General features: G+C 47.8%; 7 protein-coding genes across 8 annotated transcripts; 1 reads left to right on the top strand and 6 right to left on the bottom strand.

Annotated features, from left to right (window-relative positions):
- Positions 1–8837: 8837 nt before the first annotated feature.
- Positions 8838–13241, bottom strand: LOC121438055 (39S ribosomal protein L9, mitochondrial). Its single transcript, XM_041638264.1, has 7 exons — positions 13065–13241; positions 12774–12930; positions 12212–12336; positions 12013–12063; positions 10185–10286; positions 9419–9502; positions 8838–9299 (listed from the first exon to the last, which is right to left on the bottom strand). The coding sequence occupies exons 1-7, from the start codon at positions 13206–13208 to the stop codon at positions 9165–9167; spliced, it is 798 nt and encodes a 265-aa protein (XP_041494198.1). The 5' UTR covers positions 13209–13241; the 3' UTR covers positions 8838–9164.
- On the top strand, positions 13207–22377 carry LOC121437790 (ornithine decarboxylase antizyme 3-like). Its single transcript, XM_041637859.1, is given in 8 exon segments — positions 13207–13250; positions 15504–15580; positions 19821–19992; positions 20269–20329; positions 20331–20408; positions 20864–21039; positions 21429–21514; positions 22247–22377. Coding segments are annotated over 8 exon segments (825 nt in total).
- A 1499-nt stretch (positions 22378–23876) lies between these two features.
- On the bottom strand, positions 23877–34996 carry LOC121438003 (tudor and KH domain-containing protein-like). 2 transcript variants are annotated; one of them, XM_041638169.1, is made up of 14 exons: positions 34930–34996; positions 30610–30798; positions 29821–29927; positions 28775–28964; positions 27846–27985; positions 27440–27761; positions 26944–27098; positions 26645–26817; positions 26426–26490; positions 25994–26145; positions 25770–25871; positions 24827–24902; positions 24419–24512; positions 23877–24267 (listed from the first exon to the last, which is right to left on the bottom strand). In XM_041638169.1, the coding sequence occupies exons 2-13, from the start codon at positions 30731–30733 to the stop codon at positions 24460–24462; spliced, it is 1659 nt and encodes a 552-aa protein (XP_041494103.1). In that variant the 5' UTR covers positions 30734–30798; positions 34930–34996; the 3' UTR covers positions 23877–24267; positions 24419–24459. The 2 variants fall into 2 exon arrangements, with proteins under 2 accessions (XP_041494103.1, XP_041494104.1); XM_041638170.1 differs by having other exon boundaries at positions 30610–30759; positions 34930–34992.
- A 7997-nt stretch (positions 34997–42993) lies between these two features.
- On the bottom strand, positions 42994–47283 carry LOC121437734 (leucine-rich repeat and immunoglobulin-like domain containing-NOGO receptor-interacting protein 4). Its single transcript, XM_041637807.1, has 2 exons — positions 47219–47283; positions 42994–44785 (listed from the first exon to the last, which is right to left on the bottom strand). Exons 1-2 carry the CDS (start codon positions 47281–47283, stop codon positions 42994–42996), a joined length of 1857 nt encoding a protein of 618 aa, XP_041493741.1.
- Positions 47284–48171: 888 nt separating this feature from the next.
- Positions 48172–74002, bottom strand: LOC121437925 (nuclear receptor ROR-gamma). Its single transcript, XM_041638058.1, has 11 exons — positions 73913–74002; positions 71993–72022; positions 59442–59527; positions 59050–59191; positions 57405–57911; positions 57071–57192; positions 56076–56208; positions 55757–55864; positions 55495–55605; positions 54710–54819; positions 48172–49609 (listed from the first exon to the last, which is right to left on the bottom strand). The coding sequence occupies exons 1-11, from the start codon at positions 73950–73952 to the stop codon at positions 49457–49459; spliced, it is 1542 nt and encodes a 513-aa protein (XP_041493992.1). The 5' UTR covers positions 73953–74002; the 3' UTR covers positions 48172–49456.
- An 8621-nt stretch (positions 74003–82623) lies between these two features.
- On the bottom strand, positions 82624–84939 carry LOC121438035 (C2 calcium-dependent domain-containing protein 4D). Its single transcript, XM_041638222.1, has 3 exons — positions 84866–84939; positions 84467–84620; positions 82624–84051 (listed from the first exon to the last, which is right to left on the bottom strand). Exon 3 carries the CDS (start codon positions 83650–83652, stop codon positions 82627–82629), a length of 1026 nt encoding a protein of 341 aa, XP_041494156.1. The 5' UTR covers positions 83653–84051; positions 84467–84620; positions 84866–84939; the 3' UTR covers positions 82624–82626.
- A 22447-nt stretch (positions 84940–107386) lies between these two features.
- Positions 107387–112432, bottom strand: LOC121437732 (acyl-coenzyme A thioesterase THEM5-like). Its single transcript, XM_041637804.1, has 6 exons — positions 112313–112432; positions 111454–111655; positions 109770–109908; positions 108110–108220; positions 107726–107850; positions 107387–107436 (listed from the first exon to the last, which is right to left on the bottom strand). Exons 1-6 carry the CDS (start codon positions 112430–112432, stop codon positions 107387–107389), a joined length of 747 nt encoding a protein of 248 aa, XP_041493738.1.
- Between the last annotated feature and the right edge of the window lie 14905 nt (positions 112433–127337).

Below are 127337 nucleotides of genomic sequence, written 5' to 3'. Positions count from 1 at the left end.
TGTCAGGGTGGGAAGCATGGCAATGGGCAGGCAGACACAATGCTGGAGAGGGAGCCGAGAGTTCCAGATCCAAAGGCAGGGGGAAGAACGCAACACTGGGCCTGGCTTGAGCTTCTGAGACCTCAAGCTCACCCTCCATGACACACTTCCTCCAACAAGCCCACACCTCCTGATAGTGCCACTCCCTGTGGACCTATGGGGGCCATTGTCATTTAAACCACCATCCATGGGGTGTCCACACAAGCAAAACACACAAGTGTTCAGAAACAAAAGCATCTCACTCAGCACTCGTCACACTGCCTGCTGTATTTCCTTCACAGCGCTTCTCACCGCTGTTATTTGATTATTCATGTCTGTGACGCAAACCTGTGGGTTCCAGTGATGGCAGCCCTGCGGCGTCTGCTCAGCCCTCCATGGCCAGCCTCTCAACAGTGTCGGACACATCTTACAGATGGAAGACTGGGCTACAGGGTGTATCTTAGTCCACACAGTGGCGCAAACACAGAGTTCCAGGCTAGGAGGAGGAGATGGGGCTTGTGATTGGAATGGAGGTTAGATGTAAGGGAAAGTGTGTATTATAAAGACTTCCAGGGTTGCTTCCTGGGAGAAGCAATGATTGATTCATAAATACAGAAGGGAAGCAATGGGGCATCTATCAGAATGGAGGGATGAACTCGCTCAGGTTTGCATGGATTTGTGGTTGGGTCCTGGGAGGAATTAATATGAAGAGCATCAGTGGGGAAGGCAGAAGTCAACAGTGGGCTTGGCAGTCCCTGCAGCATGAGGGTGTGTGGAGAGGGTGCCACACGGCCCGTGTGGGTGGCTTTCTGGAGACATCCCCCCCTTTTGACCCTCAAGCCAACATGAGATAACTGAGGGCTGGGTCGTATGCCTGCACTCCCTGGACCCCAGAGTGGAGGCAGGATTTAGGGTATTTTAGTTCACTTCCTGTTGTTGCGATAAAACATTCTGACCAAAGGCAGCTTGGGGAGCAGAGGGGCTGCTTAGCTTAGACGGCCCAATCACAGTCTGTCACCAAGGGAAGTCAGGGTGGGAGCTCATGGCAGAGGCCATGGAGGGAAGCTCAGCCTGCTTGCTTCTAAAACCCAGGACCCCCAGCTCAGGCCTGGCACCATCCACAGAGAGCTGGACCCTCTTATATCCATCTTCAACCAAGAAAAGCACGTCAGCCTTACCTGCAGGTCGTCTGGTGGGGCATTTTCTCTTCCCACACGCCTCTAGTGTCAAGCGGATGTAAAACTAGCCAGGATAGGGAGTCTCTGTCAAGACCGCCAGCATTTAGAGCAGGCTCTTGGAACGGGAGACTTGGATCTTCTAGAGCCTTGCTATTTTCATCTCCCCTGCTCTATTTTACTTCTAGGTTTATGGAATTAGGAGCTTCTAAGTGCTGTTAAGACCAGATCTGATAGGAACAAACAGAGAGCTGATTCGGGGCCCAGGCATCCCAGCTCTGTCACCTAGTGACCTAAGGAGATTTCTGTGCTGCGGGTCTCAGCCACCCAAGTCGGCCATAGCTCTCACTTGGATTTGCAGCAAGAAGAATCCTCGGGGACGATTTTCCCTAAGTCTATCTGTCATCCCTGTGATGATGCAGTTACCGAGGACCAGGACTCATTATATATGCCTGATGCAGTCTTGGGTACACTCTTCCCTCAAGGAACTCACAGTCTGGGGTGGAAGGAGGGCAGGAGCTAGAAACCAGGGCACCCTGTCTTCATGCTCTGGTTTCTACTGCCCTCTTGTGGGCATTGCCATGAAACCAGGAGAATTCCATTCTAGAATGAAGTCTAGCAGAGGAGGAATCCGGTAAGAGTGGGGAATAAAAATACTTTTTCATGTTTCTTTCTAAAATTTGTTTTTGAGACAGGGTTTCTCTGTGTAGTTCTGGCTGTCCTGGAACTTCTTATGTGCACCATTGGTGACGTACACCTTTAATCCCAGCACAAGGGAGGCAGGGGCAGGCGGATCTCTGTGAGTTCGAGTCCAGCCTGATCTACAGAGCAAGTTCTAGGACGGCCAAGACTACACAAAGAAACCCTGTCTGGAAAAAATTGTTCTATTTTTGTGTGAGGTCTCCTGGGACTGGAGTTACAGATGGCTGTGAGGCACTGTGTGGGTGCTGGGCACTGAACCCAGCTCCTCTGTGAGAGCAGCAAGTGCTTTTAAATCCCTGAGCCATCTCTCCGGTTCCCCATTTTCAGATTTCTGAAGTAGAACGTTTCCTAGAAAATACCAGAATCCAGGGTTTCGCTTGTTGGCAGTGCTGCCTCAGTGAGCACCTACATGCTCCCTGCTCCTCCTCCTTCCCCCCAAAAAAGATTTGTTCTGATTTTATGGGTATGAGTGTTTTGCATGTATGTGTGTATGTTCACCATGTGTGTGCCTGGTACCTGCGGAGGCCAGAAGAGGGCACCGGATTTCTCAGAATTACAAGTTATAGACAGTTGTGAACTGTCATGTGGGTTCTGGGAATTGAACCTGGTTTCTCTGCAAGAGCAGCAAGTGCTTTTAACCAATAAGATCTCTCCAGCCCCAAGGCTGAAGAGCATCCCTGCAGAGTTGTTTTCCCCTTCATTTATCAAGCACCAAGTTTACCGCTACTCCTGCAGCAAAGTCCTGGGCACACCCTTCCCTCGAGGCACTCGCAGTCCAGTGAGTGGAGACAGAGAAGGACAGTTTCAAAATGAAACACAACAGTCACAGTGTTCTGCCGGCTGTACCAAGAGAGGTTTGGGTGTGCACTGTGGTGTGCACGTCCCCTTCACTGGCGACTCTGTGCTAATTAGGGTGAGATGTCTGATGGAGGAATTCCATCCTATTTAGAAGCTCTGGAGTAAAAACAAACAAGCAAACAAGACTGGGTAGTGGTGATGCATGCCTTTAATCCCAGCACTTGGGAGGCAGTCAGGCAGATCTCAGTGATTTCAGTGAGTTCGAGGCCACCCTCGTCCCTACTACTGTTACACAAAGAAACCCTGTCTCGAAAAAAACAAAAAACCCAAACAACAACAACAACAAAAAACAATAACAACAAAAAATCCCAAACATCAGGAGTAGAGGCCTGGTGTCCTTTTAGAACCTACCCCCAGTACTAACTTCAAGTGCTAACTCCAAGTGCCGCTAAACCTTTGGTGCCTGACTGTTCCTGGCTGGGCCCTTTCCAGGACTGCCCAGCACCCACATGGGGATTCACAACCACCTGAAACTCCAGTTCCAGGAAATCTGATGCCCTCTCCTGGACTGGGTAGGTAGGCATGTGGTACACAGAAAGGCATGCAGGCCAATTTTAAAAGCAGAATCACCTGTAGATTGCCCACAACCAGGATCCCAGGGCCGTGGGAAGCAGAACTGGTGAGTGCCAACGCCATTTTATTTTGGTTGTGACAGCTTTCACTGTGCCGAGTGGTGATGGGGGCCTGGGAAAGGGAATGCTCCTGGAGAGATTGAGAAATTAATGTATCAGGTTTCATAAAGGATGTGGCTAGAGGTAATCAATACACTGGAGAAAGACAATAAAAGCTAAGGGTGATTGATCACCAATTAAAAGCTAAGAGTTTGAAGCCCTCAAGTTACAAAGGCAAATCTGTAAGACAGGGCTCTGTGGAACTCTCTCTCCAGCCTTACAAAGGTGCTCAGATCTCCTGCTTATAAAGGACACAAAACACTGAGCCTGAAGCCCAGACTTGACAATGCTTCCCATCAAATTCCCTCTCATCCTTTGGGCCTGCAAAAGTGTTCTTGGTAATGGTACCACTGCTCCCTGAAAAGACAGTTCTTTCTTCTTTCCCTCTCCCCGTTTTTGTGTGGGAATATACATGTGTGCAGATGCACATGTGTGCATGTGTGCACAGAGGCCAGAGGGCAACATTGTTGTCTTCCCTAATCGCTTCTCCACCTTGTGCGCATGGCTTTTTACCTGGGTGCTGGGGGGTATAAACTCAGGCCCTCACACGTGCACTGACCTTACTGACTGAGCCGCCTCCCCAACCCCTCACATGCTCCTTTTAAAATTTATCCCAAGTTGAACACCCGAGTGGGACACTGGGGATCCCCACGGAGAGAATGGACTCCTAAAAGCTGCTCTTGACATTTGCAGATGTGGCACTTTGAGTGCTGTCTCACACACAGGACAAATAAATGTAATAAAAAAATCAAAAAGGCAAACCCCAAATAAACAAAAGCCAGTTATGAGCCCCCTAAGAGAAAAAAAAAAGGCCTTGCCAGGCTGGGTATGGTGGCACATGCCTTTAATCTGTTGGACTAGAAGTCCAAACGTCAGGGAGGAGTTGCTTCAGACACCACTCACACAGCCACAATTGATGCAAAAGCAAGAGGATTTTTATTCTGTCATGACAGGGTCCTTCAGGTTCGGGATATGAAGGACAATGATAGCTGTTACAGTCCATCTTTTAAAGCAAAAAGCCACAGACACAAGGGGGGGGGGACCTGTAGGTTGTCTTCCAACTTATTGGATTGGCTTATTCAAAGGGTTACTAGCAGTGATTGGTCTCTTCCAGGACAGGAGAACAGCTGCATGATAAGGGAAACATCTGTAGGGGCGACTGTTCCTTTTGCGAACTGCTGACATTCTAAGTTTGGCACATGTGCCGACTACAGGTATCCTGTTCTCCTAAGCAAACGGGATGTTCTCATGAGAACTGGCTAGCTGCAGGTCCTGAGGGTCTCAAGCAAACAGGCTGTTCTCATGGGAACAGCCGACTGCAGGTCCTGAGGGTCTCAAGCAAACAGGCTGTTCTCATGGGAACAGCCGACTGCAGGTCCTGAGGGTCTCAAGCAAACAGGCTGTTCTCATGGGAACAGCCGACTGCAGGTCCTGAGGGTCTCAAGCAAACAGGCTGTTCTCATGGGAACAGCTGACTGCAGGTCCTGAGGGGGTCCTGAGGGTCTCAAGCAAACAGGCTGTTCTCATGGGAACAGCTGACTGCAGGTCCTGAAAATCTTTCAAACAAACAGGATGTTCTCATGGGAGCAGGCCAGCTGTGGGTTCTGAAGGGGGGGGGGTCCAGAGGATCTTTCAAATCTCAGCACTTGGGAGGCAGAGGCAGGCAGATCTCTGTGAGTTCAAGGCCAGTTTGGTCTACAGAATGAGTTCCAGGACAGCCAGGGCTACACAAAGAGATCCTGTCCCCCAAAACTGAGAGATAGATAGATAGATAAGATATAGAGAAATATAAGATAGATATAGATATGTAGGTAGGTAGATAGATAGACAAACAGATAGGTATAGAGAAACAGATATTGATTGAACGCCTCACCTTAGGGAAACCAGAGAGCTTAGCCAGCACTGTACCATGTGCAGGCTGGGAATGGAAAGAGAGTTGGGTGTGGAAGCCGGGGACACAGGACTGAGGAGAGCAGGGTTATACCATCTGTAACTAGTAAGTCAGCAAGTAGCCTTCCTCCACGGTTTCTGCTTGAGTTACTCCTGACCTCCCTCAAAGATAGACTGTTCGCTGCATAAGCCATTTCCTCCCTGAGGTTGCCTTTGGTCGGCAACAGGGAGGGAACTAGAAGAGCATGCCAGAGAACATCACCAATGGTTATACTCCCTTAGGGAACCCCTAAGACATCTTTTAAAAATAGATTTTATTCTTGTGTGCATTGCTGTTTTGCCCACATATGCGTCAGTGTGAAGGTGCCAGAGTCACTGGAATTGGAGCTGCCATGTGGGTGCTGGGAATTGAACCCAGGTCCTCTGGAAGAGCAGCCAGTGTTCTTAACAGATGAGCGTTCTCTCCAGCCCCCCCAAAGACATCTTTACTGGTGTGATAAATGTCTCTCCATTTAGGTTTTGAGACCTTTGACTGACATCCTATAGTTTTCCTTTGTGTGTGCATATGTGCATGCGGGTACATGTTCGTGTGTGTGTGTGTGTGTGTACACGCAGAACCACAGGTCAGTGTGGTTCTTTGCCTCATTGATTCTCTACCTTATTTTTTGATCAGGGTTTCTGACCGAATCTAGGATTCACCTGTCAGCGAGACTGGCTGGCCAGTAACCCTGGGAATCTACAGGTTTGCATTTAGATAGTTTTCCCATACAGCCCAGAAGCACCTGCCCAGAGAATGGTGCTGCCCAGAGAGGACTAGATCCTCCTGCATCCACTAGCAACCAAGACAATGCCCACAGGCCAAGATGACCCAATAATCCCTCAACTGAGATCCCCTACTCAGAAGACTCTAGGCTGTGTTGACAATTAAAGCTAATAGTACATATGCCCACATTTATTTGTTTAGTTATTGAGCAGGGTTTCTCTGTGTAGCCCTGGCTGTCCTGGAACTCACTTTGTAGACCAGGCTGGCCTCAAACTTGGAGATCCACCTGATATTTGCCTGCCTCTGCCTACTGAGTGCTAGGATCAGAGGCATACGACACCATGCTTGGCCCTTTCTTTTTTGGAGACAGAGCCTCAATATGTAGCCTAGGCTATTCTCAAACTTCCAACCCTCCTGCCCTAGTCTCCTGATGCTTACAGGCATCCACCGCAGCCGGCCCACTTCCCTCAGAAGTCCTACCATTTCCATGACACTTAATGTGAGTGCTGGCTTTTCCCATGCTTCCCAGAGCCGTCCCATAGAAAATAACACCAAGTGGGACCCATTTGCCTTCTGGAGACCCTGGAAAGATAGTGTGTAATTCAGGGAGGCTTCGGCTTTGGCTCAGGAGAGCTGACAGTGTAGCTCTCAGTTCAACAGACACACAGGGAAGCCTCGGCTCAAGCAGGTGGGAAGCCAAATGGAAAACATTTCTTTTCCCGCCGGCTTTATTAAGGTCAGTTTTTCCACCAGCGGGTAGAAGGCGGGGTGGTTTACTTTGCTCCTCCCACACTGGCTTTACTGGGTTGCCTGTTTCTGCTTCAGAATTTCAGAAATTCTGTGGCAAGGTCACTTGAAGACATGTTTTAAAAGTTTTGGGCAATTTTATACACGGATACCATAAATTTTGATTGTAATCCCCCTTACCATTTTGTCTCTCTCCCACTACTAACCCCTTATTTTCCCCAACCAATCATGTCTACTTCCATGTCTTTTATTTTTAAGAAAATAACCATACAAAGTGTTTTGCTTACATGTATGTATGGGCATCATATGCATGCCTTGTGTGACCAGAGACAGAAGAGGGCATCGGATCCCCTGAAGCTGGAGCTATGGGTGGTTGTGAGCTGCCATGTGGGTGCTGGGAACTGAACCTGGGTCCTCTGCAAGAACAAGTGCTCTAACCAGTAAGCCACCTCTCCAGCCCCGTCTTTTAAAAAATGCTGACATGTAGAGGTGCCTACAGGCGCCTGCAGTGCCTGGAAGGCAGAAAAGGGCAGTGCAGGAGCAGCACTCTCAGCTGCTGAGCCACCTCTCCAGCCCTTCGTACTTTCTTGCTGTTTTGAGACATGGTCTAACTGTATAGCCCTGGCTGACCTGCAACTGCTTCCGTAGACCAAGCTGGCTCCAAAGTCAGCGAGATCTCCTGCCTCTGCCTCGAGTGCTGGGGTTAAACGTGTGTGCAGGTTTTGTGCAGGTAACAGGAGTCACTGCTATTCACTACAGCTATGCCATGTCTGTAGTTTCTAGCACTCCTCCCGCCCACCTGCTCCCAGTCTTACAATCATCCTGTCTTACTCCTTGATATTCCCCAGTCTTACATGAAGTGATAGGAATACCCGATTCAGGGATGAGCATTCAACAGTCATTTCACACTTAAAACAAGTATTTTTTTTTGGTGTCTGATTTTTTAAAAATGATTTGTTCATTTTTATGTGCATTGGTGTTTTGCCTATATGCATGTCTGTGTGAGGGTGTCAGATATCCTGGAGCTGGAGTTAGACTGTTGTGAGCCACCATGTGGTTGCTGGGCATTAACTCAGGACCTCTGGAAGAGCAGCAGTGCTCTTAAGATCGCCAAGCCATCTCTCCAGCCCTTCACTTACGTTTAAGTCCTCAAACTCATGCTGCTCTCAGCTTTGGCCAGGCAGACTTTTTGTCGTGGGCAAAGGTTAATGCAGAGACTAGTAACTGAAAATAAGTGCTTTGAAAAAACGTGTGTGGGGCTGGGTGGTGGCGCAGGCCTTTAATCCCAGCACTGAAGAGACAGAGGCAGAGGCTGGCAGATCTCTGAGTTCAAGGCCAGCCTGGTCTAGACAATGAGTTCTAAGACAGTTCTACACAGAGAAACCCTGTCCAAACCAAACCAAACCAAACCATGTACGGGGCTGGTCGGAGGTAGCACACGGCATTAATTACGCACTTGGGGGGGCAGAAGCAGGTGGGCTCTATTATTGAGTGACCTTAGGCTTATCTTTGGTCTGGAAGTCAGGGCTTCTTTATGAAATGTCAGAAGCTGGTTAAGAAATTTATACAGAAGTTCTTTCTTCTTTTAAGCTTCTTTTTTTTTTCTTAAAGATTTATTTATTTATTATATACAACATTCTGCCTCCGTGTATGCCCACACTCCGGAAGAGGGCGCCAGATCTCATTACAGATGGTTGTGAGCCACCATGTGGTTGCTGGGAATTGAACTCAGGACCTCTGGAAGAGCAGGCAGTGCTCTTAATCACTGAGCCATCTCTCCAGCCCCTCTTTTAAGCTTCTTTAATCCAACTCCACTTTCCCCACCAATCATCCTTAGGCCTGATTCAGATCTTCATGAAATTCACTGCCTCACTCACACGGAGACAGAAAGTTCTAAGAGCAAACATGATTGGCTACAGCAGTCTGCTCAGGGCAACCACAGGATACAGTGACCACACTTTCCTCCATGGTGCAGGACACCTTACCTGGATATCCTGCTCACACCAACTCAAGTCCAGTTAAACGACTCTTTATTTCTGCATGAGACACAGTCTGGATGAGAACACAGCCATTTTCGGCACAATGGCTCAGCCCTTCACTGGTTCCCAAAGACTCTCCAATGGAAGGAAGGGCTAAGAAGACTGTTGCAGTTCGCTGATATTCATTTATGACATCTACTGCCTGCAGAGATGGCCGTGGTGACCGCCGACGGCAGAGGTGACAAGCACAGCGAGCCTTACATGTCCAGTCTGCTGAGTCCACGTTCTCTAGGATCCATGCTTGCTCAGGGCTGGGACAGCCTCATGTGCTGGCCTGCTTCGTCTTGGAGGCAGAGGACATTCAGGCTGCCTGGGAGCTGGTGGTGGCCACGCTCTTGGCAGCCTGCTGGGCTAACCACCGCTTGTATCTTTTGGTTTTGGGCTTCTGAAAGAGCACTACGGACATAGGAACTCTTACAGTGTCGAGTCCATTTACCTGAACACACATTAAAAAGAGGAATAGCCAGAGATCAGTCAGGCAGAATCGACACCACCCGATCAGCTTCTCATGCTGACTCTTCTCCCAATCAAAAGAAGAGAATCCCTGAAACTCACGGTCACGTCACACCAGTACTCGCCCCACCGCGTGACAGGCTCCTCGGGTAACTTCAGAGCATGCGGGGCAACCACAACACCAAGCTGGAAAGTAGAACCAACCACCAGATAAACCAGCGGTTCTCAACCTTCCTAATGCTGCGACCCTCTAATAAAGTCCCTCACGTTGTGGTGACCCCCAACCATAACATTATTCTGTTGCTACTCATAGCTGTAATTTTGCTACTGTTATGAATCGTAATGTAAATATTTGATATGCAGGGTATCCTCTGGAGGTCACGACTCTCAGGCTGAGAACCGCTGAGATAAACCCTTCAACTTCAGCCTTCAGGTAACCTGCACAGTTCCCCACATCTGGGGAAATGATTCTGGCTGACCTTGGGAGGGAACAAAAGCCCACAGATGAAGATGACAGCAGACAGGCTCAGTCTTTCTCAGCAAAGGTGGCAAGTTTATAAACATTACAAACAGAACAGGTCTTGAGACCAACACTGCTTTCTACACAAAAGTAACAATTCTCTAGTAAGTCACATATCCCCAGGCTCCTCCTAGCTAGAGATAAAATAAATTGCTTTTTCCTATTAGTCTTTAAATCTGTAACTACTTTACTTCCTAGCTACATTCCTCTTTTCTCCCTGCAAATCAACCAAGAGTAATTAATTCCCAACTCTAGCTGGGAAAACCATTTTATAGGAAAGGGTTCAATCCTGGGTCTGTCTAGGGGTGGCTCTGACCCAAGGGGACACTGAAGTTTGGGAGCACTCACATTCTTGAAGAAATGGCGGGCAACTATCTCAGGGTTCAGTTCCCATTTGACGTTGTTCTTCATTCCCACCTCTAGATGACAGCTTCTCAGAAATTTCACTGTCTAAAAAGAATCATAAATCAGGGCTGTGTCAGCAGAAGTCAGAGCCAGAGTCACAGCTCTGGGACTTCAGGAAAAGCTCATCATTTCTGCCCTGCAGCTAGGACAGGTGAAAACAAAACACCCATGGGGGAAAACAAATAAACAAACCTAGAACATCCTTTTTTCTCAACTCTGATATAGAAAAAAGATACTTTCCAAGACTTCATAGGGGATTTCATCCATACCTTGCTGTTTTTAGGCAAAGAGAAATAGTCTGCATTAAACTAGGGCTTAGGGCTGGCAAAAATGGCTCGGAGGGTAAAAGTGCCTGCTGCCAGGGACCATGACCTGAGTCTGACCCCAGGGTCCACACAGAGGAAAGAGAGAACTGACTCATGAGAGCTGTCCCCTGGACTGCACATGTGCCCTGACCCCACACACATGAACATAATAACCTTAGGGTCATCTAGGAAGGCTCCTGGTATATTTTGGGATGCAGTGACTTTTAACTTGACATTTATGGAATTTCAAGTCTTTCACACTCCATCACTGCTTTTCCTAATTATAAAATGATTATTTGTATAAACTACTTCAAGAGTCAAGCTATTTTTGTACATCTTGTCCCAACCCTCTTTCCAGTTATATATTTTCTAATACTACACTATACATATTTCTACTTCAGGCAGACTGTGCTATCCTCATTTAAAAATACACCCTAGAGCTGTTGATAGATGTGTGCCTAACATACATACGAGTGTGATCCCAGCATCCATTTGTGGTACACGTCTGTATAGGTGGAGTTTCTCTGTGTCCCAGCAGCTACCCAAATAACCACTCAGAGACATTACTAATGATAAATGTAAGCCCTGGTGAGCTCTTACAATTTAAACAAACCATCTCTATTAACCTGTGTGCTGCCCCAGGCTCATTTACCTCATCTGTGAGCCTCCCATGCTGCTGCTTCTTTATCTGGCTCGAAAACTCCACCCTCATTCCCAGCATTCTCTCTGCCCTGAAAGTCCTGCCTAGCTATCAGCCAATCACAAGCACACATCTGTAGCCTACCAACTGAAGGGAAGAGGAAGGAGGATTAGGTCTGGCTGCCCTTGGTCATACACAGAATTCAAGGCCAGTTTGCCTCCCACCCCAACAAATGTACCTTAAAAATTCACATATTTCCTAGTTTGTCCAAACCTACTAATTTGAAAAGGCCTAATTTAATATTATGTATGGAAAAAAAGTTTCCCTCCCCCCAGTAACTCCAGTCCCCCTAGAATCCACTTGCTGCCTGCTTTAATGTCTGTAGTTTACTGTTTACCTTCTCATGCCTCTATATTCTCTTGTCTGTATGTGCTCCCAAAAGGCCGAGTCCTCACCTTATACTTTCCCACAGATCCTGATTCCCAGACTGGTGATTCCCTCAAAAGCTACTGCACTTTTGGCAAAAAAAAAAAAAAAAAAAAAATCCCAGGACAAAGATGTCTTCAAATGTTGTACTTCTAATGCAAGAAATTAACAAATTAAAAATTTGGCACATTTTTTCTAAAAAAAAAAGAAAAGAAAAAAAGCCTTTAATCCCAGCACTCAGGAGGGGGAGGCAGGCAGATATGAGTTTGGGGCCAGCCTGGCCTATAGAGTGAGTTCCAGGACGGCCAGGACACTCTTGCTTTCATCCCGTGTGGAACAGTGAAGAGGCTCTCAGGAGGTTGGCGACGGCTGTAAGAGACAGTAACAACTCCCTACTCACTGCCTCTCCTGCCTTCGTCTGGATCTTCTCCAGTTTGCCTTCTTGTCGCAGCTACAAAAGACAAAACCAAGTAGAAGAAATGAGCCCACATTGAGTAGTAACAGTCCGACTACACCGGGCTTACTCCAGTTCCCCACTGGAAGAAGACATCCCCAGCAAGAACCTTCAAGTTTTATTCCTCCAAATCCTTTGAGCTCACCAATTTCTCCTCTTCAAACAACTTCTTGTTTTCAGGGGATGCATACACAGCCAGTCCCTGAGAAAGGAGTTTATTGCGACCCACAGACTTCTTCACCAAGACTAGATCACCCCGCACTCCAATTTCTGCCAATGAGAACAGGAACAGATAAAAAGTCTGCAGGAGTTCCTAGTCACACAAAGGACCTGAGTTTGGACATGGTCCGTAACCTTAGTACCAAGGGGAGGCAATGGCTCTAGCCTCTGGCCTACGCACACGCTCACACCATACATTTATTAGGAACTACACTTGCCACACGTCTAGTTTAAAAACTGGTGTAGACTGAGTTGTTCAATCAAAGGATTTCATTATTTGTGATGCAAACTGTTGGGTTCTCCCTTCACAGCCAACAGTGTTGGACACGCGTTTTAATTTTCCGTGCCGGAGGTCACTATTTAAATCACAGTAATTTCGTTACTCCCCCCCCCCCCCCCCCCAGCCACTAAGTAGTAAACACAAGGCAAACAAACGAGAGGCGGGAAGAGCTAACGTTATACTGCAGCAATCCCGGGTCCAGGCTTACCGTCCACGGACTGCGTGAGGATGAGCTCCAGGGGGTCTTTGGGCCGGTGTTTGGTGTCCTCCAGCAGCTTATACACGCGGTGCCGCCGGTGCAGGAGCGGCTTCCGGCCCTCCCCGGCCAGCGGCACCTTCCACCAGCGCTCCACGATGACCGTGCTCTGGCGGCCGAGGGCTGGGGTGAGCGAGCGTCCAGGAACACCCGCCACCCGCATCCCAAGGAGAGCCCTCCAGCCACCCCACGGAGCGGCCCCTGCTGCTCTCAATCCGTTCCCAAGCCCCAGTCGGCCCTCACCCGGTAATGAGATAGACTGAAGTCACGTCCCGGGGTGCCCCCTTCCATTCGCGCCCGGAGTAGCTCCCCGACGCCTCGCTGCCGCAGCCAAGCAGCGCCAGCCCACAGCAGGGCCCGACCCCGGATAGCCACGGAGGCGGCCATGACTCCGGCGCGGAGACGGAGGAAGGGCCCCGCGCAGGCGCAGTCGGGGCCTCTGGGCTGCCCGCGGCGCGCCTGAGCTGCAGGGCTGGAGGCTCTGCTGAGACCCGGGAACCCGGAATGGGACGGTGACAGGAGAGTCGGGAAACCTGCTGTTTATTTTCGTCACCTCTCTCCACAGATAATGCAATGAGCATTAAGCGGACTGACAAAAGAAAGCACCTTTTCTTGAGCTTCACCTAAAAAGGAGGCATAGGGGGCGCGGTGGTGCCTGCCTGTAATCTTCCTACAGGATAGTTTCCAGGCTAACCTGATTTACACCGAACTCTGGGCCAGCGAGATCAACAAAAATAATTTAATAATAATAATTAATGATAACAATAAAAATGGATTTAGTTCTACTTGCTGAGATCATTTGTAATTTTGACGTTATAATTTCTGAACACTAAAAGAATATGAGCCGGGTGATGGTGGCGCACGCCTTTAATCCCAGCACTCGGGAGGCAGAGGCAGGCGGATCTCTGTGAATTCGACCCCAGCCTGGTCTACAGAGCTAGTTCCAGGGTAGGCTCCAAAGCCACAGAGAAACCCTGTCTCGAAAAAGAAAAAAAAAATAAGTAAAAAAATATGGATGCCCCTATCAATTTTCCTTTGAGTATCTAAAGGGTGGGATCATCTAAAAGCTCTGCTGACTCTCCCTGATATTGTTACATTATAGTATTTTAGCTAATATTGCAGGAGACATAAACTACAGAGAAAAAGAAACTACTGTAAGGCACACACAATTCCTTCTGTGGAGTCTTTGTTCTGGATAGATTATAAAAACGGGACGAAAGAGGGTCTATAGTCTGTGGAAAGAGACACTATGCTTCATTGCATGTGCCCTTAAGCAGACTGACCTACATGCATCTCCTTGGTTTCCAGGGCAACAATCTCCCCCCTCCACACACACTAAGTGTATGGTAGCACTCTTCTAAGTATCCGCTCTCTTGACGTCCCTGGTTCATCTTATGGCTGTTAATTATATATCAGTGAAGTTTAAATTTCTATCCTAGACTGCCTACAAATTTCACATAGGAATGATACCCAGCATCTTCTTACTCTCTTAGATGTCAAACAGACTTTTGTTTTGTTTTTGTTTTTTGAGACAAGGTTTCTCTGTGGCTTTGGAGCCTGTTCTAGAACTAGCTCTTGTAGACCAGGCTGATCTCGAACTCACAGAGATCTGCCTGTCTCTGCCTCCCGAGTGCTGGGATTAAAGGCGTGCGCCACCACCACCCGGCTCAAACAGACATTTTAAAGTTAAGCAGTTTATACCCTTTTCTTCCCAAGCTACTCTACAGGCAGACTTTCCATTTCAGTCAATAACGCCATTTTGTTGTTTGCTTTGTTTTTCGACACATATTTTTTATTACTGTAATGATTGTGTTGTCTCTTTAAGAGACAAGCCACGCCCACTCTCTCCTCCATCCGCTGAGGCAGACTGATCTTTAGCTTCCGGCCTGAGCTTGCTCTCTTCTGTCTTCCTCTTGGAGAGGCAGCTTCGCTTCTGCCTCTCTTCCCACTTCTTCCCTTCCCCCTTTTCTGTCTCTCTCCACCTCCCTCCCCTTCCTCCCTCCCCTCCCCTCTCCTTCCCTCTTCCCTCCTCTCCCCTCTCCTTCCCTCTTCTCTCCCCTCCCCTCCCCTTTCTCCCCTCCCCTCTCTCCTCTCTCGTCTTTCTCTCTCAGCTCTTCTCCCCTTCTCCCACCATAACCCCCCTAATAAATATTCAACCTCATTCTGCATATCGTGCCTATTCATGTCTCTGTCTCCTGCCAACCCGCTGTGTTGTCTCCCTGCCTGGGACCAGATACTGCTCGGGCAGCCATCTCTGCCTGGTACTGGCTGCTCTCAGGGCCCCCTGCCTGCCGCCACATGGCCCGCTACCACCATTTGGGGACCTACAGCATTTCTGCTGCCTGCTACTGCCTGGGATCCTGCAGCATTTTTAATTTTTTTCATAACATTTGGTGCTAACGGTTACATTCACCTTATTGTTTTGAGACGATGTTGTTTCTCCCTTCTCTTCCTCCCTCTGACCCCCTCCCATGTACCTTTCCTTGCTCTTGCTTTCTCAAATTCAAGGCTTCTTTCCCCTCGTTTGTTGTTATTTATATGTGTGTGTTTATATATGTAAGTGTAGCCTGCTCAGTCTGTATAATGTTACTTGTATGTGTATGTTTTCAGAGCTGGCCATTTGGTTCTGGCTAACAACTGGTGTGCCCTTCCCCGGGGAAGACTTTCTTGTTCTTCACCTAGGGCTGAGGCCTTGCGAGCCTTCTCCTTTCTCATGGGCACGGAAACCTTCTTCAGGTCTTGTTTAGGCAGTCCCATCAGTGAGATTTCGCGGATGGAGCTTCCCTGTCATTTCTAGGAGACACTATTTTATAGCAAACTTCTTGTTCCTTTGACTCTTATGATTTCTGCTTCTTCTTCTACAACAGAGGTTCTCAACCTCCTAATGCTGCGCTCCTTTAATACAGTTCCTCATATTGTGTGACCCCCAATCATAAAATTATTTCTTTACTACTGTAATGAATTGTTATGGAAATATGATATGTGACCCTTGTGAAATGGTCATTTGACTCTGAAGGAGTTGTGACCCCTGCTCCTTCCAGGTTGAGAACTTCTACAGCACTTCTTAAACTTTAGGTGAAGTTATGTTATAGATGGATCGGTTGGAATTGGGCTTTACATTTTGATGGTTGTGGTTTTCTGGAATGATGTCTACCTGTTACAGAGATCCTTGATGAGAACCAAGAATTACACTTCTCTGTGGATGTGAGAATAAAGTAGAATTAGAACATAGCTAGAGATTGTGCTGATTTAGTAAGGAGGAGGATACAGGTTCTCCAAGATTCACGACCTCACTAGCCCTGGGAAGGCTGGGTTTCAGTACCAGGTATGATTTCCCTCTTGTTGAGAAGACTTTAAGTATGATTAGAGAGTTGTTGGTTACCTTCAACATATGTATGACATGTTGGCCACTGTTATGATTTGTAGGCATCACAGTGGGTAGAATTATCAGTTACCTCCCTCCTTTGGAAGCTTGCGTGGCACCTTCCCATACCATGAAACCTAGGAGGAGGCTTTCATTTCAGATTCACCTCTGGTCCTCTGAGTCCTGAGAACAGGGTTTTTCTTTTTTGATCTCACAGGCCATCAGGAAACCCCATGTATTCTACCTTTTCTTTTATTAGCCGGAGAGCTTCTTGGGAAAGGTGCTGACACATAGGCTGGCTTCCTGCTTGAGCTGGAGGAGAGGCTGTCATGGCTGGAACCACGCAAGCCATGGCCTCACTGACATGTCAGTGTGTTTCTTTTCCTTTGTCTTCTCTGCTTACCTCTGCAGAGAAGCACATCGTTTGTCTATGAAAAGCTAAAGGCAGATAGGAAGTTATGTTTTCAGTTATTGAAATCCAGGAGTAGCAGAACCATCTCCTCCCCCAATCCATGAGAGCAATTATCAAAGCCCCACCACCACTACCTTGGTCAGCTCCTGTAATAATGTTCCACTCTGAAACCCAGACAGAAATGAGACCAAAGAAAAGGTGAGCGGAAAAAGAGAGAGGAAAAAAAGGCAAAAGGAAAGAAGAAAAGGTTTTAAAAATCTAAGTGGCAGAGCTGGAAAGGCGAGTTAGTAGGAAAGCACTGTGCCACCCTAACAGCCCAGGTTAGAGTCCCACAACACACAAAACCCAGGAGAGCCAGATGGAAGTTGGCTGTTTGTAATCCCAGCCGCAGCATTCCTATGCTGAGATGAGAGAGAGAGACAGAACTGACCAGAAGCTCAAGTTCATATTGTGGCGGCAGAAATAACACGAGAGAGATTGTTTCAAAAGCAAGATGAAAGAAGAGACTCCTGGAAACGCTGTCCTGTGACTTCCACACACCCAGACATACACATAATTGAAAACAATCCAAGTGGTGGACCAGATGTGGTGGCACACGCCTTTAATCCCACACTCGGAAGGCAGAGCAGGAGGAGCTCTGTGAGTCCCAGGGCAGCCAAGCCAGAGCTACATAGTATATAGTGAAACCATTTGAAATAAATAAATAATAAATAAATAAATAGAATTCAAGTGGTAACACATTTTGGTTTCACTTCAGGGAACAAAAAGTATTGGAATGAGGTAGGAGAGTCTATGTCTTTATATCTGTATTCTGCTTCAAAATCGTACTGAATTGGTTTGGTTGACTGTGAGCCTGTTTCAAGCCTGGCTAGGACGGTGCCCATCACACCCACTTCTTTCTCTCCTTTGCTGTCCCGGTGAAACAGCTGAGGCCTTCCTGCCACAGCTACCTGTTCCTCACCAGCCCAACAAGGGAGGAGGCCGAAGGGTGATGGCTCTCTGCCAGCGACCATGCACAGCCACAGGCAGACCAGAAAGGGACTGGAGCATGTATGAGGGAGATTTGCATCAGTGAGACAGACGAGGATTCATTCTCTTCCCTTCTGGTTGGGGTTACCGAGTATGTTATTAGGGAGGGGTTGCTCTAGAGTCCCAGTGTTTCCAGGTTTTTTTTTTTTTGCATTTTGTTCAAAGAATAAAAAAAAGCACAAAAACCTTATTCAGAGGTAAAGTAAAAGCCCAGATTAGCAATACTACAAGGAGCTAGGTCCTGAGCAAGAAGACAGCTCAAGAGTGCCAGTGACTGTTTAGGGCTTTCTTTTATGGGTTCAAGAGGAAGCGCAGTTGGTTATTAAAGGGAAAGGGACTTTTTTTTTTTTTAAGTGTGTGTGTGTGCGCACGCATGTATGTGAGAGGAGGGAGGGGGAGAGAGAGGGAAAGGGAGGAGAGAGTGGGAAGGTGAGAGAGAAGAGAGGAGAGAGAGGGGGGAGGAGGAGAGAAAAAGGGAGGGAGAGAGCTCACTCGCTAGCTCACTTGTGCACATACTGAATTGATTTGGTTGACTGTGAGTCTGTTTCTGTGTGAAGAGGCCGAAAGAGGAGTTCAGGCGTCCTGCTCTGCTGTATTCCCTGGAAGCAGGGTCTTCCAGGGAACCGGAAGCTGGTTGGTGTTGGCAAGCCCCGCTACCTTCTATCTCTACTCCACAGCACTGCAGTTCTAGGCATGTGACCAGCTCCAGCTTTTCAAACTCAGGCCCTTACACATGTGCAGCAAGTGTCCCTACACACTGAGTCATCTGTCTGCCTCTGCTTCCTGAGTTCTGGGACTAAAGATGTGCCCCACCATGTTTGATTGCTTAACAATGTTAACTCCATCCATCTTTGATTAATCATCTTTTTAAAAAAGTATTTATTTATTTATTTTATATGCATTGGTGTTTTGCCTGCATGTATGTTTGTGTGAGGGTATCAGATCTTGGAGTTACAGACAGTTGTAAGATGCCATATGGGTGCTGGGAATTGAACCTGGGTCCTTTGGAAGAGCAGCCAGTACAGTATTCTTAACCGCTGAGCCACCTCTCCAGCTCCTAATCATCTTTTTAGTGAGGCCTACTTGAACCACCTGTTCTGAAACGTTGCTGCATAGTCCAACTCCCAATTTTTTTTTTTTTGGGATAGGGTCTCAGAGCATAGCTGTGATTGGGAACTCAAAAGATCCTGCCCACTTCTGCTTCCCAAATGCTGACACTAAAGGTGTGCCAGCACACCTGGCTTGATCCTCTTGACGTTTTGAATTAGCACCTAATCTGTGTTCTGGCACAGTAACTTAGTGCTGTTATGTTGGTGTGAGCTTTCTACCATTTTAATATCTGCTCTGTAACTTCACCAGTTTCCATCGGCTGTGTCTCTGTGTGTGTGTGTTTGAAACAGGGTGTTGCTATGTAGCTCTGTCCAGTCAGAACGTTGCTACTGCAAGCCAGGCTGATCCCAGATGTTGAGCAATCCTACCATCTCTGCCTCTTGATTGCCAGGATTAAGGATAAGCATTTGCTGGGTGGTGGCACATGCCTTTAATCCCAGAACTAGGGAGGGAGAGGCAGATCTCTGAGTTCGAGGTCAGCCTGGTCTACAAAGTCAGTTCCAGGACAGCCAGGGCTGTTACACAGGGAAACTCTTCTCAAAAAACCACCACCACCACCAACACCACCAACAACAAAAGGATATGTAGCATTACAGTTCCGTAGAGGTATTTAATTTGGGATTTCTAACCTATAAAGATAACAGAGAAAGTTCTGCAATTTGTAGTATTTCTGTGCTACAGAGAGTGATAATAAGAAAAAGAATTTCAAAACAACTACTAATGAGGCGAGTGTGGGAGCAGGGTCTTGGAAGCTTACTGTGGCATCAGACACCAACTCTGTAGTTGCTGAATTTAGAAATGGTCCATGGGGGGGTCAGGGTGGTGGGAACCAGGGCTCAGGCAGGGTTATGTGTCAATTAGGACATAAGTTTGAAAGGCTCTTTAACTACCTATACAGCTGTCAAGTGTCCAGCATCTGAACACGAGCCCTGGCTGATGGGACAGGGCGGGCTGAAACTGAGGTGACATAAGCACCGGCCTCTTGTCTATGTCATAGTGCCTGCCAGGTCACAATGACAGGGCTGCCTGAAGTCCTGCCCCTCGCCCTCTGACCCTCACTTTGCCGCAGGGAGGCACTGAACAGTGAAACTGCCTTGTAACAGGTCCCGCCCCTCTCTCTACTCCCTTTCTTATATCAAGAGGGGAAAAGCACGGAACTACCTCTATCCCTTCTGGTCACCATACGCCTATTACCTCTACTGCTACAAATACCGAATCACCCTCCGGGAGAAGATGCTGCCTTGTTGTTACAGAAGGTACTTGTTTCCATCTGTCACTGTGGTTTACATACAGTGTAAGGAAAAGAAAACAAGTCGAGAGATTCTTATAAAAGGCAGGGTAGAAGCCTCAAATGGACTTGTACAATTTTTCTATTTGGTTGGCCTGGAAAAATAAGATGTTCCATAGGTGATCCACGAGACAGTGTGGAAGGCTGGTCCTGTATAGCTGAAGTCAGGAAGTTACCTTCTCAGTTTATGTCTTCACCCCAGGCTCTGAGGTAAACTAATTTGGGTCTCTCTTTCCCAAACAAGCATCACTTACAAAGAACAGGAGGACCTGACGCTTCGGCCCCATTGCTGCCTCCAGTGCTCCTGAGTCCTTAGGAGGCCTCCAGGTGGGCAGAAGCGCTGAGCAGGAAAAAGACCACAGCCAGCTTAAAGAACTGTATTCAGTAAGTACATTGCACCGGTGATGTGATTGCTGTAATGGCTTTGTTGAGGAGGGAACACTGATAGTCATGAAAACTAGACGTAGGTAGACCCCTGAGCACACTGTAAAATCTACTTCTTTCTAGATGGATTCCTATAGCTGGGAGCCAAGAGCAGGATGGGAAAAGAAGCAGGAACAAATGTATAGCAGATTATAGTGAGTCTTGGGACATGAAGTAGTTTAGAGAGAGGCCTGGCAGTGAAAGCTAAAATCCCAGCTTCTTGAAAGGGCTGCAGAGGACACAGAGTGAGTACGAGGCTAGCTTCAGTGACTCAGCAAGATCTTATTCCCCAACCTTACAAAAAAAGTAAGTAAATAAAAGTGGGGCTGGAGATATAGCATGAGCAAGATAACACCCTAGATGTGACTTGAAGACTCAATGAGCAGATTGCTACTTCAGTCTCATTTCTTTTCCAGGCTGGGAACCTGACAGTGCTATCAACTGAGCCCCTGCTTCACCAAGACCCAGTTCAGTTAGACTTCCACTTCCGCCTCACCCCCCATTCTTCTGCTCACTGGCACGGCCTTCTGTGTGACCACCGACTCTTCCTGGATATCCCACATCAGGCTTTGGATCAAGGCAACCGAGAAAGGTGAGGAACTGGATGGGTGTGGGGAAGGGATGGGGTACTCTGTTCCACCGTTCATCATGTCACAGTGACTTAGGAGCTGGATCAGACACACAGCACACAGATAAGATCTTGGGGTTTAAGGAATAATTTTAGGTTGAGGGATGGTTGCTGGACTCAGACTCAGGAACATTAAAGTAGGATTCAAATAGTTGAATAATTTTGCTACTCAGCAGTCCTTTCCTTCATGACCCCCTTCTGTATTGGAATCCCTTGGCTTCAGAGAAAAGCCAAGCTCCTTCAGCAACTTTTCCTTTTCTAGTTTCAGTAGGTAGAGAAATCCTCACCGGTATTTCTCCTGCTGACTTCCTAGATAAAGTTAGCCAAGTATTAACTTTCTTTCTGGCCTCTAGCTTGACAGCAACATTGGAGTATGTGGAGGAGAAGACCAATGTGGACTCTGTGTTTGTGAACTTCCACAATGATCGGAAGGACAGAGGTGTGTTTAGGCGTCTTTGGATGAGTCTGGCATTTCAGCACCCCCTGTCCCCACTTCTATTGCAAAGGAAATTAAGGCACACAACATTCTATTCTGTCCCATCACAACTGGACTAATAAGAAGTCCCTGCAGGTGGTATCAGGCACGAGCCTGGGAGCACTGGAGAAATTACACAGAATCCATTTAAGGAATGCGGTAAACTGACAAAGGAGGTCAAGAAAATGTATCGAGCCTTCACAGTAGGACAGGAACATATTTAAGCAGATGTAATATATCACTGCGCATCTTTCAGAGAATTTATACTCTGTTGGGTATAAGACAAGATGGAACAAGCCTGTGATCCTAGTATTTGGAAATCTAGGGCAGGAGAATTCCACATTCAAGGTCAGATTGGTTAAATGGTGAGATCTTAAAACAAAGCCAAAAACAAAACAAAAAAAGCTGTTTGCCGCTGATTGCAAGCAACAATAGTCACCATTTTAGAGCTTAGAATGCCATCATTGCACTAAGTGCTTGATAATCACATTTTAAATCTTTGAAGGTTCTCATTCCCAGTTTACAAATGGGTAAACTGGAGATCTGAAAGGTCAACTCAAATGTTAAAGTGAATACTAAGGCAGGGTAGGCCTGCATCTGTATCATGCCCAAGTACACCCAAGCCTGCACTACACTACTTTCCATGGGCTGAGCCTCAGTGGATGTTCTAATATCTTGTTCTCTTCTCTTCTACAGGTGCCCTCCTGCGAGCCTTTAGCTACATGGGCTTTGAGGTGGTCAGACCAGATCATCCTGCCCTCCCTCCCTGGGATAATGTCATCTTTATGGTGTATCCCCTTGAAAGGGACCTTGGCCAGCCTGGCTAGTGAGCCTCCCTAAACATGTTTATACCATCTCTGTGAGAGGCCGGAAACCTCAACACACGGGACTCTGGGGCCCAGGATGTGATTTGAGACACTTCCATCCTAGGAAATAAAGGGTAGTGCAATCAAAGTGTTCGCTGTTTCTTGAGAGGGGGGATGCTGTAATGGAATATGAACCTGATAGAAATATTCATTGTAGGACATATTTAATGACTAAAAAGATCAGTGACCTGAGTCAGACAGGGGAGGGCTCCTTTTGCTTTCTCCTTATCCCTCAACCATTTTTCCGTTCCCATTTACCGAGCACCTGCCAAGATCAATGACCAGTCAACTAGAATGTTCAGAAAGACTAAGCCTTGCTAGGATGCTTCATATATTTCAGTTCAAACTGGAGACGTGCTAATTCCCTCTTTGGATGTAGAGAAAACCAGAGAAAAGTATGTACATCCTAAGGAATAGTTATTACAACAGATAATAAGAGAACATTCTAGACAGCAAGTACTGTGATATACTGCAAAAATGGCAGGGGACACTCAAGACATAATGAGCACAAGAAAGGGGATATACTTTTTTTTTGAGACAATGTCTCATGTAGCCTAGGTTGGCCTATATAGTGTGGTACCTCACGTTGATCCTTTCAGTTCTCCAAGTGCTGAGGTGTCTGTGTGCCACAGTTGTTTTATTTTTCTTTATGTGCCTGAATGTTTTGTCTACATGTATACATATATACAGTATGCATGCCTGGTGCCCACAGGGTTTAGAAGAGATCACTAGATCGCCTGGGACTGGAATTACAGGATGGTTGTGAGGCACCTTGTGGGTGCTGGGAGCTGGACCTGGGTTTTCTGCAAGAAAAGCCAGTTGGTTTTGATGAGCTTTAATATGAACTGCAAGTCATGACCTCCGACCTTCAGGGAAAGCAGCACTGCAGAAAACAGAAGTGAATGGGTCAGAGCCTGTTGTATAGGAATCCCACTGTCAGATCAGTGCTCTACCAGTCGGAACCTGTTTAGGTTCCTCTAGGACTCTAAAACGTGCTCAAACTTCTCCATCCTTAATGTCTTTCTGCTACTTGGGTCCAAAAAATTTGAAGCAACAAGAGACACTAGGAGACAGGGCTCAGCAAGTTTACAATGAAGACCTATTCCTAGATCCCCGGTTTCTAGAGTCCTGATCCAGGGCAGGTGGGCTTTGTGTGACTTGTGAAGTAACAGCAAGGATTATGAATGTTTGTATGGGAAGGATACATCTTTCAAGATGGGCCTCTGTATGAGGCAGCAGGCAATTACTATCAAGATTTACTCAGAAGAGACTTTACTCAGAGGCATACAAGTTGTGACGAGTATATGGTTTTAGACAATTTTATAAAGAACTTTATTTGGCAAACAATCCCAAATTATTTAAGCAGAACTACACCTTTCTCTAGGTGGCTGTACACAGAAACATGCTAGAAATTTACAGCATTTCCTGCTACCTCTCCATTTCTTCTATCTGTATTTTAAAGTTCAAAAAGAAATAGCTGAAGGACTATTTCAAAAGAACTATCTCCAGTCACCTCAGCACTGAGAGTGAGAATAGTACTCTCTGCGAGGCTTTTAAACATATGCCAATTTCCATTTGTTTCCTGACGACTCCGGTCTTGAGTCCAAACACTTCCTACTACTATAGTCACCTGGGAAGGTGAGTCAGAAATGAGGCTGGGAATTCACAGCAGCATTCACACACGGAAAGATGGAGAGGAGCCAGGAGTGAAGGAGAAATCTATTTGTCTCCATCTATCACTTTGTGGTAGGTCCAATGGAACAGAAAACGTATTTGATCCAGAGCAAGCCACACCATTTGAAATAAAGGACTTCATGGATCTGTCATAGATTCCTCTCCTGGCACCAAATCCTGCCAAAGACAGAGAAAAAAAAAAAAGGGCTTTGAAAGCAAGTTAAGCTGCATCAAAGATGTTCCAGAGAAATACAGAGAACATAGGGAGGAGGGATTGAAGGCCCTTGTGTCCCCCTCATTTCTTTCCTGCTGCTACAGTACCACTTACAGTAAAAAGCAGATGGCTGGTCCAACAGCTGCGGCCCAGACTTAATACCAGATTATGTCATCAAGGATATCAGACGACATAGAGCCTTCGCCTTCTAGTGAGGAGAAATGAGAAACGTGAGATTGTTTCCAGCAGGCATGGCCAGTGAAGCTCAGCAGAAAAACAGGTGGTTGGTGTTCAATGTCCTAAGAGCCATGTGTTTTTAGACATGGTTGCATGCAGTGCAGACTGGAGTTGACCCTGCTCCTCCCTCCACTTACCAATACTAGAATTGGTCTGATGCAGTCCTGGGGATTTAACCCAGGACTTTGCGCATGTCAGTCAAGTACTCTACCAGTCCCAAATCAAGCTGCAAGTAACCTCCCTGATCTGGACTCGCACAGATGCGACATGAAAGTATAACTGTACCTGTTACGTTGAGGATGGTCAGGGTATCTGGTATCTCTACTGGGCTACTTTTGGTCTCATCATCTGTTTCTGCGGCCTTATGGAAAAAGAAAAAGAAAGTACTTTGGCAATTGGAAAGGGAGAAGCCTGTCATTTTGATCACAGGTTTGGTTAAGGCAGTTGCTCAAGTTGACTAAGAGAGACACAATTTTTTTTTAAATATTTATTTATTATGTATACAATATTCTGTCTGTGTGTATGCCTGCAGGCCAGAAGAGGGCACCAGACCCCATTACAGATGGTTGTGAGCCACCATGTGGTTGCTGGGAATTGAACTCAGGACCTTTGGAAGAGCAGGCAATGCTCTTAACCTCTGAGCCATCTCTCCAGCCCCAGACACAATGTTTTTGATTGCATTTTCATTCATCCTGGAAAATATAGTCTAAAGGTTCTCATGAGGGCATAGGCTTCATCTCATTAAGTTGAAGTGGGGCTAGAGGAGGGCCCAAGTCAGATTCCTAGCACCCACGTTATTAGATGGCTCACAACTTCCTGTTACTTCAGCAGATCCAATGTCTCTTTCCTTTTTGGGCATTCACACATTTAGTATGCATTATAAAGATACAAACACAAGATTAAAAAAACAACTGCTATAGAGATGGCAGAGGTTAAGAGCAATGGCTGTTCTTCCAGATGACCCAGGTTCTGTGCCCAGCATGCACATGGCAGCTCACAAGTGTCTCTAAGTCCAGTTCCAGGGACACCAACACCCTCTCTTCTGGCTTCCTCATCAGGTACTACATGCATATGGTATAAAGATAAAACATGTAGGCAAAACACACATATGAAAAAAATCATTAAAATCTTAATAAAATTGATAGAAGTGTTTATGACTAGATGCCTTCATTGTGCCTCTAAGCACTCAAATTTCCTGGAAGCACCTTAAATGACTATAGTGACTCACCATGTCCTTCAACATATCTGGGGCAGTTCTGTTTTCTTCTTTGTCTTCAGGAAGTTCTATTGCATATCCTTTACGAACTAATTCTAGCCCAATATCAAGTTTCTAAAAAAGAAAAACAAGAAAGCAATAATGTTCTGTTAAGGGAGAGCAAATTTGCAATGGGGTGAGATGGTCAGCCAGATCTTTCAGAGTGACTGCAAGCAATGTATGAACCTCACCCTTACCTTCCCATTGCTGGTATCATATAAATAGATTTGTGGCCAAGTTGATATTCCAGTCTGGGCATCGCTGGAGAGCTTGGCCACAAGAGGCTTCCAGCCAGCACAGTGAGTGAGTCTTTCAAACTCATCTAGCGCTGCCTCTTCCCACTGCTCACCTGGAAGATCATAAGGGAAAACAAGGGTGTGAGCCTCGGAGCTGTAAGAGGTGGGATACATTCTACCCCAGTATGTATGCTAGGAATGTACTATTCATATTCTTATTTGGTGTGTCTGGATCTGATTGCCAAGTAAGTTTCTGTCTTGCTTTCTAGTGCTAATAAGGAAAAGGTACCTGAGTCTCTAAAACTCAGAAAGCTTGGGAATGGGCAATTCCTTACATGTTGTATGAAAGTTACTGTTTGGAGGTAAAGTCAATAGGTGGTATAACTGGTTTACCTGAGGGGGCAATCCGTGCTAGACTGCACTCTATTGCTTGAAACGGAAGGCTTAGAAAGTCACTCCTAAAATTAGAGATTAATTTTAATGAAATTAGAATCCCAGGTATACACATTTCCTTCTAAATCTCCTTGATGATATCTGCCACTAGCTCCCCAGTTTTTTTTAATCGGCAGATATGAGCCAACAGCTCGGATCCTAACAGGTCTCTGTACTCACCTGAGAGTTCTGAGAGACTCCACTGGGGAATCTCCATTATCTCCAAAGTCAACAAAGTAGAGGTCCAAATTCCCACTTTCCAAGGTACCAAGAATCTGGGCTCGATACCAGCAGCCATCTAGATTTAAATGTGCTGCTACAATGTCTCCTACATGCAGAATCAAGTCTTCAGGCTAAACGTGGGGATGGAAAGTCAGGAGAGGTTATTTCCAAGTGATAGCTAAAAGAGTATGGAAAGAAAGGAACATCTGACATTGAGAAAGGTAAGCCCCAGCCTAGCCTTCCCTCCAGCAACTCACCAGAGTACTGTTATAATGCTGGGTCATCTCGCTGATAAGTTTATCCAACTGGAGGCTGTAGGAGTCAATGATTTGGATCCAGAAGTGGTTGGGGTGTTCAGAAGCAGAAACATATACTTCACGGTACTCATCAGAACTGAAGTCAGTACTAGGAACTAAACACAGGGGTAAGGATGGTGACCACATGTATGCGTGTACTCACGTGAATACCCCCACCCCATCCCTGCATGAATACATACATACAAGCACGCACTCATACACAAAATGTGTAAAGAAACTATAATAAAAATGTAATTATTACTTAGATCTGTTTTTGTCAACATATTTCTATCTTATTTTTCTTCATTAGCTGTACTTGGAAAATTATTAATGTTTGGTATTACCCCAAGTAAATAAAATATTAGCCAAAAGGCAGTATGACAGAGATGGAAATCACAAAAACAGAATTTTTCTATTTTAGGTTGGTTAATCTAATAGGCTCCTCTTCATTACATACTTTCAAACATGGACGTCTCTGGATTGCTCAGGGCATCAGAATACTGAAAGTTTTCATCATTTGGTTTCTCCCAGGAAGCTTCTTTTGGTCCAGTAACAGCCATATCACCACCTCCTTTGCAGAGAGGAGCCTCCAGGGGTGCCGCTGGCTCCACGCTAGAGTCGGTATTCTTCCATAAAGCTGCTTCGCCAGCTCCACCTGGCTCTGCCACTTCCTCTCTTCGCACACTGATCGGCTGCTTTCGTGGGACTCTGGTTTCTGCAGAATGGGCAATTCTTTTCCGAAGCTCTTCATCCTCTGAAACTTTCTCCAGTATCAGATGCTGTGGGAATAAGAGGGGTCATTTCTGCGTAGCCAGATAATGACAGGATGGGCAGAAGGGCCACCCTCATTCTTGTATACTTGCCTTGGCTGCTGCCACTTCCTTCTGTGTTCCTGAGATTTTTATAAGTCTTGAAAGTAGTAAGGTTCCCTCCGATTCTTTGTCACAAGTGATTTTGGCTCCAGAGGCCTTACAGATAGAGCGAATAGTCTCGCCACCTCTCCCTACATTAATACAGAAGAAAAAGCTGTCCTGACCAATATCCACTATAGAGAAATCACTATTTTTTTTTACATGTTACAAAAAGAAATCAGTTCTCGTAATTAATTTGAATAGAATGTAAGATAGTAAATAAGGAGCTACCGAAGTGACTACTGTAGGAAAGAATATAGAACTTTATTTGAACCACTTATCTGGAGGATTAACTTCAGGACATTTCCACTTTTCAGCTACACAGCAGCTGTACTTTACATTTCCACTGTGAGACTCATGGTCCAGAGTGTGTCAGAACCCTAAGCTGAAAACAGGACACTTCTCTCCTCTAGTAGCAGCACTAAGGAACGATCTAGGGAAAAGCTTGACAGGTAATCTCTGGATTACTGCCTTCTTCAAAGCTCTAGGACACTATGGACATCTCTAGCATCCCTGTAAAAAATTTTATTCTAAAAAAAGTAAGTCTTTACTTATTGTGTGTGTACATGTGCGGTCTGTGTGGACCCGGCTGTGCCACAGCACCTGTGGAGGTCAGAGGGCAGCTTGGTTCTTTCCCTCCACCATGTGAGGCCTGGGATGGAACTCAAGTAGTCAGGCTTGGCAGCAGTTTATCCACTGAGCCATCTTGCTGGTTCACAGAAACCTATTTGAAAGGCATCCTTATTTTTAAAACAGCAGTTCTGAAGAAAAAAAAGTAAAGTCTGAATGAGGTGTGTTTTCCCTAGGGGAAGGCAGGAAAACCCTCGAGAATGTGGGAAAGACAGGCAGAGAATAAAGAAGAGGAAGCTGTCCAGTTGTACCTATGATTCTGCCCACAGATCTCTGGGGCACTGAGAGTTGCTCAGACACTGGGGTGTTCTCTGTCAGGATCTGATGGATTGCTGCCTTGGCCTTGCACACCTGCACAGGAAACCCGCTGATCAGCAGCACTCGCTCATCACCTACATCCTCTGTGTCCACATCAATCCGAGCACCTGTCTGCTTCCGCAGCTGCAGAGAGAAGGAAGAACACTTCAATTTGGTCCTAGCTAAGGACCTCTATCAAACCCTGGAAGCAGGTAGAGTCATATGCCTCAGTTAAATCAAGAAATTACCAATAGCCCTCATTTACTTATATTCATACAAGAAAATCAATGACAAAGGTAATCCACATAGTAGCTAATTTAAAATCATTTCTCTGTGGTTACAACCCATGTTCTTTGACTTTGTTTGGATTTACAATTAAAGATTCTTTTTTTTCTTTTAATATTTATTTATTATGTATAATTTATTTATTTATTGTGTATACAATATTCTGTCTGTATGCCTGAAGGCCAGAAGAGGGTGCCAGACCTCTTTACAGATGGTTGTGAGCCACCATGTGGTTGCTGGGAATTGAACTCAGGACCTTTGGAAGAGCAGGCAATGCTCTTAACCACTGAGCCATCTCTCCAGCCCCCTAAAGATTCTTTTTCTGCTAGGGAGCAAACCCAGATCCTTCCCAGTGCTAGTAAACTTTACCAATACTCACATCCCCAGCAAAGATTTTGCTTTCTGGACATTTAAGCTAAACAATGATGAAAGATGGAATAGTCAGGTAGCAATTCTTTGTCATTTAATGGGAGCTCATTAACTACTCAATAAAAATATTCATGCTATCAAGTTGAGAACCATCCCAATCAAATACTATTTCAAGCTTAATCATCTACCATCTGAGGAGAAGTACTAAATTTTGGAAGGAAAACAGTGCAGTTAGTTTAATGTTCCTGTAGTTTTTCTTTTAAAAATACGTGTGGCATGGGTGTTTTGTGTAATGTGGTTAGAGGAAGGAAACGAGTCAGTAGAATCGATGCCTGCTCACACTTACCTGTTTAATATTGGCTCCTTGTCGACCAATGATGAGCTTCACAGCCTCCTGGGGAACTCGCATCTCTATCTCGATGTCATCTTCTCCAACAAATGTAAATCGCTCTTCTATGTAGACCATGACAGATCAGAATTAAATACACTAAAGCTCAACTGTCCCTCCCCTGAATCAGGCTATAAGAGACATAAATCCAAGAGACAAAATGTGGATCTCAACCACATGCAATACATAGAACCTGAATAGAAATGAGAAGATCCCAGAATACCAGAGCTGGGGCTGGGTTTATAGCTGAGATAAGGGTGTCGTGTATACAAAAGGGCAAGTTTAACCCCCAGCACTCTACCTGCCCTCCTCCAAGGACCACTTGGCATTTTCTGTGGGATACTATTTCAGATGCTAAAATGGGAAAGGCAGATTCTAGAAATTGTGAGTTTTTGGGATGCTACTCTAAGACATGATTCTCGTAGAGCAATAAAGGCTAGAGTTGTCTGAGGCATTCATTAGATGAAACATTCCTCTGGGATCTGTACTCCAGGTCCAGCTGTGTCTACTTTCGACAGCTGGAGAGAAGCAGCAGAATGAACATATATTTTCAAATCACACGGTTGGTTTGCTAAAGGGAAGAGTCAATGACATAAGGTCCCTTCATAAATTAGCTTTCCAAGAACAAATGAAGTGACATTCTCAAACCCTTCTCACAGAAAATGTATTCTAACAGTATTGGTGTGGTGAGGACAGCTTTCAATTTAACAATAAAATATTATTGCAAGTGCACACGGGTTCACACACCTCTGCTTTCCCTATATCGGCGGTATAGGATGTAGGCGACTGTTGCACTTGCTGGGATCCCAAGGCCCAAGGCTATTTTTTGAATAGTGGACAGGCTTGTCCATGAAGTTTGTTCAGTGGCCATTTTCTGCTGCACTCCGACTTAACGTCCTGAAACAGATCAACAAGTGGTTCTCTGCCACCACTTGTCTGGTTGGCAGAGAGGCGTGAGAAAACACTGTATTCAAAACACAAAAACCCACTATCCAGCCAGACAGCTGATACATGCCTTTAAATCTGGCATTCAGGAGGCAGAGGCAGGAGGATTTCTGAGTTCAAAATCAGTCTGGTCTTCAGAGCAAGTTCCAGGAGTACACAGAAAAACTGTCTCCAAAAAAACCTTACTAGCTTTGCTATGAATCTCTGATATTGTATCTTCACTTTTCTGTCAAGCAAATAACATTTCCCTCATTGTAATTCTTATTCCACATGTTTTTAATTTTGATTTATTTATTTTGTTTCAAGACAGGGTTTCACTGTAGTTTTGGAGCCTGGCCTGGAACTAGCTCTTGTAGACCAGGCTGGCCTTGAACTCAAGAGATCCGCCTGCCTCTGCCTCCCGAGTGCTGGGATTAAAGGTGTGCACCACCACTGCCCAGCAAGACCACTCCCACAGGGTATCTATACTGTCCTCCTCTCCCCCAGTAAACAGACATGTGGTTTTCTGGTCTTTCCTGTTTCCTCTCTTGGTTAGGTGGTGGGCTGGAAAATCATCCAGGAGTGTTTTATCCATTAAACCTGGGCTTTTTCTAATTCAGTTTGACTTGGTCTGATTTGGATTGCTGCATTGGCAGAGAGAATTGGGGGTGCAGAAACTTTTAAATATCCCTGCATTTGCCATCCCTCAGCTTATCCTAAAAAGTTGGAAAACTTCAAGTAATGTTTGTTTGTAATGTTTTCTCTCAAAACATCCCAGGTTTTTCACTATGATTAAAAGCCAACTTAATCTCTCATGTAAATTCTGGGGTTTGGGGATTTAGCTCAGTCGTAGAGCACTTGCCTAGCAAGCACAAGGCCCTGGGTTCAGTCCTCAGCTTGGACGGGGGGGGGGGGGGGGGGGGGGGGGGGGGGGGGGAGACAAAATAATAAAGGTCAAAAACGTAAATTCCAGAGGAAAGGGAGTAGAAACTGGGATTGGTACGTAAAATAAGAAGGTAGTTTGAAAAAATATATAAATTCCTCAAGAGTACAAATTATTATTTTTTCTTCAGTGTTTAGCATACACTTAACATCTGATCAATAGTACTTTGTTGAATGAATACAATTTCTCTTTATATTTTTAAATGAGGCTCTCAGCTGCTTACATGTAAATTCCTTAATAGGATGAAAGATACTTTGTGTCTGATTTTTGCCTGCCATTTTCATAGCCTCACTTTTGTTTTATATTTGCTAGGGGACTAGGATCTATTTAAAGATCTTCCTCTGACACACATCACCTGTGTCTTTATCAAGTTCTATTCTTTCAAGTTTCATCTATAGTAGTATCTCTTCTGAAGCCTCAGGGATTCCTAATGCTGACTGATGTGGGTCATGATACTCTACCACAGTACTTGTCTGTTATCCTGCATCCTCTGACCTACTGGCTTTGTTCCTGCAGTTAAAGCACATTAAACACTTCTATGTGCTAGATACAACCGTGGCAGTGGAAACACAAAGATAAAAAAAAAATGCCAAGAAGCTACTATCTCGCCACTTTATATGCACTGATTATTCAATATTCACACAACCCTGTAAAGTAGGAAGAAACCATTTCATTTTATAGAGGTACACATATACCTGAAAAGTTTGTTCACCCTATCACTCAGAATTTGAATTATTATTTGCTTATGAAAAGTCTTAAGTGATTTTACAAGTTTCTCTTAACTTTCCTTATTTAAACTTTCAGGGTAACAATGTTATACAATTCTTTATTTTGATCAACTTCAATTAAAAAATAAACACTGGTAGAAAACATAGATGATAAAAACATATACAATGTTATTACATTATGATATAGTAGCACCAGATAATAAAATGCTGGATTGGGGCAATGCTACATGCTTGATGTATAATAAGCCCAAGGCCCAGAATCTGGATCCCCAGGACCCATGTAAACTCAGGCACTGTGGCTATTTTTATTTCTAGCACTTGAGAGGCAGACACTGGATCCGTGGGGTTAACTGGATAGCAAGACTAGCCCAACTGCGGAGCTCGGGTGAGGAACCTTTTCTCAGTAAATAAAATAGAAAGCGACTGAAGAAGACACTTGGTGTCAACTTGAAGCTTCCACATGCACAAGTATCTACATGTACACACAAGTCCATGAACATACAGGTATGCACACATAAAATTAGATTATCTTTATCTCAAAAACATTAGTTTTATTCTAGTGAAGCTAAAAACATATCATACAGAAAACCTACTTTGGAGTAAACCTTGTTTTAAGTATGCTCTCCCTGGAAGCCTAGAAGGAAATTTAAGACACTGGTGTGGAAGCCTCACACCCAGGAGCAGTATCCTGGCAAAGAGATCAGAATTGCATCTGGTATATAGTCTGGGTGTAGCCTAATGGTATAGTTCCCATGCCTGTGTCTCAAAGGTCCCAAAAAACTACAGCACCAAACAGCCACAAAAGCTTGCTTGCATAACCACTGGCCCTGGTAAGCTTTACTGACCAGGACAGAGTAAAATTCTTTTTTTTTAAACTTTATTTAACTTCATTTATTTCATGCACACTGGTATAACGATGTCAGATTCTCTTGAACTGGAGCTACAGACAGCTGTGAGCTGCCATGTGGGTGCTGGGAATTGAACCCGGGTCCTCTGGAGGAGCAGTCAGTGCTCTTAACCACTGAGCCATCTCTCCAGCCCCCAGAGTAAAATTCTTAAAGAATCTATCAGAGGTTTACCAAATCTTTTTCCCTAGTCAGTCGTGTTTTTTTGAATTCTCTCTGTAGATCAGGCTGCCTTAAACTTACAAGATAACTGCCTGCCTCTGCCTTGGATTAAAGATGTGTGCTGCTACCACCACTTGATCCAAGTCAGTAGTTTTAAATAAATTTAATCGTGACCAGATTACAGTCTGAGGAAAAAACCAAAACCTTTTATTGCCTTAGGCATTCAGGCGCCTTGTCAATTTGGGAGAGTTACTTGGTAGATTCTGTATACCACCCACCCACACTCAGTTTAAGAATGGGTAACCATGGAAGCATTCACTACTGACCTATACCTTTTTTCCCTGTGTCCCGTTTCTGGAACGGCCTAAATTGCCCAGGCTGGTCAATTACACAAACACCTTAAAAAAAAAAGAAAAAGAAAAACAGGGTTTCTATGTAGCCCTGGCTGTCCTGGAACTTGCTCTTGTAGACCAGGCTGGCCTCGAACTCAGAGATCCGCTTGCCTCTGCCTCCCGAGTGCTGGAATTAAAGTTCATACAAACTTTCACAGTATCCCAAACACATTTTCATAGCACATGCCAGGCTGGCCTTGAACACAGAGATCTGCCAGCCTCTGCCTCCCAAGTGCTGCGATTAAAGGTGTGCACCACCACTGCCCGGCCTGGAACTAGCTCTTGTAGACCAGGCTAGGCTGGCCTCAAACTCAGAGATCCACCTGCTTCTACCTCCCTGAGTGCTGGGATTAAAGGGGTGCACCACCACCGCCGTCCACAACAAGTTCAAGGCCACCCTGGGTGATGTGAAATCCTCTCTAACTAGAGAGGTGGTGGTGAGGAAGCCAGGTGTCCAGTCCCCAGAATACCAGGACCTGAAAGGTGGAGGATAAGGTTGGCTACTGGGCAAGTTCTCGGCCAGCCCGGGTAGACCACAAGAGACTGTCTCAAAAACACACAAACAGAAGAAACAAAAGCAAAGAGAGAAAGGAAGACGACCAGAAAAACAATCCAAAGCAGAGTGCTGTGGCGCTTGCCCGTATTTCCAACTCTCTAGAGGCAAAGGCTGGAGGAGCTCGAGTTCCAAGCCATCTTGACACAGGCCCTGTCACTAGATAAATAATGAAGCATCCCGCAGCTGCAACTAGCTGCCGGACTAACTTGGGGAGGTAAAAGGCAAATTAACAAAAGGCCCCTCGTTTCACCAGGAGCCAGCCTAGGAGCGCAAGCACAGCTGTGGCGAGCTTCCTGCAGTTAGTAGCTCTCAGCACAGCCACCCCAAACGGCGACCCGGCCCCACGTGCCCCACGCCTCCCGACGCTCAGACCGGCACTTCTGCCCCCCAGATGCCGGGCTGCCCACCGCCCAGCCTCTCCCAAGACCCAAACTCCTCTCCCGGGCCCCGCCTTTACCGCTTCTCCAAGATGCGCGTTGCACGCTTCGCCTCGCACCTCACCCGCGCCGGCGCCTCGTCGCTCCCGTCGGCGAAGTCGCCCAGCGCGCGGCTTTTCAGCAGTCTTCTGCCCCACCCGCGGCGCTCCCGCACCAATCAACGCTCGCCTTGGAGTCCGACCAATCGCGCTTCCCCGTGGTAGCCAATCCTGCCGCGGGCTGCCGTGAGTGACGGGCGCCGCTGCGCGCTGCAGTCCAATTACCCGGATGGAAAGTCCGAGCCCGCCCGCCTCGCTAGCCAGTTGGAGCGGCGGGAAGTAGAAGCTGGTGATGGAGCGTGCACCTGCTGAGCGTTCCCGAGCCACTTGCAGGATCCTGCAGTCCCGGGTCCTTCTCCGAGAGGAGGAGATCGCGCGGCCTCAGTCCGCGAGGGACTGCAGTGCTCCGCGGCTCCGGGGGCTGGAGTCACTCATGGCTATTCCCGGCCCTGCTGAATCACCTCTGCGGCCTTGGGGCAAGCCGCCTCGCGATGGGCGGTGCGGTGGCACCGATCTGTTAAGAATTTCTCCCTGGATCGTTCCCCACCCCCTTCTTGGCCTGCTAATCTGTTAAAGCAACTACGGTAAAGGAGTGACATGGGGCGGATGCTTCACCACGGCGTCCGAGCCCCGGACACTCCATGTGGACAGAAAGTGACCACCCGGGGAAGGGGGCTGCGGGTGGAGCGCGGCCCGCCTGCCCCGACTCCGGCTCCGGCTCCGGTCCCGGCCCCGGCCCCGCAGAAGGGGAGGCTTTGGTAGGCAGCGGTTTGCTTGGAAAACTGAATTCCAGAGGCCGCCTGGGTAGTTCCCGTACCGTTAGGAACGGTTGGTCCTGCCACCGCCTTCGCACTGTGGCGAGGGCTTAGTTGCTCCGAGTCACCAAAAGATGGTTTGCGCTATCACCTGGCATGCCTGGAGCGTGATGAGCACTCAATAAACAATAGCTGAGTGGATACAAAATGGTGTCTGGTCATTCATAAGTCGTTGGGTCAGTTTCCCCTTTATTGTTATCACTGTTATTTTAGAGATCCGTGCTTGGTATGTTGCCCAGGCTGTACTCAAATTCTGTTTGTTCAGGTTCTTGAGTAACTGGGGCTTAGACGTGCTCGACCTCTAGTCATACAAAAAATATATATTTGGATAAATAATACTTTCACCTAGAAGATTCACAAATAACAGTTATTGGAGAAAATGTTTCTTCAGAGGTAACCAATGCAACCAGTTTCTTGGGAAAATTTTTATAAGACAAGCCATAGTTAAAACACATATAAATGTTGAAAACATGCTGCACATATAAATTAGTAAATTTTTTTTGGGGGGTTGTCTTTTTTTTGTTTTTGTTTTTTGAGACAGGGTTTCTCAGTAGCTTTGGAGCCTCTCTTGGAACTTGCTCTGTAGACCAGGCTGGCCTCGAACTCACAGAGATCCATCTGCCTCTGCCTCCCCAGTGCTGGGATTAAAGACATGAGCCACCACTGCCTGGTTTAGAAAGCTTTTCATAGCAACATACCTCTCTGCCTCATAGTTAAATCTCAAGATATGACATGGATGTAAAACATGTATTTAGCCAGAACTTTAACACGTTTTTTTCAAGCATACTTCACTTTGTACTTTTACTATGTTTTATTTTTAAGACAAGGCATCTTTTAGGCGGTGGTGGGCCACGCCTTTAATCCCAGCACTAGGGAGGCAGAGGCAGGTGGATCTCTGTGAGTTCAAGTTCAACCTGATCTACAGATCTAGTTCCAGGACAGGCTCCAAAGCTACTGGGAAACCCTGTCTCAAAAAAATAAAAACCAAAAACAATGAAAAAAGACAAGGTATCTCTATACAGTCCTTGCTGACTTGGAACTCCCTATGTAGACCAGTTTTCTTTCTTTCTTTCCTTTCTTTTTTTTTTTTGGTTTTGGACTACATCTCTCTGGACATACCAGCTTAAAGAAGTGTGCCTTGTCATTTCATTTGGATGTACAAAGTTTTGCAAAGATTTTTCTGTCAAGATTTTTCCAAATTTTGAAAAGGATTTGACTTAGTATTGCCAGAGTGCCTTCCACAGAAGTTAAAAAGTTCTTGCACCTATCAGGCATCTATGAAAAAGACCTATTCGATAGCATACTTAAGCTGTATGTGGTCACACACCTTAATTGTTTAGACAATCTGACATTGGAAATTATCATTGCATTGCAATTTTTCATTTTCTTTATTGTAAGTTGGGTTGTATGTAATATGTTTACATGCACTGTATTTTCATTTTCTTTATTGTAAGTAGGGTTGTATGTAATATGTTTACATGCACTGTATTTTTTGTAAATTGTTTGCATGCCTTGTTAATATTTTATTCGTTATTGAAGCTTAATATTTGTTCATTGTCCATTAAATTTGAAATACTTTCCCCTTCTCCAGTTTATTCTCTTTTGTTTTTATTTAAATCATTTTTATGTTTATGATTATGAGTGTTTTGCCTGCATGCATGTCTGTGCACCATGTGTGCCTGGTGCCCATGAAGGCCAGAAGAAGGTTTTGGATTCCCCAGAACTGATGTGACAGGTGGTTGTGAACTGCCATGTGGGTGCTGGGAACTGAACCAGGGTCCCCTGGAAGAACAGCCAGTGCTCCTAACTGATAAGCAATCTCTCCAGCCCCTAATCTATGTAATTCAAACTGTTTATGGTTTTGCTGTACTATAGCTATTTGTGTGTAGGTGTGATATTTGTGTGGGGTGCATATGTGTATGCGCAGGTGCACCACACTTTTGTGGGTGGGGCAGAGGTCAGACACAGAATCCAGACATCTTCCTCGACCATTTCCCGCCTTTCTCTTTTCTTCTTTTTTTTTTTTTAAAGACAGTGTTTCACCTGTTTCACCCGGAACCTGGAGTTGGTGTTTAGGGTAGGCTAGCTGGTCAGCAAGGTGCAGAGACCAAGCTGTCCCTTAGCTTCCCAGATTCACTACTACATCCTGCTTTTTCTGTGGGTGCTGGGGACCCCCACCTTAGAGCCTAATGCTTTCAGAGCACTGTCAGGGGCCAGCCTCGACACAAATACCTTTCTCCAGAGTAGAGGCATGGGAATAGAAATATAGTAAAGAATATGAAGACGTGAACGAAAATAATAAAACACAGAAATATATAGGATAGTATCGGGAGGGAATTTTCCAGTGAGTACTGAAAATTCGCCCATGTTTAATTTCCAACTGGTTAATATACCGCTGGCCTCAAAAGGTGGGAGTAAAACATAAGACTGCACTGGCACAAATTGAAAGTCACGGGGGGCTCCATTCATCATTCTCACTTCTTTTTTGTTTGTTTGATTTTTTTTTTTTTTTTTTTTGGTTTTTCGAGACAGGGTTTCTCTGTGGTTTTGGAGCCTGTCCTGGAACTAGCTCTTGTAGACCAGGCTGGTCTCGAACTCACAGAGATCCACCTGCCTCTGCCTCCCGATAGCGGGGATAAAAGTCGTGTGCCGCCAGCACCACCCCGCAGAATTACCTACTTTTAGAGCAAAGGAGCATTGCTGTCTTTATGATAGAGAATCTTCCTGCCCTATTGCTGTATTCTAAAGTTCTCATCGTGCAGAATCTACATGTGTCCTAGATATTTGAATGCCTGATATATACTATAGCAGTTTGAATGTATTTTATATATTTTCATGTGTATGTAGGTATGCTCATATGAATTTGGGCAGCTGTGGAGGCCTGAACTGGAATTACAGGCAGTTGTGAGCCGCCTGACGTGAGTCCTAGGGTCTGAATTCAGCTTCTCTGCAAGTGCAGCAAACACTTCAGGCTGTCTCTCTAGTTTCCCTTTTACATTTTCATGATTAAATAATTAAGTGGTTTGTTTATAGTGAAGTTGTGTGTACGTGCACACCATGGTGTGACCACGCCGGTCAGAAAGTGTGTTTTCTTGAATGACTGTGTGGCCATTAGAGAAGAATTTTTTTTTTTTTTTTTTTTTTTTTTTTTTTTTGGTTTTTTCGAGACAGGGTTTCTCTGTGGCTTTGGAGCCTGTCCTGGAACTAGCTCTGTAGACCAGGCTGGTCTCGAACTCACAGAGATCCGCCTGCCTCTGCCTCCCGAGTGCTGGGATTAAAGGCGTGCGCCACCACCACCCGGCCTAGAGAAGAACTTTTGAATGTTCTCCCTCCCGCCGTATGGGCCCAGGGGATCAAATCAGGTTTCCGGTTGGCGGCAATCTCCGTCATCTGCTAAATCATCTAGTTAGTTATTTTTTAATTTAAAAAGGTGGAATATTTAAATCCAAGGAACGATGCTCAGCATTGCTATCAAGAGCACATGATTCCTTTACAGGCCTCTCCTCTTGCAGCTCCAGTGCCGGGGAGGGGAGATCAAGAAAAGAAATGAAATAGACGTTCAAAGGAGGGATTAAAAACCAAAATCACAACAAAGGAAGTATTTTTAAAACATATTTTAAAATTTATTTAATAACTGCGTGTGTGTGGTCATGCTCGTGCTAGGGTATGTGTGTCGGGGGTCAACCTGTGGGAGGGAGGGAGCCGGTTCTCTCCTTCCACCTTGTGGGCTCCGCAGATTGAACTCAGGTCACATCAGGCTTCACTTGCTGAGCTGTCTCACCAGCCCTGGGAAGATTCCTTAATCAGGGGAATAAAGATTCAGGTGTTATTACTTTTCAAGGGGTTTCTGTCTGACTGTCTGGTAGGGAGTTTGGGGAGCAGAAGGAATACAGGAAATGGCTTCAGACTCTCCCAAGTCACTGACTTTTGGGTCTGTCATCTCCTTTCCCTCAGGTGCACAAGTCAGGACTGAAGTTGCCAGGTGCTGGGTGGGATAGACTGTCATTTCTTTCCTTTCTAGCTCCTAAAAGGCTGCTCTTTCCTTGAAGGGCTTCTAAACCGGCTTCAGGAGGCTGTAGGTACAATGAGCCCAAGCCGGCACTGCCTGGAGGATTCATTGGACAGGTGTTTCTACTCAGTAAGCCAAAGCAGAAAACGGGCTTTAGGGCATGGGGGTTGGCTCATCAGTTAAGAGTCTATACTGCTATTCTTGAGCAGTTCCCAGCACCCATTCCGGGCCACACACAACCATCTGTAACTCCAGTTGCACATGCCCACACAGTGACATGAATATAATTAAAAAAAAGAAGCCAACTTTAGATAGCACGGGATTCTCAGACAAGGTACCTGGTTCCAGAGCTCCAGCGCCCCCTCCCGCCCCCCATGTGAAATGGCCTTTCAACTAAGGCTGTGTTGTGTAAGCCTAAACAGCAGTATCCCCCGCCCACCCCCCTGCGGGAGTTACAGCTTCCTCCCGCGCCAGTCAAATCGCCACCAGAAACTAGTAATAGCTACCAGGACGCTGGTGCTGTGGTCCTGTCTTTACATCAGATTGATCAGGTGGCCCCGGAGAGTCTCAGTCTCCTCTACCACAACACTCTAAGGCTTCCATCTTGGTTTCCTTTACAAAGCGATTTGAAGGAACAGGATTTGTGGGCTGCCATTATTGTCCAGCCTGAGTTGTCCTTCTTAGTCCCACCTAGAGGTCCCCACCTAACCCTGAGAGACGAGTACTGGTAGAGGAAGGGGACAGGGACGACCAGAGCACCTGCTGTAGCATTTCTGTCACACTGTAAACCTTTTATCTTTGTTTTGAGGGGGTGGGGGGTGGGGAGCAAAGGCAGCCTGAGCCCTCACCTCAGCTTGACCCCTGCAAACAGGCTCCCAAGACCCGAGACCTGAACCTGCACTCGTGAGGTCTGGGATGGCTTTGGGTGCCTGAATAACGGGAAACATTTACCATCATAGTTTACACCAGACAGTCTCACGACAAGTCTGTGACTCTAAGCTGAGGGTGTTGTTTTGCAGGATTTTCATCCTTGAACAGGATCTAGAGCAGCAAAGGAAAGGCGGAAGTCAGGACTTCGAGGGACCGATCTTTCAGGGACCTATATGGGGGAGAGCTGAAATGGCCCCAGAGGGCTTTGCCGGTTCTGTTGGTCCTTACAGCCTAGGAACTTTGGTGGTGTTCCTATGAAACAACAACAACAAAAAAGTCAATGTGGTCTACATATCGAGTTCCAGGCCAGCCAGTAAGACTTTGTCTTGAAAAAGGGTGTATGGTGGGGGAAGAGGGGGAGAGTTGGGAGGGAGACTGGAGAGAGGGCTCAATGGTTAAGAGCACTTGCTGCTTTTGTAGAGGACCTGGGTTTGGTTTTCAGTACCCAGACGTTGGCTCACAACCATTTGTAACTCCATTTCCAGGGATCTAATGTCCTCTTCTGGCTTCTGTGGGCACCGAGTACACACATGGTGCATATACATGCATGCAGGCACTCATACATCCACATAAAATAAAAAAGATAAATCTCGGAATAGGGGGAGTGGGGAGCAATCCACAGGCATCTCCCAGGTGGCAACCTGATGAGCTGCTGGTAGATGAGAGAGAGAAGGAGGTTGCAGAATTACTCTTTGGACCGCGAGGGCATGGAGGAGGTTGGGGTTTCAGGAATGTCCTTTTCTCCAGCCTTGCTCTATAAACACCTAAACTCTTACAGCCACTTCTGGCGCTCCCAAGTGCTTGTGTGCTTGGGTCCTCTCAGTCCAGCTTTGCTGGCTCAGGGCCGCCAGCTGCACTCCCCCGCCAGGGACAGTTTGAGATAGGAATCTTGCAGCAAGTGGCTCCTCCTAGCAAGGGCAACAGCAGCCACTAGAAAGCACGTGGTGTTTTGTGAGGTGGGCAGGGACTCAGCAAGGAGGAAGGAAACTAAGGACATTGGATAGATGTTGCAGCCAAGAGAAAAAGGCTCCCTGGGGCTGCATGACTCCATTTGTCAGTCTTTCCTCCCCTTCTCCCTGCCTCCTTTCTCCTCCTCCCTTCCTGATGCTGTCACTGTCTAGAGCTCCCAGCATCTCTGTGCTTTGGGGCTCTGTCCTCTGTTGGAAGCGCACTGTGTGCAGTCAGCAATTCTACCTCTCACTCCGCTTGCTCTTTGAGGTGACATTTATCCACATTTATCCAGGGACAGGTTCCCACCAGGGCCACACTAAATCCAGCCGAGGGAGCCAAGGATGCATCCAGGCAGCTGCTACCCTCTTCCCTCCACTTCTCACTGTGGCTTACAGGGCTCCCCGTCCTTGCTCCCAGATGCATTCTGTGTCTGTTGGCCGTCCCCTAGGAGCTCCCTTCTGGCTTTCCCCTTGCCAGGCACGCTTGGGATCAGCAACACTAGGAAGACTGAAGATGTGAAACAGGAGATTGCTGCATAGGGATCCCTTCAAAGGTGGGGGAATCTTGACTTCTTTGGCTCTAGAGAGACGGGGAAAGGGGAAAGGTAGCAAACCGAGAGCAGCAAGGGGGACTGACCTCTGCAGGCCTTTGGGCCCCCTCACCCTTTGTGCCAGGCTTGGTTAGGTGGAGCCAGATGACCGCTAACTGAACAGGGAGGGAAGCTGGGAGGGGAAGAAGTAGATAGAAGTAAATAAAGTCCCAGAGATCATGTCACCGTGGTGGCTTTTGACAGTCAGGGAGGTGGCCAAGGCTCCTGCAGGCAGAATGCCAGAAATAGGCCACAGTCCCAGGCATCTGCTGAATCCTTGACTCTACTTCATTGCACCCAGGGGCGCTGACTGAATTTGGCACTGGGGAGCAGAAAAGAAAGGGAAAATGCCTGCATGATGAGCAGACTCTAAGCCGTTTGTGGTACTTCCCAGCTCCACGTCTGAGATAATCTCACGGTTGTGTTTAGCAGCTGGTCCTGTAAGTGTGTGAGTGTGTAAGTGTGTGTGTGTGACTGTGTAAACTGGTGTGTGAGTGTGTGAGTGTGTGAAGAGCAGACTGGAGCCTTGTGTTCCTTTCCTGCCTGGTGTGGGGGTGCCAGATGGGGGCTGTCTTGGCCATAAGGTGAAAAGGTGACCATGCTGTCCTCAGCTAGAGCAGCTCTCGGAATGCAGGCCACAGGTGTGGGAGGCTGTGTTGTTTGACAGGAAGCTATGGTTCAAGAGACTTTAGTCTGCCTTTCCCTTTGGCTTCTTAAGTGGACTTGGGGAGTTTTCAGTATGGAAGAAAAGATCAGAATAACTTGGCAGTGACCCGGTTACCCCCAGAGTTCTTATCCCCAGAAGGCCGAGGTGCCACAAAATCAAAAGTCACGTGGTGCTTGACCCGGCCCTTGCCTTTACTCCAAAGGGCAATCAGACCGAAGCAGAGGGTAACTGAGGTGAGGAAGGGGAGAAAACCCACTGCCAGCACCATAACCACACCCCTGCTGTCCAGAAAGAAAGGCCCTGGGATTCCTGGCATGGTGATGTTGGGGTCAGAGACAGTGCCATTTGGTGGTTCGACTTGGATAACTTCCAGCCAGGTCCTCAGGGAGTCATTCCCAGCAACATTGCTGACTACACAGACATAGGCTCCCCTGTCCCGCAGCTGCACGGAGCGAATCTCCAGTGTACCATCCTCTAGGACCCTTACTCGCCCGGCCCTTCCCAGCCAAGCTCCCTGAGGCCTCATCCAGGAGACCGTGGGGGCTGGATCTCCATCTCCAGAGCAGGAGAAAACAGCATGGCTCCCCTCCTCTGCAATGACCCACCGAGGCCCTGACTTTCTGATCAGGGCTGGTTTGCAAGTGAAGTGGCCTGGAGGGAGGATGTCTGAAAACTCCCTTAGGCTTTTCCCTTGGACGTGTTGGGGGCCAGCACAAGCAGGGGGGGACGCGCCAAAGTCCAGGCGGCGCCGGAGGCGGAGCAGCCAGAGGAGGCGGCAATCGCAGGTTAGGGGGTTACCAGAAAGCCTCAGGGTGACCAGTTTGTCTGGAGAAGGAAAGGCTGTTTCCTCTAGGGTCTGAAGAGCGTTGTCTGCTACATCCAGCAAGTGGAAGGCGGTCAGGCCGTGGAAGGCATGCGCAGCGATGGAGGTGAGGCAGGCCCCTGACAGCCTGAGCTCCTGGAGCCTGACCAGGGGGCTGAGCCTTCTGGCTGGGATGGCTGAGATAGGATTCTGAGACAGATCCAAGACCCTGAGGAAGCTCAGATGGTGCAGTGCCTGGAAGGGTACTGAGCTCAGATTGCAGCGGGTGATGGCCAGGGTGCTCAGATTGAGCCCAAGCAGGCTCCCTGGGTCCAGGGCCTCCAGAGATGGCCAGTGGTGGATCTCCAGCTCCTTTAGCTGCCCTAACCCTCGAAGCGCCCCCGCTGGCAGTCTCTCAATATCCAGTTCTCGAAGCCTGAGAGTCACTAGTGCTGGGAGCTGGGCAAGGGCTAGGCCAGGCACTGTGCTGAGGTTGCAGCGTTCCAGGGTGAGGGTACTTAGCTTGGCCAGCCCTGCAAAGGCCCCGGGAGCCACAAACACCAGGTGATTGTCTCCTACCTCCAGTTGCTGGAGGCTGCCCAGCTCACCAAAGGCTCCATCTAGGAAGAGCACAATCTGATTGAGGCGGAGGTCCAGCAGTGTCAGAGTAGATAGCCCTGAGAAGATCCCAGGACCCACAATTCTCAGTCGGTTGCCCTGGAGCCTCAGGGTGAGTAGATTTTGTAAGCCATGGAAGGCCCCAGGCTCAAGGGTAGAGAGCTGGTTGTAGCTGAGGTCCAGTTCTTGGAGTTGGCCCAGTCGGGAGAGCATGCCCCGCTGAAGCCCCCACAGGCGGTTTCTGCTCAAGTCCAGGAGCTCTGTGTCCAGTGGAAGCCCTCCAGGGACAGCGTCCAGTCGCCTGTGGGCACAGAGTACTGCCCGGGTTTGGGAGGTGCAGTCACACACAGTAGGGCAGCTACTGTTGCTGCCTCCAGGTAGGAGGAGCAGGAAAAGGAGTGGGGGCCACGGAAGCCAGGCTTGCTTCCGAGCTGTGGCTGCGTCCATCCCCCGAGGCCTGGAATAGACGATGACATGGCCTTTTTTGCAAAGTGGCTTCAGAAGACGATGACCCTGCATTCTCCTGAGCCTCCTTAAGGGGAGGAAAAGTGACCTGTTGACTCCATCTTGCCAGTAAGTGTGTCACACAACCAGGGAAACCTGGGAAACCTGTACTGCCTCCCTGGGGCTTCTTAAGGTTCTTCCTATGGGGAAATGTCTCCCTTGCAGCCCTGGATAACCAGCCATGAACTTCCCATGCATGAGTCCCTAGTCCAGCTGGTTTCTGTGGTGGAAGGCTTAAGGGACTGAGTAGTAGGGAAAGAACTTTCCCTGCATCTCCCTTATATCCATGAGACCAGGAATACCTTAGGTCCTGTTGCTGTGACATCTGTTCTCAGCAATCAGAACTCTGTTCTGTTCCTCTCATCCCTACCCACCCCTTTTGGCTTGCTTGTTTGTTTTGTTTTTGAGACAGGGTTTCTCTGTGTCACAGCTCTGGCTGTCCCAGAACTTAATTTGTGCACCAGTCTGGCCTTGAATTCACAGAGATCCCCCAGACTCTGCCTCCCGAGCACTGGGATTAAAGGTGTGTGTCTCATTCTTGTTCTCCTGTATTTTGTGCACACAACTTTACCTAAGTCTCAGGGAGATCCCATCCAGACCAGAAAGAAGTCCTCACCTTGACAGTCATCAGAAGCAAAGGGACATACATACAAGTTTCAGCTCTGCTCCAGTCTCTGCCCTCTTCCAGCCTGGCCCCGGGCCCAAGCTCTGGACTAGCCAAGCTGGTGTACTCAGAAAGTGTGTGGATGACAAGCCTGGCTGTGTATTAGCTACGGAAAAGAGTGCAGCAGCACTGGACGATGAGATTGGGGATCCCTTACAAGAGCACCTCTTCCTTCATAGAGGGATTGGGATGTGGAAACTATCCAAAGGGTACTGAGGTTTTGCTTTGTGCTTCTCTTCTGTCCTCCCTTACTGGGGTTTTGAATCTGTGCCTCTGCAGGAGAGCTTAGACCTCTTTCTGCCTGAGCTGCCTGACAAGACACTAGAAATGTGACCCAAGGAAGCATGGAGAAAGAGGGAGAGACAGCAATGACCAGGTGCCATGGATGGGAGGAAGGGAACCACTGGCTAGTATAGCAGACACCTGGATATAAGCAATGCACAGCACCCATCTGTATACAGTGGGTCTCTGGGTACCAGAAGCCTGGGCAGTATCGGCAGGTGGTGACCATGATGACAAAGGCATCTTAAATGCTGCGTGCTTCTGCTTGCCTTGCTGATGCACAGGGACCTCAGAGAGAGGAATATGAGAGTTAGGAAGACATGGCCAAGGGACAGAAGTGAGGCAAGCCGACATTCCTGCAGGCCACCTGCTGTGTTCCCCTGGCTGCAGGTCCTGCACCTCCAGACTTTGGGGCTTCAGGTTCTCTGGGTCCTGTGGAGTCAGCTTTCTGCTGCATGTCCTACTTTCTTCCATATGGAACACAGGAGGAGCTGCGGCTTCCCTTTCCTTCCTATACTCTGGAGAGTCTCCTCCAGCCACTTCAGAGGATCATAGCAACTGGGCAATGCCAAGTTCAATCCTCAGTATGGAGGCTAGCAGAAAGATCAGGGGATGAGGGGTGCGGGAAACTGTTGTGGGGTGATTTGGGGAGGGGAAAGAGTGGCAAGGGGCAACGCCTGCTAAATCTGCGCCCGACCCTTTCACAGTTATCTCTGGCCTCTCCTCTCCCTGGGCCTGTTCTGGGAAGTCCACCTGACAGCTAGCTTGTCATTTCTGTTGCTGCAGTTCTTGCTCATCCATTGCTCTGCATTCAGCAAAAGTGCAGTGAAGCATGTGTGCCAGCTCCCTTCCTTCCTGCCTCCATGCGTCTCCTCCTGGTCCCCAAAGCCTGCTGGCCCAGTGGCTGGGGGCTTCTGGCCAACATCATCTATTTATAAGGTGGCTAACTGAACCATAGTCTCCCTTTCTTATCCTCTGTGGCTGCAGGACTGGCCTCTGGTCACTCGGTCTCTCCCTCTGGAGTCTGGGGCATTGTTCCCTCAGGGACACAGAGCTTGTCTCTTGTCTCTATGTGACGGTTACAGACCCATATGGACACATACCCACTTTAAAGTACACCTGGCTGAGGCGTAGGGACCTGCATGGAGAGGGGTCACTTAGGAGGAACACCCACACTGACTGTAGGGGGAAAACCCTTTGTAGCGGTAGAAGGAACACTAGGGAGAAGGAAGGGTGGTCTCCTTGGAGTCCTCCCCAACAGGGTTGCCTGGGACATTTTAGTTTTCCAATCACAGTCCTGTGGGGCAGGGTGAATGGTTGGCCGGGGGTGGGGGGTGCAAGCTCCCTTTCCTTTACAGGCACAGTTAGCCTGGCCTTGTCTTTGAGAATGCTGTGGGAAAGGGCAGCTGAGACTTCCGCAAAGAGGGCAGGGGCACTTACCGGAGAAGCTGGAGGGTGGCACCAAGTTGGGCGCTGTATCTCTCCGAGGCTGGGGCCTGTCCCATCCGAGTTGCACCTTGGCCCCTCCAGCTCCCCTGTGCGTATGACTCCCCACTCCCCAGCAGCCTGCAGCATCAGCCCGCTGGCGGGACTGCTGTGGCTGCTGCCGCCGCCTCTACTGTTACTGCGGCCGCGCCGCCAAGACCAAGAGAGAGAAAGGAGCCAGAAAGCATTTCTTCTCTCTCTCTCTTTCTGTCTCTCGCTCTCTGTCTCTCACTCTCTGTCTCTCTCTCTAGTCTCTCTCTCCTCTTCTCTCGTTTTAAACCAGGCGAGAATGAGTCTGCAGCAACCCTGTTGGTGCAAAATAAATAAATAAAGCGACCAGGGAGGGCTGCAGCAAGCGCCTCTACGGGATGACGGAATGGGGTGACGGGGGAGGGGGGGGAATGAAGAGGGGACTCGGGCTGGGGCAGGGTCTGCCACTGAGACTTCCTGGGAAGCTTGAAAGAGTTCTGACATCCTGATTCCTCCTGGGGAGCTAGAGAGCTCCCGGGACGCCGCTTCCACAGTTTCTAGTCTCTTAGACGCAGGGCAATTCTGTGCAATCTCTATATCTAAATGGGCCTGTGGGTATCGTTTGTCGGAAGTTCTCAGTCCAGAATATCTTCCTGCAGCTTAGTTTGTCATTCCTCCAGTGCTGGGTACCTGAGCATCAGTTTCCAAGTCTCCCCGAGGGACTGCTTGGTTTGGGGAAGAATCTAGGGGGCTAAAATTCCTATAAAACAGATGGATTACTGACTTGACACGGCAACAAGACTTCAGAGCAAGCGTGTATCCTGGGTAGTAGCATTTAGGTCTCCCACCACCCAACTCATGTGCCCTGCACCTTTGCACAAGTGTGCACACATGCGCGCGTGCACACACACACACAAACACACATACAAATTCCAGCCTTTAAAATCATTTTATAAAGAATGCACAAGTAGGGTTTTATGCTTATCTAGTTAAACCCTTCCCTGAGAGGAAAAAAAAAAATCTCCCTCCCTCTCTGCTGCTGCTTCCACCTCCTAGGAGAGTAGGCAGCTTTACAAAGCTGAGAGAACTTCTGAGCAAGATTATGGAAGAGAAACAGGTCCCTGCCCTGTTCCAGTCATTCCCCCATGCTGGAGTCAGCGGCCCACAGGCACAGAGCAGGGGACAGCATTGCCCTCTTTCCTCATAGAGAGAGCAGGATAGAGGCTGAGGGCAAGGGCATGCTCCCAGTGCCGGCAGGTCCTTGGGTGTCTCTGGCTGATCAGCGTCCAATCCTCTGCTTCTCTTAGGGATAGCTCTTGGGACAGAAGACAGCCGGAGCTGGGAAAGTATGCTCTGACATCCTGTAGACCTAAGACCCCTCACCTCCCAGCCTCTCTGAGCTGTGACCTCGAGGGAGAGATTGTACCATTGGAGAAGTGTCTACAAAGGTGTGTCACTGCAGGCAGAGTCGCTCTGTGCTCCATCTGTGTGTGTGTGTGTGTGTCTGGTTAGAGTGTGCTAACAAAGCCGACTTTCAAAGTGCACACAGAGGTTCGCATTCTAATTCTGTCAATGATACTCTCATTGACTGACTCTCATTGACTGTGGCCTCCCTCCACACCCGGTATCCTGGCCCCTCATTTCTACCCCATCATTACTCTTTACATATCCAGGTCCCAGAAAAGGGGCAGGGTGGCGAACGACTTCTTTACTGGACTAAGAAGGAGGAAGGCAGAAAAATCTCAAGGATCTGGATACTTGTTATATACACGTCTTTCTGGCTGCTTGCCACCACCAGTCTGAGCTAGATCCATCTCCCCCAGCTGGAGTCCAAGGGGAAGTACAATGAGGTATTCAAAGGACTCTGTTAGCTTTCAAGCTCAGAATTGAGTTCTCTTCACCCTGGGTATCTGGATTTATCCCCCTGTTCGTTTGACTTGGTCATCCTACAGGCCTTTATGTCCCATCTACCCCACACCTTCCGGAAGCCAGGGTGGAACTTATGGGAAATCAAACCTAACAAGCCTTTTCACGGTCATCTGCTACTGTTTTTCTGCCAGGCAAGCCTGGGGGCAGAAAACCAGGCTTAGCATTTGCTCACTCCTAGGGAGACCACCCCCCAGAGAGCACAAGAAGGGGGAGGCTGAGGGAACGGAGTCCAGGGAGACAGGGCCATCCGTCAGCTGAAGGAAGCAGACAGTTGTCTGTCCTGGGGTCTTTTGGTTAGCCCCTCGGGGGCTCAAAGTCAGCGCTGAAGAGCTCCTTGTAGAGAGGAGGGAAGGCAGCTTGGACTACGATGGGGTGGAGGCGCTGGAAGAGCTGCAGCTTCTCCACGTGTTGGCTGCACAGGCTCCGGAGTTTCCCTTTGGGTGGCAGCTGGAGATGGGTTAGGAGGGATTGAGAGTCAGAGTTTGCCAGAGCAAAAATGTCTTCCTGCTGTTGTTGAACTGGGATACCCCTCCCTGCTGCTCCTTCCACCCCAGCAGCTGGTCCCACTGGTTAGATGTACGTGCATCTGGATTAGGTTTTGAAAGTCACATCTGCACCCTCAGCACCGTGCCTGGCTTAGCAAGGCCATGCTGGGCTGATGGCATACATGGCTCTGCCTACCCCCAAACTGACTTTACCGGCTCTTTGCCTTGGTTCATATTATTTTCTTTCTTTCTTTCTTTCTTTTTTTGGTTTTTTGAGATGGTTTTCTCTGTAGCTTTGGAGCCTGTCCTGGAACTACCTCTTGTAGGCCAGGATGATCTCGAACTCACAGAGATCTGCCTGCCTCTGCCTCCCGAGTGCTGGGATTAAAGGCGTGTGCCACCACCACCCTGCTTATTTTTCTCATTTGGAATACCTTCCTAAATCTCCTTTGCTTCAAGTGTTATCTCCTCTGAGACCACCTTGCTTCCCCCCCCCCCCCCCCGCCCATCCCTTGCTGGGATAAAGCCCTTCTTCCTTAGGCTTCCTTCTGTGTAGTACTTGCCACACTGTGGGAAAGGATCAATCTGCCTTCTGCTTCACATTTACTTAGGTCCATCTGTCTTTCCCCACTAGGTCTCTTCCATTCCTATAACAATGCTGGCACAAATGCCCGACAACTGCTTGCTTGAACTAAACAGAGTTTTGAAGCAGGTACCCAACATAGCAAACATAAATCAGTCTAGTCAGTCCTCCCCCGCAGGAAGGCACAGAAGCCCCTGGGACAGAGGCAGCAAGAAAGGCCGAGACACCATCATTCCTATGCAACTTCCAGCACAACCACGTGAGACTTAAAACCACCTCTTTATTGCCGTCTCCCCTTCTTGCTTAGCTCCCTAGAAAAGTACCTGCCAGAGGAAAGCAGCGGGTGACTCCCGCACATAGCTCGAATTTATTATCTTTTTGTGTTTTAGTGCTTTTGAGTTTGCCTGGGTTACTACAGTAATTTCTTTTATTCATTCAAAAGATATTTGTTGAGAAACTTGACAAATTTAGGTGGAGCACTGTCAGGAGCTCCGATATAACATCAGTGAATAGAAACTGTAGTTTTATTAGCTGTATACAGCATCCAGGGATCCCTAAATACAGCTATATGCTGCCTAACAACTTTTTGAGGAGTTATGAACCTTTAACTACAGTGGTTCTGTAGGGCTACAGGGGTAGAGGCAGTGTAGCTGTGTGTTTTTGTGAGTTCATCCTGTGGTCCCCCACAATGTAAAGCTGTGTTCTTAGAGCATATTCCTGTATCTACAGGAATACCGCTGTATTTACAGCATACAGCTGTATTTATTAGTACTGAAGCAGGATGAGGGAAGGAGTCCTTCTCCTGTTGGGTAATCGTTTAGGGAAAAACCTTTCCTGAATGAAGGCTTGAAGAAAAACATTTGGAAACTCAGAGGGAATTCTACAGGAGACAGCGGCAGGTACGAAGGCCCCGAGAGATGGGACCAGCCATGGTCTGCTGAAGGACTAGCAAAGAAAGTGTGGTCAGAGTATGGGAACCCAAAGAGTGGTACAAAGTCAGGTAGGAAGAAAGTAGGGGTGACGTGATGGTCCCTTTGACCATAACACAGACTCTAGAGTTGAATTTTTGGCAACACAGGGAGGTAGGAAACAAAAGAGGCCGGTGATGGTCTTGCCTCCTTAAAGGGGCCAGCATGGATACTGAGTGAGTGGTGTGTGGCTCTGACATGGCAGACAAAGGTAGGGTGGGAAGTTGAGTTAGGAGTTTAATAGTCTAGTGGTGGCTGATAGCTGGAATGTGTGATTTATTTATTTATTTATTTATTTATTTATTTATTTATTTATTTGTATTTTGAGACAGGGTTTCTCTGTAGCTTTGGTGCCTGTCCTGGAACTAGCTCTTGTAGACTAGGCTGGCTTCGAACTCAGAGAGATCCACCTGCCTCTGCCTCCCAAGTGCTGGGATTAAAGATGTGCACCACCACCGCCTGGCTTTTTTGTTGTTGTTGTTTTGTTTTGTTTTTCAAGACAGGGTTTCTCTGTATCTTTGGAGCCTGTCCTGGAGCTAGCTTGCTGGCCTCAAACTCACGAAGATCCCCCTGCCTCTGCCTCCCGAGCACTGGGATTAAAGGCGTGTGCCACCACTTCCCGGCTGTGTGATGTGTTTTTATTTTTTTATTCAATATTTATTTATTTATTATGCATACACTATTCTGTCTGCGTGTATGCCTGCAGGCCAGAAGAGGGCACAAGACCTCATTACAGATTGTTGTGAGCCACCATGTGGTTGCTGGGAACTGAACTCAGGATCTTTGGAAGAGCAGGCAATGCTCTTAACTGCTGAGCCATCTCTCCAGCCCATGATGTGTTGGTGGCGTGGTGGTACATGCCTGTGATCTTAGCACTTGTGAATGTGGACGTAGGAGGATCATTAGTTTAAGACTAACCTTGGCTACGTGAGACCCTGTCTCAAAAAATAATACAAAAGCCGGGTGGTGGTGGCGCACGTCTTTAATCCCAGCACTTGGGGGGCAGAGGCAGGCGGATCTCTGTGAGTTTGAGACCAGTCTGGTCTACAAGAGCTAGTTCCAGGACAGGCTCCAAAACCACAGAGAAACCCTGTCTGGAAAAACCAAAAAAAAAAAAAAAAAAAAAAAAAAATACAAAACACACCAAAGTGGATTCAACCACATTTGCATTCCAATGGCTTTCCTAGGCCCAGTCTCTTCTTTAGATCTATTTTGCTGTGATTGGAGGTTACATTTCTTAGGGAGAGATTGTTTGGATAACTTCTGTATCTCAGCACTAGCACGATTGTGTGCCACAAGGGCCTAAGAGAATGACTACATAGGTGGGTCCTTTACAAAGTAAATTTCTTAATGACAGATCTGAATATAGCATGGCTTTAGTCGTCGGGGCTCCCCCATTGCATGGTTCTAGTTGTAGGGGCTCCCCATGCATGGCTGTAGTTGTCGGGGCTCCCCATTGCCTAGAAGCAAAACCTTCACTCTTCCTATGGCACCGAGAGTCTTCGCAGTTCCTGTTCCTCACAGTTTTCAGGCCTACCTTCTGTTCTCTCCAGTTTACCCCAGCTTCTGGCCTCACATTTACCGAAAAGTACCATGAGAGCTGGGGAGACAGCTCAGTCAATAAAGTGCAGGCCTTCGAGCATGAGGACCTGAAAGTTTCCAGAACCCACAGAAAGGAAACCGGGCGAAAGCTGGGTGTGGAGGTACACTCCTTTAATCCCAGTACTGGGGAGGCTGAGGAGGGCTGATCTGTGAGTTTGAGGCCAGCCTGGTCTATGAAGCAAGTTCCAGGGCAGCCAGGGCAATGCAGAAAAACTTGTTGTGAAACAAACAAACACAAAAACAAAAAAACAGGGCTGGAGAGATGGCTCAGTGGTTAAGAGCACTAACTGCTCTTTCAGATGTCCTGAGTTCAATTCCCAGTAACCACATGGTGGCTCACAACCATCTGTAATGAGACCTGGCGCCCCCTTCTGGCGTGCGGGCACACATGGAAGGAGTGCTGTACATATAGTAAATAAATAAATCTTAAAAAAAAAACAAACAAAAAAGAAAAGAGAAAGAAAAAAAGGGGGGAAAAGAAAGATGGGCAAGGTAGTTCATGCTTGTAATCTCCACATTTGAGAGAAAGAGACAGCAGATCTCTGGGGCCTCTCAGCAGTCCTAGGTCAACCACAGAGCAGGCCAGTGAGAGACCCTGCCTCAAAATGAGTAACTGAATAAGTAAATGAATGAATGAATGAATGAAAACTATAGATGGCACCAGCGAGGAATGCTAGCCGAGGTTATCTGGCCTCTACAGGCATACATACACATCCTCTTCTGCATGGGCACCACGTACACATGGTCACACAAACACACACACACACACACACACACACACACACACACGCACGGAAATACGTGCCATGACCCATCCTCCCTCTACATACTATTTGACCTCCTTAGAGTTCCATTCATCTCCGTTCCTAAGCCTGGATCCCTGCTCTGTCCTCATGGATGTTTGTTCAAACCTGTATCTTTCATGCTTGATTTGCCTTTTTAAGGTAGTACTTAGGTTCTACTCGCTTTACCCTCACGTTGTGGAGAAGTTTTACATTTTTCATTTATGTGTGTGTGTGTCAGAGATCAACTTGCAGGCGTTAAGAATTTCGTTTTCATCATGTGGGTCCCAGGGATCAAACTCAGGCCATCATAGGCTTTGTGGCAAGTGTCTTTATCCATCAGGCCATCTCACCAGTCTCTTGAATTGTTTTAAACTCCTGTACACACTATAATTTTTTCCAGAAGTTCTCTCATTTTTAGAGGGGAGTTTCATGTAGTCCAGGCGGGCCTCAAACTCTTTATAACTGAGGATGACCTTGAATTCCTGTTTCTCTTGCTTCCTTCGTCCTCGTGAGTGCTGCTTTACAGGCACACACCACCAATGCTGTGCTTTCAAGAGTTTTTATAATATTGAATTAGGGGCTCCAGGGAAATCGTCGAAAAAGCACTGCAGTTAAGATTCGTGTTATCAATTAATATAAGCCACTGAAATCACTTTATTGTTACAGGAAGATCTTAACACCTGCCTATTTATAACTGGGCTGCCTTAAGGGTAAGAGACCTATCATCAAAAGCACTTTTTAATCTCATTATGAAATACCACACATTCTACTTCATATTAGAGTTATTTCAGAAGGCATGGCATCTCTTTATACCCGACTGAAATACCTTAGTGAGGCGGCATCTCTGTATCTTTCCACAGTGCTCTGTGGCTCTGTGTAAGCAGGTGCTGGGGAAATGTGGGCTATATTAAACCCAATCGTTCCCTGGAGGTCTCTCACAACTCCACGCTAACTTTCCGCCTCTTTGCACCTGGAACCAGTTGTTCCCACAGTCCCGCTGCTGTTGCAAACTCTGCCTTAACACAGCACCTCGGCACTCCCTCCTCTGCTCCTGAAGACCCTGGCCCCGAGGGCACAGAACTGGCACTGGGTCTGGTCTCTTCTCTCCTAGGGATCTTTCCTACCTTGGCTAGGAGGCCTTGGCGATGGGTCTTGCAGAGATGATGATGGAAGGCCAGCTCCAGACTGTATTGCAGATGCTCCACTCTCCTTTTCTCTTGGAGCCCAGGCCGGTCTGAAGGAAGGGATGGGACCAGAGTGAAACAGAAAAATCACACACAGTCCTGCCCAGCAAAATGGTGTCACGTATCTTTTTGGAGAGGCCCTCCCAGCTGAGTGCGTGTGTGTGCGTGTGTGTGTGTGTGCGTGCGTGTGCCTGTGTGTGTGTGTGTTGGTTTGATAGTAGCAGAGATGAGACGCTGGGCCTGTCTAGTTAACTACTAGGGAACCTTTGGTGATGAAATGGGTGGGGACTGTTAGTCTTCCAACTCCAAGCTACCTCTTCCCTGGTGACCTGCTCTTTCACCTGCTCAATGTCAGGCACTAGGTTTCTGTCACGAGGTAAAATGTTGGAAGGGAGCTTTCCCATTCCTACAAGAGTGGCTCAGCTGACCTCCTGAATTTGTCCAGGTGGCCACCAAGGCCTCTAAAGTTGTCTGTGGCTCTCTTTCAACTCCTAAGAGACCTCTGGCTTTGTTTCCTCAAATACCCTGAAGTCATCTATAAAGTTTTGCTTCTGGTTTGAGGCCGTTGGCAGAACTGGAAGACTTGTACTGCTATTTAACAAGCACAGAGCAGCAGGCCCACTTTCCTAGGTTTTCTGGATAGCCACACCCAAAGGCCTAGGCTTTCCACTAATTGCTGTGTCCTAGCCACCAGAGTGTTTTTCCCCGGGCCCAGCCACACTCACTGGCATTGATGAGAACCAGGGCCGTGTAGAGGGCGATCTCATCCTCAGAGAAACGCAAGGCACTGAGGAAGTGGGAAAAGTCGAATATGGAACTGATGAGCTCGCTGCAGCCTGCCGGGGTGGAGATGGAGAGAGTAAGCATGGAAGCTGGTTCTCAAGGGCACCACCCTTTGGGCATTTAGAGCAGAGGGAGCCTCAGCCCTATAGAGGGGCTTTAGAGAAGACTGGCGTCAGGAACTTCTCATTTCTCCCTGCCCCTCACCCAAGGCTCGGAACAGCTCCACGCCGCCATATTTGCCTTCAAAGAAGACTGTGTGGTTGTCAGCGTTGTAGGCCCGGCACATCCTCACGAGCACGACTTCCATAGCTCCTGGAAGGGGGGTGGGGGTGGGAGGGCAGAGTCACGCAAAGCCAGGAAAGCCAGGAACTGACTCCCCAGTATCTGTTTTTTTTTTTTTTTTTTTTTTTTTTTTTTTTTTTTTTTTTTTTTGCCACCCCTGGCTTCATCTCCCAGGCTCATTCTGCTTCCATCCCCAGCCCATACTCTCCCCCCATCCCTGGGCCCACCCATCCCTGGGCACCTGCTTTCAGTAGTATGATCTGGTCATTCTGGCAGAGCTCCATGAAGCCCGAGAGCCGCTTGGCAAACTCCACCACATACTGAATGGCCTCAGTGAGGTGGTGGGCACAACGCTCCCACATCTCCCACATGGACTGCAGGGACAGAGGAGGTGACCTGGTGTTGTCAGAGTGGTGCAGAAGGGACAGCAGATACTGGAGAGCCCTCGGATTGGAGCTTGACTGGTTCTATCTCTTTGTGACCCTGAGTGCCTCTACCTTAGTGTAAACGCTATTCTCAGAGGCCAGCTGACAGAAGGGCTGAGGATGATCTCCCAGGTATGTCTAACCTTTGGCACGGCGATACGATGTGGCTAGCTACAAAGTTCACACCTGGGAATCAAGTTTTTAAAAATCTCATGTTTTTTTAAAGCCAGGTATGGCACACACCTTTAGTCCCAGCACTCGGGAGGTAGAAGCAGGCGGAGTTCAAGACCAGCCTGGTCTACAAAGTGAGTTCCAGGACAGCCAGGGCTACTCAGAAAAATCTTGACTCAGAAAAAAACAAAAAACAAAAACAAAGACAAAAAAAAAAAAAGCAAACAAAAACCCCTCATGATTGTGTATTGGGCCACATTAATCACTATCTTTGGACACATGCAGCTCATAGCTACAGGTTGGATGTCCTTTATCAAAGTTTCTGTTACACTGACTAGAAGGAAGGCTATTCAATAAATGGCCCTTAGGTACTGATTAGTGTCAGTTGCTGGTAGAGCATGAAAGGCAGTGTGGCAAGGTCTGGATGGAAGAGGAGGCGGGTTGCTAGCTGGGTAAATTTTCCATAAGCAGGAGCTAGGGAAACCCTCTCATTTAGCTGCTAGGGAATAGAGAACACACCTGTGGGCCAGCCTGTCTGTGATACTCTACTGCTCCCATACCTGTGCAAGTAGCCATCTCTGGGCTCTCCCAGTGGTGGTGGGGGTGATGCCCTCCCTTCCCTCGTGTCTCCTGCCCTCACCTTCCTCTGGTAGCTGGTCACCTCCTCCCTGGAGAAGAGGTTGGTGCGCTGCCGTAGCAGGTCCTCCAGCCGCAGCTGGCATGTCTCTCGGTAGGACTTGCAGACATTCTGTACCAGGTACTCTGGGGGCCGGAAGAGGAAGGCATGGCTAGATCTCAGCCAGTTCCCACCCCGACTCTCACGAAGAGGCTCTCCCTGGCCCACCTGCTCTAGCTCCTCCCTTGACTCTTGGTCCAGAATCCCCCAGTTCCTTAGGACTAATGTTTGGTTACAAGGGCGCTAGTGGAAGTTCTTCCCTCATCTTCACTGCCCATTTCCCTTCCCCGATGCTCACCTATGTCTGTCAGAGAGGCGTATGGTGCCTCTGGGGCGCTGCAGAAACTGGGACTGCAGTGGCTGTCTGGACCCTGTTCTGGTTCCCCAAGCTCGGGATGCCTGGCTTCCTCGAAATGAAGTCCACGTCTTCCAGAAGTAAGCTGGCTGTCTGTGCTGTAGACGCTGTTTCTGCCTTCAGCTTTGCCTTGCTCTGGGCTATACTCAAGGTGGCAGGAGGCTCCTTGAACCTCTGTTTTGGCCAAGTTGTTGGAATATGGGGGCCCAGAGCCTGAGGCTCTCAGGAGGCCAGGGGGACAAGCAGAGGCCTCAGGCAGGTCAGGTGAGGCGCCCAGTGGTAGCTGTCCATCTGGGAGCCCCAAAGTATATGTAAGGGTATCTGCTCCATGGCCCTCTGCTGGAGGAGTCTTGGCCACTTGTTCCTGTTGCTGTTGCTGCTGCAGCTGTTTCTGCACTTCTGCATGGAGACTGTCCCTCTGCTTCTTGGACATTCGGCCAAACTTAACAGCTGAAGAAGGTTCAGAATCAGTACAGGTGGCAGGCAGGGGAACACAGTACAGGGCAGGGTCAACAGGCACACAAATTGGACCCTAAGTCAATTCTCCCGCTAGTCTGTGAACTTTCTCTTTGGGAGCTTAGGCTCCAGGCTCCTCCCACAACTGGTTCTGTTCCAGTTAGGATCTGCCCTACTGGCATTTCCATTTCCCTAGGAAAATCATTTGAGCCCTAAACTAAATGCTAATAGTGACAGAAACCCAGCAATGAGCTTGGGCTTGGGATTCTGGTCTCTGGAGACTGGGGCTGAGGTGGGGGTTGAATAGGGGGCCTCAGGCTGTATTGGGGTCAGCGTGCCTGTCTGGGAGGGCTGGAGGAAGAGAAGGGCTGCGAACACAGGTCTCCCTGTGGTCAGGCCTGCAGGCTCCCTGGTGACCTAGATACTCACCACAGCCCAACCCAGGCTCCGCGGCTTCTTCTGAACATCCTCTTCTCTCTCTCTTTCCTGCCTTTTCGCTCCCCCAACCCCTCCCAGGTGTGGGGGCACAGCCCTTGGCCCCGCCTGCCCCTCTGCACCCCTGCATGTTTCCTTTCGCTTTGTTATTTTGAGCACTGAAAAGTGCTGACATGCTCCTTCTAGCTCCTCCTCACCTCATGCCACCCCCCCCCCCTCCACCCAGGGCTCCTTCTGCGGTGAGGACGGTGGGTGAGGAGGGTGGATAAGACCCTAGGAACACCACACTCCACCCCCACCTTCTGGGTCATTCTCAGGCTAACTTTGATGGTGTTCCCAGTCACAGGGTTCAGGAGGGAGCTGGAGCTAAACTCAGGTGACAGGGCAAGAGATGACAACGTGGAAAGTGGATGGGAACTAGGCTAGGAGAAGGCAGAACGAAGAGAATTCATTAGAGGAAGAAGAGACACGAGTGATAGGCCACTGGTAAAGGGTTTCTGGTGCAGAGCCTGGAGCTGAGACTCTGAAGAGCCTCGAGGACGTTCAAAAAGATGGGACAAAGGGCTAAGGGCGGAAGAACAGTGAGAGACCCCATGCAGGATGTTTTCGCAAGCCAACTCTGTCTGACAAGGATGCCTCTGAAGAGTTTAGGGACTCTTGGGGCCTGCCCCCCCCCCCCCCCCCCCCGCATCCTCACCATCTCGGGACATGCCCAGAGCCAGGCACTTCTGCAGGCGGCAGTGTTGGCATCGGTTGCGGCTGGTGCGGTCAATGGGGCAGTTCTGCTGACGGGTGCAGGAGTAGGCCACATTGCACTGTTGGCTGCGGCGAAAGAAGCCCTGGGGAACAGAGGTTGCTTATCTCATCCAGGTCAAGGTCAAGGTGGTCCTGGGACCTCTAACTCCCGTGCACCAGCCTCAGCCTCAGGACTTTCCACATCTAGAAACCCACCAAAGGTCCCACAACCCCGACTGTAGAGTTGTGATTGACGCTGTGGTCACTTTCTCACACCAAGACAAGATCCTCCTGCTTCCTCACGTTCAGGACCCTCACCAAGTGTGCATCTGCAGACCGCTGCCTGCGACTCACCTTGCACCCCTCACAGGTGATGACCCCGTAGTGGATCCCAGATGACTTATCCCCACAGATCTTGCAAGGTATTACTTCAATTTGTGCTGGGAGAGAGGGAGAGAGATGTTTGCCCGGGATATTTTTCTGGATTCCACTACCATGAGCCTGGGGTACTGACGCAGGTGTCTGGTGCTTCCCCATTTCTCCAGGGAGCCCCACCATGCCCTCTTGCATTAGAGAAGGGGAAGCGAAGTGCTAAAAGCAAAGGGTCTGAGGAGGCTGGGTTTTGTTCACAAAGCATCTGGGAGTTGTATCAGCTTTTACTGAGGCGGTAAGCAGCTGCAAAGAGGCCACCTGCTTATCCCTTCAAGTTGAATATCCCCAGTGTCCCCCACCCCCATCCTGTAAAGAGCCAGAGGAGTCCTTACAGCTTTGTAACACCTGCTTCCCGCCCAAGGGGCTGCCTTTGTGCCCACTCCCTCTTCTGAGGTTTCACTCCCATGAACAGAGGATGGGGCATAGCAGGAAGATGAGGTACACCAGTCACTGGGCACTAGACAGAGATGTCAGTCACTCTTGGGAGAGGGAAGGCCACACAGGAACAGGAACTGAGGGGGACCAATGCAGTGGGGGTACAGAGAGACTAGGAAGAAGCAGGGATGGAGCCTGGAGAAGCTCAACCCAGCTTTACTGATTGTCCAAGAGCCCAAATAAGGTTTCCAGGCTGTTGGCCCCAGAACCAACATGATGTAGTATTTGGTATACAAGCATGTAAGAGGATGAAGGAATGCATCTGTGTCCATCTGTGTGAGCACAGACCATGACTGTTAAAACTGGCTGAGATTAAAAGCACCTCATCCACCCGTTTCCTTCACAGATGAACAACTAGTTTGCTCAGGCTCACACAGCTAGTTTGCTTGAGTGGCATGTCTACAATCCCACCCTCCTGAACTGTTCACATGTGTTGACATGTTTGAAGGCACACTTGTGTGTGTACACAGATGAAAAGCATATGTGGCTTGTTGGTCGTGATGGCAAATGCCTTAGATTCCAGCACTAGGGAGGCAGAGGCAGGGGGATCTTTGTGAGTTCAAGGCCAGCCTGGTCTACATATCAAGATCCAGGCTAGCCTTGGCTACATAGTGAGACCTTATCTCAAGAAAAAAAGAAAGAAAGAAAAAAGAAAAGAAAAGAAAGGAAAGGAAAGTGTACGTGACCTGTAGATCCAAACACTCTGTACCAGTGCACATGTGCACATTTGTTAGGCAGATGTTGCTTACTGGACACTAAAACCCAAGTTTTTTCCCAGGTGATGGTGGTGCATGCTGGCATTTAGGAGGCAGAGGAAACAGATCTTTTGAGTTTGAGGCCAACCTGGTCTACAGAGCTAGTTCCAGGACAGCCAAGACTACACAGAGAAACACTGTTTTGAAAAATCAGGAGAGAGAGAGAGAGAGAGAGAGACCCTGTTTTGAGAAACCAAAAACAAACAAAACCCAAAACCCAAACCAAACCAAAAAGCCAAGTTTTCCCTCCCACCAAAGTCATTCTAAGCTCTGTTGGTCACCCTCTGCGTGGCTGCTCCTCCCAGGCAGATTTCCTTTGTCCTGTCACTGCCAGTGCCTACAGTTTTCTGCAGCATTTTAAAGGACATCAAGAGGCTGTCTTCCAGTGTGGGGGCATACACCTTTAATACCAGCACTAGGGAGGCAGAGGCAAGGGGATCTTTGTGAGTTCAAGGCCAGCCTGGTCTACAAAGGGAGTTCCAGGACTTCCAGGGCTGTTACACAGAGAAACCCTGTCTGGAAAAACAAACAAACAAACAAAAACAGACCAAACCAAACCAAAGAGCTAGAAAGGCTGGGGACTTAACTCTGTGGTATAGCAACATACATGAAGCCCACATTCAATCTGCAACTTTTGAGGGGGATGGGGAGAGAAGGGACAGCAATTGGGTGAAGCTTGGAGCCCCAGCCATTCCAGATATTTCCAGAAGCTAAGAACTCAGTGGGTGGGTGAGTTGGTGATCTCTGGTTTTCCCCAAATGGAGAGGCTAGAGCTGGAGCAGGCCAGAAAAATGGTCTACAGTAAAGCCCCTTCTCATCTGTGACACATCCCCCACTCTATGGACAGAGGGAGGACCTTACAGGGAACAAAACACCCCTATGTGAATTCATAGCCTGGGCCTGGTGCCTGATCACGTGTGAGCCTGCTAATCGGGTGGGGTTGCACATCCCTGTAATCCCAGCACTTGAGAGATGGAGGCCCAGAGGATAAGGAGCTCTAAATTATCCTTGGATAGACAGTGAGTTCCAGGGTAGCCTGGACTATGCAAGACTCGTTTCAAAAAACAAAACCACACATAGGCCTGCTGATGCGAGAGAAGGAGGTAGACCGTGATGTGCCGACCACCTACCAAATTATTCCATCATCCTTAAACCATGATCTTCTCAAACCAGCTGAGAGCTGGGTCAGATTAAGCAGCTGAAAGGGCCACATGAGTGTCTGACTCAGTTCTTTGTCCCACCCCTAGACACACTTGCCACCCGCCAACTGCACAGTAAGCTGCGGCCACCAGACAGCAAAGCACACTTTTCAGATTGTTTCCTGTAAGTTACAAGCTGGTTTTAATGCTTGGGGGGAAAGAGAGAGCAGGAGGGAACCTGGGTGCCTGGAAGAGGGGTGGAAAGTGTGGGGGCACACACTTCCAGTCACTAATAGCACTCTCAGACTCGGTTCCCTTGGCAGCAAGTGAGGGCGAAAGTAACATTGCCTGTCATGTAGGTCGTACAGTTCTAGGGGACACCATGGAGGGGCAGAACGGTTGCTGGTTATTGCTGTCTGATATAAAGCAAGTCCATGGGCATGGCAGGCTGGCCGAAGCACTCTGGCCCACAGGCTTTGCTCCCGCCCAACACCTTCTCCTCTGTGTACTGTGGTATGTCTTTCTTTAGTGGCCCTAAGACCAGAGCGGGGGGGGGGGGGAAACCAACATAGGTCACCTAGAAAAGCAAGTGGTAGGGAGATTAGGCCAAGCCACAGTGGGAACTCAGGCCCTGGCCCAGCAGGCAACCACAGTCCTCCCTACCTCTTCCCTTCTCCAAGAGCCACATCCGTGTGCGTGTGTGCACTGACCACATGGATGACCCCAGTCACACCTCCCTGTCCCACACCTGACCCACTGTTGGTCCTAGCCCAGGAACCTTACTTACCACAGTGTGACTAAGACCCTGCCTGTCTTCAGAGATTTGGATGGTTAAGGGAGATTTGGGAGCTGTGGGAGTCCTGGACCCCAGCTACTAGCCCATCCCCTCTTCTGTCTTCCTCAAGGCAGTGGTCCACAATGAGACAAGCACATAGAGTCAGAGCTCTCTGTGTGAGACCCTCTAGCCGAAAGAGCTAGAAGGACTGCGAGGTTCAAGACTGGGGGAAATAGTTATAGCAGTGGGGAGACAACAGAAAGAGAGGGAAACCCCTGTTGTGTCCTAGCCCTATGCCAAACCCTCCACACGACCAGGCTTCTGGTCTGTCTCTGGTACTCCTTCCCCTATACCTCCCCTCCTTTCAGTACCATCTACCCTAAACACTTAACTATCAAAAAAAGTACCAGCATTGTGTGTGCGTGCGTGGGGTGTGTGTGTGTGTGTGTGTGTGTGTGTGTGTGTGTGATCTGGGGAAGGAAGGAGGGGAAGGGCTGGTAGGGAGCTGGTGGGAGGAGCTGAGAAACACCTTCCACAACTAACAACTAACCCTTTAAGACTCACAGGGTGAGCCAGTCTCTGAACAGCAAGCCATGGGAACCCAGTTTGGGGAGGGGGAGCTGAGTAATCACAAGATTACTCAAACTGTTGCCTGGGAGTCTAGTCTGCCAGGAACTTACCATCTCAGGGCCCAGTGGTGCCAGGAACTGGAGCCAATCAAAGGTCAGGAACCTGCAGGCCAGCTCCTGCACCATGGCTCCCACCGCAACCAAACACCGCTTAGCTGTTTTCTTAGGCTTTCTGTGTCTTACCGGCTGCTTCTCATTGCACCCTCCTCCTGAAGGTTATCAAATGAAAACCTTCAAGTTGGGAAACCTCTGCTGTCAGAGAGGCTGGGGCAGGAGGGTTACCATGCCTTTTAGGCCAGCCTGGGGTTTAGTTTGGGACCCTGTTTCAAAAATGACAACAAAACCCTCTGAGCTCCATTCTCACAAAAGCGAAAATGGCTGGTGCAGGCTAGTGATGACCGAGCAACCTAGAGGTCCTGTTGAAATGTGGGACTGGGCTGCAGACGGAACTCTGTAGTGAACTAGCCTCGTATTCGTGATGTTCTGAGTGCTATAGCCCATACACGAAACAAAAGTGCGTCTTTGTTCAAGCAGCCTGAGGCGGGGCTCAGGAGAGTCTGTACTTTAACAAGCTGCTGGGTGGTTGCTTCTTTGCCTTCATACTATACTTGAAACAGCAAGATTTTGGTTCCCCTGGAGGCTGTTCTTCCCAAGGGGTCAAGGTCAGTTTGATGATTTTCCCAAGCCCATTCTTTATACAGGCCAATTCACCAGGTTTTCCCCTGTGTCTGCCCTACTAAGGTAATGTGAGAACTATAATTATGATGCAGCCCTGGAAAGCAAAGGTGACTCTCCTTTAGACTGCTTCAGCCCTGGGAGCACCCCCAGGGAGCACCCCCCCCCCAGGGAGCATCTTAGAACCTCTTATAAGGAGAAACAAGGCAGAGGCAAGGACCTTTGCCTCCCACCTCCTCTAATCTCACCCTGCTCACAGCTGCAAGATTCACTGATAGTGCTTTCTGACTTTATCCAGAGCTGGGCCCTGGGTCCTGACCAGGTGCCTAGCCACAGAGAGGAAGTGGTAGGAACAGAGAGGGGCTGCAACCCAGGGGGTTCTCACTCCAGAAGCCCCAGTTGCAGGGAAGGAATGGTTCAGGCAGAGGCATGCTACGGTTCTCTTTTCTGTTCTTCTCTTCCTGTTGTCCAATTGATACTGAGTAAGGAGGAATAATAACGAAAGACGTAAGCACTATCGGAATTCTTAGTGTATGCCAGGCTTGTGTGTGCTTGTGTGTGTGTGTGTGTGTGTGTGTGTGTGTGTGTGCGGTGCTGGGGACAGTACCCAAGGTCTCATGCATGTAAAACAAGCACTTTATGAACTGGTCTGTTTTCCCAGACTTGTTTTTTTTTTTAAATTATTTTGTTATTTTTAAAAATTATTTATTTATCATTTGTACAGTGTTTGGTCTGCATACCAGAAGAGGGAATCAGATTAAATTACAGATGGTTGTGAGCCACCATGTGGGTGATGGGGATTGAACTCAGGACCTCTGGAAGAGCAGCCTGTGCTCTTACACTCTGAGCCATCTCTCCAGTCCCCCTTTTAAAATGATTATTACATTTATTTATCGGTTGTGCATGTACATGGGCCACACGCCACAATGAATGTGTGGAGATCAGAGGACAGCTTATAGGGGTTGGTGCTTTCCTTCTGCCATGTGGGGCCTGGGGGCTGAACTCAGGTTATCAGACTTGGCAGCACGACCCTTTATCCCTTGAGCAGCCTCACTGCTTCCCTCTCCCATCTAGGCGGGGTTTCACTGTGTGCTCAGGCTGGCCTGGGATGCAGGGTTCCCCTTCCACCCTCCTGAGTACTGGGCTATAGATGCGAACCATCACACTCACTTTCTTTTCGAAACGTCTTCATGGATTACTACACTGCATGCGTGCACGCTATCTATGCATGTGGGCACACATGCTACAACTTACACCTGGCCGTCAGAGGACAGCTCTGTGGTGTTGGTTCTTTCCTTTCACCTTCGCGTGGCTTCTAGAGACTGAACTCCAGCTGCCAAGATCTCACGGCAAGATTCTCTAGTGGCTGAACCACCACACCGTCCTTGGGATTCTTTATGTATACTTTTAGTGGTCACAACAATTCTGTAAAGCAGGGTCTACTAATAGTGTCCCCAACTACAGCTCAAAAAACCAAGGAATAGCCGGGCGATGGTGGCGCACGCCTTTAATCCCAGCACTCGGGAGGCAGAGGCAGGCGGATCTCTGTGAGTTCGAGACCAGCCTGGTCTACAGAGCTAGTTCCAGGACAGGCTCCAAAACCACAGAGAAACCCTGTCTCAGAAAACCAAAAAAAAAAAAAAAAAAAAAAAAAACAAGGAATAGGAGTGACTAGACCAAGCCTATACAGGCAAAGGGCAATCAAGGAGTTTACAGTTGGGTCTTGGTAACTGGAGACAGTCCTCAATCATTAAGCTGTATCCGCTTGGAGGATGAGATGCCCAAGTATACCAGGAGAGGGGGATGGACCAAGGTCACCGGCTGCAAGGTGAACAAGTGTGAAATGAGGGTGATGATGGGTTAGGTGAGGAGCAAGGACTCATGCCTAGTATAAAAATAGAGAGGTAGATAGATAGATGATAGATAGATAGATAGATAGATAGAGGATAGATAGAGGATGGATGGATAGATTGATGGATGGATGGATGGATGGATGGATGGATGAGACCATTCCCTGGGCCCAACTTTTATCAGTGGTCTTGACTGGCTCCTGTACCCTTTATCTGCTTCTTTAGAGCCAAAGTCAGAGAGCTTGTGCACCCGGACAGAGCTCATGGCCCAGTGCCTCTGGAAGTCCACAGCTCATTTAGGGTATGAATCAGGTTATTTCTTGTTGGACCTTTCTTTGCAGAAATGAATGAATGGCTGGGTGAGAAAGAGGAATGCTTCTCTTCGCTTAGGCCCCTTCTCTTTCTCCACTGAGACCACAGCTCCAGCCAGCGGTCCCCTGTGTACCGCAGCCTGTCATCAGCCTCCCTCCTTTCTTAGCTCTCAGTTCCTCTAGTTTCTGCTGGAAACCAAGGTGGTGGTTGCCACTACAAGGCCAGGAACCACTGATCTACCTGGTGGGCATACCCCCAGCCCGGGCAAGCCCTCATGAGAATTTTTTACTGACATACCTGATCCCAGAACTGAAAAACTAGTGACGCTAAGACTCAGGTGGGCGAGGGAGAGACGGGTTTTTGCAAAGCCATGAAAGCTAGCCAGCCACTCGAAACCCCTTCTTGCTGCCCCCGCCACCCCCACAGTCTGGGACAGGAGAAAGGAGGGGAAATAAAAGAACTCAAAGAAAACAAGCCGCGAATGGGGGAGGGGATGAATCACCAGGGGGAAGCTCTGAGGACTGGGAACCATACTCAGCATCTCCTCCTGTCTCCTGGGCAGTAGCTCTTCCCCTGGGCACGTCTGCTGCCTCTGGGAGGCAGCAGACCCAGAAGCACTTGGCTGGGGCACCCACACCCCTCTTTATTATTGTTCTGCCCCCAAATAGAAATCTCCTATCTCCGTTCTTTGAGCCCTGAAGTCTCAGGGAAGAGGCCTTGTTGTCACACTAGCAGGAGTGGAAATTAGACCTCAGGAAATATTCATGGGGACAGGAGTGAGACCCCAGGCTGTCTTCCTTAGAGAGCACTCAGCTGGGGGAAAGTCCCTGGCCCTGTTGCTTTGAGTCAGCAGCACAGAACAGGGGAGGAGTGAGTGAGCCCCAGGTAGGGACAACAGTTGATACACATTTTCATTGTGATGGGGCAGATGGGAGTTCTTTCCAGTCTTGAGCCTGAGGCAGGTGGGATTTGGGCTAGGAATGAGAAGAAACGAAAGGAGAAGGGTGCAGGAGCGGTTTGAGGAAGGAGCAAGGTCAGATGGAACAAGGCTCACAGTATACTCCTATAATCCTAGCACTTGGAAAACAGAGGTAGGCAGGTCAGAAGTTCACGGTCATCCTCAGCTATATGGTGTTGATCCCAAGACCAACCTGAGCTATGAGACTTGGTCACAAACAAGCACACAAACACATAAAACCAAACAGAGCCATGAGATGGCTCAGTGGGTAAAAGCATTAGCCACAAAAGTCTGACGACGTGAGTTCGATCCCCAGAACTTTAGGGGAAGGAATCAACTACCAAACGTTGTCCTATGCCCACCACACGCACTCTGTGGCACCTGTTATTCACACCACACACACGCACGCACGCACGCACGCGCGTTGGGGACTTGGAGTTCTTTATGACCCACAGCTCTGCATTATCATGACTGGATTCAAGCAAGGTGACAGACATGTGACCTCCCGCTTAGACCTCCTGATTACTCACTCCACAGTGACCAGCTCCTAACAGTAAGGAGCTGGGCTACTCACCCCTGGCTGGTGGTGGTGGCAGTGGATTGTTTGGTTATGAGACATCCTCCAGTTTCTTTTCCACCTCCCTCGTGTTTGTACCTTATAACCTGTGCCCAGTGGTCTCTGGACATCTTACTCTATGGCAATCCTGATATTCCTCCACCTGGATATCAGCCAACCTGATCTTTAATCCATCACTCATTTCCTGGGTTCCTTCTGCTCCTCGTTTCTCTGACCTTACTCTTTGGTGTGTGATGGTACCAAGGCCTGTCTTCTCTGACTTTCCCAAGCTGGTGGTAATTGGCACTCCCATAGGGTCAGAAAGCTTAGGTATATTTGTGTGATTATACATGCGTGTGTGTGTCTCTGTGTGTGTGTCCGTGTGTGTGTGTGATGCAGAGTTGCCCAAGTGTCTCTCTCAGCCACTGTTGGGGACTTCTGTCCCCAGCTTGGGCATGAAGTATGCAGAAACATGACATCCCAGGGCCGATCTGGCATGTTGGGGCTGTCTCTTTGAGGTCCGGTCTGCCAGCTTTTGCAGTTGAGGGGAAGAAGCCAGAATGAAATCTGCAGCTTCTACTCCCGTTGTTAGGACTCTCCAAGTCCTCCTGTCTCACCAAGGCTCCAGCCCCCAACTGTAATCCCACCCTGCGCATGCAAGTAGTGATATCAACTCGATCTGTTTTCCTTGTATACCATGGGGGGCAGATAGATTCTCTTTTACCCTTAGGGTGCCTCTTTTGGGGACAAGGGGTCTCTTTGGTCCTGAGCTCTTAGAACTGGGAGACTCTCTACGTTCGGCTTCACTGTGAAGTTGGTTTTGTGGCTGGAGACCGGAGCCCAGTGGCTTGCCTCAGGTGACCTGGTGCTGGAACCTGCTCACTAGACTTTCAGTCCCTGGGTCTTTCCAGGACCCAGAATGGCCTCCTTTCTGTGGCTTGTGGAAAGACCCCAGGCTGAAGTTGGGGCTGCCTGAGTCCTCAGGTTATGGCCTCAAGGCCACTGGCTTCCCTTTTCCTCATTTACCCTGGACTCTGAGAGGTCTTCTGGCTTCCCTTACGTGAACGTGGAGGGTGGTCTCACTGCCCAGACTGCTTGGCTGTAAGACAAATGGGCCCCAGACATCTGCCCAGCAGCTGTCAACCCATGGTTCCAAACAGGGATGGGAGAGAGACCAGGAGCTTTCTGATTCCATCTCTACTGTAGCTGGAGGCACATGCAAGTGCATACAAACACACGCAAGCACACACAGAGCACACACTCCCTGGCTGAATTGTACTTAGCCTTCATGTCCAGTGTGTGTGTGTGTGTGTGTGTGTGTGTGTGTGTGTGTGTGTGGGCAGTCAGGCAGATTGGCGTTTCTGAGGCCTGATGATAATTTCTGACTCCCCACTGCCTGCTGACCTCAGTTTACTGTGACTCCCGCTTCAGGGCACAGCAGCGCCTGTGTTTGGAGGCACAAAAAGAAACTCTTCACCAGGAAGAGCTAGGAATTAAGTTGAGTCTCAATGACTACCAACCTCCACCAGCTCCCAGGCTCCGACACTGAGCTCTTGGGTGATGCACTCCCTCCTTTGGTCTTGGTCTCTCTTGTGAATCAAGGGGCCACAGACACTCTGGGCATGCTCAGTCTTCCCAGAAGTTATGGCAGGAACTCCTCAACAACTCATTTACCACTGCTGCCAAGGAAGCTGCCTAGGGAGAGAAACTCCCTGGGGACTCCAACCACCCCTCAGCACATCCTGACCTTGACTGGGACACACCCTGCCAAGGAGGCAGTTTCCAAGACAACCCTCCTATTCAGTAGGACCCAGGCTTCCCCGTGGCCAGGTGGCCCCATTCACTTACTTCTCATGACTGAGCCTAGGCTCTCCGGTCTTGGCTCCCTGTCCTCCTCAGTAGAGTAGACCAGAACAGACACAGCTGGCAGTGGAGGCGGGGTAAAGCCCTCTCAGAGGTGCCTCAGCCCGCAGATCTCAACAAAGCTCTCCGCAGTGTTTCTGGGCAGGGGGTGTTTAAGCTCTGAACCACACAGGTGGCCAAGTGACAGCCCCCCAGCCCCCAGAGGTGCACTGTGTATGATGACAGGCACGCCACGTGGCCAATCTGGGTCTGGGACAGGGTGTGAGGGGCGGGGCGGCCAATCACAGGGGGCGTTGGAAAATTCCAAAACCACAGCCACAGTGGTGGTAAAAGCTGTTTCCACTCGCCAGGGCAGTTCTAGCTGGGGAGCTTCGTGGAGCTCATGGGCTGAGGCCAGGCTCGAAATCCCCTCTTCCTGAGTACCCCAGGCCCTCTTCACCAGGTGACACCAGGGGTAGGGATGTCCCAGAGGTAAGTCACAGAATATCTGTCTTGGGTAGTGTCACGTGGCACTGAGACCCTGTGGACTGTCAACAGCCATGCCCAGTGCGGTGTAATCAGGAGACTACTGACCCTCAGCACACCCACCCGCCACCTCCACATGACGGGCTGAGGATATGACAGTGGCAGTACCATTAGGCAAATACCCAAGACTGTATGATGGGTTGGCCCTTCAGAAAGGACCTTTAGGAGCAAGACTGCTAGACTGGAACACAGAGAGTGCCACCATCTTCATCCTCTTAACAATATGCTTAACTCAGAGTGGGGGGAATTGACTCAGTTCTGGGTGGATTATGTAATCCCCAAACATACTTTGTGTGACGGCTACCATTTCAAAGGCAAGTGAGGGGGGGACACAGAGAGGTTAAATAACCCACTCAAGGCCACGCAGGTCGAGAGTGGTAGAGTGGTCAGGCAGAGTGACTTCAGATCCACTGAGGAACATGGGGGTGTTTCTGGTTCAAGTTTGCTTTTGAGTATGTCTCAGGCTGGCCTGGCTCTGGCACTTGAGTTTCTCTGTAGGTTTTGTTGGTGTGAGGTTTGTTACTGATGGGTCCCTTCATTTTCCAGTCTGCTCTGTGGGGTACCTCAGCCTTGAAGGTTCTTCTTCTGACCCCTTAGTTGCTAGACTCCCTCTTGGTCTGTGTGTGCCCCCTAAGTTTCTCATCCTAGACCCTTTTTTTTTGAGGTTATTTCATTGGGGGAATCATTTTTATTTTCTTGACCTGGGGTCGGGGAGTAGATCTCAACATCTGGACCAACCCCCTTGAGAGAGCTTCAATCTTGCTGGGACCCCCAGCTCTTCAATTAATACAAGCCTCTCTCTGCTGGCTTAGGAGCTGCGCTTTGGGTTGGTGAGGATGGACAGCCTGGATCCTCATGCGGACATTCATAGTGGGGACTCAAAGACAGAAGGCAGGGCTGGAGGCTTGGCTTGGCTTTTCCTAGTTCCCACTGCTCCAAAAGCCCCCCACCCCCGTGTGGTCCCCGATCCCCTCCCCCAGCTAGCCTTAGTCATTCTCACTCACTTTCCTCCCAGGGCGCTGCTCAGCGTTTCCGTGGGGCCCTGTGGCTAGTGAGTGGCTCAGGAAGCTGATCAGGATTATGCTGAGCCAAGCAGCCCCGACCCCCCAGGAAAATGGAGCATCCTAGGTCAGGGAGGAGGGATGCTGGAACACAAGGCTGCAGATGGCTTTGGCAGTGAGAGGAACTGGGGGACAAACAAAGAGCATGTTCTGGAGGTGTGGAGGGTCCCTCCTCTGATGAGGACACCACACTTCTGTAACGATCACACTTGTGTAATGACCACACTTGTGTAAGTCTTTTCTAGAATGCTCCCAGGTTGCTGGGCAGGATTTGGAGGAGTGGCTGCCCTTGGTGTTGGAATAGCCTGTCTCCCTGTGGCTGGACTTGGGGTGCTGAAATGGCCCTAGAGAAGATGCTTACTCGCCAGTATCCATTGGGGTGTCCTTCTGGACAGGCTCCTGCTCATAGACTTCAGTCTCAGGATTTCAGGACACCCAAGAAACAGTGCCCCTGACCATTCTCTCTTACAGAGGCCAGGCAGCCTGCTCTCTCGTTCTGCAGAGTCTCGATCCAGGCTTGCTCACACCTCAGAATGTGTTAACCACAGAGATGAACACACCAAACCTGGCTCTGCCACCACAAAGCCTTGGGCACGCTCCTAGGCCTCCCATTGTGGCTGCTAAGTTCCGAGGCTGGGGCGACCTTAAACCTCCTCCCTGCCCTGGCCCAGCGACCTGCGCCTCTGTCCAGCACACTGCCCTCCTCTTTCACGGTTCCCCTTTTCTTTACATTGCTTGTTACTTGACACTCTTTGGGCTTCTTTTTTTGTTCCTTGCTATCTTGGCCCATAGGTCTTTTCCTTCGGCCCTTGTCTCTTGGGTCTTGTAGTCTCGCCTGCCTCTTTCACTTCTGTTTAGACCTGGGCCTTTCTCTCACTCACGCCCTCTGAACTGTTTCACCGTGCCCAGTACCACCTTCTTGGCTCAAGCCCTTACTCACAAGTATGAGTCTTCTTTGCAGCCAGAAGTTCTGTAAAGAGAAGAAAAGGAAGGGTCAGTCAACAGTTGACAAGGCAGTGAGCCACGGGCTTCCCCAGTTTCTTGTTCCCACCCTGCCCCATTTTTTCCCCTAGTACTGCCTGGCCTTTGAGGAGAAGCTGGGCCCCCTTAGCAATGCCATGTCTTTGCCCTTTGGCCACGCTGGCTCTTTTCCAGGTCCTGAAAGTGCCCAGCTCCTCTCAGCCTCCAGGACTTCCCCATGCCACTCTGCCTTCCTCCCACCCCTTCATCTAGCTGGGTCTCTCTTCCTCTGGAGCAGCCACCATGCCCTCTTCTGCCTTGGGGTTTATTCAGTCAGCAACGTGCGTTGTTTCCTGGCACTTGACGTAAGAGCCAGCTGCCCTAGGTGTGCCATGGGCCCTTCTTCATTGTAAGGCCGTCTTGAAGCAGAGCCACTATCTGTCTTGATCAGCTTGCTATTTGGGGGACACCCAGAAACCTCTAGCATCTGGCACAGTTGAAGTACACAAATATTCTGCACCCAGACTTAAATGCCTGTGGGAATGCAATCTTTTGGTTGCTTGGCTGTGCTAGACAACATGAAGGAGTTGCAGAGGTGTGGGACTGGGTGGTTGAAGAGTAACAGGCTCTCTCTGGCCACCTCTGGGCTTCACTGGTCTACAAGCCAGCAGAGGAAAGAGCCCCTTTCCTGGCTGTTCTTCTTTGCATCCAGGTCTGGGTGGAAATCAGGCAGTAGGAGACCCAGGGTGGTTCATAGAGGTTTGTAGAAATGCTGTTTCTACAAACAGGGAACAGCTGATGGGGGGGGGTAGCCTTGGCTACTGCAGAGTTACAGGTTCATTCATGCATGCAGCCATTATTTGGGAAACACCTAGAGAGGGAGTCATTGGCAAAGAGGCTTTTTAAAAAATATTGCCAGACCTCCATCCCATTCCTATATCCACACAGTGCCCACGGCCAGTCTTTTGTCCCAGAAAGCCCATTAGCCCTGCCTGTAATGTCCCTAACCTTTGACTCAGTTCTGTTACTTTTTGCCTTCTGTGGACCAAGACTGTCTCTCTGCCAGGAGGTGCCCCCTGCAGCCAGGCTTCCTACTTTTTGTTGCCCCAGTGGTCAATGGGGCCCAGTGGCCTGGCTCCCTGGGGTGGGGGAGGGGAAGGTCTGCACCCCTGTCAAGCCTCAGGCTTTGCATTTCTGGACAGTCTTGTATGGGGGAGGGGGAGGGAGGCATGGGGCACTCCCTGTGTTGGCCACAGGGACCTTCTCTAGGTGGCCCTGGAAGCTGGAAGCTGTCACTCACTCTCCCTAGACTGCCAGCTGACAAGCATGGTGGGGTTCCTCCCTCCTGTGCTCCACAGGTGCCTCACACTCTGCAGAGATAAAACTCCCGAACAGGTTGGGAGGAAAGTGTGGGGCTGCCGGGCTGAAGCAGCTGGAAATCGTACCTCACCCCCTCCCCTCCGCACCTGCCCTGCCCTCTGCCCCCCCCCCCCCCCCCCCCTTATAGCAGACAGGGTACTTCACTGGAGCCGGCTGCCCCCTGAGTCAGTACTGCTCAGGGTCCTGTGACAGGGAGGGGCCTGCTCATACCTGGGAGCCAGCCTCATTCCCATCTTTCCTCTGAATCTAGCCTCCCTAACACAGCTCCTCCCTCCTGACCCCACTCCAACCTGGCTCTTCCTTCTTGCCTTCTCTGTCTTCCCAAGTCTCCTCCTGCCGGAACCTGAACCCTTCTTCCTGTTTCCTTTGCTATGAAGATTTGTCCTATCCCACCTTTCTGCTCTCCTCTGCCAATGCGACTCTCTTCCCCAATTCCTTCCCAGTCTCTTCCCATCCCTCCTCTGCTCTGAGCCTCCTGGTGGTCCCTTCCACCTGCCCGCAGGACTTTGGGGTCTCTTACCCCGAGATGTTCGGTGGTGTCTCTGTGGGGCCCTGTCCATGGGGTAGCTCCCTTGGTGCCGTCCTTGCTGCCCTGGCTGCCCAGGAGGGCAGGGAGCAGGGCCCAGGGGAGGGAGGAGGGAAGAGGGAGGGAGCACCTGGCCCGTCAGCAGGCAGGGGAAAGGAGTGGCTGGCAGAGTGTCCTGGCACTAGGAGGGGACTCAGGGAGAGAGCAGTGCACCAGGGTCTGGCGTCTTGAGGAGAAATGGCTAGGTGAAAGGGAATTAGCATTTATTTATTCCCTACTGTGTGCTGAGTCTTTTGCCAGGCCTTGTAGGTAAATCGGGATTGTGGTTTTCACAAATGCGTATGACAGCCTCTGCAGGAAAGTGTGATTATTCAGAATCATGAATCCATTGTTGCTCAGAATAGAGAAGACTTGCCAGGGACTTCACAAGGGCAATTCGTGATTGAGCTGAGATTTGAACCCAGGTCTTCGTGATTTTTGACCAGACTAGAACAGATAACAGAACAGCAAGAAGGGGAAGAATGAAGAGAACGGGCAGCATGTGTGTGTCTGTGGGGGTGGATGTGTGTGTGTAGAATGTGTGTATGTGTGTGTTGTGGGGGTGGAGTGAATGTGTGTGTGATGTGTGTATGTGTGTGTTGTGGGGGTGGGGTGGATGTGTGTGTTGGGTGGATGTGTGTGTGGTGGGGGTGGGATGGATGTGTGTGTGATGTGTATGTGTGTGTGTGGTGGGGGTGCGGTGGATGTGTGTGTGTGATGATGTGTGTATGTGTATGGGGGGCGGCGGGGGATGGACTGTAATCTCCACGCTAGGTCAGGTGTACTTTTCTCCGTGTTGGATTCCTGGAGCACGTGCCTACTTTGTCTCTAACCCCATGCTGCCCTCCTCTGATTTCCCTGGCTTCTAGGTGCTTGTCGTACTCCTGGAGGGGTGGAGGGTGGGGGAGTGTGTGTGGGAGGAGGAGCAAAGTGGAGAGTCCCGGGAAGAGAGAGGAGGGAGAGCATAAGATAGGAATAGCAGCCAGCTGACAAACTGGGAGGAGGGGAACCCCTCACCCCCACCCCCTTCCCGGACTATGACTGCTCACGTCTGAGGAGGGCCTGAGTCGAGGCTTCTGTGGCTATTGGATGCCACAGTTCGGCGTGGCCTCCACCCAGGGTTTGATTAGCTGGGCCTGACTTTTCTGCTTACCCAACAGCCACTGGCGAGGGGCCAGGCTGCAATCAGGAGGCTCCCAGCCCCTCCTCCCGCTCTCTCCAGCTGGTAAACAGCGGGGCAGGAGTCAGCCACGCCAGGGCCTCGTGACTGGCCCGCTCCCTCCACCTGGTGCACGTGGCACCTGGCGTGGAAAGGGCAGGCAGCCGCCCCTCTCTCCCAGCAGCCTGTTCTTCACTCCTGCCTGTCCGGGAGCGTCTGCTACCATCAGCACCTTGGTCTCTGCGGAGCTGGAGCTGGGTGTCCTAAGCCTCGGGAGCAAAGATTAGGATAAAGAGCTTTTCTGACTCCTAGGGAGATGGATAAAGGCTTGGGGAATGAAATGACTTTTGAGGGCCTTTGAGGCACTGCCTATTTCCATGAATGTGTACATGTTCACGTGGGTGTGCACATACGTGGGTTTGTGTACATGTGTGAGTGTGCACGCCTGTGGAGGCAAGAGGCTGACATCTGGGCATCTCGTGTCTTCCTCAGTTACTCTCTACCTTTTTTTTCTTTTTGAGACAGGGTCTCTCATGGAGCCTGGAGCTCACCATTTTGGCTAGACTAGCTGGCTGATGAGCCCTTCGGAGCTGTCTGCACCACCCCATTGTTGAGTGCCTACCTATCACTGTACCCCTGTTTTGTTATGTGGGTTCTGGGGGATTGAACTTAGGTTTCATGCTCTTGTGGCAATACTTCACTGACTAGATCATCGCCCCAGACTCCACGGCCTTTGATAAACATGGGCCCATGGATACTTCTCTGCTCAGAACATCAAGTCAGTCTGGAGAACTTAGGTAAGAGGCAAAGATCTGGTGGTGGGACCCCACCTAGGACCCCACCTATGACCAGAGCCAGAAAGAGGCAGCAGGAAAGGCTGGGTGTTCAGGGGATGGGGACCTTGCTTGCCCACCCTTACCCCAGAATTCTCCCCTCCTGTTCTTCTCTGTGCTCTCACAGGATCGCCCTTCCCTGTCTACTCCTCAGTTTCCCGCTCCTTACCCCTCCCATCTCCCCTGCTTTTTGTTCTTGTTTCTTATTTTTAGTTAATTTTAATTTTTTTTGTGTGCATGAGTATTTTGCCTGCATGATTGTCTGGTACACTCCAGGGGACAGAAGATGTCAGATGCCCTGGAACCATGTCGTAGTTGGTTGTGATGTGGATGCTGGGAATCGAACCTGGGTCCTTCTAGAAGAGCAGCCAGTGCTCTTAACTGCTGAGTGATCTCTCCAGCTGCTGTAAAATGGTGCAAGAGAGACCTTGATGGGCCGATGGGCAATGGGGCCACGTGGTGGGAGAGAGCCAAAGGCCTCACCGCCGGCGTGAGACAAATATGCCATGCAGGCAGAGTTTAAGTGAGAATTTATTGAGAGAAGGGCAAAAGAGAGGGAAGAGGGAAAGAGAAGTACAGGGACAAAGAGGAAGAAGAGGCAAGGACCAGACTACCTCTTCAGAAGAGTAGCGAGAAAGAGCGGGAACTTAAAGGGACCTTTGTACCTGTGTAGTGACAGCAGCTATAGGACCCTGGGCTGGCTAGGGTACTGCCTGGGTTCATCAGCCCCTTCACTTTTTTTTAAGTGTGCTCTTCTAGGCTAGCCTCCAACTCATTACCCTGTCTTGGCATCGGGTGTGTTGGGGTTGCTGGCCTGCATCACTGGCCACACCCTTTTCTCTTTTGATTCCTCTTGGGGATTCTGGGTCAAGGCCTTCCAAAAGACCCCTCCCTCAAGTCAGAGGCACAGGGTGGAGGGCCCTAGGAATGCTTGCAGATGGCACACAGCCTGGTAGTGGCAGACACGGCCAGAATGGCTGCTTCTACCACGGTACCACTTCATGCTCCTGTGTGGGGGCTCAGGAAGCCACTGTGGGTTGGGAAGATGGGTCCTGGCTCTAGGTCTGGAGAGCCATATGCTTCCTTGGCATTCATTGCTTTGTTGTTGTTGAGACAGGGTCTCCCTCTGTAGTTCGAGATGGCCTTGAACATTCATGAAGAGGCATTCCCTCAGCTTTATGAGTGCTGGGATTACAGGCATGAGCCACCACGCCCAGTTTTTGGTCACTACCTCCAGTGTGTGTGTGTGTGTGTGTGTGTGTGTGTGTGTGTGTGTAATGCTTACGTTCCTTCTCCTACCGAGACTGACACCATGACCAGATAATTCTCCATGCTGCTCACAACCACTAGGAGATGGAGACCACAGGGGCAACTGCCCCAACAGCTTCAACCATTTGTTCCTCCCACGGCAGCCATAGGGGAGTGAATGTACTGTTATCCGGTGTGACCTGCCTGGCCTTACTCAGCTGGTGAAGCGAGCAGAGTTGGTTCTGGGATTAGCCTCTTTGAGATGTCCATGGCCGCCCCCCCCCCCCCTTCTGTAGGAATCCATGTTTTCTAAGCGGGGCAGCAGTTATTTCCTCCTCAAATACATTCTTATGCAAGGAGGCTGATAGAGATCAGAGAATCCTCCTACCCCCACGTGCCCAGTGCCCTTATCAGGCCCAGGAATCTCAAGCAGGGGGCAAACAACCTGGGGGTGGTGGTGGCCTGGAAATGGGGAGCAGCCACCAACTCTTCTTTCCCTTCCTCCCCACCCCTTAAACCGCAGAAACCACTTAAAGCTCAGCACAGGCCTGTCCTTCCAGGGAGGACCTGAGGCAGTAGGTAGAGAGGAAACCTGTGGGGTTTGGGCAGCCTGATGCCATTCTCAGCCTGGCTTGGCCCAGAGAGGGCCATCTCCCTCTGGAGCCTGATGCTGGGCTTAGGAACCACCTTTCTTTGAGTCTTAGGGGCTTCATGCCTGGGGAGACTTCTACCCCCCAGAACGACTTGGAGAGAGGATGGTGTCTTGGTCATAAGAAAACCAACCAAACAAACAACCCCCCCCCCAAAAAAAAACCCCAAACCAAACCAAACAAACAAACAAAAAAAGACAATGCAAGATCTTTGGAACATCTGTGGTTTCTGCCTCTCAGTCCCTCACCTTCCCAAAGTACTAGTGGAGGAGGAGTGGGAAGGGTTGACCCTAGTCTGAGAGCCTGGAGCTCTATATGGTGACCCTACCTTGAGCTCTCATTTCTCAGTTCACACTGAGTTGGGCTTGGAGAGAGGGAGGGTTGAAAATCAGAAACCGGGGCTGGAGATGGAGCCCTAGATTTAACCCCAGCACCTCATAACCTGTCAGGGTAGTGCTCACCTGTATTCCCAATTCTTGGGAGATGAGGCAGGAAGATCAGGAGTTCACTGTCATCCTAGGTTGCTAGGGAGCTTTAGGCTAGCCTGGGTTACATTGGAGCTTGCCTAAAAACAATTACAAAGAACAAAATTGGAATCTCTGATTTTGGGGACAAGGAAGACTTTAACAATGTGGTCTACTGGATAACAGCCACAAACCCTGAGTTCTGTTCACAGCCTTCAGCCAAAGGGTGGATGGGTGGGTACCATGGGTACTGACTGGCCTGTGTTGATGAAGGACTCCAGAGCCTGAGCTGCTTGAATACTGGGTAGGTTCTTAGGGTTCATTTGCCCCCAGGGTATACATCTGTGGTTGGGACTGGATGTTCCTATCATGAGCCATGAAGAAATGCGCTAGAACTTCTTCTGGGGGACTTTGTACCTCATGGACTCCCCAAACCCTTGGGCTGGGCTGTGGCAGGGGATGTTTGTTCAGTTGCTGTCAGGTATCTTCCTTACAGCCAAAGGCAAGTTTATTTAACCTCGCTGATCTCCTTTCTGCCTTTGTGACCCAGGAATAATAATGCCTCCCTTACCCAGTGGTGAGGAGATAAGACCAATGGGTAAAGTACAGGACCTGGTACAAAGTACTGCAGCTAAAAAAGGAGAGTTTCAGTCCCTCGCTGTCCCTTCCAGTCCTGGAATCGTGCCTCTCTTTCTCTTACTTGACTTCTCTCCGTGTCCCACCACCAACTCATTCTTTACTCTTGTCCATTCCTGTGTTTGTTTTGATCATGGCTGTCTCCGGTGCCTAGCACCCCCTAGACCCTCCCTAGCATTGTCGGAGGAATGGATGAATGAAAGTGATCTGACCTCTACACATCTTTCCAGAGACTTTCAGATCTGGCTGCTCACTAAGGGTTGTTAGGAGAGGTACGGTTCAGCCCAGTAGAGACAAAACTTCCTAGAGTTCATAGGTGTGCGTCCAAAGGGCCAGGATGAGAACCGGTTGAAAAGCCACCTTTCAGCCTTTCAGTACACAGTTTAAAAATTATATCTGCTTACATGCATGTGAGTTGACTCGCTCCTTCTACCGCGTGGGTCTCTAGGATTAAACTCAGGCTTGGTGACAAGTACTTTGAGTCATGCCAACTAGTTTTATTCTTTATTATCTGACTAAGGCCCAAGGTCACATTGAATCACAACCATACGCTCACTTTATGGCAGTTGCCAGGAGGAACAAGTGTTTGAAGCCGTTGAACAATTCCTCCTATGGGGGTTCAGGTTGCTGTCAGCAGGGAGAATTGTTTGGTCAATGCCACCACCTGGTGGACACCACAAGCAAGGGATTGGTGGTGGGAACCTAATCAGTGGAGGGAGAAGGAGCTGGGGACTTAGGAAGGAAGGGTGCGCTCTCTCTCTCTTTCCCCCTCTCCCTCCGTGTGTGTGTGTGTGTGTGTGTGTGTGTGTGTGTGTGTGTTGTGTGCAGCTGCTGCTGAGACTTTTGTTGGTAACAGCAGGTTTAGCCTCTGTACGGGAGTGGGGGGTGAGGGGGTTGGGGGGCACAACTGGCACCGTGGAATGTGAGAAAAGGCCCTGGGGCAGGGGTGGGGGGAGGAAGAAGCTGGTTCGTTGTAGGGTCTGTTATCTATCTTCCTTCCCACCCCACCCCCACTCTCTCCTCCAAGTCTTGCTTGAGCCAGGAGGAACCAGTTCCCGTGGAGAGGGAGAGAGAAGGTCACTGCTGACGTCAAAGGGCTTCAGGTAGGAGGTAAACGCGGCCTGACCCACTTTTTTTTTTAAACTTTTTTTTAAATTTATTTATTTATTAAGGATTTCTGCCTCCTCCCCGCAACCGCTTCCCATTTCCTTCCCCCTCCCCCGATCAAGTCCCCCTCCCTCATCTGCTCGAAGAGCAATCAGGGTTCCTTGCCCTGTGGGAAGCCCAAGGACCGCCCACCTCCATCCACTTTTATTCCACTGTCTTTCACCCTCCTCTTCTCCTGGCTGGAGCAGCCCTTTCTGGCATCCCTGATCACACTCCCTGATAGCACCCTCTTCCTAGATCCCATTCCCCACTACCCCAAGTACTGCTGGGTACCCAGGTGCTACTCTGTAGGTCCCTCCTCTCCACACAGGGTTCCTCTGTAGCCCCGACTGTCCTGTCTCTGCGCTGGGATTAAAAGGGTTTGCCACTATGCCCAGCTGGTTTACTCTGGCTCTCGGCTCCTTCCCTTCCTCCAGCTCCTGCAGCACAGGTGTACAGTGTGGATGGGACGGGCCAGAGGGAGGCAGGCAGTGCAGGTGTACAGTGTGGATGGGACGGACCAGAGGGAGGCAGGCAGTGCAGGTGTACAGTGTGGATGGGACGGGCCAGAGGGAGGCAGGCAGTGCAGGTGTACAGTGTGGATGGGACGGGCCAGAGGGAGGCAGGCAGTGCAGGTGTACAGTGTGGATGGGACGGGCCAGAGGGAGGCAGGCAGTGCAGGTGTACAGTGTGGATGGGACGGGCCAGAGGGAGGCAGGCAGTGCAGGTGTACAGTGTGGATGGGACGGGCCAGAGGGAGGCAGGCAGTGCAGGTGTACAGTGTGGATGGGACGGGCCAGAGGGAGGCAGGCAGGTTTAAGGGGCACTGTGTGTTAGTCTGTGCTCCCCTGACTCACTCTTAGGGGTCACAGATTTCATTTATTATTTAGGATACACATTGGTCTAAGGGGTAGAAGGACCAGCTTCCTTTGTGCAGACCCAAGGAACTTTTATCAAGCGAGGGGGACTTTGCACTCTGGTTTTGTTCCTCGAGCTCTTGCTGGGGTGACTCGGTGACTCAGGGGCTCTCGGAGGGTGCAGGATTTTGTTGAACTCTAGGAACCTGCCACAGTTAGTTTCAATTGTCAGCTTGACAGTTTAGAATCTCCTGGGAAGAGAACTGTCTCCTTCATGCTGGCCTGTGGGTAGGTCAGTGGGGGATTATCTTGATTACAAGATAATTGTAATCAAGATTATCTTGATTACAACATGGGTGGACAACCTACCCATGTTGTGAAATAAGATATTTGTTTAATATGTAAAGATGTGTTACATTTGTTTATGCTGCATTTGTTTAACTATGTAAAGATGTGTTTCTGTTTCGTCTTTCCTGCTTAAGGTATCTGATGGGTCTAAAAAAAGCTGAACAGTCAGCCGGCCTCGGGAGGCAGAGGCAGGTGGATCTCTGTGAGTTTGAGGCCAGCCTGGTCTACATGAGCTAGTTTCAGAACAGGCTCCAAAGCTACAGAAAAACAAACAAACAAACAAAACCAAAACCGCTGAACAGCCAATAGCTAGGCAGAGGAGGGATGGGGGTAGGGAAGCCAGCCAGAAACGGAGGAAACAGAAAAACTGGACAGATAGTGTATATGAGCTCAGTGAGCCTCGGGATAGCACACAGATTAATAGAAATGGGATAATTTAAGTTAAAAAAAAAACAAGCTGGAAACAAGCCTGGGCCAGGGCCAAGCATTCGTGGGTCTCCATGTCTTTATCTGGGAGCTGGTTGGCATCCCCCAAAGCCTATATAAACACACACACACACACACACACACGTATATGAATGTGTGTGTACTCTTTTTCTTGTGCATCCAACTGTGTAGCCCTAGCTGGCTTGAAATTTGCTTTGTAGATGAGGCTGGCTTCAAACTTACAGAGATCCAACTGCCCCTGCCTTCCAAATGCTGCGATTAAAGGCGTGAACCATCATTCTCTGCTTTATTTTTTATATGTATATGTATGTGTGTTTATTCATGTGTGTGTGCATGTCTGGCCTTGAGAGGCCAGAAGAGGGCGTTGGAACCAGTCTCACAGTCAGCGCTCTTAACCACTGAACCTCTCCAGCTGGCTCTCTTTCTGTTCCTGACTGTGGATGTGGCTAGCTGCTTCAAGTCCTGGCCTTGATTTCTCCACAGTGATGGTTTATCACCTGGAATTGTAAATCCAGCAATGGAAATAAAACTAAGGCAGGACCTCAGGGTCTACTCCGTCTAGCCCTCTTGAAGTAGCATGTCTCGGGGATAGATACTAGGTCCTGCGTGTTTAGCAAGCACTTCCAGGGTTTCTGACGGCTGTGTATTGTGGGTCTCTTGAACCACTGTTTAAGGTCTATTCCTTCTCAGAGGAATGGACTGGGCCTAAAGGAAGGAATAGATTTGCTGCAAAGCCTAGGGTTTTTGGTGGCCACTAGGGAGCATGAAGCTAGAGACAAACTGATGCTTTATTACAAAAATAAATCCACGTTGGGCAGATGGCAGCAAGAATAAGGGCTGCAGACACAGCGGAGACCTCCCAAGGAAGCTGTGGTGTCCGTCTACAGGCTGAGATGCCCAGGTGCCAGGGAGGACCCTGGGCCTAGACCCCCAGCCAGGGGGGGCAGCAGGGCGATGAGGGGCGTCTCACACTCCCCCAGCAGCACATCCCTGCGCAACCCCGCACCCCTATCCAGCACCTTGGCTCTCAGACTGCGGGAGGCCAGATCTGGCGGGCCCAGCCCTTCGAAGAAGAAGTCTTCATTGAAGATGGGGTTGGAGCTGCCCTGGACCACACGGCTCCTCTGAGCTCGCGGCCTAACGCGTGGCTGCAGCCGCAACACCACGCAGCAGCCGCCGCCACCGCTCCCGGGCCGGGCCCGCGGCCGAGGCAGCCCCTCGGCGCTCACCAGGCGCAGCCGCAGCCGCCCGGGCCCTGCCTGGTACTCGGTGGACAGGCGCAGCTGCCCGCCGCGGGGCCCCAGGCGCAGGACGCTGTCCTTGGTCGGCCGCAGCTGGCAGCAGAGGAAGTCCAGGTGGAAGAGCGGCGGCGCGCGGCGCGGCGAGAACGGACTGGTGTCGGCCGAGCCCGCCTCGTCGGGGGACAGGGAGTGCGGCCTAGGCGCGCACGGGGAGCCGCAGGGAGACGAGTCGGGAGACGAGGCCGTGTCGCTGTCCGGGGCCCGGCAGAGGCGGAGGTCCGGGGCCGAGCCGTGCAGCCGCGACTGCGCCGGGGCCAGGCCTGTAGTCAGGCCGCGCGGCACGTGGAAGAGGGACTCGCGGCGGCGCGTGTGTGGGCTCTCGGGCAGGAAGGCCCAGCCCTCGCGGCCAGCCAGGTGCGGCAGCGAGCAGACGACCGGGAGGTTCCGGCCGCTCGGGTTGCGGTCCACCCTGGCCTCGCCGCCGCCGGGGTCCCGGAGCCGAGGCGGAATGAAGAACGGCGGGATGCGGTCAGGGGTGAGGACGTTGGGGTTGCAGCGCGAGGGCGAGCCTGCAGCCTGGCGCTTGGGGACCAGGCTGGAGTGCGCCTGCCTTGACCCGGTCTCTGCGGTCCTCACCCTATAGCCGGCTTTCTCCAAGAGCCACATGCAGTGGGTGGGGATAATGAAGCACCAAGGCGGAGAAGGCCCCAGTCTAGCCTCCCGGTTGGGAGCCCTGGACAGAGGACACGCTGAGAGAAGAGAAGGGGGGTGCGAAGGTCGGTGATGCTGCTGAGAGCCAACACTTGGAGGTCGGTCTGCCACCGTGGCTTTGTCCCCAAACTCATGGACCACAAGGCGGGTATTTAGAAGGTAAAAGAAAGGGTGAAGTCTAGACACTGGAGAAATCAGGAAGATTTTCAGATGGAAGGTCTGGAGATGGTTCAGTGGTTAGGAGCACTTGCTGCTCTTGCAGAGAGGATCTGGCTTTGGTTCCCAGCACCCACATGGTGATTCGCAGTCATCCATAGCTGCAGTATCAAGGGATCCAATATCCTCTTCTGACCTCTGCAGGCATCAAGCACACACGTAGTGCGCATACGTACATGCAGGCAAAACACTCATACACAAAAAAATAAATACATCTTCACAAATTTTTAAAATGAGTTTCAGATGGAGGCCTTGTATACTCTACCCACTTCGGAGTTATGGGGCATTAACACCCATATCGCCCAAAGATTTGTAGTCACAGTCACGGACCCAGATATCCATCCTGCTCATGTGTACTCTAGCTCCATAAGGTCACCGCGGCCCTCGATAGGCTGACTCCCTAGTCCTACACCCACGATCTGGTCATGGCTCCTCAAGGCTCCTTCCCTGCTTCTCTGGATTAACCTATCCTTGAGCTCGAGCCCCATCTGACTTTTGTCTCCTCCCCCAAACCACCCTTCACCTACTCAAGTTGCTTCTGAAAGAGACTCACTTCTGTACCTAGCAGCTGGGAGCACGTCTGGTTGCTGATCCGTAGACACGCAGGGCCAGGGCTAGTCCAGGGAGAGTCACATCTTTCGGTCAATCACGGAACCCCTCTCCCTTCCTGTTTACTCCCAGCTTCTCAGTTCTGCTGCATCCCGAGGCTGTAAGGCGGAGTTGGGCAGTTGAGTGGTCCCTCCCACTGTCCACTCTTTCTCCTTAGGAACCTCAGAGCACAAAGGCACCATTGATTCTCCGCCACCCCCAGTGCGTGCCCAGGAAGACTTCTTTGCGGCGGGCTCAGTGCACCCCTGCATCAAGTCACCAGAAGCTATGAAAGCACCAGTAGTTTGCCAGGGACTCTGAGTCCATGTCCGGCTCGGTCGTGTGCCCCGAGTGTGGACCTTACCTGTGGGCAGCGGCTGGATACCAGCTTCTGGCTTCCGGCCCTACTGTGCAGAGCCTTAGGGGATCCACTTTCTCTCTAGCTTGCTCCCGCCCAAGTTGTTCCGGGAGGAGCTGGCAGGGGCCTGTGCTGCCTACTTACTTACGTCTGTCTTCTTTTCCTGGATAAACATAGGTCTGTCTCTCTGGTCTTCAACCGGACTTTCTTAACTCCTTCCTCTAGTCAGAGCCAGCTTTCCAGCCGCAGACCTGGCCTGCTAGACCTGAGCCTGTGCTGTCAAGGTTGGGAGGATGGCAGGGAAGAGGGACACTGCCATCAGTGGCCAGTGGCTAGCTGTTGTCCCAGCCCTCTCAGGCAAAGCCATTAGCCATCTTCACACACAGCTTGTCCTCTGTAAAACCCCCTTTGCTGGGATCCTGTCGTGGCCCCTAACTATGGGCTCTGAAGCCAGCCAGTAACTCCTTAGCATTGTGGCTTCAGTGACCAGTTCTCCGATTTATATCCACACACCCTCAGCAGAAATCCTGCTAGACTCAGGATTTCTGGATGTAAAGACACGGAGGACAGCTGGTTCCAACAGTGAGGACCAGCAGACTTATGTCCTCCATCTTTGGCAGACTCTAGGAAGCACAGGTGGCCACTGGGAAGATGAGATTATCAGTTGTACAGGCATACCTCCCACCTCATTCCCTCAAAGACAGAAGCTCACTTCTTCCTTAGCTGGGCTAGTTCCCACTTTACTTTCCCTTACCGACAACTTTCTTCTTCTTCTTCTTCTTCTTCTTCTTCTTCTTCTTCTTCTTCTTCTTTTCTAAAAAAATTATTTATTTATTATGTATACAGTAGTCTCAGTATTCTATCTGCATGTATGTCTTCAGGCCAGAAGAGGCGCAAGACCTCATTACAGATGGCTGAGCGCCACCATGTGGTTGCTGGGAATTAAACTCAGGACCTTTAGAAGAGCAGGCAATGAGCCCCACAACTTTTCTTCTTAAATAGAGATGCCTCCTTTCCTATTTCACAGCACTTCATCTTTTATGACATTAGTTAGTGTAAGTCCCAAGTCCCAGCCTCTGGCCTCCATCTTTGTAGGCCCCGTCCCTGTGCCCGCATAGCCTTGACTCCTCCCTGAAGGAGTGTGAAGACAGCCTGCCAAAATCTTGACCACTCCTCAGTCTATTTAAACCGTTTTCTCAGAAAGTTCCTGCATGGTCTCTTTCCTCCCCTCCCCTCCCTGTGGTTACCCTTGGCGCCACCGGAGAGTGCAGGGATCCCATTAAACCTGGATATTTTTAATTTGGCTTGTTGTGATTTGGCTTGATTCGGATTTTTGCATTGGCAGAGAGTTCATGTTAGGAAAATTTCTAACAGTTAGTTTTTTTCCCCTACTTATATATTTATTCTTTCTTGTAGGTCAGAGTGAGTGACCTGGAATTTCCTGCATAGCCCAGGCTAATCTGCCTGATCCAGGACCCCAAAGCAGGACTAGAAGTGTAAACCATTATGTGGTTATTTTTTAATGTCTGCCCCTGTCAGGAGCCATCTCCCCCTAAAAATCATTACAGGAACTATTGTCCTAAGGAATTTGCAGAGAACCCCACTTCCCAATTGTATTGAGAATTGTTTTATTGGCAGAGCCTACCCCACACCCAATTATCTGTTAATAGAGAGCTATCTGTTAGTGGAACCCGCCCCACACTCCAACTATCTAGAGAACTAGGAGTGTCAACTTGCGACTTCCTGACCGAGGAATCGTGACCTGACCTATCGTAACCTCCTGGCCAAGGACCTTGCAACCGGCTGGAACCACCACTGCAAGATTCCTTCCTGCCCATGCCCCTGCCCCCCAAATTCCTCATCCTATATAAGCTGTAACCATGACTCTAATAAACGGAGGCTTTGACAAATCTGTTTGGCCTCCTTCCTGTCTCCCGCCCATATCTTCCAGATATAGCGCCTCTCCGGGACCCTGGAATTACTGACCTGCCAGGCGGGTTACAACCCTAGACTGAATGACCCGCCGAGGCGGCTACATGCCCCCATGTTAGGATGTAAAATATTTGATATGTATGGACATTTAGTCTGCATGTATGTTTGTGCATGATGTGTATGCCTGATGTCCTCAGAAGCCAGAAGAGGGCATCAAATCTCCTGCAGTTGGAGTTACAGACAACTGTGAGTCACCACTTGGGTGCTGGGTATCCAACCTGGACCCTCTAGAAGAACAGCAAGTGCCCTTAACTGATGAATCATTCCCTCCAGGTCTTCACTCAGGATTTTAAGGTGTAAATGGACGCTATAAAACAGAATTATACTTGAAACAGATTGTCCATCTGTTCACTGAAAATCTAAATTGTACCAGTTGCCGTTCTGAGTACACAGAGCAGGGAGCTAAGAGAAAGACAAAACAAGGCTGCAGCAAGCGCTGCCCCAAGACAAACTGAAATGCAGGGTCATGGAATAAACCAGGAAAGCAGTGATTATTTTGTCATCTGATGATACTTGAGGATCACATGTTTCTTTTGTTCTCCTGGTAACCTCTGACCTTGTTGCAATAGGAAATATTTCCACACTAGCCCAGAATGGAGTATAATAAAGGTTTCTTTATTAGGGGTAAACTCCCAGAACTGGTAGCAATCCACAGTCCTCTGTGTGCAGGAGGAACCAGAACTGAATCCAGCTACCGAGGGGCCTGTGCATGACTTTTGTCTGCATATATGGTATATGAGACCACACCCAAAGTGGGTCAGTATCTTAAAGGCTATTGACTGAAGAAATTCCCACAACACCTCCCCCTTTTGTCTAAATAAGAGAGTTCTAAGCCTAATACAAATGATATACAATAAGAACAAATATCAAGTATAAAAATTGGAATTACAACCAGCATGAACAACATCAAGCAAGAAACATATGCTAAATGTTTCAATAATTATCCTATCCTAAGGGGTCTAAGTCTGATATTAGAAATGGCTTGGCTAAGTCATGAGAGGAAAGTAACTATGACTATCTAGTCCCCAACCCCATCAAAGATCTGAGAAGGGAAATAATATTACTTTAGTAAACAGGAAGTGCAATCAAGCAACTTCCAAAATGTGTAAGAAATGGCAGAGACAACCTGGGCAGTCACCCAAAGCCTCATTTGCAATGTTGGGACAACCAACTTTGGCTAAGGCCTAGCATAACTAAACTACTGTTTATTAGGGAGGGTTGGGCTGTCACAGTCTGGGCAACAATCAGACAGGCTGAGGGTGCTGGCTTTGGGATGTCAACTTCATGACTTCTCTCATTTTGTAGGTTAGGAATGTCCCTGACTCTCAGAGTTGTGAGGATTATACATGGGCATTAGTTAGGCTGCCTCCTGCTACACACACACACACACACACACACACACACACACACACACACACACAAAACCCAACTTTATATAGAGTGATGAGGACGTTAAAAAGGATTTATTTTTATGTGAATAGATGTTTTGTCTTCATGTATGTTTATGTACAAAGTAGTTGCAATGCCAGAGGAGGCCAGAAGAGGGCATTGAACCATCTGGAACCAGAGTTATAGGTAGCTGTGAGCTGCCATATGGGTACTGGAAACCAAACCAGGGTCTTCTGCAAGAACAGCGAGTGCTCTAAACTGTTGAGCCATTTCTCCTGCCCTGAGTTTTGACTTGTAAAATAAGTATGAAATAGAGTAGGATATGTGGGAACTTGATCTTGGGGGCTTCATTTATCCATAGTTATTGAGTATCTGCTCTGTTCAAGACTCTGAGAAAAGAGCAACAAGAACACCAGTTTCCTTGGCCAGATGTAGTTTATACTTTCTTGGGGGAGGGCAGGCAAATGCATTGGTGACAAATGCATTGGTTAAGCAGTGAGGAGGCGTGTCTCCTGTGTTAAAGGGACCTGGTGTCTGTTGAGGATGGAATAAGGGGATAAGGGTTGTAGAGAGAGAAGGGACACCACTGCAATAATGTCACGTGAGATGACTGGTGCATGAACCACGGCTGTGGTAATCTGTTTCTGATGTATTCTGAAGAGGAGTTCCAGATGCACTCATTCCCATCCAGAGATTTTTGGCCTGAGCATCTGAAATAATGGAGTTACCATTTTATTAAGAGGAGAAATATCAGGTTCTTGGTTTTGTATCTATTAAGTTTGGACCCTTTAATGTTAGACATTTAAGTGGGGATATGGAGTTGACTTTTGGATATATGAATCTTGTGCCCAGAAACGAGGCACAGATTACCTCAGAGGCACCAGGAGAAATGAAGATGGAATCTAAAGTCATGAGACTTGGTGAAATGTCAACCATAAGGACCCAAGAACTGTGGGTGCCCCCACATTGGATCCTAGTGGGGGAGGAGTGTGCTGTGCTATAGTATGCTGAGGTGAGATGAAGCTGAGGATTATTAGCAAACAGAAGTGTTGATGGCTATGCCAAGAGTAGTCTTGGTAGAGTAGTGGGCAAATGCCTCAGCAGAGTGGACTCAAGCAAGAGGGATGAAGGACTGGAGAGATGACCTGTGGGTGACAGTATGTACTGTTCTTCTGAAGTTTGATTCCTAGCACCCATATTAGGCAACTCACAATGGCCTATAACTCATTTCCAGGGTCTGATGCCTCTAGCCTCTGTGGGAGAGCACCCACATTCAACAAAGAGTAGTAATCTTAGGCTCTGGTCTGTCTGGTCAGTTATTATTGAAGAGAGAAGGGTGAAATAAAGTTCAGGTTCCTAAGCCCTAGGAGAGCTGAGAACCTCCAATGGCTGACCAACCTCCTCCCTAAACCATAGAGATAGTAGTTATGCATCTTTAGTTTTCTAGAATCATTTTGGCTGTTCCCAACACCAGAAGGAACAAATGAATCTGATTGGTTGGACTAAAAAGCTTGCATTGTATACTGGTTGACAATGATGGAACATTCAAGGAAGTCCCTAATCTCTAAATCTGATGTGGGAATGCCCTCTGTATGCTGTGACTGTTTTATTGCCATTGGTTTATAAAGAAACTGCTTTTGGCCAATGGCTTAACAGAATAAAGCCAGGAGAAAAATCCAAACAGAGATGTAGAGAGAGAGTAGGTGGAGTCAGGGAGACAACATGTAACTGCTGAAGGAAACAGACGCTGGAACTTTACCCAGTAAGCCACAGCCTTGTGGCGATACACAGATTAATAGAAATGGGTTAATTTAAGATATAAGAGTTAGCCAGGAATATGCTTTAAGTTATTGGCCAAGCAGTGTTCTAATTAATGCAATTTCTGTGTGATTATTTGGGTCTGGGTGGTCAGGAAGTGAACAAGCAATCTCTGCATACATAAATTCTAACTGGTGAAAATTGTAACTGTAAAAAACTTGGCAAAAATGTGTGTGATTTTTGTGCTTATAAGCCCTGCTTCTGCCCCTGCTCAGGGCTGTTAGGAGGAAAAAGGCTCCCAAGTCCTAGTCCTGCAGCTCTGATCAATCATTCAGTGATCCGCTTATGTGGTGAATTATTAAAATCTTTGGAACCCATAAGTGTTGTCTCTTCCTCATGGAGCACATTGGACTAGGTGTAACAATTATCTTAAGTTTAATCTTCAGGATTCTTTTTTTTTAAACTTTTTTTTATTTTATGTGCATTGGTGTGAAGTGTCAGATCCCCTGGAACTGGATCTTCAGACAGTTGTGAGCTGCCATGTGGGTGCTGGGAATTGAACCCGGGTCCTCTGGAAGAGCAGCCAGTGCTCTTAACCACTGAGCCATCTTTCCAGCCCCAATCTTCAGGATTCTTATGCCAACAGCAAAATCTTTATTTCTTAGAGTAGAGTGTTGTAAAATATTATTTTAAGATGTGTTACTTTTGTTTATGTTGCATTTGTTTAACTCTGAAACTGTGTTACTGTGCCTGTCTGAAACACCCGATGATCTACTAAAGAACTGAATGACCAATAGCGAGACAGGAGAAGGAAATAGGTGGGACTGGCAGGCAGAGAGGAGAAGGGGAAGAAGAGAACGAGAGGGGTGTCAGGGGTCAGCTTCCCAGGCACCCAGCCAGCCATGAGTGAGAGTGAAAGTAGGATACACAGACGTGAATAACAGAAGAGGAAAAAAACCCAGAGGCAAATGGTAGTCAGGATAATTTAAGAAAAGCTGGAAAGATGACCCGTCCTGCAGGCCAGGTTATTCGTGGGCCTCGAGTTCAGGATCACCTGGGTAGGAAGGGAGGGAAAGAGAAAGAGAACCAAGCGCGAGCAAAGAATGACAGAGTCAATCTGAAATGCGTCAAGGTTCCGTTTATTGCAAGCAGTGATTTATTCTTATAGAGCAGTTTTGGCAGGGAGGGGTAAGGTTGGAGGGGAAGGAAAACTAGGATGCTCGAGGCCAAAGGGGAAGTAGTAATTTTTCATAAAATACCCTAACCACAAGACGCTTCCAGCTAAATTTGTGCTATCAGTAATGTCTCTGGACCACGGGACGTGTCAAAAGACAACAACTATATGTGTAATGTCTCATCAAAAGGTCTGTGGTCAATTCTGTCCCAAGACCTATTGCTGATTGTGCAATAGGCTGTTCTGCAGTAATCTATTTTTGCAGAGGGAATGGGGAAGAGTGATCAGTACTTTGGATCAGGGGGCTTCTTGGTCCCCAACAGAAAGAAACAAGCCAAGCTAAGGCCAGGCATTTATAAGAAAGAATAAGATTCTGTGTGTGATTTATTTGGGTGCTGGATGGTGGCCACCCAAAGAGTAAGAACAAAGAATAAAAAAACAACCAACAGCATAGAGTTCTACTTCCAATTACAGGGTACAAGCCTTCAGGACACACACACACACACACACACACACACACACACACACAGATGGACATATGATGTGGGATTTCCCTCTGTATGCTGTGATTACATTGGTTAATAAACTGTCTTGGGCCTGTGCAGGGAACAAAGCTAGGTGGGGAAAACTAAACGCAATGGTGGGAGGAAGAAGGCAGAGTCAGAGAGAAGCCATGTAGCCCACTGGAGACAGACTCTGGGAACTTTAGCTGGTAAGCCACAGCCACATGGCAATATGCAGATTACTAGAAATGGGTTAAATTAAGAAGCTTGAGCTAATGGGCCAAGCAGTGATTTAACTAATACAGTTTCTGTGTGATTATTTTGGGTCTAAGATAGCAGGGTGCCCGGGAACCAACAAACAGCCTCCCACTACACACACACACACACACACACACACACACACACACACACAATTAAAATAAACCAAATCTTTTTGAAAAAGGTAGAAGAAAGCAAAGGCAATTCTGTTGAAGAGAGTTGGCTAAAGGGAAATGGGGCATGGCCAGGAGGGGGAAAGGAGAATCAAGAGAGAATGTGTTGTTTTGAGACAGGCTGCCCTCGAATTATTTTGAAATCTCCTTGTAGAAGATGATCTTGAACTCTCGGTCCTCCCGCCTTCACCTCCCAAGTGCTGGGATTCCAGAGTGCACTCTCACACCCAGTTCATGCAGTGGTGGGGATGGAACCTACGGCCTTCTGCATGCAAGTTAAGTAATCCAAATTAAGCCATATACATATGTTTTAAGAATTTGTTTATTTATTTAAATATTTATTTATTTATTATGTATACAGAATTCTGCCTCCATGTATGCCTGCACACCAGAAGAGGGCACCAGATTCCATCATAGATGGTTGTGAGCCACCATGTGGTTGCTGGGAATTGAACTCAGGACCTCTGGAAGAACAGCCAGTGCTCTTAACCGCTGAACCATCTCTCCAGCCCAGGATTTATTTTTTATTGTGTGTCTTGGAGTGGGGCAAGAATACTCACGGAGGTCAAGAGAGGACATCTGATACCCTGGAGCTAAAGTTATAGGCTATTGAGAGCTGCTTGATGTGGGTGCTGGGACTCAAACTTGGGTCTTTTGGAAGAGCAGCAAGTGCTCTTAATTAAGAACCTTCTTTCTATTCTTCTGTTATCGATGTTAGTGTGTGTTTAGCTTTTCTTGATACACACACACATACATATGGAGGCGAAATATATATATAAAATATATAAAACACACACACATATATTTATTTATTTGGTTGGAACCTCCAGCTCACTCCTGTATGATCCAGAAAGCTCCATTCCTGTCTCTCTTTCCAAACCCCGCCCATTCGGAGAATCTTTTAAAGGGAGGGCACCAAAAAGCCCCGTTCTGCATTCTTGATGGCTAGGGTAGGCAGCTTCCTCCTCTGAAGTTGCCAACTGCCCAAGTCCCCACCTAAAACATTCAGCCTTTGGTCATACTTGGGCACAAACCCAGCCTGTGGTGGACACATCATCACAGCTTGTCTACACCCACATCCTATAAAGTTCTGCTTTTGTTTGTGGATACAGCTTCTCTGGGACTGGAGAACCTGTCTGGAAGTTACTTTACTCAAATAAACCTGTTGTTATACTTTTTCAATTTGACTTGCTGTGTTAGTGGAGAAACCTACTATGTGGGGGGAGGGAGAAAACCTATGCATACATACATACATACATACATATACACACACATGCACATGTGTCTATATGTTTCATAAGTTCTGTGACTCTCAAGAACCTTGACTAATACACTGAATCACTGTGAACCCTTAGCTAACAGACTTCTGAGTGCCATGATCCCTCAACCCAAAGTGAGTTAACACGAAAGGGGATATTGGTCATTCACTTCCCTGCCAACTGCCTGGAATCAGGGAGCCTGGCTGGAGGCTCTTGTGTGTACCCATCCACAGAAGGTATGGAAACACTCTCCTGCCAGGGGGGCTCTGAGTCCTCTCTTCAGAGACCCTGCCATGCTGTCGCTTCTGTCTATCCATGGTGTTGACCACCTTCCTAATAAATCCCTTCCCCTCAGTAATCCTTCTTGGTGCCCCTATTGAAGCACCTCCACCAGAAAACATTCAGTGAGCTGGCACAACAGGCAAAGGCACTTGGCACTCCTGCTGTTCTTGAAAATGTCTCTGTCCAGTTCCACTGCCATAGCAAAGTTCTGGAGACTTGCTGATTCAGAGAATAATTTGTTTTGGCTCAAGTTTTTGGAGACTGGAAAATCCCAGAGCTTGGAGCTGGCCTCTGTGAAGGGCTTGGGAATAGCCTTCCCAAGTGGGAGCTATAACAACCCACTTTCACAAGAATAAACTCATGAAAGAAAGGCATTGAGCCCTCTGAACAAATGGGTTAGCAAGATAGTTCAGTGGATAAAAGTGCCTGCTGCCAGGGCTGATGACCCGAGTTGGATCTCTGGTGTAAGGATTTGAGTTGTTGATGTAAAACACACACCTCTCATCTTAAAGGGAATAAAAGATTGTTTATTCTGGAGCCATGTTGAGTAACTATGTCTAGGAACACAGATTTAGTTTGCAGCCCTCTCCCACCAAATTCCATGTTCCAATGTGGAATCAAGCCGGGCGATGGTGGCGCACGCCTTTAATCCCAGCACTCGGGAGGCAGAGGCAGGCGGATCTCTGTGAGTTCGAGACCAGCCTGGTCTACAGAGCTAGTTCCAGGACAGGCTCCAAAGCCACATGGAATCAATATCAAAGAACTTTTATAGTTTAATGGGACAGAGATTCATAAATCAAGGCAAGTTCATAATATATTGGTGGGTGGTTGGGGACCCTTCCCCAACCTCCTCGGTTATGGATGACCCTGGGTAGTGCCACAGAAATCAGGACACAGGGGATGCAGAGTAGGAGATACAACTGCATCCTTTATTGCAAAACCAGTGCTCTTTTATAATACTCAAATCACAATCCAAGCTAGGTTCCCATAGTACTTGGAAATAGTTACATAAACTAATAACTTTGTTACAAATTATTTCAAGAGCTTTGTATTCTTGTTAATCTAAACAAGAAGCCTATTGTTATGGAGGATAACTTTTGCTGTTATATAATATGTAAAAACACTTCATCAGAAGACAAATCAGAGTCTTTAAACTACAGTGTACATCTGTGTTTTCAAGGACTGACTATTGACTACTGATAGAAGAGGTTTGCCTCCTAACTTGGCCTGACAAGCATGTCAGCGAGAATGCTACCTCAAGTCACCCTTGCACAGAGTTTCTACATGTTCAAAACTGGCCCTCCACCGGAGGGTACATCAGACAGGTACTTGGAGATGGTGGAAACTTTCCTATAGGCTCAAGCTGCAATCTGATGGTGTTCTTAACTTTTGGATTGATAGAAGTTAATTGCCTGCTAAGTTAATAGATCTTATTTATTTATTTACTTTTTAGATCTATTGTCACAAGATGTTAGTTCCACATGGGGAGGGAGGGCAACGAATGACTCTTCTAGAGGGCCAGAATTTAACCCAAGGTAAGTTGGAATGTTGCCTCTGGACCAGCCAGGTTCCATTCTCTCCATGGTACTGAAATTCTAGTCAGCCAATCAATCTGCAGACAGATTCCTTTCAGGAATTTTATTTTTTCCTTTCCTTTCCTTTCCTTTCCTCTCCTCTCCTCTCCTCTCCTCTCCTCTCCTCTCCTCTCCTCTCCTCTCCCCTCCCCTCCCCTCCCCTCCCCTCCCCTTCCCTCTCTCCTCTCCCCTCCTCTCCCCTCCCCTTCCCTCCCCTTCCTCTCTTTCTCCCTCCCTCCCCTCCCTCTCTCTTCCTCCCTCCCTCCCTCCCTTCTTCCCCCTCCCTTCCTCTCTTTCTTTTGTTTTTGTTTTTGTTTTTGTTTTTCTTCCGAGACAGGGTTTCTTTGTAGCTTTGGAGTCTGTCCTGGAACTTACTCTGTACACGAGACTGGCCTCAAACTCAGAGATCTGCCTGCCTATGCCTCCCGAGTGCTGGTATTAAAGGTGTGTACCACCACCTGGCTCCTGTTCAGGAATTTTCATTCACAGCCAGATGCAACTTTTAAGATTTTTTTTGTGCACAGAGTTTAAGAGTTGGGTATGGTATTGCATACTTTTAATCCCAGCACTCAGGAGGTAGAGGCAATTATATCTCTGTGAGTTCAAGGCCTGCCTGATCCAGAACAGCCAGAGCTACAGAGAGAGTCTTTGGAGAAGGAGGAGGAGGAGAATGAATGAAGAAAGAAAGAAAAAAAAACAAAAACAAAGACTTTTTTTTCTTTGAGATAGGCTTTCTCTGTGTAGCCCTAGCTGTCCTGGAAATCACTCTGTAAACTAGGCTGGCCTTGGACCTGCCTCCCAAGTGCTGGGATTAAAGGTGTGCAGCCACCACAAAGGAAAGAAATTGAGTATATGGGATGAAATAAAGAATGAGAACTCAGGTTGACCTAAACCCTGCAGTTTTTGAAATTGAGAATAGGGAGAGAGTGGGGTATGGCCAGACCCAGAAACTGCTTTTCTGGAAAAATTGCTATTTTTTTTTCTGAGAATTGTGCCCCCACCTAGTTCCCCCAAACCAACCAACCAACCAACCAACCAACCAACGAACCAACCAATCAACCAACCAAAGAAAAAACTCTACAGAATGAGAGAGAGAAGTCAGATTGCCCATTTCTGCAATGTTCTGGGTCCAGGGCATTTGGATACTTTCTGAAATTCCATGGGTGGCAGCTTTCTTGGTGCTTTAGGCCTGTAGTATAGTCCTAGTTTTGGGAATTTTCTTTACTTAGGACCTACATGATGGAAAGAAAGAGAAAAGACTTCTGCAGATTGTACACACACACACACACACTCCATAATAACGTAATGTAATAAGAAGACTCTTCTAATGGCCTATCACCTCTTAAAGGCCACACTTCCCAGCAGCCATCTAATGGCAACCAAATTTCATCATGAATTTTTAGAGGAGACAGGGCATATTACAAGCCATAGAGATTTCCCAGGTGTCCTGATTTTCTTGCTCTTGCTAGTACCAGTGTAGAACACTCAGAACCAGAGTGAGCCAGTGCAGAGTGCTTTCCTGGGTCCAAGCCAGATGAGAGATGCCGAGTGGGGTAGGTCTTTGTTTCTAGGTCATCAGGGAACTGCTGCAAGGCCCTCTATAAACAACAACAACAACAACAACAACAACAACAACAACAAACAAACCCTGATTTTGAGTATCGCTCCATGTCTTGATGGCTTGTGTGGTGTCCTCAGGCAGCATGAATTGGCTGCTGATAAACTGTGTCTTACAGTCTGACTTATTATCACCCAGGACCTTTAATTATTGGACTAATTCAGCAGTCTCAGTTCCAAGAAGGCTCTTTCTTTCTTTTTTTAAAAAAATATTTATTTTTATTTTATGTGCATTAGGGTTTTGCCATAGGTGTTGGGCCCCTTAAACTAGAGTTACAGACAGTTGTGAGCTGCCATGTGGGTCCTGGGAATTGAACCTGGGTACTCTGGAAGAGCAGCCAGTGCTCTTAACCACTGAGCCATCTCTCCAGCAAGGTTCTTTCTTAAGAAGCTTATATGAGGTGCTGATGTCTCCTGCTTTCTTGGATGGCTAGATCTTGTGTGTAATGGTGTGGTGGTTTGAAATAAAATGTCCCCCAAAGGGAGAGGCATTATTAGGAAGTGTGGCTTTTTTGGATCAGTGTGGTCTTGTTGCAGGAAGTGTGTCCCTATGGAGTCAGGCTTTGAGGTCTCATATATGCTAAATCCATGCCCAATGAGACAGTTCACTTCCTGTTGCCTACACAAGATGTAGAACTCTCAGCTACTTCTCCAGCACAACGCCTGTATGCATGCTGCCATGTCCCACCATGATTATAGTGGACTGAATTCTGAACTCTAAGCCACCCAATTAAATGTTTTTCTTTATAAGAGTTGCCATGGTCATGGCGTCTCTTCACAGCAATAGATACTCTAAGACAAATGGCTACTAACTTTTTGGTTTTTTTTTTTTTTGTTTCTGATTCAGGCATCTGGAAACACACATATCCTTTGCTTCAAGGAGAATAAACTGTCACTTTTGTCTGGATGGTTGTCTTAGTCACTGTTCTATTGCTGTGAAGAGACACCATGACCAAGGCAACTCTTATAAAAGAAAGTACTTAATTACAGGCTTGCTTATAGCTTTAGAGATTTAGTTCATTATCATCATTGTGTATGAACACCACTGGATCAGTAGCTGAGAGCTACATCCTGATCCATAGACCTTGCTTGGGTTCTTGAAAACTCAAACCCCACTCCCAATGACACACTTCCTCTAAGAAGACCATGCCCACCCCAACAAGGCCACACCTCCTAATTCTTCTCAAATAGTACCACTCCCTAATGACTAAGTGCTCAAATATATGAGCCTATAAGGGTCATTTTTATTTAAACCACCACAACATTCTTCCTCGGTAGTAGCTGTGTTCTGGATGTACAGGAGGGAATAGGTTTGCAAATGAAGAGGCATCATTTCCCATTGTTCCACTAGATGGCTGTAAATTTTCCCTCTGACAGGCCTCCACTCAAAGCACTAGACACTACAGAAGTGTCCTGGTTCTACTGACCCCTGTGTACTAAGCTGGTCTTGCCAGATCATGCCTGGCCATGGAGCTGTACCTGAGAGGCTCCCAACTCTGTGGATTTCCACAGTACGAAAAGTACCCAGGATGTAACCAACCTATTTAATATGCAACTCATAACTGTCTCTCTCTACCCTTTATTTCTTTTTAACTGTTAAGCATCCCTCTGAAGGAGGGATGAAATATATTCCCCCTCTTCTGGGAGTGTTTGGATAAATAATAGACTCACCTTGATAATGAAATGAAAAACCTGTTTTTCAATATATTTAGATTCTGGGTCTAACAGACTATCAAAGGCAACTGTGAAAGCACAAAGGAGAACAGGTTTTCATAAAAGTGTGTGCGAGGGGACTATGTTGGCCATCACAAAATATCTCTGTCTCCATGTTTTGGGAGGCATTGGGTCAAGGCCCTTCAAATCTGTGTCTACCTATCATTTGACAGTTACTGGAGAACAGTTACTGGAGACTGGCTGCCTAGAAGCGGGTTGTCTAGTCACTGAAAAGATCCATCCCCCTCACCACGGCTGCTCAGACTGTAAACAACTCCATGGTGCACCTGGAAAGGGTTTCATTCTCTCTGGCCTCCTGAGTTGCCAGTCCAAGTCACAGATCTGGAACCCCAGTTCAGGTCTGAAACCAAATCCTTCACTTGCTAGTGTAAGGTCTTGAGCATAGACCTTCCCACTGACTCCTCTCAGCAGAGGCGGGGCTACTGTCAGCATACTCATCAAACCCTTTGTTTTTTTAAATTAAAATACAATTACACCATCCTCTCTCCTCCCTCTATTTCTTTATCTTTTAAATTTTTAGTATTGTTTATTATCACCATTTTTAAATGTGTGTGGGTGTTTTGCATGCGTGCATGTCTATGAACCACTTTCATGCCTGATGCCCATGAAGACCAGAAGAGGGCATCAGATTCCTGGAACTGAAGTCATGTGTAGTTTTGATCTATCATGTGGCTGCTGAGAATTGAACTTGGGTTTTCTGGAAGAGCAGCCAGTGCTCTTAACCATCAAGGCATCGTTCCAATTCTTTTCATCTTTTTAAACAAGACAAAATTGGAGTTTTTTTTTTTCCAAAAGGTTTTAAGATTTAAGTGGCTAGATGGATAGCCAGGAATAGAAAAAAGTGCTAAGAAGGGCAGTGCACACCCATAAACTATGGATGCAGGGTTCTCACGAGAGAATTGCTCCATTTCTGCCTCTTCCTCCTCCTCTGCATCCCTCTCCTCTTCTTTTTCTTCTTTTTGTACTTTGAGACAGGGCTTCTCTGTGCAGCCCTGGCTATAGACCAGGCTACCTAGATCTCAGAGATCTTCCTTGAATAACTTTTGATGCCAGACTACCTAATCCCACCAGTGTAGATTCTCTCACTTTTATCTGGCCACCGAAAGCCAACATCCAGTATAACTTTGGCAGTCATGTGTTGAGTATGGAAGAAATTCTGTCAGCCAAGAATGACTCCTGGACACCACCGTCTAGAGTGAGAAGTGCCTTGTGTTGAAGATATGAGTGAAACTACAGAGACTTAAAGCATTTCACCTTGCCATATCTGATAAGAACATTCTTTGTGATATGGCCTTTTGAAACTTTCTTAATTTTGACTTTTTCCCAAACATCATCTCTGCCCACTGACTGTAATGCAATAATGACTGCCCCAAGAGAGGAGCCATTTTATCTTGTGGCCTGCCATGTAGAAACCCCTTTCTCCCCAGGTTCCAAGGAAATACATACTTCTCTGTTCCTCTGTTCTCCATCATAAGCATTTTCCTTTAGCTATGTGAACAAGTCCATTGCCTTCTTTCTTTCTTCACCAATGTGATGGGGTGTTGGGTCCCCTGAGGACAGGCCTTTGCACCCCCACTTGATCTGTTTTGCATTCTTGTGGTTGGTTGGAAACAGGAACAAAAACAAGAACAATCTGTTGTTTTCAGCAATGTTTCCAAAGATGTTTATCCCTAAGCCATGTGAGTTATGGTGATGAGCTTCCTGCTTTTGCTGGCTTGGCCTCCCCTGCTGAGGGCTATATATACTGTGTAAGAAAGTGGAATAAAGGCTTGTCTGCAGAACCCGAAGTTGTGTTGCCTGTTAATCCCGATGTCCCTAGCTCAGAAGAACTACAGTTGCTGTGCTGGCGTGGCGAAGTGGAGGTTCCCACTGAGATCTGAGAAAGAAGGGGTAGCGGACGGGGTCATCCTAGGCTGGTAGGGATGAATTGGGGTAAAATGGGATCCACAAGCAGTAAGAAAGACCTGATATGTCAGATAGCTAAATTGTTAGAGAAACAAGGAACAAAAAAAAAGGAACCATGGTCGAACAGAGAACTATAGAGGATTTTCTTAAGAATAGAGCCGCAGCAAGCCCATGGTTTTTGACAAGTGGAGGTTTGAACATCCCGGACTGGGAACAGGTCAAAAGAGACTTGCAGAAACGACTGCAAAAGGAGGGTGCCAATAGCGTCCCTGTATCTAACCTTTTGCTATGGCGCCTGGTCCGCAATGCCCTGCTTACTGATAAAGTGAAAGTGAGACCAGAGGTCACCACGGCTAAGGAGATGCTTGAAGAAATACAGGAGAAGGAGACTCGCTGGACCATAGGATTGGCTGAGGGGTCACATAGGGACCAAAAGGAAATGTCAGAAAATGGGGAAGACAGCCTCAGCTCTAGTGCAGAGAATATTTTATCTGATGAGGAAGAACAGCTAGTGCAGGAAATTAAGGTACTTCGGAAAAGGCTGAAGCGCTGTAAGGCGAAGGATTCCTTATGTGTGAGGATTGGGGAAGGAGGGAGTCCCATTGGGGACTGAGAGATGAGTGGCAGGCCGAAGAGGGCTCAGGAAGAAGAGGGGGTGTCTTGTTTTCAGCCCTGGCACACAGTTGCTCTGGTCATAGAGGTTCCTGATCCAAACAATCCAGGACAGATGCTGAGACAACATGTGGCCTTGAGATTTAAGGAGATGAAGCAATTGAAAGAGGTCACGGTGGCATATGGCACTCAGGCCCCCTTTACTCTTGCCATAGTAGAATCTTTTGTGGCATTGAATCTTACATCTAGCGATTGGCAGCAGCTATGCCGTGTGGTACTATCAGGAGGAGATTACTTATTGTGGAGGGGAGAATATCAAGAAAATTGTTTACAAGCAGCTAGGTTAAATGCTCAAGCGTGACAGGCATAGCACAATATAGACATGCTACCTGGAGCAGGAGCTTATGCTGATTTGGCCAATCAAATTGTGCTCGATCCTACTGTATATCTCCAAATGGTTGCTGTGGCTACCAAAGCTTGGAAAACCCTGCCAAACAAGGCTTCTGGGCATCAGCTGTCAAAAGTTTTACAAGGGCCTTCAGAACCATTTCAGGACTATGTGGATAGGATATTGCAGTTGGCAGGGAGATTGTTTGGTGATGTGACCACAGCTATTCCCATTGTTAAGAAGCTGGCATTTGAGAATGCAAATAAATACTGTAAGGAAGCCTTGCGGTCACATAAGGTAAAAAGCTTAAATGAATACATCCGGATCTGCTGGGATATTGACGGGCACTTCATTCAGGGCCAGGTGATTGCCACTACCATCAGGCCTGGGCGAGGACCCTGGACAACTGGAGATAAAACCTGCTTTAACTGTGGTGCCCCTGGACATTAAAAAAAAGGATTGTCCACAGCTCCTTCAGGGAGCTACTGCCAGACCAGGAAAGTGCCCACAATGTAAAAGCGGGGCCCATTGGGCTGCCTGGGCCATTGTCAGCAGGTAATGATTTAGCTGATAAATATACATGTGTTTGCTTTACTTCTGACTGCGCCCAAGAAATACATGATAAATTTCACCTTAATGCACGCTCCCTTCGGCATCATACTCAATGCACGCGAGAAGTAGCACAAGCCATTACATCATCTTGTTCTCAGTGTGCTCCTTTCCTAAGCAGCCCCAATCTAGGAGTTAACCCACGAGGATTACGACCAAATCAGTTATTGAAGATGGATGTTACACACCTGCCTGCTGCAGGGAAACTTAAGTTTGTCCGTGTATCAGTAGACACCTTTTCAGGAGTAATTTTCGCATCCTTGCATTCGGGAGAATGAGCAAAAGATGCCATTGCACACTGCCTATCTGCTTTTGCCTATATGGTTATTAAGACAGATAATGGCTCAGCATATGTCAGCAAAAATTTTTTATCCTTTTGTTCATCCTATGAAATTTCCCATAAAATAGGCATCACAAATAACCCAATGGGTCAAGCAATTGTGGAAAGAGCCAATCAGACCCTCAAGCAATATTTTCAAAAAATAAAAAGGGGGAGTTCATATTTTCCCCAGCAACTCAATTATCCCCCATTCTCTTTATTTAAATTTTTGACTGTGGATGCTGACTGGCACTCGCCTATGGATCACCATACACAAGTTAGGGCTCAGAGCCTAGGATGGGTTTGTTGGAAAGATCTGCAAACAGGAAGATGGATGGAACCAACCCCCTTGTTGGCAAAGGTGAGGGGGGCTGTATGTGTTTCAATTCCTCCAGGAATTGATAAACCAATTTGGGTATCAGAGTGGTGCATAAGGCCAGTGACCCAGGATGAAGACCTTGATGCTCCTTCTGCTTCAGGTGATGACTCTGGTAACAACAACAGAATCACTGGTGATGGGGAGTCTGGTGAGAAACCCCCCACTTTTAATGCCAGTTAGTAAAAATAGCCCCCTCTTTCCCTCACTTTTTGCTAACCTGTCATTGGTGAAGGAGTCCTCCTTTCATCATGGATGTTTATCACTGCATAATGCTTCTATTAATCATACTCATAGTAGGGTGATAGGACTTAGAAATATACTGCATCTCATCCTGAAAGAGGATTTGACCTATGGTCCCAAGCCTGCTCCCCGGTGTTGGGATGCTGATAGAGATGTTAATCTCCACCCCACAGTTATATGGGGAGAATGTATCACTCAAGAGCCTGATTTGGTAAAAGGTAGGAAAGACATGTGGGGGTATGACCATAGGCCCGCGATGAAAAATTTCACCTTTCCCGGGTATAAATAAACCTCTCTAAAGATAAATTATACTTCTGGGTGCAACATGACTGATCCTCTGCTTGCATTCTTGTCCCATTTTTCTTTGTATTGTGGAATGGAACTTTGGGGGGCGATATTCTTTTTTTATTATTTATTTATTTATTAAAGATTTCTGTCTCCTCCCCCCACCGCCTCCCATTTCCCTCCCCCTCCCCCAATCAACTCCCCCTCTCTCATCAGCTCAAAGAGCAGAAAGGGTTCCCTGCCCTGTGGGGAGTCCAAGGACCTCCAACTTCCTTCCAGGTCTAGTAAGGTGAACATCCAAACAGCCTAGGCTCCCACAAAGCCAGTACATGCAGTAGGATCAAAACCCAGTGCCATTGTTCGATATTCTTAATTGTTCTTCCAGGATCTGCAAGCTGAGTAATTGCTGGGATGGTTCTGATGGATCTTTGATCGTTTGAGTGCCTGCTGTGATTCCTCTGCCAGTGCTGGTGTCTCAAGAACGTCAGGGGATCATCCTTTATTGACAGTGGGCAAGACTTTGGGATAACAGCTGCAGTTGTTGCCGCTATTGCTGTCACTGCCACTGTAGCTACAGTTGCTGGAGTTGCCATTTCACAGACGGCTGTGACTGTGGAGACTGTGCTGTCTGGGGAGGTTGGCGGGGCCCTGCGGACACGGAGTGCTCTGGACTCTCATATTTGATTTGAACTTTTGAGTTTGGATTGACGGACTGTGCTTTTGCAGGAGCGGGTGGATTCCCTTTGGCTCCTAAGGCGGGTGTCTTGTTCTCATTCTTGTAGTGCAGCTTGCGCTGTGCCTGCTGATGTTGTAGGTGCTTCTGATGTGGTTGAACAGTTGAACGCATGTTTGGATGGCCATAGGAATTCCTCCTTTTTGAATTTGACCCTGCAGACAGCTCATCATATTGTTAGTATTAATAGCACGTGGGTCCCTGCTGGGTCTGGATCCAGTCAGTGGAATGCCATGGCCCAGCTTGGGGGCTGGGTCCAGTGATTGTTTGGACCGCTCTCACTTGTGCTGATATTGATATTGGGGTTAGGAATCTGTTTTTGGATTCTCTGCTGCTTTATGCAGCAATCCCACGTACAGCACACTGTCACTTGACAAGTGTTGCTCGGGCTGTGTTATAGTAATTAGGAAGTGCACCAAGTCTGGCTGCAGATGCTGCAGAAGTCATAAGGGATCCCTACGACGGGCAACTGTCCTGGTATAGAGAGCTCGCCTAAGACAGGGATTAAGGTCTCCCGTAGATGGGTAAGAGCCTCTATCCGGGAGAGTCCTAAGATAGGGGCTCTCAAGCTTTTAAAATAAAAAAGAGGGAATTGTTGGGCCCCCTGAGGACAGGTCTTCACACCCCCACTTGATCTGTTTTGCACTCTTGTGGTTGGTTGTTCTGAAAACAAGAACAAAAACAATCTGTTGTTTTCAGCAATGTTTCTAAAGATGTTTACCCCTATGGTAATGAGCTTCCTGCTTGAGGGCTATATATACTTGTAAGAAAGTATAATAAAGGCTTGTCTGCAGAACCTGAAGTTGTGCTGTGTGTTAATCCTGATGTCCCTTGCTCAGAGAACTACAGTTGCCGTGCTGGTGCAGCAATGGGGTCTTACGTGTACTTGACCAACTTGGTTTCCTGATGTCACAGAGGCTTTCCGAATCCTAATCCAGTCTTTTTTCCCACCTAAGGACATCCTCTGATACCACGGATGAAGCTGAGGTGTTCTAGTGTACATCCCCTCAATCCCTTTGCTATTCTGTGTCCCTGTTTCCCGACTTTGGGTCTCAGAGTCAATCTGATGCTGTTCTGTGATCCCTGTCTCCAACTGTGTTCATGATCCGTTTCAAAGACCTGTTCTGAACCAGTTTATACAGTTAAATTTCTTTCCTTACAGAACAGTAATAACAACAAAATTCCCAGAAATAAAAATATGCATTCATTCCCTCATTGTCCAGTCATTTGTTTATCTATTTGCCTCTCCTGCCTCCTTCCTTAAGGCCATGCCCCGAAGTCTCTATTATGTCTAGTATCGCTCTTCTTCACCTGCTCCTCTTCCCAGTCTCTTTAGTAGGTCATTGGTCTTCCGCCAGATTTTAAACTGTAGTGTGGGCCCAGGGCCATTTTTTGACCTTCCTCTGTTCTTCCCTCGGCACTTCACTGTCGTTCCTCTTGATTCTGTCCTTCCAGTCCACATTAGCCACTTTTAGGCGGCTCTCCCTACTCAGTAGCCTGGTTCTTGCTGGTGTTTCCCTGAGCACTTCATACCCAGTGCAGAATACATCGAATGCCACACCACCTCTGTTCATAGCTCTCTTCTTCCCAGGAATGCCACTTGGGAACCCCCAGCCAGTCAGCTCCCCTTCACAGATACAGTCTACGAAATGATATGCAGCGCAAGGTGGGACTGTGGTTCCCAGGATGGGGGACGAACACACCATCAGACAGAGCTTACATGGGAAGGAAGTTTATTGGGGAAGCGGGGGGAGTGGTGGGAGAGAGAGACCTGCCTCAGAAAAAAACTGCAGAAAGAGGAAGAGAGTGGGCGGAGCTTGTCTCTTAAAGGGAGCTTTGCACCTGCGTACAGAGTCAGGGTACTACTCTCCGTGTGTGTGGGAGTGGTCACTCCGCCTCTGCCAAGGGGCGGGGCCGGGTTTGCATTTGCCTGGATGATAACACTCTGTACAATTGGTGTACGTCCTACTTCTTTTATTCCCCAAAGGTCTTCTATCTGTGGATCTGACCCGTGCAGCCCCTACTGTCGCCAGCTCAGAGCCTTGCAGGGGTCTCCTATCCAATTCTCTGCCTTTGGTCTTCTTGACTCTTTCCTGCTCCGAGTGTCATCTTTACAAAAAACAGAACGTTATACCTCCCCACCCCGCACCAGACCCTTTAAGGCTCCTGTTGCATACAAGGTAAAGTTCATGCTCTGGGGTGAGGATTCTGAATTTAGGGACTGTACCGGCTCCGCTGCAGTCTCTTTCCTCTGTCTCTTGCCCTTCAGTCCTTTGGGGTCCTTAAGATCCCCTGCGCTCTTTCACACCACTGTGCCTCTCTGTTCTTAGACTTCCCTCTGCTTGGAAGATCTCACCTTCCCTCCTACCAGCTGGTCCCACTTAACTTTTTATTTTTTGCAGTGCTGGTCCTTGAACCCAGGTCTGTGTCAAGGACCAGGGTAGGGGTGTGGGAAATTAGAAATATAAAAAAAGGATATGCAGATACATAAAAAATAATAAGACAGAAACCGTAGAAGGAAGGGCATTCCAGTGATAACTGAAAATTGCCCTTGTTTATTTTCCATGGCTTTTATACCCAATGTAAATGTGTGTGTGTTGGGGAGAGAAGGTAACAAAGGATTTTATTAACATGATACAAAGGAGAACTCAAACAATCAACCACTCTAACACTGAGACATCACATCATTAGCATTTTGTTGTCTAGGTAGTGAAGCTACTCTAGATCACACATCCTGAAGACTGCCCCTCCCCAGGTGACCTCATAGTTACAGAAGGGCAAGCAGAAGTACATTTGTATAATCTTCTGACAGGAGCCAGAGGAAGGTGAGATAATCCTGATATGGTGTTCTGGGCTGCATCTCCAGGTCAGTGACCCTGTCTCGCAATGCAGCGGACCAGACACCTCACTTAGTGCCTGGTATTTGGCAGGAGCTCCAGGTGCTCTGTTGGTGCTGGTGGGAGGTGGGCACTGGAAGATTGAAAAATCAATTTGACAAAACAACTTTAAAAAATTAATTTATTTTATGTGTATAGGTGCTTGGTCTGCATGTAAGGTACCATATGCATGCCTGGTACTCTAAGGACATCAGATCCCCTGGGACAAGATATACAGATGGTTGTGAGTCACCATGTCAGTGCTGGCAGTCAAAGAGCAGCCAGAGTTCTTAACTGCTGAGCCATCTCTGACCCGTCGACAATTTTGATTCCAGCTCTAGAAGGTTTTTGGGCTGATTATGGGATGCTAAGAGTGACTTCTGCATCTGCCACCTGATTGTCGGGGACCCTGCTATGTGGAAGTCCCAGGCAGGCCAGTCCTCACCATTGACTTTGCTGAAGGCATAGTCATTGCTGCTGGGGTGGCTCTTCCTCCAGCTGCAGCTGAAGGAAAACACCTGCAAGAAAAAAGTGAGCTGAGTGCTGAGAGTCAGGACCAGGGCAGCAGGAGTGTGCTGAGGGCATGGGTCATTTGCCTCAGATTGCCCATTGCCTGAAACTGTCCTGTGGTGCAGGTCGTGTAACCCTCACTTAGGAAAACAATTCCATTTTGTTCTCTTTCTCTTTATCCACGTCTCTAACAGGTACCCAGTCCCACCCCTCACAGGGCTAGACCCCAGCTTGGGACCAGATCATTAGCTCTCCTCTTCCCTCCCCTTCCCAGCCTGAGGATGAGGATGTTGGTACCAGAGGACTTGGCATAGACTGTCTGCTTGTCTCTGCTCTGGGCGATGCAGGACATGTACAGCTTCTGGTCTTCAATCTTTTCTACTTGAATGTCCAGGACAGCCAGAGAGCCCACGGGGATCAAGCTGGAAGAGGGGGCAACTGAGTTCATTTCTGTACCTGCTCCCAACTTTGGCCTCCCTCCCTTACCCTGCTTCCAGGACTCACAAGCAACCCCAGGTTCAGGGGCTGTTTTGTTGGTTCCTGGTGTTGAATGGCAGAGGTTGATTTCTGGCCCAGGACTAGAGAAAAGCTTGGCTGGCAGATGAGACTTGCGGAGCTTACACAACCCCATGATAAAACAGAGCCCTGACCTCGGCCATGGCCTGAGGGAATCACACTTACTTTTTAAACCTGATGTTGAGACTTAGTGTGAATAGTCCTTCTCCAGCCAGATAGGCAGTTTTAGAAAATGTCTCATCCATCATGGCCGCCAGTGACCCTCCATGGGCAAACCTGGAGATCGGGATGGGGAATAAGATTGGGGTTAGGGCTACTAGAAAGATCCCCTCTTTGGGATGCTTTTCCCAAAAACCTCCCAAGCTTTTTTCTTTCCCCTGAGTCTCCCAAATGTGAATCTTCAATCTCAGGCAGCTAAACAAGAAAGACACACAGAGATCACCCCAGGGGCTTCAGTAGGTCCTTCCTCTGCTTTACTGATACAGCTATTTTACTGCACCGAGAGAATTTCTTTCCTCACAAGATTAATAGAGACGATTTTTTTTTTCTGATTCATCACCTAATTGCTGACTGCAGCTGCCACATTTCAGAAGGCTATGTACATTCAAAGGAGAGGGAAAAAACCCCGAATCTTTGAATTAGTCTTTTATTGTTTTCTTTTTGAGATATGATTTCACTCGAAATCCTAGTCTAGACTTGAACTCGTGACAATCCTGCTTCAGTCTCCTGAGCTCTGGGATGGGAGGTCTGAACTACCATGTTTAGCTTGATTTAGTGTTTGAAACATGAGCTTGGGCCGTCTCTCGCCCTACCAGCCACTCAGCTGATGCTGGACCTGTAGTTTCAAGGCAGGCTAGTTAGCTTATGACTTGTTAAAGAGCCAGCAAGGTAGGCTTCTGAGCAGCCCTGCCTGGAAAACACCAGAGCCCACTTTGTTTGGTGTGACAGTGCAGACATTTGTTCTATTTCAACTTTGTGAAAATTTCATTGTCATTTATGCAAATTGTACTTCATGACAAGGCTTTGTCACTGCTGGTTAAGATAGGGGAGAATACCAAGGCACCCTCAGATAATGTGCAAATGACATAGGCAGATTTGGGCTTTGCAAGAAAGTGCAGCTCATCATGAACTCAGGCCAGCTGCTCTCGCTGTTCTGCTGAGGCTGCAGGGGGATCCTCAGGCTCTCCTCCCTGCTTTAGGGGCATCATACCGCCTGGCTGGACTCCTGGTTCTGCCATGTGTGCTAGGCCAGCTTGCAAAAACACTCTCAGCCTTCATTTCCCCACCAGGTACTGGGAATAGAAAGAACTACTATCTCATCAATTGAGTTCCCTACTCAAACAAAGGATTCACTGGCAAAATGCTGGTTCTGCAGAGCGGCTCTTAGCCAGTGGGCAATTCCTTCCCACTTGCATTGCCTGGGATCCAGTGGATATTAATCTCTTCTCTTCCTGTACTCTCAGCCCACTCAGTGTTGGATCATCCACTCTGCCTTTTCTTATGGCTCAGCACCCCTGAACGGAACACATCCACATTCCCTCCACCCCATCTCCTAGGGGATTTCACTTTCAGAAGGGAAGAGGTTCTTGGCCTCTTAGGACTTTTATTTCTGGAACATTCTGAAGCTTCAATAAGGGCATTCTTTATACATGCATAGTGGAGCCTGGGGAAGCTAACTCAGATTGTCCTCACAGGCCTAGCATTGAGAAGAAGTTCCTTGCACCCCATTTTAGGTCTTTAAAGACTCCAGGGCCTGGTGGGTGCTGGACCCACTTTGCTGAGCTGAACCTGTGAGGAATTTGTCCTGGCCTGTCTGAGGCCTTACCCTGGTGGCCCCTCCAGGTAGGGGCCTGGCTGGAAGAGACAGACTGACTTCTTCTCAGATGGGTGGAAAAAGATGACATATTCATAGCCTTGTCCTTCCTGCAGGATGCATCTGGTAAAGATGCGCCAGTCCTGTTTGTCTGGGGAGAGAGGAGAGTTTGAAACAGAGATACCTCAGAGTGTGGGGACCTGTCAGGGCACAGCACTGTGAATTCAACAAGAGCAAGGGGAGAGAACCGGACACCCCACCCCTGTTGCTAAGAAGCCTTTCTACAGGGGAGGAGGGGACAAAACAAGTTCCTTGTCCGTTGTCTTCAGAGAGCCTGGGTCCTGCGGAGATAAACACTCATAAAGTGCAGGTCTAGGCAAGCATTCTGCCAAACGAGCCATTTCCTCAGCCCGGAGAAAAAGTTTTTTCCATTTCAAGACAGGTTTCTCTGTGTAGCCCTGGATGTCTTGAAACTAACCCTGTAGACCAGACTGGCCTTGAACTTAAAAGATCCACCTGCCTCTGCTGGGACTAAGGGTAGGCACCATGCCTGGCTTGGTGCCTCTGCTTGGCTGGTACCATGGGTCCAAAGGTCACCTACTAGTTATGTCATTCATTCATTACAGAGAGGCACCCACATGCATGAATGAAAAAGAAAGAAAACATAGGAAGACAGACAGACACACACACCTACACAGACAGAGACAGAGAGCAGGGCAGGGTAAAGGTGGCAGCTCTGTCAATCAAATTCATTGTATGTCTCCAGGTACCATTCTGCCTAGCTGAGCAGAGGTGGCGAGCTGAGACCTGTAGTAGGTTGGAGAAGCCCAAGGGATTTTACAAGGATGGGAGGGAGGGGCTGGGACAAAGCTAGCTGAGGGAAGAGCCATTGGTGAGATGCCAGAAAGAGCAGAACCCTGTACTGGCAATGCTCCAGCTGGGCTTCAGCAGGAAGCAAAGCTGCCACTCGGGTGTGCTCCCTTTACACCAACTAAAGGAGCCAGGCAGAGAGACCAGTGCGGGTAGGCTTCCCATCCACAGCCAGTCTGCAGAGGGAGGAGGAGGAGACCAGGAGAGCAGCCCCCGGTCTGCGGGCTCATGAATTTCCTTCCTGAATGTCTCAACATTTTTTATTGTACTGATCCTTGGGGAATATCATACAATTTATTTTGATAATATTTTCCCCCTTCCCTTTGGAGGAAAATTCTTCCTATGTAGTCCTGGGTGGCTTTGTAGCCCAGGCTGGTCTCGAATTCTCACATTCACCAGCCTCTGCCTTCTGAGTGCTGGAATTTGTGTGCCACCATGACTAGTCTTCCTGAATGTTTTCAAACCAGAGAAAGGCGGCAAGTTGAACTCACTGAGGGTTTCAGGCAAGGTCCCCCATTGTGGGTAGAGAAGTGTGTGTGTGTGTGTGTGTGTGTGTGTGTGTGTGTAGGTATGTGTATGGAGGGATATTTGTGTATGTGGAGGTGTGTATGTGTGAGAGGGGCAGAGGTGTATGGGAGATGATGGAGGTGTGGTTGGGTGTGTGTGTGTGTATGTGTAGGTATGTGTATGTGAGCAGAGGTGTATGTGTATGGAGGGGTGTTTGTGTGGGGCTGGCAGAGGTATGTGTGGGATGATGGAGGTGTGGATGGGTGGGTGAAGGTGTGTATGTATGTGTGCTTCTGAACCCTTTCAGAACTGGTCTTACCTGAGTCAGTTACCAGCCCTAATGGGAGCTTAAGCCCATGGATATGTTCTCTGTTGGACTTGAAGGAGGGTATTTTAATCCACCCGCCTGACTTGGTTTTCTCCAGAAATTCTTGGTACAGGCTCAGCATATCTGGACACCAGCTCGAGTTGGGAAGGGCATAATCCTTTAAATCTGTTTTTTCTGGACAGAATCTTGCAACCTAGGCAAGAAAAATCAGAGTGGTATGATGACATCTTGGAAGGTGGGGGACTGTTCTTGGGCCATGGGCCCATCATTTAGTCTGTGTCTGGGTTTGGGGCATTTGAGTCCTGTCTGATGGAGTGTTACCCGAAGAAAGAGTCCATCTTCCTTGTAGGGGTTTGGAGATACCTAGGGGTGTTAAAAAAGTGGGGATGTTGGGATGAGGATGAGAGCTGGCCATTCCAGCCACACGGTGCCGAGGAGTGGCTAGTTGCTTATGGGCTTGTTTGGCAGCTTCTTTGAAAAGCTTTCAGCCCCCCCCCCCCAAGGAAGTGTACTATTACGGCCAGGGACAGGGGCTATGTGGCCATCTGCCATATGTCTTTCATTAGTCTCTTCTGTGGGTAATAAGCAAGCTGACAGGCTTTTGTCTGGGGATACCCTACTTATCTGCGGCAGTGTGAACCCTATAAGAGATTTGCTGGTGGGTACACAGGATTTGGGCCAGGGTTTGTACTACTAGATTTATTCTGAGATATGGCTTACTAAGTACTCCAAAGCATTTTCCCTTTGCTAAACCAAACAGCTCTGTATCAGCAGGCAAAGAGAATGGAGGGTGTTCGAGCTCTACACCCTTAGAGAGGAAGGGCGCTCGTCTGACTCCTTGAGAACTTACCAGGGAGTCTGTGGATGATGCGAATGCTGAGGCCTGGTGGAGTCTGGGCAGGAGATGGGTTCTCAGGAGAGCTCTGTGGTGGGCAAGTCTTGCCACCCTCTGGAAGCCGCTCCTCATCATGGCTGAGTGTCAGGATCCCGGCTTTGCCTGGATAGATATAGAGGCTGATTCCCGAAGACAAGTGAGCACCAGGCAGCCGTGCCTGGCCGATGGTGAAATCACCTCTCACCAGGTGCTTCTGACGCAAGCAGGCTTTCTTCTAGCACAGAAAGCCCACTGGAGAGAGGATGATTGCACAAGAAAGGCAGGACTGGTCCAACACCCATAAGCTTGGGGCCTTTAGCTGGTCCCGGAGCCCTGCCCAAAGCTGGGGAAGGGAAGATGCTTCTGGAGCATGAACGGGCAGGAGGACTGGGTGTGCTCCAACAAGTAGTGCGGGGAACTCGGGGCCCCAGAGAGCTGCTCTACCTTGTTGGGAGCAGAAGTCAAGAAAATTTCCAGAAGGATCACAGTTCATTATGCTAGAATCCAGATTGGACAGCAGCATAAGCTACAATCCCTGCAGTAGCCCCTCCCCACCTACATGTACTGACAGGTACCGTATTGAGAACACCGTGACTCTCTAGCACTGTGGGAAATCTGCAGGCCCCAGTCATCCAAAGGTTACGGATGGCCTCAGACCCTGCTCCCCGTTCTCCTTCCCTGATGTCCGTAGGGAAATAAGAGAATCTGGCTACTGCCTCATGCTAAGAATGCTTCTTCTTCCAAAGAGCCCTGAGAAAGGGACCCCACTTCTGTCTCCTGAACCCAATTGTACTTCTGAGAAGAATCTGCCACACTGTCCCTGAACTCTCCTCAGAGCTCCTACCATTCTGTTACCGTCAGTCTGTCCATGGCAAATAATGCTTCTAATAAACTCCATGCTCCCAACAACCCGTCGCATTGTTCCTCTTGGATCCCACTTCTGAGACCTTTCACGTCTGTCCCTCAGTGGGAGAGTGTTGATGGAGTGTTTGTAGGATGTGCTCTGTGGCATGATCTGGGGACTCAAAAAACAAAGAAACAAACAAAACCAAACAATAACCAACAAACTTAGTCCACAGCCTTAGACACGTGCCTCTTGTGTCCCAGACAAGAATTAGCACAGTGGGGACCTCTACTTGCTGGCTCTTGGCTAGTGATAGGAGTCAGGGAGGGTAAGAGGGTACAGGAGATCACTGAGAGGACCTTGTGGGCACTGAAACTCCAGGGAAGGGTTGAAGGCAGCAGACAGCGCTTGGAATGAGGTGAGACAGGCAGTGAAGGCCTTGCCAGGTACAAGCACTACAGGAGCCTGACAGAGATGACCACTCAGTCTCTATTCCAGCTGGCTGGGCCTACACAGGTATTTAGGGACCCAAGCGTGGCCTCAAACATTTACACCAAGGGGCTATTAAAGGTCAAGACCACATCCTGGTATCTTTCTCAGCACTTGCAGGGGGAGGTTTGCACAAGCAAGCGATTTAAGTTATCTTAAGCTAAGTTAAGTTGTCTGAGACTTCTTGGCCTTGGGTCCTAGAATGGAGTTGAGCAGTTTTTCATGGGGGATTCTCCATCAAGGAGCTCAAATTCTTGATAAACCTGAAATAACCTCAGCAAAAATGCAAGATGGTGAATCCTCTCTGCTTTGTCTTGCCCTGCCACACAAGCAGGGCTAGAAACTCTGGCACTTCATATGAGTTTGAGAGACTAGGGATTAGACTCCCTGGTAGACAGACAGATAAGGAGAGGGCCCCTGCCTAGGTTATAAAGGTGATGAATTTCCAAGATGGCTGGCATCTTCCTGACTTGGGATGAAAGTCTTGCAGCTTAAATGAAAGGCCTTGTGGGTCTCTGTTTTCCACCAATTCCTGCTGGTGAGCTGGTTCAAGGAGTTCGAGGCTGGGACTGGACATGTCACAGCTGCAGACCAAGCAACCATCCTATCTGTTTTCAAACTGACCCGCCCTAGACTGAAGGAGCAAAGCTCTCAGAGGTGGTCCAACCGCCAGCCCATAAGAAGCTTCTGCTTTCTTTCTACTCCTAGTTTCCCTTTTTGGGATGAGAATGTCTTCTATGTGCCTGCTCCATCTATCTATCTATCTATCTATCTATCTATCTATCTATCTATCTATCTATCATCTATCACCTGGATTTTGAATTTTACAGGGGCTCACAGTCTTTGATATGCTTTGCAGAGGGTCTTTTTCTCTGTATGTCTGCTGTGTAGGTGTTTATTCAGCCCCCCATAATCACTTTTTATACTGCTGATTTTGTTCACTGTTTAAACACCTGCTTTTGTCTCAGGTGTTTAAGATTTCTCTGTTGCCACATGTTGTACCCCATCCAGATTTTTCCTGATTTTTAATTCTTTAACTGGAAGAGAAAATGAACCCTAGCAAGACCCCTAGACTGTATCAAGTGTTCAAACAATACCTGCAAGGTTGTGATTTTTTTTTGTGGTGCTGTGTTTTCTATTGAATTAAAACCCCTTTTTTCTCTTCTCCTTCCCTTCCTTCCTCCCTCCCTTCCTTCCTTCCTTCCTTCCTTCCCCCCTCTTTCTTTCATTCTTGAGACAGGGTATTGCTATATATCCCAGGTTGTCTTTGAAATCACGATCCTCCTGATATAGCTTCCCTAGAGGTAGGATTATGAGTCTGTACTAATAAACCCAGCAAAGCTTCCAGCTTTCAGCAAAAAGCTCTGGTTTTAAACTTCTTAAAACAAAGCATGTTCTAAAAACCAGAACTGTTCAAAGACAGGGTAATGGTGATGATATTTTGCCAGCTCCTGAAAGATCAAAGTGATTTAGTATGGATGGTGAAGGTTTGTCTCATTACCAAACTGATGTGGGAGTGTCATATATCAATCTGTTGATTTCATTGGTTAAGCAATAAAGAAACTGCTTGGCCCTGATAGCTTAGAACATAGGTGGGTGGAGTAAACAGAACAGAATGCTGGGAGGAAGAGGAAGTGAGCTCAGAGACGCCATGCTCTCCTCTCCCTGACAGAGCGATAGCAAGCCGCCAGGTCAGACATGCTGAATCCTTCCCGGTAAGACCGGTGCTACACAAGATTATTAGAGATGGGTTGATTGGGATATGAGAAATAGCCTGTAAGGTCTAGAGTTAATGGGCCAAGCAGTGTTTAAAAGAATACAATTTGTGTGTTGTTATTTCGGGGCATAAGCTAGCAGGCAGCCGGGGTGCTGGGGACGCAGCCCTGCTGCTCCTATTACTACACCAAACAGTGCCATTTTGTCAGCCACACAAAACACCAACCATGGAGAAAATGGGTTCAAGAAAGAGTTTACTTGGATGTATGCTTGCCCTGTTGGATTTGTCTTGCTTTAGTCCAATCCCTCTTGCTACTCCTATTTTTCCTTTTGAATGGGAATGTTCACTATGTGGCTATTGCACCATTGTATGTTCAAAGTACAGAGGTTTGTGTTTTAATTTTACATGGGTTTGCAGTTCAGAGTTTATCTTGAGTCTTAGAAAAAATGTTGGACTTGAATGTTGAGCAATGTTGGGACTACTAAGACTTTGGGGACTCTTATAATGCCTTTGAACAAATTTTGCATTGTCAAATGAGCCTTTGGGAGCCAAGAACGAAATGTCATAGTTTGAGTCTGAAATGCTCAAGCATTGAAGGTTTGGTCCCATTGCAGCAACATTTAATGGTGGTGCTTTTTGGAAAGGGATTGGATCTGTGCATTAATTGACAAGTGGATTCATAATTTGAGAAGAATTGGAAGGAAATGGCAGTGAAACCTAATTATAAGAAGTCCTTGTTACTACGTCCTGAGGACCATGTCTTGTTCCTGGCCTCTTGAGTTCTCTTTTTCTGTTCCAAGGTGCATGAGGAAAGCAGGCTGGCTCCCTCACACCGTTGCCTTTCCACAGATCTATAAACAATAGAACTAGATGACCGTGATGTAAAATTTCTGAACCAGAATAGATCTTCCCTCCTGTAAGTTGATTTTCTGTGGCGATTTGTCAGTGATAAAAGTCTGGTTAAATAAAATTTCAGATATTTACATAATTATGCTTATGTAACTTTGTTCTTTGCCTTGCCACATACCTAGTGCTATTCCCTTCCTTGTGTAACTTTTGTTTTTCTTGAGTTTATAATTACTAAGGTTTGGCAGGCCATGTGCTGCAGGGAGCCAAGGAGCTGAGGTGACCAACCTCGATTTCCTAGCTAGGAAGGAAGAATATTCAGGATGGAGAAAATAAAGCCTCTGATAACACCTGAGCTATTTGAAAAGCAGATTTAGTGGACTCGAGGACATGCACAATGGAGATAACCAGGACGGTATCTGGAGAGAAGAGACTCTGAATTAGAAGGCTGGAGAGGAGGAGAGCTGAGGAAGGCTATCTTGGAGGAGAGAGAATGGGGCCACAGGAAGCCACCTTCACACTTTCCATCGTTGTTTCTGTCTACAGTTACACACATCTGAATGCTTTCTGAAAAGTGGGGCCCTTCCTGGGGCTTGTGGTCGGCTGTCCAGGGAGGTACCTCACATGGTTCAGACCCTTCTCCTACACACACACACACACACACACACACACACACACACACCCCAAAACCTCAGTTCAGAGTAAAGAAAGCCTGAACCTTGACCTCTTTGGAAAAGCAAGCAGGAAAAGTGAAACCAGTGACAGGTTGACTCAACTGTAAACTTCCATCTAATTCAGATTTAGTTTGTTATCCTGCCTGGTTTATTCCCAGTTCGGGACTCAAATGTGAGTTTTGTGACTTTTTTTCACAAGCACATCCTGGATCTGGTACTTCTAAGATAGCAGCAGTAGGCTGTTTAATGATCTGATTTGGAATTAGGGATAAGGTGGTAGTGATGGCGAAGTCAGATTTGTAGAATTTGCCAATTTCTGTGGTGCAAAAATTCCCTCATGGCTGATTTGAAGTCACTGTCCCGACTGTGCTTTTGGACAACTGTGTGAACAGTCGGTTCTGAGGAGCGGTAAGAGCTTGCTGTTGCTGGGCACGGTGTGAGTGATGAACAGACAGTAGTGTGCACAGTCAACTCTGGGGAGCGGTAGGAGCTTGCTGTTTCAGGTCATGGTGGAAATGAAGCAACTGCATTGATCAAGGTCTCATCAGGTTCAAAATAATCTTTGCCCTAGATCTGAACTCACTTCCACTTCAGTATGCTTTGGATTCTTGTCTCTCCAGGGATGACTAGAGGTTAGGCCTATCCATTTTGTTGCTCCTCAAACAAATGTTTATTCACTAAGAATAAATAAAAAAAATCAACATTTCTGAAAATCTTACCAACTATACTTCATCTTGGGTGGCTGGGGAAGCCCCTCTCAGATAAATCCGAACACAGGACAATGTTCCCATGATGTGGGCTGGCTCTGTGCTGTGATGTGGAATTCCCAGCACTTTGGAGAGATTTGTCTGCGATGGCTCCCACCTAGCCTTTCTGGATGAGGAATGAACTTTCCAGACATCATTCCTAAGCAAACACTCTATCCACTGAGCTTCACTCCCAGCCTGGACTCCAGTGCAGAGATCAAAATCCCACTGTGTTCCTGAAGTCTTATCATGAGGCATCTTGTAAGGGTCTGGGATGGCTCATTCTCTCAGTTTACAGCTGGTTCCCATGTGCCTGCCAAGGCTGGCACACTCACTTCTGATCTTATACTTTCTTCTGAGCTATGGATCCGAGTCCAGCTGGGTTGGATTCGTTGTGCATTATAAAACTGGGGGCTCCCACAGGCACTGAAAAGGGACCACTGTGTCCCAGTTCCCCGGATATCAGTTCTGCGAGTTTTTAAAGAACACTTGACCAGAGCCTTTCAGCTCTGGCTCAGGGTCTGGCTGCTTGCTCACGTTGACGTAAAATGTGAAAAAAGGACTCATTTATGGTTTTGGCCCAAACTGAAGTCTTCTCTCTTCTGCCTGGTACTCTCAGAATTTATAGAAGGGATAGAAGAGAGCTTAGGAAACATTTTCTGTAGACTGAGCTGTGTCTCAGTGAAATGAGCTGGGAGGTGAGCTACAATTAAACTTTTTGTTTGTTTTTCTAGTTGCATCCTTCTGGTACCAGGGGCTCAGTGGTATCTTCCTAAATATGGGAAATGCTCAGAGGTTGGCACAATGCCATCTATGTCACAGAATGTTTTGGTGATGGGTAAGATCTCTGAAGACCCACCTCTGATCATTCTAAGAACATGTCAGTGGGAATTCGGCAACTATGGAATACCAAAACAAAACAAAACCAACACCAACACAGGCGAATATGGCAGGAAAAGACCCCTTGTTTGAACGGATCATTTCTGCTAACGAGCAATGTTGAAACTGACATTGTGATGAGGAGGCACAGCCTAGCTCTGTAGAGTCTACAATAGTCTACAGTCATGCTCTATGAGACACTACCTTTCTCATCCTGGGGAAGTCCTGTGGTCTGTCTGCTCTGTATCTTTCTGACTCAAGATCTTGAAGATGGTGGCAGCTTGCACTGCTTACCAAGCCTGAGGCTAAGAAGGAGGGGCTGAGGAAGAGGGCGGACTGCTCCTACCTGCCACACCTGTGCCAGCTCTTATTCCCTCATAAAACCACCAGGCATTTTAACTGCAGAAGGAGATTCTTTTTTACTTTTCAAGACAGCGTATCTCTGTGTATCCCTGGCTGTTCTGGAACTGACTCTGTAGGCCAGGTTGGCCTAGCTCTGACTGCCTCTGCCTCCTGAGTGCTAGCATTAAAGGCATGAGTTACCATGACCCAGTGGAGATTCTTATAATAGAAATAAATAAATCCATTTTTAAAATTAATTTTAAACTCTACTTAACTGTTAAGCCTTATAAATTGCATCTTTTGGGCAATGAGGAACATATAAATATCCATTGTGAAGAAACCCAAGAGTGTCTCTCTTTCCAGTGGTGCAGTGATTTGAATGAGAATGGCCCCCATAGGCTCATATGTTTGCATGCTTTGTCCCCAGGTAGTGGAACTGCTTGGGAAGTATTAGGAGGTGTGGTCTTGTTGAAGGGGGCATATCACTGGGGATGGACTTTGAGATTTTAAAAGCCTAGGCCAGGTTCAGTGTCTCTCTCACCCTCTTGCTTGCTACTTGCAGATCAGGATGTAAAGCTCTCAGCTACTGTCTGCTTCCCACCATGATGATCATGGACTAACTCTCCAAAATTGTAAGCAAGTCTCGAATTAAATGCTTTCTTTTATGGGAGTTGCCTTGGTCATGATGCCTCTTCACAGCAATAGAACAGTAATTAAGACAAATGCTCACACTGCAGTGAAAAGTCTAAAGTGTAAACTTTTCTTATCTTTGAATTTAAAGATTATAAATTTATATATGCTATGATTGTTAACTTGGTGTTTTTGTGGGACTCCCAACAGTGGGAGCGTGGGTGTCTCTGACTCTTTTGCCTGCTCTTGGAACCCTTTTCCGTCTGTCTGGGTGGCCTCATTCAGCTTGATATGAGGGTTTGTACCTCGTTTTATTGTGACTTGTTATGCTTTGTTGAGTTGATATCCCTGAGAGGTCTGCTCTTTTCTGGAAGGAAACAGAGGAGGAGTGGATCTAGGGAAAGGAGTGGTGGGGGTGGGAATGGGAGGAGTGGAGAGAGGAAACTTTGATTGGCATGTATTGAATGAGAGAATAATAATAATATCACATTGGAATGTTATTAAAATTCATTGGTGGCAAGGGTGCCCAGGTCTCATGCAATTGGTGAAAGGGTTTGATAAGGTCAAAGCACTGTTAGGTGCCAGGGTTGGCTAGACAGACACTGAGGCATAGCCAGGCCCATTACTCTGAGGGAAAAGGAAGACAACATGTTCTTTCTTTGTGAGTTAGCTCAAGTGGCTGGACTTTTAAGAACAATTTTTTAAAAATATTTATTTATTATGTATACAATATTCTGTCTGTGTGCATGCCTGCATGCCAGAAGAGGGCACCAGACCTCATTACAGATGGTTGTGAGCCACCATGTGGTTGCTGAGAATTGAACTCAGGACCTTTGGAAGAGCAGGCAATGCTCTTAACCTCTGAGCCATCTTTCCAGCCCCAACAATTTTTTTTTTTTTGAGTTTATTATCTTATTTATTGATTCAACACAGCAAAGGAAACAATCAACAGAGTGAAGAAACAGACTTCAGAAGGGAGAAAACTATACAGAGAATCTCTAAAGAACTCTAGAAATTGCATATCAAAACTATATTTCTTTTTTTTTTAAATTTATTTATTTATTTTTTAAATTTATTAATTTATTAAGGATTTCTGCCTCGTCCCCACAACCGCTTCCCATTTCCCTCCCCCTCCCCCGATCAAGTCCCCCTCCCTCATCTGCTCGAAGAGCAATCAGGGTTCCCTGAACTGTGGGAAGCCCAAGGACTGCCCACCTATATCCAGGTCTCCTAAGGTGAGCATCCAAACTGCCTAGGCTCCCACAAAGCCATTACGTGCAGTAGGATCAAAAACCCACTGCAATTGTTCTTGAATTCTCAGTATTCCTCATTGTCCGCTATGTTCAGCTAGTCCGGATTTATCCCATGCTTTTTCAGACCTAGGCCAGCTGGCCTTGGTGAGATCCCAATAGAACATCCCCATTGTCTTAGTGTGTGGGTGCACCCCTCGTGGTCCTGAGTTCCTTGCTCGTGCTCCGTCTCCTTCTGCTCCTGATTTGGACCTTGAGATTTCTGTCCGGTGCTCCCGTGTGGGTCTCTGTCTCTGTCTCCTTTCATCGCCTGATGAAGGTTAATATTCCTGAGGATGCCTATGTGTTTGTCTTTGGATTCACCTTCTTATTTAGCTTCTCTAGGAACATGAATTATAAGCTCAATGTCCTTTATTTATGGCTAGAAACCAAATATGAGTGAGTACATCCCATGTTCCTCTTTTTGGGTCTGGCTTACCTCACTCAGGATAGTGTTTTCTATTTCCATCCATTTGTATGCAAAATTCAAGAAGTCCTTGTTTTTTACTGCTGAGTAATACTCTAATATGTATATATTCCATACTTTCTTCATCCATTCTTCCGTTGAAGGGCATCTAGGTTGTTTCCAGGTTCTGGCTATTACAAACAATGCTGCCATGAACATAGTTGAGCATATACTTTTGTTGTATGATAGGGCCTCTCTTGGGTATATTCCCAAGAGTGGTATTGCTGGATCCAGGGGTAGGTTGATCCCGAATTTCCTGAGAAACCGAAACACTGCTTTCCAGAGTGGTTGCACAAGTTTGCATTCCCACCAGCAATGGGTGAGTGTACCCCTTTCTCCACAACCTCTCCAGCAAAGGCTATCATTGGTGTTTTTTATTTTCGCCATTCTGACAGGTGTAAGGTGGTATCTTAAAGTTGTCTTGATTTGCATTTCCCTGATCGCTAAGGAAGTTGAGCATGACCTTAAGTGTCTTTTGGCCATTTGAAGTTCTTCTGTTGAGAATTCTCTGTTCAGATCAGTGCCCCACTTTATAATTGGGTTGATTAGCCTTTTACGGTCTAGTTTCTTGAGTTCTTTATATATTTTGGAGATCAAACCTTTGTCAGTTGCAGGGTTGGTGAAGATCTTCTCCCAGTCAGTGGGTTGTCTTTTTGTCTTAGTGACAGTGTCCTTTGCTTTACAGAAGCTTCTCAGCCTCAGGAAGTCCCATTTATTCAATGATGCCCGTAGTGTCTGTGCTGCTGGGGTTATACATAGGAAGTGGTCTCCTGTGCCCATGTGCTGTAGAGTACTTCCCACTTTCTCTTCTATCAGGTTCAGTGTGTTTGGACTGATATTGAGGTCTTTAATCCATTTGGATTTGAGTTTTGTGCATGGTGATAGATATGGATCTATTTTCATTCTTCTACAGATTGACATCCAGTTTTGCCAGCACCATTTGTTGAAGATGCTCTCTTTTTTCCATTGTATACTTTTAGCTCCTTTATCGAAGATCAGGTGTTCATAGGTTTGTGGGTTAATGTCAGGGTCTTCTATTCGATTCCATTGGTCGACTTCTCTGTTTTTATGCCAATACCAAGCTGTTTTCAATACTGTAGCTCTGTAATAGAGTTTGAAGTCAGGGATGGTAATGCCTCCAGACAATCCTTTATTGTATAAGATTGTTTTGGCTATCCTGGGTTTTTTGTTTTTCCATATAAAGTTGATTATTGTCTTCTCCAGATCTGTGAAGAATTTTGATGGGATTTTGATGGGGATTGCATTGAATCTATAGATTGCTTTTGGTAGAATTGCCATTTTTACTATGTTGATCCTCCCAATCCAAGAGCAAGGGAGGTCTTTCCATTTTCTGGTGTCTTCTTCAATTTCTTTCTTCAAAGACTTATAGTTCTTGTCAAGTAGATCTTTCACTTCCTTGGTCAGGGTTACCCCAAGGTATTTTATGCTATTTGTGGCTATCGTGAAAGGTGATGCTTCTCTGATTTCCCTCTCTGCTTCCTTATCCTTAGTGTATAGGAAGGCAACTGATTTTTTGGAGTTGATCTTGTATCCTGCCACATTACTAAAGCTGTTTATCAGCTGTAGGAGTTCTTTGGTAGAATTTTTGGGGTCGCTTATGTACACTATCATATCATCTGCAAATAACGAAAGCTTAACTTCTTCCTTTCCAATACGAATCCCCTTGATCTCCTTATGTTGTCTTATTGCTATTGCTAGAATTTCAAGCACTATATTGAAGAGGTATGGAGAGAGTGGACATCCTTGTCGTGTTCCTGATTTTAGTGGGATGGCTTTGAGTTTTTCTCCGTTTAATTTAATGTTAGCTGTTGGCTTGCTGTAAATAGCTTTTATTATATTTAGGTAGGACCCTTGTATCCCTATTCTCTCCAAGACCTTTATCATAAAGGGGTGTTGAATTTTGTCGAATGCTTTTTCAGCATCTAGTGAAATGATCATATGATTTTTTTCTTTCAGTTTATTTATATGGTGGATTACATTGATAGATTTGCGTATGTTGAACCAGCCCTGCATCTCTGGGATGAAGCCTACTTGATCATAATGGATAATTTTTCTTATGTGTTCTTGGATTCGGTTTGCCAGTATTTTATTGAAAATTTTTGCATCGATGTTCATGAGTGAGATCGGTCTGTAATTCTCTTTCTTGGTTGGGTCTTTTTGTGGTTTTGGTATCAGGGTAACTGTAGCTTCATAAAAGGAATTTGGCAATGACTCTTCTGATTCTATATTGTGAAATACATTAAGGAGTATAGGTATTAGTTCTTCTTGGAAGTTCTGGTAGAATTCTGCATTGAAACCATCTGGTCCTGGGCTTTTTTTCGAAGGGAGATTTTTGATAACCATTTCTAATTCTTCGCGAGAAACCGGTCTATTTAGATCATTCACCTGGTCTTGGTTTAGCTTTGGTATGTGGTACTTATTTAAAAAAATGTCCATTTCTTTTGTATTTTCCAGTTTTGTGGCATACAGGCTTTTGTAGTAAGATCTAATGATTCTCTGAATTTCCTCTGTGTCTGTGGTTATGTCCCCCTTTTCATTTCTGATCTTATTTATTTGCGTGTTCTCTCTCTGTCGTTTAATTAGTTTGGATAGGGGTTTGTCGATCTTGTTGATTTTCTCCAAGAACCAGCTTTTTGTTTCATTGATTCTTTGGACTGTTTTCTGGGTTTCTATTTTGTTGATTTCAGCCCTCAGTTTTATTATTTCCAGTCTTCTACTTCTCCTGGGCGCGTCTGCTTCTTTTTTTTCTAGAGCTTTCAGGTGTGTTTTTAAGTCCCCAATGTATGCATTCTCCGTTTTCTTTAAGTGGGCACTTAGTGCTATGAACTTTCCTCTTAGCACCGCTTTCATTGTGTCCCATAGGTTTGAGTATGTTGTCTCTTTATTGTCATTAAATTCAAGGAAGACTTAATTTCTTTCTTAATTTCTTCCTTGACCCAGGTGTGGTTCAGTAGTTGACTGTTCAGTTTCCATGAGTTTGTCAGTTTTTGGGGGGCAGCGTGGTTGTTGCCTTCTAATTTTAATCCGTGATGATCTGATAAGACACAGGTGGACACTGATATTTTTTTGTATCTGTGGAGGTTTCCTTTGTTTCCGAGTATGTGGTCAATTTTTGAGAAGGTTCCATGAGCTGCAGAGAAGAAGGTATATTCTTTCCTATTTGGGTGGAATGTTCTATAGATGTCTGTTAAGTCCATTTGCTTCATTACCTCCAATAATTCTCTTAATTCTCTATTAGGTTTCTGTCTGATTGACCTGTCCCTTGGAGAGAGAGGTGTGTTGAAGTCTCCTACTACTAGTGTGTGTGGTTTGATGTCTGCCTTGAGTTCTAGTAATATTTCTTTTACATAAGTGGGTGCTTTTATATTGGGGGCGTATATATTCAGGATTGAGACATCCTCCTGATGAATTGTTCCTGTTATGAGTATAAAGTGACCGTCTCGGTCTCTTCTGATTGATTTTAGTTTGAAGTCAGTTTTGTTAGAAATTAGTATGGCCACACCTGCTTTTTTCTTAGGACCATTTGCTTGAAACACCTTTTCCCAACCCTTTACTCTGAGTAGGTGCCTGTCTTTGTGGTTGAGATGTGTTTCTTGCAAACAGCAGAATGTTGGATCCTGTTTTCGTATCCAATCTTTTAGCCTGTGCCTTTTTATAGGTGAATTGAGCCCATTAATATTAAGTGATATTAATGACCAGTGGTTGTTTACTCGGTTATTCTTATTGCTTTTGGTAGTAGAGATTGTCTCCCTTCTTTGAGATGTGCTCGTGAAGGGTCATTAGATGGCTGGGTTATTGTAGGCAGTGTTGGCAGTGTTGGATTCCTTGGGTTGCGATTTTCCTTCTATTACTTTCTGTAGGGCTGGATTTGTGGCTACGTATTGTTTAAATTTGTTCTTATCCTGGAATGTCTTGTTTTCTCCATTGATAATGAACGATAGCTTGGCTGGGTATAGTAGTTTGGGTTTGCATCCATGGTCTCTTAGCTTCTGCAGAACCTCTATCCAGGACCTTCTGGCTTTCATAGTTTCCATCGAGAAGTCAGGTGTAAGTCTGATCGGTTTACCTTTATAAGTTACTTGCCCTTTTTCTTTTGCAGCTCTTAATATTTTTTCTTTAACCTGTATATTTTGTGTTTTGATTATTATATGGCGAGGAGATGTTTTTCTTTGATCCAGTCTGTTTGGTGTTCTGTATGCTTCTTGAATATTTAAATGAATATCTTTCTTTAAGTTGGGAAAGTTTTCTTCCATAATTTTGTTGAAAATATTTTCTGGGCCTTTGAGCTGTGACTCTTCTCCTTCTTCTATTCCTATTATTCTTAGGTTTGGTTTTTTTATTGTGTCCCATAGTTCCTGAATGTTTTGTGTTGAGAATTTGTTGGCTTTGCTGTTTTCTTTGATCTGTTCGTTTATTTTCTCTATGGTGTCCTCAGCATCTGAGAGTCTTTCTTCTAGCTCTTGTATTCTATTGATTATGCTTGTTTCTGTAGACTCTGCTCGTTGGCCTAGATTTTCCATATCTAGCTGGTCCTCAGTTTGTATTTTCTTCTTTGCCTTCATATCAGTTTTCAATTCTTGAACTGTTTCCATTACCTGTTTGATGGTTTTTTCTTGGTTTCCCAGGGTATCATGTACGTATTTACTCATTTCTTCAAACTTTTTGTTATACTTCTCATCCATTTCTATAAGGGCATTTTTTACATGTTGTTTAAGGGACTCTATTATCTTCATAAAGTCGATTTTTTCCACTTCTTCTGTGTTAGGTTGTTCAAATACTTCTGTTGTAAGATTGTTGGGTTCTGATGTTTTCATGTTGTTTTTCGGATTATTGGGAGAATTCTTGCCTTGGCGTCTGCCCATCTCCTCCTATTGATCCTATCCAATGGGTCCTTTAAAAACCGGATCAGGTTTCCCTGCTGGCCAAGGGCTCCGCTTACAAAATGCCCTCACTCTCTTTCGTGGTTCCTGCTGCAGGCCAAGAACCCTCTCACCCCTCTGAAGGATCTTCAGGACAGGACCAGGCTCCCCTTGTGCCAGTGACCTGGCCAACCAAAGGCCTACCTCTTTGATTCAATTGTAGTAGGGCGATCTGCTCTCCTTATTGCATGCCTGTCCCCGCCGCTTGGGTCTGCCTCTGCGCAGGTCCCCGACCGAAAGCCTCTTCCTGTATGCGGTTTTGCTCTGCCGCGTCTGGCCGCCGCCGCTCCGCCGCGTCTGGCCGCCGCCGCTCCGCCGCGTCTGGCCGCCGCCGCTCCGCCGCGTCTGGCCGCCGCAGCTCCGCCGCGTCTAACAATTTTTTTTTTTAGTGAAAGCAAGATGTGAAATAAGTTTTCATTGAAGAGAAAGAAGTTTATGGAAGTTTTTCTATCAAGATTTATGTTTAGTTAGGATTACCATTTATACGAGAAACACCATCACCAAAGCAAGTTGGGAGGAAGAGGCAGCTTACAATTCCTCATCACTGTTCATCACCGAAGGCCATGAAGACAGGAACTCAAGCAGGGCAGGAACTGGAGGCAGGAGCTGATGCAGAGGCCGTGGAAGGCTGCTGCTTACTGGCTTGTTCGGTATTGTTGGAAGCAGAGGTGCTTGTATTCACAGAGAAGTACTAATCAATGGAGGAGCTAACATTCAACTACCTGCATTCCATCAGAAAGCTGAGAGTGCATTTTAATGACCTGGTGACCTTTCTGCTTTGTGGAGGCAGACCTCAGCCACCTTTTGCTATAGAGGCAGACCTTACCCAAATTCCCTAGAATAATTATCCCAGACTCTTCCCTCCCTAGACCGTAGCCCATCCTTAGGGGAGATGTCGCGTGTACCTTATGACCTGCGGATCTCTGTGCTATTGGTCAGAGACCACACTAGATTTATGTACTTTGTAGAGTTTCTAGGTAGTCAGTCACACCTTAAACTTCATTGTACACCTGGAACTGGACTGGTTGGACTGACTGTTGCCTGGAAATCTTTTCCCAAATTGTGCTGTGTTTTAAATATGCTGACAGTGAACAACCTGAAATTAGATTCCCCAAGGTCTGATCCACATAGACAGTGTC

The sequence above is a fragment of the Microtus oregoni genome, unplaced genomic scaffold, assembly GCF_018167655.1.
Source record: "Microtus oregoni isolate MIOR12 unplaced genomic scaffold, Mior012 000054F_ref0000373, whole genome shotgun sequence".
NCBI classification, from domain to species: domain Eukaryota; kingdom Metazoa; phylum Chordata; class Mammalia; order Rodentia; family Cricetidae; genus Microtus; species Microtus oregoni.
The sequence above is the reverse complement of the archived record's forward strand: the minus strand, read 5'-3'. Positions and strand labels throughout refer to the sequence as shown.

Excerpts from the sequence above, each read along its gene's own strand:
- LOC121438055 (XM_041638264.1), bottom strand. The coding sequence starts at position 13,208 with ATGGCCGCCTCCGTGGCTATCCGGGGTCGGGCCCTGCTGTGGGCTGGC. Across the intron at positions 12,931-13,064 it reads TCAGTCTATCTCATTACCGG|AGCACGGTCATCGTGGAGCG; the intron begins GTGAGGGCCGAC and ends CTCGGCCGCCAG. Across the intron at positions 9,300-9,418 it reads AGTACTGGTGTGACGTGACC|GTAAATGGACTCGACACTGT; the intron begins GTGAGTTTCAGG and ends ATGTGTGTTCAG.
- LOC121438003 (XM_041638169.1), bottom strand. The coding sequence starts at position 30,733 with ATGGCCACTGAACAAACTTCATGGACAAGCCTGTCCACTATTCAAAAA. Across the intron at positions 28,965-29,820 it reads AAGGAGCCAATATTAAACAG|CTGCGGAAGCAGACAGGTGC; the intron begins GTAAGTGTGAGC and ends TTCTCTCTGCAG. Across the intron at positions 24,513-24,826 it reads GACCATCCTCAACGTAACAG|AAGGCGAAGGCTCTATGTCG; the intron begins GTACAGTTATAC and ends TCTCCTCACTAG.
- LOC121437734 (XM_041637807.1), bottom strand. The coding sequence starts at position 47,283 with ATGGGACAGGCCCCAGCCTCGGAGAGATACAGCGCCCAACTTGGTGCC. Across the intron at positions 44,786-47,218 it reads GCCACCCTCCAGCTTCTCCG|GCCTCGGGGGATGGACGCAG; the intron begins GTAAGTGCCCCT and ends CGTCTATTCCAG.
- LOC121437925 (XM_041638058.1), bottom strand. The coding sequence starts at position 73,952 with ATGGACAGGGCCCCACAGAGACACCACCGAACATCTCGGG. Across the intron at positions 55,865-56,075 it reads GATCATACTACTGAAAGCAG|GAGCTATGGAAGTCGTGCTC; the intron begins GTGCCCAGGGAT and ends CCCCCCTTCCAG. Across the intron at positions 54,820-55,494 it reads CCTGGTTCTCATCAATGCCA|ACCGGCCTGGGCTCCAAGAG; the intron begins GTGAGTGTGGCT and ends CCCTTCCTTCAG.
- LOC121438035 (XM_041638222.1), bottom strand. The coding sequence starts at position 83,652 with ATGTGGCTCTTGGAGAAAGCCGGCTATAGGGTGAGGACCGCAGAGACC.
- LOC121437732 (XM_041637804.1), bottom strand. The coding sequence starts at position 112,432 with ATGATGAGGAGCGGCTTCCAGAGGGTGGCAAGACTTGCCCACCACAGA. Across the intron at positions 111,656-112,312 it reads CATCATCCACAGACTCCCTG|GTTGCAAGATTCTGTCCAGA; the intron begins GTAAGTTCTCAA and ends TTTCTTGCCTAG. Across the intron at positions 109,909-111,453 it reads AGGGCTGGTAACTGACTCAG|ACAAACAGGACTGGCGCATC; the intron begins GTAAGACCAGTT and ends CTCTCTCCCCAG.